Source organism: Mustela nivalis (genome assembly GCF_964662115.1).
Source record: "Mustela nivalis genome assembly, chromosome: 2".
Lineage (NCBI taxonomy): Eukaryota > Metazoa > Chordata > Mammalia > Carnivora > Mustelidae > Mustela > Mustela nivalis.
In genome coordinates, this window is record NC_139021.1 from 45574337 (window position 1) to 45718515 (window position 144179).

The 144179-nt window shown below is 34.5% G+C and overlaps 2 long non-coding RNA genes across 2 annotated transcripts; both read right to left on the reverse strand.

Moving 5' to 3' along the window:
• Positions 1-15552: 15552 nt before the first annotated feature.
• Positions 15553-28253, reverse strand: LOC309858930. The gene is made up of 3 exons (XR_014308445.1): positions 28182-28253; positions 26647-26714; positions 15553-15992 (listed from the first exon to the last, which is right to left on the reverse strand). It is a non-coding gene; the product is annotated as an uncharacterized lncRNA (long non-coding RNA).
• A 37622-nt stretch (positions 28254-65875) lies between these two features.
• LOC309860432 lies at positions 65876-108086 on the reverse strand. Its single transcript, XR_014309367.1, has 3 exons — positions 107902-108086; positions 82667-82714; positions 65876-65971 (listed from the first exon to the last, which is right to left on the reverse strand). It is a non-coding gene; the product is annotated as an uncharacterized lncRNA (long non-coding RNA).
• Positions 108087-144179: the final 36093 nt, after the last annotated feature.

The window sequence follows — 144179 nt, forward strand, 5'->3', positions numbered from 1 at the left end:
GACTCAAGTCTCATAAGCAACAGGTGATATGGACTCTCGGGCATGAGTATCATATGCTAGAACTAAAAACTTTGAGATGAAAGGTTTCATATCTCATTACTAATCCCTGGAGCCATTTCATCTTCAGCCAAATCATAAATAATATATATCTCCCCTGGAGAAATTGAAGACAAAAATACTGCCGTAAAATACAGCTGGTATCATAAATCTGTTACAAAATCATACTATAGTCGTTATTATAAAACCTGAGTAGGTGGGCCCTACTCACATCATAACTTCCTTGTCACTTAGTTTAGTACAATATTACAAAAGAATATATAGGATTATTTCTTAGCCTAAGTTCAGGTACCAATATCCTAGTTCAAATATTAAATTTTTTCAACTATCATAAGATAATCCTTTAATATATACTTGATGGATTATATACCAGAATGTTATATGATTATATTTAAATTATATTGGATACGGTTACATTCTAATTATAGATATTTATTTTAGGAGTATATTGGGTGTCATTATTAATGACACCTTAAGGCAATGAGTATTAGATTTTAAGTTTATTCAAAAATGAAAAGAATTAAGTTTGTAGTCGTAACTGAAGGGAATTTAAATTGTATCTGCATTCACTTCTCCCGTGTATTGCATGTTTCAGTTATGTGAGTAAATAGAAAGGGAAAAACAATTTGTTAATGATAGATGCAAGCATGTGTCTTGTATTATTCATCTCATTGGTGTCTATCTTAGAAATCAGAAAGGTAAACTTACTGTATGAAAGAGCTCTCAGATGAGCCCTGGAAGAGCTTGTAATAGAATGTCAAAGAGGTCTGAACATAGAGCGACCAGATAAAAAAGAGTTTTCAACTGAATAGCTTAAACAAAATTTTTATTACCAACGTTAGGACACCCTAAATGGGAAGGATATTGTTGTTATATTTCTGTATTACATGGAATATGTATAGGGAGAAGAAACTGTTTTCTATAAAGGATAATTGTAGTGATCTCACTTTATAACAGTTTATTAAACAAATTCGTATAGGGAAGAGTACTCATCCAAGATTCCAAAATCAGGTGAAATAGGATTCCAAAAACTTGGTATAACTCCAAATACCTCTGCAAACAGGTATCCAGTAGGGAAAAAAAAAAAATCCACTAATTTATTTTCTATTTCAATACTTCTGGCTGATCACCTAGATATTAAAGTTGATAAGGTACCATAACATGCATGAATAGATTTATTATCAGAAGTAGTATACTAACACAACTCAGAGCAATTCAAAATGTTACAGAAATCTAGCATTCTGTAAAGGCATTAAAAGAAAACTGATAGTGTCAAGGAAGCTTTACCAGGAAGGACAATGTCAGTTCATTGGGAAGAATGATCCTAAATTGCCTCTTAAGGAGGAACAAAGTACCCATTTCCTTGCAGTCTGGAAACACTGAGCGGAAATGTCTTTCAGAATGGTGGTTCCTGTAGATTCTGTGGAACAGTTGCCGATTGCCTGACCAGAAAAGAGCAAGAGATGACCTCTCACTCTCACTGTTTCCTCTTAGAATCATTACTTTTCTATTGATACTCATAATAGCAGATTTGCAAAGGGATTACTCATAATTTTTATCAGGGATGGTTACATATTTTAGCAATTTAGAAGTCATCTAGCTTAATTGAACATTTTTTGTGTTCATTTCATTTTATCCTATAATGATTTCTAACCAAGAACAACGGAAATGGTCCAAAAGCATTTCCGGGTAAGTTAGTTTGGCTAGCAATTTAGTTACGTGTGCTCCGCTCTTTACTAAATCCTCACTGCAAGGATGAAATGATGTCAACATAGGAGAAAAATACGTAAATGCTAGGAAAAATGGAAGGTTATCTACCACATCTCACAGAAATTTGGAGGAAACTCTCTTACAGTTGGGGCAGATGAGAAAAGAATGAAAAATACATCCTTTACTGGGCCAATTTATAATTTTTTTTCCTGATATTTTCCAGTTACTTGGGGAATTAACTGTAGACTTTGGCAGACTAGATAAAACTTCAATTTGGAGGCATGAAACCTGAAAAAACAATTCTTCTACATTTAAAAATTTGAGGAAATTGACCTTTAGAAATAATATATATTTTCAGAAAAATTATTTGAGATGATAAAATAATTTTGAACAAGCCCAATAATATGAGATATGTTCTAAATGTTCTCAAAGAACTATCTCCAAGAAAAGTACTAGGACAAAATTATTTTATTTTCAAGTTCATGTAAATATTTGAGGAGCATATATATTCCTTTTTGTGTAAATTATTATAGGACATAGAAGATGTGTAGAGCTTCTAAGCTTCTTTTATGAATCTGACATAATTATAACACAAACACTTGTAGATGGTACAAAAGACACATTTATACATCAATCTTACCAAGAGAGATATATGTGTACATTTCTGAAATTAAATGTTTAACACAGATCAAGCCATATAGCCATATATGCATATGTGTGTGTGTATATATAAATATTCATATTTTTTATATATATAAAGTGCCAATAGTACAGAGGACAATAATAAAAGGATGACTTATCCATAAGGCATCTAATATATTCCATAAAATTAGGATGTACAATGGAGAAAAGCACAAGATTTTCTTGATAAACTTTAACAAAAATGTAACCAAATTCAGTAGTACTTTTAAAATATTTTTTTAGTCTTAAATTTTACTTAATTGTGTGAAGTGGGGACAGTTTCATTAAATGCAAGACTAGGACAATGATGTCCTTTATCACTGCTATTATATAATAATTCAGGGGAAGGTTTAGCCATAGGATGAAATGACAGAGGATAAAATAAATTAGATATATGAACTATAATGAAAAATATAATTAGAACAATCTCTATATAATATGATTATCTACTGAGAATGCCAAGAAAGTAATAAAAACTGTAAAAAAAGAAATGGAATAGTGACATGGTCTATTACAAAATCTCTATAAAATCAAATAGCTTTTCTGTATGCCATCAATAACTCCTTTGAAAACATCATGAAAAATGGCTTTATCACAGTAGTAATATAAAACAAAATACTAAAGAATGAGACTAAAAATAAATGTGCTAGGCTTATTTATAAAGAAAACTACAAAATTTTAGTAACCACAAATTTTAAAAAATGTTTGATAAATAATTAGAACATACAAATTTTCTATATAACTTATAAATACTTAGCCTTTTTAAAGAAATCTGTAAAAGATTATCTTTTAAATTTATAAAATAGATTTTTTGTTGTAGAAGATGGCATGTATAAATAGATGGATATGCATTGCTTTAATTTTTTAAAAATGTACATCAGCAGTACCACAAACAAAATAAAAAACATCTACAATAGAAAATGGTAATATCCTTCTTATATGAAAAGCTATTAAAATCAATAGAAAATAGATAAAAATCCATCAGAAATACATATATATGTACAGTAAACATATTGAATAGATTTAGGGTTAGTAGTAATCTACGACATCCACATGAGACAGTGTAGGGGTTGCAGTTTTGCTCATCAATTGTTAAACTATGTTAATAGTATAGGTGAAGAAATGATCAAATAAAGATTGAGGTACTTTTTATTTTATTTTGTTGGTTTCAGTTTCTTTTTTTAAAAATTATTTTGGATAAGATTTTGCTTTAATTACTATTGCTCAATTAGCCAGCATACAGTCATTATTAGTTTTTGATGTTTTTAGAAATAGACATTATTAAGGTTTTTTTTTTAACCCACTACAAATTTCTTTTTTTTTAATTAATTTATTTATTTTCACAAAAACAGTATTCATTATTTTTTCACCACACCCAGTGCTCCATGCAATCCGTGCTCTCTCTAATACCCACCACCTGGTACCCCAACCTCCCACCCCCCCCCCTCGCCACTTCAAACCCCTCAGATTGTTTTTCAGAGTCCATAGTCTCTCATGATTCACCTCCCCTTCCAATTTACCCCAACTCCCTTCTCCTCTCTAACACCTCCATGCTATTTGTTATGCTCCACAAATAAGTGAAACCATATGATAATTGACTCTCTCTGCTTGACTTATTTCACTCAGCATAATCTCATTATTAAGGTTTTGATGAAGCACGGGTGTCTAATATGTCTGAAAATTTTGTTTTCAAATGTTTGCCTTGCCAATTACTAGTTGTGACTATGAGCAAACAGTACTTGCCATTCTCCTCACTTTCCTTGCCTCGGCAACTTAGATAATAATGCCTACCTCACAGGACCGGAAAGATTAAAAATCCTTAATATAATTGCCTGGTAACATGACTATGAAGTAAACAGAAAGTGCTCAATAAATTGTTATTACTGTTATTATCACTGTATGTTTATTTATAATCTAAGGACCTTTAAATTAGGTTTCAATTTATCTTCCTCCCTTTTTTTGGTAATGTTCTTTAAAATCTATGAATAAAGAGTTCTTTTAATTTTTTACCATTTTTTAATTGTTTTTATCTTTTTATATCCCATAGCATGTCTTGAGCTAAGCAGAACAGACTATTTAGTGTCTGCTTTAGGTGTGATCTAAGTTCTCCATTTGGAACTGTTTTCCTGAAGCTGTATATTCCATTAAGTTTTTCCAGTCTGATATATGAAGCTATCTCATACTGATAGATTATTAATGACACATGTTGACAGAGTATTAGTATAACTAAATCATATTTAACTTTTTAATGAATTAGTGTGTATTGTATTAGGTATAACCACACCTTGAGTAAACTTCATTAGCTACCATAGTGCCAGTGTGCAAAACTAAGGTTATGCACTCTAAAAGGTCATATGACTGTAACTTTTTTATTTTTATTTTAAATTTTGTGCCCTTTGCTGGGAATAAAAGCAAGTTCTTCATTTGTCAAAGCAGGCTCTTAGCTGATTTTAGATTTGACTAAGCTTTCTCCTCTTACTTTGAATTTGCTATATATGTATATACACACACATATATTAGAATCTGCAATACATATAAACAGAACTAACTCCTCCACAGGTTTTGACGCAGAGATCATTTTTCCTCTCTGCTTGCATTTCTCCTCTTTCAGGATGCTTCCAGTTCCTTTCCCTTCCTTCCCTGCTGCCTCGTGCCTTGTCCTTGTGCCTTAAATAGGCCTGCAATCAATAGACAAGCCCTGTTTGTATCTTCTTCAAACCCTCTGCCAGTGCTAACCTGTCCTGTATACATTCCCTTTCTTTAGGTTCCTGCTAAATTACTAAAGTTAATTTGAGTTAGGTTAAATCATTAGCTGGCCTTTCTAGACATTACTAGATTTGACTGTTATTCCATCCTGGTAACATTCTACTTCAAAGACGACCTTTAACAACTAAGTGTAGTGTTTCAGCAACAGCTTAAACAGTAAGGAAGATCATTTGGATCACAGGGTCTTGTGTTCCTTTTTAAATGACAAGGCATATGTGAATGTTTACACCATGTGTTAGTTTTCTACTGCTGCTATAACCACAAATTTAGCTGCTTACAACACAAATTTATTGTTCATAGTTCTGTATGTCAGAAGTCTTAGTAGATTCAGTTGGTTTCTTATCTCTGGTTCTCACCAAGCAGAAATCAAGGTGTCAGTCAGCTGAGCTCTTATGTGAAGGTTCTGGAGTGGGAGGAATCTCCTTCTAGGATTATTCAAGTTTTTGGCAGAATTTACTTCCATACTGATAAAGGACTGAAGTACCTGATTCCTTGCTGTCTGTCAGCCAGGAATCCTTCTTAGCTTTGGACCCCATCCGTACTCCCTGGTTCATGGCCTACTTCCATCTTCAAAGCCAGCAATGGTGGCTGGTCAAGTCCACTCTTGTATAACCTTATGTACAACAGTACGAATTCACTTAACTTTTTTCTTGGAGGATAAGAAGCAGCTGTATTTAGACAAGGGATAACCTTTGGTGGCAGGTGAGGGAAGAGGAAGTCTTATTTATGCATTTTCACTTACCAACGAATAGAAGATGGATGTCTTGTGTCATATGGGTTGTGGTTTCCGTGACCTTTGGACTACCCCATGGCAGGAGGGAACTTGTTTCATATACAGAAGCTCAGGCCTTAGGCAAGATGGGATTGGGAGGGAGACAAACCATAAGTGACTCTTAATCTCACAAAACAAACTGAGGGTTGCTGGGGGGAGGGGGGTTGGGAGAAGGGGGGTTGGGGTTATGGATACTGGGGAGGGTATGTGATATAGTGAGTGCTGTGAAGTGTGTAAACCTGGCGATTCACAGACCTATACCCCTGGGGATAAAAATATATGTTTATAAAAATTTAGAAAAAAAAAAAAGAAGAAGCTCAGGCCTTATATCAAAGATTTCTATCTCGAGTGTGGGACCTCTTTTCTTAGTATATTCTTCAGGGCCCTGTCTATTGACCCTCAAAGTCCTACATCTACAAAAACATGGCACTATATACAAAAGTTGTTCTTACAGGTAAGCAAAATCATCAAACATCTGTAGGGAACTGATGCTTATTCCCACTGATCCATCTCCCTCCTTTGTTTCCTCATTCATTCATTCCATAAGAATATGAGAAGGCTTTACTAAGTATCAGGAAGTACGTTGTTGCTAGGGCTACTTCTGTAAAAAAAAAGTTAGACAAATTCCCATCTTTGAGAAATATTCTAAGTTGATAATACAGACAGTCAGTAAACAAGCAAATAGATATAATATATATTGTGAAACTGTGACATATTATATAGAATAATGTGATGGGGAAAATGAGGGATAAAGATTGTCTTCTACTTTAAAGAAGATGTTAGAGAAAACTTCTGCAGGAAAAATGCACACATATAAAACCATGTTTCTAGATATCCAAAACATTTTAGAGCATTACACAGGTGGGACATGTCTTAGAACTCTTTTAACAACACTAATAATGGTAGTAGTGTATTTATTGCATGAATAATCCTTTAATTTTTAATAAAAAGATCACTTTTAAAAAGTTAATTAAAACGGAAAGCAATAGTTGACTTACTAGATTTGGTGACGTGGCCATAATTTCATATTGGTGGGAAAATATAGATCTTTATTGCTTGTTTCCACTTGGAGTCATGAGGGAAAGGAAGAGAAATTTTAGAGCTTCTGCCAGTCTCATAGAGCAAAAGGTTGAGACCCAGAGTAACTGGGTTTTTGTTTTATAAAAATATTGCTGGGCCTTTGGACATGCAAAGTTACAGAGAAGATCTAAACTCCTTTGCAGAGTAAAATAAGGGGTATGGAAATGTCCAACATTCTGGGGATCTGAGAAAATGGAAGGGAAAGAGGGTGATTATATCTTTCTTTTTTTATGAGAAGGAGGTAGAGTCACATGGAAATATAAAATTCCATCTCAGAGGTATTCGCTCAAAATAGAAACCGGGGAAAATGAAGGAAAAGGAATTGGGTTCAATGACTGATGATAGAGTATGGGAAAAAGTGACACAGGTGTAGATGATAGGAATTATAAATCAAGCGGATAGAGTATATGCTTGTTATGAAGGAGTTAAAAACCAAAAAAAAAGAAAAAAAATTCTTTTACCCTCTGAATTGCCAGACACCATGGGATTCTAGGCTTTCGGTGCCCATGGGGTGGTGTTTATGCACAGTTACTTTAAATTTTAGAGGATAAGTGTCATTAGATGACAGCAGGATTATATTCATCTAGTGGTTCTGAATCTTCCAAACAGTTTTGTGAAATAGGTTTGAAATTGCATCCTCTCTCTAAAAGAGGGGGAAGAAGTTAGACAAGTTGGAGTTTATTTTCGTATGAGGACAAGGTGTAAGTGATACAACTTGACTCTAGATTCAGTCTTGCTTTGTTTTGAACTTCTAGTTTTTCTTCTTCTTCATCCACCTCCTCTCTTTGGCCTCCTCCTCCTCTTTTATTGCCTCCACCTCCTTTGTGTTTTGACATTCTCAACATCCTTTGTTCATGTTCTTGTACATTTGGAAAATAGGAAGTACTTGTAATTGGCAACAATTCCATTTCCTGACTTCTGGGCACTAATAGCAACTTCTGGCTTTTCTAGATCACATCTAAGTTGGTGACACCTAATTTTTATTATTAAATCTCTTTCTGCTTTATATACTTTACATACTTATACTGGGTTCTATTTTCCTGAATAAAAATGACTGATAGAGTTATTTCTGATCTTTTTTCCAGTCTTTCTAAAGTACTTTTCTAAAATGCATTTTGTTAAAGAGCTGTTTACCTTAGTGTGAATGCTTAGGGAATGTCGTCATCCCTTCAACAAGTTTTAAAAGTCTTACAGCTCCAAAAAGTTTGTAAAAGACCTGAGTGCAAATAAAACCCATGTCTATTAAGCTCCTGGAGTGGAGTCTGGTTAATAGCCTGAACCCAATATTATTTAGGATTTGTGTTATCAATAGGGCAATATTGCCTCCAAGAAAGCAAAAATTGGTTCTTGATCAGGAGAAAGCACCTCTTTTTATATATAAAGCATTGATATACATATAGTGGTGCATAAACAGATATGCAGTTATTGGTGATATTAAAATTTTACGAAGTGAAGGCAATTAAGAAAAACAATATTGCAAAATCTCCTCAGGGGAATGATAATGGGGAAAAAAGAGAAACTTTCAAGAAAAGTAGAGGCTGATTTCATTCCAAGAACGCACCTAGAGTTTATTTTCATGCCATCTCAGAATTTAAGATGTACCATGTTATAAACTGTGGGTGCCCCTGCATCATTCAAGAAGATTCTGTTGTCTCTTTTAGATCACTGATTCCCATACATGGCATTTAAAACCATAATTTCAAGATAACAGGGTCCAGAAAACTGCTATCTTATGGAGGGCTCCAAGTGGTTCCATAATCAGCCAAGTTTTTTATAATTGCTACTCTACTGTAACTATAATATCCCATGACTTCTGGAAGGCTGGTTCTATATAGCTCTGTGATGCTGGAAAAAATTAAGATAGTGAACCTGATTGTTCTCTATGATGGCTACATCTATGTCCATTTCATGTTCCAGAAGCAGTGATTTCTTGGATGTATTTTCTTGTAATTTCTTCTGTTAATTTTACTTTTATGCTCTTAATATGTTTTACTTTGCTCTTACTATGTTTTATTTTTCATTATGAATAGCTGATAAAAACCATATATGATTTCTAGAATATTCAATTTTTATTGAATTTTCTCACCCTTTCTCATCCTGCCATAGGCCAGCATCATATTTAAAGGGATAATAAGTGCTTATGAGAAATTGGATGCAAATAATTAAGTCCTAAAAAGACCTCTTAGACAAGGGCATATGTCAGTCCTTAAGGAGAATTATACTTCTGCAGTAAAGCTTTTGTTAATGACTGTAAATATTATATATTTAAAAATGAATAATGTTTCTTATTAAGAAATTTCACTAAACAGGAATTGTTCTATTGATTTTTTACCCTCTATGGCAATACATCCTGAATATAGAAATACTTTCACTGTGAGGAGATGAATCATTTTTGGTTTATAAGACCTCTGTCAGAGGGAAAAACAGAAATCAATAGACTTAAAGTTACAACCTAAATTGTTTAAGTAACAAGAGATACAAAAAGTGAAGATTTAAATGGATAATTGAATTATGTGTTGTGTACTTTTTTTTTTCCCCCAAGTAAATTGATGAAGCTGTAGATCTTATTTTTGGGAACACACAGAAAACAAACCAAAATGATACTCTCACCATCAGAAGAGGAGGGATCTTAGAGCCCTCTCCAGGCACATTTTTGCTCAAATTTTTTTATCCAAATGTGAAAAACTCATTGTATTATTTTTATTTTTTAAACTACTTCATTTTTTTCTTGGAATTGCCACAAAATTTGGAAGGAATCTAATAGTTCATTTAGCTGAATTTTATTTTACTAATGAGGAAACTGAGGTTCCAAAATATTAAAAAGAAAAGTGGAATTGGACCGTTATAAGTCTTCTTTCTATCTCCATGTTACAACTCTGGTTTCTCTCCAGATCGCATAAATCTTTCGCCTTTTCTATCTCCATGTTACAATCTTGTGATGTTTGATATTGTTAAATGTGTCTCCATAACTACATTCAATGCTTTTTACCTCAGATCCTTCTACATCTCCCAGAATACTTAGAGCAGGAAATAACCAATGAGCATTTGATTAGTAATGACTGCTTGGAGTGCTGTGTCAAAGGAGTCAGTGAAACAAATCTTCACATGGCTGGCACTTTCTCTTTGTCAAGTGTCTCCTGAGATGTCACCACTGCAGAGAGGACTGTCTGACTACTGCCTTCCAGCACCCATTTCTTTGGTCACATTCTATCTCCTTTCTTTATGTGTTTTTCTATAACTTCTTGTTATCTGAAGTTATCTGTACTTCCTGTGTATCAGCTGTATAGGGGCCAAAGGCCAGCTGTCCAAAGATGGGCCACTCTGGCATGAATATTATTTTGAGCTAAAAGCAATACCTAACAGATTCAGGAAAGGCTCCTTACCTCCCCATCAACTGTCTGTGTATATCAGGCAGAGAGCTATTAACGGAGATTAGGCCTTACCTAAGAAATTTATCTGCATAACATGGTAAACTTTGTTTTCCAAACATTTCCTCTTACCTTCCAGCTAATAGGTCTTTCTGCTCTTTCTGTTCTCATATGAAAGTCCCTTTCCTTAGCTCTTACGAGCCTCATGTTACCTCACTGTCTGAAATTTCCACATCTGTGTGGATTCCCCTGGATATATACTATTAAATTTGATTTCCTCCTGTTACTCTATCTCATGTCAATTTGATTCTTAGTCCAGTTAGAAGGACCTTGAAGAGCAGAGGAAATTATTCCTACCTGACACCTTCTTCCTCTAATAGAAAACGAACTCCACGAGAACAGAGATTATATCTTTCTTATTGTTTTATTGTGTCTACCAGGGTTTATTAGAGTGCTGCCATATAGGAAACACTCCATAAATATTTGTGAAATAATTATTTTAAAATACATATACTACTTTGCATGTTTCCTTATGTTTCTAAAGTCGTATTCACAACTCTTATTAATTGAATATTTTTAAAACTTCCATTAGGAGTTCAATATTTAAAAATTCTTTATGTAAAAAATGTTTTAACACAAAAGATATTTTGTCACATCTTAATTCATTTATATGATATCTAGAGCAGGTTAGGTTTTCTAAAAGCAGGAGCTATCTGTATACATTTAGGGTATACTTGGATAGTATTTGTCTATTAATTATTAATGATTTATATACCATTTGGGGAACAGTGATCAGTACCTATGGGATAAAAATAGACAAGAAGGGTTTGTTGAGTAGATTTTTTTTTTTTTCTGAAGACCATATAATAGAGTCTGATGCTTTTGCTATGACAATAAAAAGTTCTATCACTCACACTGGTGTATCTACTGAATTACATAAGGAAGAAATGAAAGCCAGTTTTCATAAATCAAATATAAGCATTGTATATTCGGGAAGAAGTTGTTGTAGATAAAACAACAAAAACAAAACAAAAAAAAACAACAAAAATAGAAAAATTCAGTCTTATTTGTAGCTGAATTCCATTCCTTTGTACTTACAAAAAAGAACTTTTTTATAGATTAGAGTTCAATACCACTTCGTTCTATATTCATTATCTTAGCAACATTGATTGTACTAACAATTCCAGATAAAGTGATTTGACTCAATCTTCAGCTTATTTCTTCACATCTACCATTATTAGTTTTTTGGGATGCTACCCACAGCATCTATCTCCTGCCCATCCATTCCACTCCTTTTCTACTATTATCTCCTCACTATTATCTTTCTCTTGAATTAACTACAATAATCTAACCAGGTCTCCTGGTTCCCACCTTTCCCTCTCTGAAACTCACAGTTTACAAGGTAGTGAGTATAACATTTTAAAATGTAAATCAAATGAAAATTATACATAAAATTTGTTCTTTCTACTAGAATATACACTCTAGGAGAGCAAGGACTTTATCATGTGTCCACTGCTATTTGCTTGCTCCCAGTTATAAGAGATGATGGGTTCTCAAAAAACTCTGTTGAATAAATCACTAATGAATACATCTTCAAAAAGAATGTTGGTAGGCAGGGACAGAAAGTGTTGTCCCTAGAGAAGTGGATGAGCAGCCGGGATTTTCTCCCTTGTCAGCATACCTCTTATTCTCCCTTTCTGGCTTCTTTCTTCCTCTTGTCTCACTCTCTGCATCACTATCCCTTCTGCCTGCACCCTTTGTTTTCCTCTATCTCTTGGTTAGTGCTCTGTTGCTGCTTTAATTAAGTTTTTACTCCATATGCTGCTTGTCTCAGAGGAAAGAACTTGTCTGTAATGTTCATCAGTGGAATGGGCCCTGGGGAGATTAGCAATGTGTCCTCTTAACTGATGTTTAAAACATAGGATATTTGCCAGAAAACTGCACATATTCCATCCTACCAGGCATTGCCTGTTTTTACATGACATGGATTTGAATACCTATATCACCCAAGCCACCTTTGTGCCCAGTCTGTCACAGATCTTATAAAAGCAGGATACTAGACTTGGACCCTAGTTCTCCAGGGATTAGTGTTGTCTTAGTTATTGAACAAATATCCTACAGTTATAGTTTCATTCTTCATAATATATTTTGACAGCCTCATCAAATTTTTGACTCAAAGGCTGAAATCTCTTCCACACACATTGTCATTATATAAGGTAAAACACATAAACTGTTTAGCATCGTACATGGACCATAGCAAACACATAAAAATGTGGTATTTTAATAGTTATTAATTTAGTTCATTGCTAGTAAAATAATAAACAATTTTCTTTAGACACTTTCTTTCTACTCCCTATAGACACAGCGAACTCTGCTACTTATGGTCTATATTTCTCCATTTAATCCTCAAAGATAAGTGTTTCTTAAAAGCTTTTCTGAAATCCAGACATACTATTTATACTGTTGCTCCGACTGGTAAGCTAATGGAAAAAGATCCTCTTGCTTTCTTAAATATATTATCTCATGGGAATTAGCACCACTTCCTAGTATAGGAAATCATTTTAACTATGAAACACAGAGATTCAGGTGGCCTTTAGAGTTGTAGATCATCACAGGTGACTGGAAATTCAGGTTCTTTAGGGGAAAAAGACAACAACAACAAAAAACCTCAAAAGTCCTTGCTTTTCTGCCAAGTAAATTGAATTTCCTCTGATTATATAGAATTACATAATGATGGGTCCTGGGAAGTATTACTGAAGGTACCTTTGTTAAAAAAAAAAAAAAAAAAAAACCTTAAAATTTTTCCTGTTTTGTAATTCAGTTACAATGCAAATCATAAAATTGTTTTGATTGCTATGAACAGTTAGTTTATATTTCCTTTGGATGCTGAAGAAAAATTGAGGACAATGATGGTAACTAAAAATTGTCATCTATTAGAACATTTTATATATAGGGATTAATATACAGAATATGGATTGATAGTCTTCACTTTTACTATTTCTACTTCTATTTAAAATATGGGTAGGAGAACAGCAAAACTTAAAACACAGTCTGAGGGCACTGTTAATAAATTCCTTATCAAAGAGAAATTTCTAGCTAAAACAAATATTCAGGAAATAACTGAAATGAGTACTACTGAGAAAGGGTAAATATAATATCTGAGTAAATATTAGTAAAAATAAATAAGAATATAAATAATTGAAAATGTAAGAAGAGTTCTGGGAAAAGGGCATTTTAGTATAAAATAAATGTCTGAGTAGAGATTAAATAAGTATAATATTTTACTCATTTCTTGAAAGTCTGTCCACTAAATATTGTTTTTCCCCCCACACACTGAGCTCTGTCCTGAGCCTTTTTCTTATCCACCTCAGTTCTTCTAGGTGACTTCAAAGTTTCATTGGCTCTTACAAGCTATTGATATTTAAATTGCTCTATCCCACACAGCAGAAATTCTGAACAGTCTTCATGACTCTTTATCTAAATGTCTAGTGACCCTCTCCTTATATGTTCCCACAAGCACCACACACATATTCAAACTGAATTCACCAGTTTCTCCCTAAACTTTCTCCATTGTGTCCCAGATGTGACATGCTCTCTGCCTGGAATTCAGGTCTTCACATTTCTAGACTCTTTTCCAGAGATAAGTCATCTGTTCTTTTTTTCTAATTCCTGCTTATCCTCAGGTCCCAAATTAAGCAACATTTCTTCTGGGGAATCTTTCCCTAGCGAAGTCCGGGATCTCCTCCTCCGTCTGTGCTTCCAGTCACAGGGCACTTTATCCAAGTTCAGACGAACTGAAAACCTTCTATTGAAAGCCTTCTATTGAAATTGCCTTTATTATTGCCTGCATCGGGCACCTGTTGTGTTCCCTTATGTATCTGTTGTGTTCCCTTATGATATCCAGAATTGAGTACAGTGTCCGGAATAGAGCAGGTATCAATAATTAAATCCATTTATTAGACTCTTACTCAGTACTATGTGACAGACACCATATTAGATATAAAGGACTTTACAAAAATTAATAAACCTTATTCTTATTCTCATGGGTAATAGAAGAGAGTGCTGCTAGCCAAATAATTATACAAAAGGATGATGTAAGCACCATAAGATAAGCATACATTTAGTAATTATGAACTGGTTAGGGGGCAGAAAGCAAGGGGCTGCACATCCGGATTCATAGGGAACAAAATCATAGGTGGCTGGATGAAGAAGGAATGATGTTGGGTTTTTAAAAATTCTTTAAAAGAAGTATTTATGGAACTATTTTATTGAGTATCTGCTATTCACTGGTTGTTTTGCAACAGGAACTTTAAAATACATCTCATTGAACTCAATTGATTCTTATAGCAAATATTTGATATGGAAATTATTGAATCCTTATTCCAACTCATTATTTCTACTCATTAAAAAAAAAAAAAAAGGTTAAGGGATTTGGTGGTTAGATGCTGAGTTTAGAACCTAGATCAGCTCCAAATGAAAGGTTAATTAGTGAGCCTCTAAAGGGTAAAGTGTTAGAAATGGTATTGGAGTGAAGCAGATGGATAAATGGCCACTAGGTGGAAAAGATCTAAGAAGTAGAGTTTGGTCTTTTGGGCTGGAGTATCATGAAATGATTAAATGTGTCTGAATGCAAGTCCATGTGCTGTTTCAGATGTGGTATAATAGAAGCTCCAGTGGTGATGTAGACACATCTTGTTAGCAGATGAAATTGTCTCCTTTATTAGCAGAGGCACTGTTGAAAGCGTTTTACATGCTATACTACTAATAAGTAAAACAATGGCATGATTATGCCTGAGCCTAGGCTGAGAAGGCTTCATGTCTTTGCATGACCATCAACTCGGTTATATAATCCTTTGGATTCCTCTATGAGTCTGAATTAGTGTTTCTGATTTCTCATCTGAATCCAGAGACATTTAGAATCATTCAGTTATCGTGACAAAGTCTCAGAAGTTGGACAAGATAGAAATAAAAAGTAGTTTAATGAGTATTTAGAAAAAGTAAGGTTTCTAGGCATAATACTCCACCAAGACTTGGGATGAGCCATGAGTAAACACAGGGAATCACCACAGTCACATGTAGATTTTTTTAATAGTACTTAAAGTGTAATTTCCTGTTTACTTGTCCGTATCCCTCTATCAAACCATAACTTCCTTGAGAGTAGCCTCTGCATGTAACACACTCTCCATTTTAATCTAGCATCTGCACAGTTTGGCACATAAGAGGTTCTTGATGAATATTTAGTAACCAGTTTAGTTTATGTGAACAATAGTTTGACTTTCTAGAGGCATCTGGATAGACATGTTTGGGAGATTTCTTTTTCTGCTGCTCATATTTTTATCAATTACATGAATTTCATATAATTTGTTAAATAAATTTAAAGCTAAGAAAATGATAATGACTGAATTTGGTTTTGTACAAAAATGTTTTCGAGCATTTGCTCTTTGCCAGGAAGTTTTCTGTTTGGTTGTGATGTATCAGTGAAAAAACAGACCTAAACCCCTGGTCTTACATTGCCTGAAGTCGAAGATAATTTATTTTCCTCTTCTGAATTTTCATACCTGTAAATCCCAGGAGAAAAAAAAATTGTACAATAGTTAGATTTCATAATCATCAAATGAATTTGCATAAAGTATGTATTTATTTATATTTGTGCCCAAGCCCACCTTCAACCAAAATAATTTGATTCTCACTGAACCAACCAAAATACAGCATCAAGAGTATTTTAAATGGCATTAATGGACCCACTAACCACATTATGCCTTGCATTTTAATCATATTTTTATATAAAAAATTACTGAATAATATATAATGTAGAATTTCATCTGAAACCATTGTTTTGAGACCTCCTTGAACACATTCTCAAGCTATGGCATTTTTAAAAACTAGTTGAAAAACTTGCACGTTTGAGACAGAATTTTAATTTAAGTGCAAATGATTGATGAATTAAATGTCATAAAATACTTAAACATGTAACATTTTCTGTTCTTTGATGGTTTGGAACACCAAAACGTTTGGAAGAGAGACAGGTGTAGTTATTTTGACAATATGCCTCCACATATGGAAAGGGCATTTTATAGCATTGCAGTCTTTAAAAATGTTACTGTTTAATCACATCCATCTTGTACTTCAAGTAAAAAGGTAAGAAAACATGACTAATGCTTCCTTTGAGGACAAAACTGAAGATAATGAGTGGAAAAACTATCTGCCTACCACTCTACCCAGAGTATATGGTAACATGTGAATAGATTTCCCCACCAGGAATTCCTTTTTCTGTCACAGCTTATTTAAATACAATGGTGTTTAAAATGAAACAAAGAAACAAAGCTATTTCATCATTTTGAAAAATTTTATCTCATGAATCGGTAAGTATAGAGAATACTTTAGTAGAGCCATGTCAAATAAACTTTCTCCCTAGCATCTTATATCTTTAAAATTGATCACTACAAATACTCTGGAAGGTCTCTAATGTTTCATTCAATCCTTTGCAAAAATTGTGGCAAAGTAAGAGGTGAAGGATTTAGGTGATGTAAAATGGAGCCTGGCACCTATTGATGGGACCCCTCCAAAATCCAATAATTAATGTCAACATCATCAAGTAATCTTCCCTGGAAGACTGGTACAGCATTTTAACTTCTAAATACTAGTAAAACAAAGAATAGAGTATACTATATTCATGCCTATTCACATGAACATGCAAAAAATATAACAAATTTACATCCTAAGATATTTAATTCTTTCACAGATATCTACACACGTGACTTCTATTTTATTTTTCTTATTTTGTCTTCTCTTTCTCTGTTATCTGGCATAAATACAAAAGAGCAGAACAGCCTAAAGATCCAGAACAACACTGTCTGCTTTGGAGGCAAAGTGTAGATTACCTGGGTCAAATAATTTACTTCCTGAATTGACTCAATCTATCAAAAATAAATTGATACTGGAAGGGAAAATAGAAGAAAAGAAATTTAACAGCTTATAATGCATGTTTAGCTGTTCAAGGGCAAAATGACATATAAGACTTCCCAGGTTCTCAATTAAACCTTTTCTGAAGATTGATATCATTAAAAACAATAGGACTAATACCTTTAATAATTTTCATTTTGTATTTGAAATTCTGAATGCATAAAAGAAGTGTACTATATTTGGTCACATTTAAATTAAATGTGTGATTCTCTTTTTCATAAGACTGTGTACCATATGAAATATTTTTGTGTGATGAAAAATTACTATAGGCAACTATTTTATGTTAATTCACAAATAATTTGTAAAATGTGAAATATTTTAAAATCCGTATTTTGTAATTATAATTTTGATACTTTCAATTTGCCTACATAAGAAACTGACAAATTTAAGATTGTTGACTAACAAAAAGTACAGAATGCAGATATCTAGATATTTCAGAATAGCATTTTTTTAAGTTAGATGTTATTGTAAGAACACGGTTTTAAGGAGTTACATTGTCTAATGTTGTATGTAATATTAATCATACCCAAGTAAAATGCTTCATTTCTAAAGTCAAATGCATGCAATGGAAATACCAGGTTTTAGTCCACCATAAAGTATTGTATTCTTCCAGTGGTAACTTTCTTAGCTTCAACGGAAAATCGTAAATAATAAGTCACCAAAAGTTAAAGTAAAGGTGCGGATTATTTGGATATTTAGTGATTTTCAGAAGCCATATAAAATGTAAACACTGATTTTTAAAGCTCTGTATATTTCTTGGAGTTTGGCTTTTTAGAAATAGCAAGAATCTATTTTCCTGGATTGTCATACAGAACTACAGGTCTATAGGGAAAAGAGTTTAAGAGAGACTAGAAGTTTTCCTGCATAATAATGAATTTTAGGAATTGTCTTTCAGGAGCGATCACCTTGACTCTTTACTACCTCCTCCTGAATACATAAATTGCTTCATAATAATCCCTGTACTGAATATGTTATTTTTTGTGTAGATCAGTTGTGTTTTCTTTATCCATATACATACAACCCATTAGCTTGATATATATATATATGTATTATATATATTTATTTATATTTGTATATGTATATATATGCATATATTTGTATATTATACATATATTTATATTTATGTATATATTATATATGTGTGTTATATATATGTGAGATATATATATATAAACAAAGGCTAACCTAGCTAGGAAAGCTGTCCTGAATATGTGTAGGCATTTCAGATTATTCTCTGACTTTTATCCCAGGGTTAAACACCACTGAGGAGGTTCAACTCTTGTTTTGAAAGGATTCAAAAATTTTACTAAAAATGGTGTCTCTGAACAGTTTCTCGTCTGTCATTGCTGACAGTCTACTTCTTGGTACCAAGTGCTGTTACGCCATGGTGGCAACTGGGATCTGACTGATAGACATGCAGACGAGAAGCTAAGGGAATAGGGCTAGGCTAAGAGGAGAAGAACACTATTGTCAGCTCTGCAAGATTATTATTTGGCCACATATCTATCTGGTATATTTTCCTGAAGTCTTTCAGTTTGAGTCTGTGGCAGGAGAGTTTTTCTCTGCGCTACCCTAAGATTCTGAAGATAATAATGGCAGCTTTTATCCATGGGCCTCGGAAAATTAAGCAAACTGAAGGATTGAGGAAACAAGAGAATCCAAATTTTTTTTTTAACGATTTTATTTATTTATTTGACAGACAGAGATCACAAGTAGGCAGAGAAGCAGGCAGAGAGAGGGGGAAGCAGGTTCCCTGCTGAGCAGAGAGCCTGATGCAGAGCTCCATCCCAGGACCCAGGATCATGACCTGAACTGAAGGCAGAGGCTTTAACCCACTGAGCCATCCAGGCACCAGAGAATCCAAATTTTAAAATGTTATATATTCTTTAAAGATTTTGTTTACTTGAGAGAGGGTGTGTGCTGCGAGGGTGGGGGGAGGTGCAGACTCCCCACTGAGCAGAGAGTGCCTGGCCAGCCATTGAAAGCCAGGATCCTGAGATGATGACCTGAGTCAAAGTCAGATAATTAACCAACAGAGCCATCCAGGCACCCCCAAAATGTTATATTCTTTACAATGTTTTTCTTAATGTTTTCTTAGCGAATCTGGCCTATAATATCATTAAGGAAAAATGAACAAAAGCCCCTGAACATAGTGTTTTAAAGAGAAAGCCAATAGTTATGATAGAATGCTAGTAGAATACATTTATAAAATACATTTAGGTATGTAAGACCTCCATAGAATTTCAAAAATTGCTAATAGATTAATGTATTTCTAAGTATTTCTTTGACATTTAACTTACATTGTGTTTTCATGATAGCATTATATAACTATTTTCCTGATCTTTCAAAAAAGACTGGCTAGATAACATATATCTAATTTATACTTTTTAATCATCTGTGTATGATGTGTACTTTCTACTTTGGCTGATAAACATGGGTTTTTAAAAGTCAAATAGTTTCTAGTACCCAATAACTTACCAACAAGTTGAGGATAATGGTTACTGAAATTAGTAAACATGATAGTATTGTAACTAATAGCACTATGTACTTATTCAACTACAGAATAGGGCAACAAAAATAAAGCATGTCATGATAATTTGGTAAGCTTCAATCTTATAGATTGTTGTAATAAGGAAATATATGGCAAATGTAGGGTTCAGTGTGTTCCTAAGCAAATAATTATAGCTTTATAATAACATAAGACACTCCAGTGCGTTACACTATAACGAACAACTTTATAATATAAAGCACATAGGCACTTTTATGTTTACGTATAATTAATATAAATTGTCTCAGACCTCTCAACAATAAGTAATTTTATGAAAATAAATTACTGTGAAATAAATGAATATGTGAATGAATGATGCATATCTACCAAACATTCCCAGGCCTAACTTCCGGTGACTGAGGGAATGGTACTTACATAAATACCATATCCAAAAACAAACTTAAATTTACACAATGACAGTATACTCAGAAATATAAAAGTGAGGGGTTGTGTCAAGATAGTGGATGAGGCACATGGTCCTAACTTTCACCCTGAAAATTTGACATTTCAGACAATAAATATTTTCTAAAGGAATAGTACCAGCCATAGAGATTGAAAAAAAATGTCATTGGTCTGTTAGCATGTTGTTTAGAAATAAGGTTTTAAATGCTAATAGTAACTACCGAAGAGTTGAAGATTGTTGCCTCTGAGAGAAAGGCAATATAGAATTGAGAACTTATATTTTCTTTTTCTTCTGATGTTTTTTATTGTAGCAAACTTATTTATTTTTCAACTGTGTGGCTCTATATTTAATAAAAATAAAACATCTTAAAATAATAATAATAATAATACTTCTAAAGATTGCCCCAAAGAAAAATGGGTAAAAGACCCAACAGGCACTTGAGAATAAAGGATACCTGAATGACTGATAAATATAACAAAAAGATGCTCAAAAGCATTAGTAATCATCTAGGAAATACAATTTGAGCCCTTAATACTCTGTAGAATGGCTAACAAAAAGAATGACAAAACATAACCAAATGTTGAGAACACTGAATTTATACACACAGTGATGACTATAAATTGGTACCACCATTTTGGAAAACTATTGGCAGTGTCTCTTAAAACTGAACATATGCATGACCCATCCATACCTGTCCTGTGCATATGCCTACCAGAAATATAATTCATTCATGTTGGAAAAAAGTCAAGCTCTGGGATGTTTATGGCAGCACTATTAATCATAGCTCATAATTGTATATTATTAAATGGTAACTAAAAGTACAATGACTGAATGCATTCTGATATATTTATGCAACAAATGTTGTGCAACAAGAAAAATGAGTTATAATTACATGCTACCATAACATGGTTGAATTTAACAAACTTAAAGAGGAAGGATCCAATCACAAAAGATATATACTATATGATTCCAGTTATGTAAACACCACAATTAATATATGGTGTCGTAATTCAAGATTGTAATTGGTTTCCATTTAGGAGGCTGTGACTTGATTGGAAGTCTGAGTGGGGCTTTGGGGATGTGCTGGAAGAATCCAGTCTCTTTGATTTGGATACTGGTTGTGTGGGTGTGTTCAGTTTGTGGAAATCCATCATATTATGATCAGAGCTCATTTTTTTATATAAATGTTAGATTTAAAGATAGAGTTCAAAATAAGTAAGCAATGAAAGAGGAACATTTCCTAGAGCTGGAGAAATGTATAAATCTTCAGACTGAAAAATCCAACTCATTGACAAGTAGGCTGAATGCTCATTTGAGTTAAGATCTGAATGACAAGAAGTTGGTTTAATAAATTCTGGAGAAAGAGCTTTTCAGCCAGAAATAGCAAGTTCAAGGTCACCATGTATGTTTTGAGCAACAGAAATTAGGACATGATGGAATGTGAGGGAGAGTGCTCAGAGGGCAATCAGATTGTGAAAGATGTATTGCTTGTTTTAGACCACGTTATGGAGTTTGGGTTATATTTAACAAGAGGGTTTTATGCAAAGTAGTAACATAAACTTATTTACATTTCTAAAAGCCCACTTTGGCTATTCAGCAGAGAATGCATGGGGGATTGAAGCTGGGGATCATTTAGGAAGCTATTATGGTAGCCTCTGTGGAAAAAAATGATAATGGCTTGAACATGGGTTTTAGCAATGGAAATGAGCAGAAATGGATTGAATCTGGAGATATGTTGGTGGTAAAAATGCTAAGATTTGCTTATGATACTTCAGGTAAGATGAATAGTTCACTCAAGAATTATTTGCAGTGTTTATTTTGAGTAGTGTGTGGATCATGGTACTGTTTACTGAGTTGGATTGTACAGACATATCAACAATTTAGAGTGTCGAAGAGCAAGACTTCATTTTGTTTGTGTTAAATTCGAGACCTCCGAATGCCTTTTAGATGCCTACTTAAATGCTCTGTAGAACAATCAGTTCCTTACAGCTGTGAAAAAAATCAACCATGCTTATACAAAAACTTGGTCCTGTGAAATAACGTAACTTTTTTAAAGAGGGACAATTGACTTCCGCAAAATATTTGCTTCCTTCAGAGGAGTCACTATAGCATGTAATCAGAGGTTTTTCTTTTTTTTTTTTTTACTCATCTGTGTTCTTTTTTTTTTTTTAAAGGTTTTTATTTATTTATTTAATGAGAGAGAGAGAGAGAGTACAAATAGGCAGAGCAGCAGGCAGAGGGAGAGAGAGAGGCTCTCTGCTGAACAAGGAGCAGGATGCAGGACTCGATTCCAGGACCTTGGGATTTAACCTGAGCTGAAGACAACCACTTAACTGACTGAGCCACCCAGGTGCGCCTTAATATTAACTAATTGAGCATGGTGTTGGCATCCACAGTAGCTTCAGTGTATCACTAAGTAGGTGTAAATATAATTTGTTTGCTTCAAATATCTCTTTCCTTAGGAGAAGGTTGATTGAATCCTCCTATAGATATTTCTTTTATTAGCTTTCCAATTAATCCTCTGATCTACATAAACATAACTGAAACCAAAGTAAACAAACTGTGGGCCTGGGAAAGCATACCTGGTGACTCACCCCACAAACCATTGCTGTGGCTGCAGAATTCTCTACAACAATCTAGGAATCTCTTTCAAATTTCTAGACAAATGAATAATCCTTTAAGTAAAATAATCTCTAAAGACATTAGTTCTCATTGGAAGGCAACAACATTTCTGTCATTGAAAGGGGTGTATATATATCCTTTCTACCTAACACACCAGGGTCCCAGTGAGATAAGTCAAATTTCATGTCTCTTTAATGAAAGCAAGTGCTTTCTCAACAAGGTGGAACTTTCATTTACTAGGATTAGGTCTTCTGGTATATTCAGGTGTTAGTGAGCTTGATTAGAATAAAAGGCTCAAAAATCACCACAAATGGGACTTTTTACCATAAAGGGGATCTAGCCTGTTTCCTTAAAAAGTTTACTTATGGATATGGATTGTTCATATAGGTTCCGGTATAAACTGCATCTTCTTCATATTGTGACACTGATTGCCCTCCTTGTTTTCTTTCCTTAGGGACCCCAAATCATACAAAGAATATTCTCTCTCTCTCTTTGTACCTCTCTAATTCTGGCATGCTTTAACCGACCTAAGTAGTTCCTAAGTAAGGAACTTCATTCTTCATGATTTAGTACATTAAATCTATGGAAACTAATGATCTGCCATTGATTTTTCTTTCTTCTAAAATCTGGAATTTCTCATTATTTCAAGCCCTAATAAATTAGAATTTTTTAAAATTTTACCTTCCCTAGCTATGTTTTTGTATTTGATCTTCTGTATCTGTTCCTTAATCTTCAATCATTATTTTGACCTAATATTAAATTACTGGCTTCACATGAGTACATCCAGGGAAGTAGCCTAGCAAATACTTTATGTGGTAAAAATCTCTGTAAAATACTGTACATTTGTCTTTGCAACATTAAATGCAACATTTGCAATTAGATTATTCAAATAGTAGTTCAATCAGTGTAGCAAAAATCAGCCAAAACTAACTGGCTATTGGTTATTTTATTCTATGCATTCGATTTTTCAACAATCCTTTTCAGAGTTATTATTATTTAAATGTGGAAAGGATAAGACATGATTTTATTTTGCACATTGTTAGTCATGGTTTAATGTATAATTTTATTTTCAAAGAAAACATACATGGCAGAGGTAGTAAAGTAAGATAAGAATTAAGGCATAGCCTGACTCCTATATTTATTTAAGTCTAAAACATTCCATAAGGCATGGTAGAAGAAGATAGATAAATATGCAACAATTTATGAAGAAGCTTGTATGTTATAATAAAGAGTTTACACACACATACACACACACACACACATACATATACACACACACACAGTTTTTTGTTTGTTTTTATGAAAATTTCCCTTTCTAGTCCATTTTGTTAGTCTTCTGTTTCTATAGTTTAACCAAACCAGCAGAGCTAAGTAGGAAGTGGTAAAGGATGCCAAATAGACTTTGAAATCTCCAAGTAACATTTTGAGGAATAGAATTGCCTCTTCTCTTGCTGCTGTGCCTGGAGATTCTATTACAATATGACCTGAATTTGAACTTCTAATGTCTATTTTAAACATAAAACATACTAGAATCACTTGGGTGTGTTCTTCAAACAAGGCAATAAAATAATTCTAATATGTAATTGTTTTGAGTAAGAAAACTTTTTTCTTTTTCAGTAAACCAAATCTTTGGGAAGCTTAAATAATTGGACCACAAGACTCTAATGAAGTCACCTCTATCCATCTGCTGACCAGTAAAGTAAATAGGAGGAAATGAACTAACCTTCTCTAAGCCAGTTTTTGAAAATTCTAAACTCGTCATGTGTTGGAAAATGCCACATTCTGCTTAAGGTTATCAGGGTGCATCAGTTTGCAGACATGGTTTTATTAAAAATTAGGAGGCCCTATGATGTATTCTGTTATCATGTCTAAACATCCTGGCTGCTACTCTATATCAGATTCCCATGAAAGTACAGAAAACTAAATGATAGATAACTATGGGGCTTATTTTATTTTGAACAGAAAAATTCAATTTCTGAGAAGTACATTTGAGGAAGTTGTTCTTGACAAATATACAAATTAAAGATAGAAAATAAGCAATATATGTGGTAATTTAATTTATTACTTTGCAAGGTACCTCTGATACATCTCAAGGAAAGGAAATTATCTTAATGTGTATAATATGATGTCAGGCTGGTTCTTATCTGATTTTGGTAAAGCCTAGAGAGAGCAAGGAGAAGCGTAGACTAGAATTATATGGATTAGGGTCAGAATTACGGAAGGTATTAAGGGGTAAGTTGCATATCTAATTAGTTTTATCTTTCTTAATTATTTGTGAATATTAATGAAAATATATTATGCAACTCTCTAATATTAAAATCTTAGGACTTTATATTTTCTATGTACTGAAGAGTTAGTGGGTTCTGTGCATTATTATCTCAATATCTATTAACCTCTGGCTCACTATATACATTTTTGGCTATATTTCCAATTCAAATTACTTAAATTGTATTGTTTCTGAGGAGAAATCGTGATTTCAGTTTCTCTGGATATATTTTCCCTTTTAAGTAGCTTTAATAAATCTATGTTTAAGTTCAAGAACTTTGTTTTAAATCATCAAGATATATACTGGCATCAATTTCTACACTTCATGGGCACAGAAGATTTTCTTTCTTTCTTTCTTTCTTTCTTTCTTTCTTTCTTTCTTTCTTTCTTTTTTTGGTCAATCCATATTTTATTTTTTATTTTTTCAGTGTTCCAAGATTCATTATTTATGCACCACACCCAGTGCTCCATGCAATACCTGCCCTCCTTAATACCCACCACCAGTCTCAACTGCCCCCCTATCCCCTCCCCCTTCAAAACCCTCAGTTTGTTTCTTAGAGTCCACAGTCTTTCATGGTTATTGGTTTAAGAGACTTCCCTGATTTCTGGGCATGGAAATATTATCTTAAAATATTTAAGGTATGTAAAATTTTGTGTCTTATTGAAATAATCCTGTCTCATTACAGCAAATAGGTATTGTTTTTATCTGTTGGGCTCATGGTTTTTCTGGGTGCATTCAGTTGGCTAATGGACCAAATTCAAGGCCAGGTCTACATACATAAAATGGAAAGAGAAAGAAGGATCCATATTGCAACTGCAAAACCATATCCACATGGGTATGTTCTGTTTAGAACAAAAGTTTCTTGGAGAATTTATGTAGTTCAGCTTTGAATTTTTAATTCTTAAGATAATATATGACACATGGAAAGCAGGTAGTAAATATTTCAGGAATTAATTACAACATGATTATTTGAATTAATTAATTTATTGATTTATAAACTTATCAGTGCCACAGAACACAAAGAAGTCAAATATCTTCTTTATCCATGCTTTTCTATCGGCATTTTCTCCCCTAGTCTTGTATTTCCCTTGGTTCTCCTATAACTTTGTGGATTTATTTAGTTATTACTCTTCACTTTTTACAAATGGTACAACTGAGGCTAAGGGGAAGGAAATGGTATACCCATGGAGAGCTAAGGAAACAATGAAACAGATTAAAATGCAATATTCTGTCTTTCGAATATAATCTTTTCACTACATCCTACTACATTGAAACTTTATACCTGTAAAATGAATATATATAACATATGAACATATATAAGTAATACACACTCATTTTATAGGTAATTATATATGCATAATTACATAATTATGTATATATAATTACACATACATATGGGTATATACATACCTTTGCTCTCTCACACGTAAGAGCCAAATGTGTCAATAAATATTAATATGCTTTGACTGTTAGAAACCCTATTAAAAAAAAAGGAGAATGATGTTATAATTATTTCCCACCTCTGTATTCTGATATGTGAGGACACCCTCCGGTTGTATTTATTTCTCTACCTTAGTCTATTATAATTTTTGCATCATTTAAGAAAACACTAGATGCTGTATGATCTTTAGCTTCAATGCAAAAAACTCTCTGAACATAAAAGCCAGCTCTAGTCATCTCCTCATCTTATTTCAAAATTATGGTACTAATTTCTTTTATCATGTTCCACTTGTTTCTTTTTAACACATGTGTAGGGTCTTAGAAGACAGAGAAAACACTTCTTACAGATCCATGTTCCTCATCCAGTCTAGTCTGGCCTTGAAAATAACAAATGTTCATAAGTAGGTGCTCCTCAAGACAGTTTTAAAAGACTCAGTAACACAGCTTTTCATATTTTCTATTAAGAAGAAACATAGTGTTTACTCGGTTGTATAGTTTCTTTTTTTTTTCTTTATTTTGAAGCAAAGAGCAAAGCAGCTGCAACAGCCACAGAGCTCGGTGCTTGTTAAAATAGATTGTAAATCTGAGCTAGTATTGAGCATTTTTGTGACCAGTAAAAACCTCCATTCTTCAAAAAGTCCTCAGGTAAACATAATAGGCACATCACAGAAATATACTATTGCTTTGGACTGTTTCACATCATCTTCACCAACTTTTTCTGAGCAAATAATTGTGTACACTGTTGTATTACCTGGTATCACAGAGAACTAAACATACCCAGGTCCAGCTTTGCAGGAGTTGGAACAACTCTGAAACCTACTCACCAAAGAAGATTGATTCTGGTAACTTGTTAAAATCTTACAGATACGAGTTCTAAAATCTTATGATGTTAGTGCTGGAATATTCTCTTTTCGATTCTAATGTCTTGGCTAGAGCCGCAAGATAAATTTCTCCTGTTTAAATTATGAAATCTCCTTATTTTGCATAAAAATTTTCCCAGACACATCTCCCAGCATCCTCTGTTTTACTGTTAACTCAAGAAGGACTAAAATCCTAGAAGATGCTTTTGTACGACTAAAGACAATACAGTGCTGCTTCGGGCAAGAAGTGGCAAGGGTGCTATGTTTTGTTTAATACTCCTTTAGCCAATAAAAAAGTCTACTGGGCCAAAGGGATGAATTCTTCCCTGAGGAGAAAGAATATACCACAGATATTCTATAGTCCTGTTTTGGTGCTGAGGAAAATGCCTCCATAAAACTAACTCTGCAGGCCTCTCAAATTAGAGATGCCATCAGCCATTACATTAATACCAGCACACTTTAACTTAATGAAATGCATTTCCTGCTGTTATCACAAAATGCACTTGAGAGAAGCAATATAATATTAATACAAATGGTGCCACAGGCAGAAATGCCTTGTTCATTGATTTCAAAAGTAACCATCTTCTTTACATCCATAAACATGTATCAGTACCAAATTCAATTTAGTTTCTCACTAGCATTCACACACGTATTCTCCTTTCCTCTACTTTCATTTCCTGTCTCACAGAGTGATTTGGCAGATAATCTGTGTTCCACAGGAAACATGGATTGCATCTGTGAAGTCTTGGGATCAACATTTTGTTGATGGATCGCTGAGAGGAACCAGGTGATGTCACAACAGGACTGGGATTATGACTCAAAACTGATTAAGTAGTGTGTGGCCTTGAATTCTGTTCATGTATATTCACATACATTAAGGGTTATTATGTATCCTTACCATTCTTTTTTTAATAACACAAAGCCCTTATGTCAAGGAATCTTGCAATTTGCAGATTACTAGAGCACCAACCCAAAGTGCCATTACAACGTGATAGGAGCTGTCATGTGCTTCTAGAGCAGATGCTTCATGAATGTTAGGTTTCATGCATCTCCTGAAATCCATGTATGACTGAACCATGGAGGCTACACAGAAGAGAGAGCTTGAGCAGATTATGGGGAGCAAAATCTGGGGAAACTTTAGAGTTTCCAGTTAAGATGGTTGACAGGGAATCTGCCATAATTTAAAAGAATATTGAGGGCTTACCTTGAAACAGCATAAGAAATGCCTCTTCAGATTCCCACATTAGTAGAAAGTGAGTATGAACCTTCCAGGAAGCTAAACTGTCTCCTTCACCCCTGCAACACTTTAATAATGTCTTGTAAGACCTTGAGTTTCTCAAAATATATCTTGAAGAGGTATTTGGAAAGCTAGAATGGATCTGAAATATCTTCCTGGAAAGACCATTCATCTTTTAGGTACTGTTTAGGTACTTGAACATTGATAACATGGATTATATTCTAACAAGGGAAGCGTAAGGAATTCAGAATTTCTGTGAAGATCAGGTTCCAGATGAAGGCATGTGTTGAGGTCTCAAATAAAAATTTGACTTCACGGCATAACTCAAAACATTGGGTTGGTTGTCTTTTCAGGGATTTGGTAATCCACTCCACCAAATTTCCCATATATAAAGGGTGAGTTACCAGTCAGTTGGTCTAGATATGAAGGTCTTGAAGGGATTCTTATAAAGTAATCTTATGTTGGGCTCAGCCCCAGTATGAATTGTCCAAATCAAGTTGCTTTGTAAGGCAGATCTTATTGGTAAAAATGTGGTGATAATCGGCATTCATTAAAGTGGTAAGTATCCCTGTTTCTATCATCCACAGTCTACTTACCAGAAATAAACTTATTTTCAATGTTCTTTAAATACCTTTTGGGTGACCCTTGAAAATAATAATGCACAATATTCTATCAGAATTTAATCACATTCTTGATGCCTCATATCCACATCTCTCTAGCAGTTGATAAAGACCTAATGGATTCAATGACAGTCCTAATTCTGTTAATAAGTGTATTTTTTGACAGGTTACTGTCAAGACAGGGCTATTCAGTGACAGCCTTCAAATGTGTACTGCCAATACAGACTTTTCTTGGTGATTAAAGTTCTTCTGTAGCAGATTAATGGATGACTTTAATCCTTTTTAAGCTGGCTCTAAACTTATAATACTTTGCTGACTCTAGAAACAATCTATAATATAGTCTTCCATCTTTTTTTGTGTGTGTGTCCAGGGTCCATTCATCAGCATGATGACTTTTTTTAAGGATGATTTTTGGGGCTTGCAGCCAATTACAATGGAAGTATTCAGGAGAGTAGGGAGACATTTCACTATCAAATAAATGCCTTGTTTATCTTAATAAATGACATACATGTCCCTCGACGCTGTTTTTTTTTTTTTTCTCACTGTGTTTTGCACGTATTATATTAGACTAAATTAGTGGTCATTTCTGGCTTCTCAGAGTGTAGCTAGTCTCAACCAATTCTCAGGAGTAACTGGCAATTGTTGGTGGCATCTTCCATCCCACTGAATTCAGAATCAAAGCAGTGCTTTGGCAAATTCAAAGATTGCCATTTTCACCTCAGCTGTAACTCTTCTCCCTAGCAAAACTTACCTGACCCCATGTTTCTTATATTTCCTTATAATTCTTCTCTTTGCTTTTCAGAGAAAAGCATTCTGACAATCAAAGATGAGTAAAATGATAAATAGCTTCAGACATTGACCTTCCAGTGCTGATTTCATGTTAATAGCAATGCCTTTGAATAAATGCCTCAAAATAAATTAATGAATTATTAAAGATAGCACTTCATAAAATATGTCTGTACAATTGGGGAGTACTTTTGAAAAAGAAGTCCCTCTCTATTTCTTTCAAATAGGTTCAGGTAATTGCTGTCTACTCCAGGTGCTTATAAGGACATATAAATATATTTAAGAATAACACTAAAGTTACTTCTGTTTCTGGTACTGATGTTTTCATATGTTAATGAAAGTAAATTAACAGTAACTTTTGATACATTGGGAGAATTATTCCATTTTAAGGTTGTATTTATTTTTAAAGATTTTATTTATCTTTAAAAAGATAAAGAAAAGAGAGAGCTTTCACAAGCTAGCCCAAGTAGAGGCAGAGCAGCAGGGAGAGGGAGAAGCAGACTCCCCCCCTGAGCAAAGAGTCCAATGTGGGGCTGGATCCTAGGATCCTGGGATCATGACCTGTGGTGAAAGCAGATGCTTAACTGACTGAGCTACTCAGGTGCCCCAAGGATTTTAAATATGGTTCTTCACTCATATTGAAAAATAACTCTCAAAATTATTTGGACAGACCAGATTAAATACTATGCAATCAAGTATGTATTTAAGAAACATGTGAAAGGATATGCCCTAGTTTTAGAATTATAATGTGTATGTTTATGTGTGTGTATTTATATGTGTACCTATATTTACACACTTATATACACACATAGAAATATATATATATATATATATATATATATATAAACACAGATGCATGCACCTATACACATTCATAGAATAAAAATGCTGTCATGTATAAGCATTGAATTGTGGAAAATTATAACCATTTGTCAAGAAAATGTACATAATATTTCTGAACTAATTATACAGATTTTGCTTAAATAACAGCAATAAAGTATAAGGTTATAAAATTATTTTTTGTATCTTCTCACATATATATGAAACTTCATCATTCTTACAAAAACTGTCAAGGAGAAACTCCAGCTTACTCTGAAAAGCCCTAACATTATTAATAATATGGATAGATAATTTCAAAATTCATTAGAATATTTCTGTATAACAGCAACCTGTTATGCATATGGACAGATTCACAGTAGTTTCTTTGGAACTTCACATAGCCTGATATCTGTCCTGTTCAAAGAGATGGCCATTTTAAAGGATAATGCACTTACATTTCTTGAGAAGTTAAGCTACCCTAAAGAACAATGTAGGATTGTGACAAGAACCACAGAAAACAATAAATAAAATACCTCAACAACTTAGACCCTGAAAACTTTCTACATGTTTTATGACCTTTTAATATGTCTTACTCGAATGATCCTTTTAAACAAAAGCTAATAGATTTGTGGATAACATTTTTCTCCCATATTTGTTTGGTCCTGTAGTTCTTGGTGCCCTGTAGAGGCACATACCTTTCCTGCTTTGGTACTGTAGTACTTCGAGTACACTGATTTCTGTCTGAGATCTCCAGGGAGCATCTTCTCACTGTCCTGTGAAATGCACATTGTAACAAAGAGTTTGGCAGTCTCCAACAAGCTGAGAGAAATGTAAAATTTGGAGATTTCCTAGGAGAAAAGAAACAGTTTTGCATTGAAAAATTAAGCAGAAAATAGGTCCCGATGGTAGAAGTTTGAATAGTTAGATCATTTGTCTAAATTTTGGAATGGCATTGCCTCACTTATTAACACTAATTAAACCTTAAGAGATATGGTTGCAGCATTCTAAAATTAGATCCATCAGATGGTATACACTAGCATAATTTCAATTGGGAGGTCCACTACTGAAGAGATTTAATAACTTGAGTAATGTGTTGATGTTTTATTTTTGTAAACCAGCTAAGGTCTGCTTAACTAATGTGCACTAAACACCTACTATACATAAAACAATCCAAAAGATAAATATTAAAATTTAAAAAATTTTTTAAATATTAATTTAATATTAAATTAAAACAAAATATGGGAATTTTGATTCCAAGCAAGATAAGCACTACTTATCTGATTCTTCTGCTGATCACTATTATAAAACCTGAACAGATGCATAACACAACTAATAAAAGGTTCCAAAAATGAAATAGTAGCAGGTGGATTTAGAAGAAGATAGAATACAAAGTATCACTGAAATGAAGGGAATTTACCATTTATATTATTCTATCTGATCTTCCTCAAACTGGTTTCTGAGGAGCTTGAAACCTGGAAGTGGGTATCAACACAGAAAGAGCTTCAGAAGAAATCCTCCAGTTCTGATTTGAGAGAGTGGGAAAAAGGACTTTAGACAGTAAACAAGGGCTGTGTAACCTGACGTGAGTTCACTCCTTGGTGAGTCACAGAAACTATACCAAGTGTTGTTTCACAAAGGAAATTTAATTTCAGCAAATGAGATCAAGGGGAATAATTTCCAAAGACATGACACCTTGAGCAAGTGAAAATGGGTTCCTTTTATTTAAGGTTAGGATGAATATTTAGATAAGGAAGCCTTGTCATTTTATGTAGAGGAGAGCGTAAGATCATGTATATGCTTTAAAGAAATATTCTTTATGTACATTGTAAATAAAACTAATGCTCTTCTTTGGGCAGAGATTGTAGTGTTATAATGAGGTTAAATCATGGTAGGTCATTCTACAGGTCACTCTGTGGTCCATCTTTGCAGGTGTGAGACTAGGGTTTTCACTCAAACTGTTCTGGATGGTGTGTCCGGACAGTGGAAGGGCTTGTTGGGGGCAATCGCCATCACTGAGGTGTGGTTTCAGGTTTCATTTCTCTGGGTTAGCTGGAAAGATTTTAAGGAAAATTTTAAGATAAAGATTAGTGAGTTTAAGCAGGTGGGCAGTAAAGGTCCAGCCTTGGGGCCTTAACAGCTGCAGCTGTCATCACCTAGAGAAGGGGAAAATTCTTAAAATTTTCTGAGAAGTTGTAGTCCCAAGAAGTTGAGGGAACCTCCACTGTTTTTTTTCTGTCTCTGTCCTCTTGCCATTTGGCTTCCAATGTGGTCACAGTAGTACTGAGTTCCTCAGAGAAGTTAAAGTTCTAGCTTTCTTACTACAGAAATTAATATGAGGGCCCTAAGAAAATCTGAACCCAAAGAGGTCATAGAAAGAGAGGAGGTTAGAAAACGGACCCATATTACTTATAAATTCCTCTGTGTTCACCTTTGATTTTAATATGATTATAAATATGAATAAGGGTCTGGGTGTGATGTTAAAGAGCATACTTTCAGAGATGAACAGAGGGACAGGCTATCATTTAAGTCCCAGAATTGCCACTGGATGATTTACAAAAGAAAAAAAGATGTAAATAGCACAGAAAAAGCATTGATAAGTGTGTTGGCATCAGAATCATAGATTCAGAAGGTAGTTAGGTTTGTGGCCAGAAGGTGTATCTCGCAATTACATGTAAAAATAAAAACATCGATAGAATTTTAACAAGATCAAGGGGCTTATAATATGATACACAAAACATTCAGGATAAAATTGAAATTTACTAGGCATATGAGGAATTTGGAGAATCTTGCCTTGTGTAGGAATGCAAAACCTATTTACTGCTAGGATTTTCCATATGTGTAGGTATATTATATAAGAGAACCATAACAAAATAAGGCAGGTAAAAGACCTACATGGTGTCAAGTTTCTCTTCCATCTTAAATAGTAAAAGACTATTTTGAAGTGGATTGTAAAAAGCTGAATATGTACATTGTAAAACCTAGAGCAATCTAGTACAATTCTTCCCACTGCCCCCCCCAAAACTATAAAAACTACGCAAAGAGCTATTGTCAAGCTAAAAATATATACACATATACACACATACACAAAAGGTACAAAAGGGGAAAGAAAAATGAAAAACAGAGGTTATAAAAAAATACAAGTTTGACCTACATCCAACTATATGAATAATGTTAAATATAAATGGTTTGAACAAACCAATAAAATCAGAGATTGTCAAAATGGGTTAAAAGAAAAATCCTGGTCAAATGAGGTTCTGTATATACAAAAACTTATTCTGATGTAATTTTTACTTCCAAGAAGATGGAAATTATATATAACCTAAGGGTTTTAAAATACAGAAAGAAAAACCAGCAGAGTTGAAAAAAAGGACTAAACAACTCATAATTATAGTTGGACACTTCAACTCTTCCTTATTAGTAATAGATACAGAAATTCAGAAAGTATATACAACTGAATTACAACAGCCCACTGGATATAATTGACATGTAAATAACAGCACCCAAAACAGAAGAATATAAAAGTTTTTCAGATATATATTTACTCAAGTAGACTCTACATTTTGTTCATATGGAATAAAGTGGAATTAAGCTAGAAATTAAAAACAGAAAGATAATAGGAAAATTACCATTCATTTGGGAAGTAAACATCACACTCTTAAATAATCTATAGCACAAAGAGGAAACTTCAAGGGAAATTAGAAGATACTTTTAAGCAAATGAAAATATAGTAAATGTATGTGGGATGCAACTAATGAAATGATTACAATGAAATTATATTACATGCTCATTTTACAAAAGGAAAAATTTCAAATCAATAGCCTCAGCTTCTGTCTTAATCTATAAATCAGGCAGATAGGAAGAATAATGAAGAAAACAAATAAATGAAATTATAAACAGAAAAAGCATAGAGAAAATCAATATAATCAAAAGCTAATTCTCTGAAAAGATCAATAAAATTGATAAACATTTGGTGAGCCTGACAAGGAAGGAATGATAGAGGGCACAAATTACCAAAGTGAGAATTAAGAATAGATATTGCTATAGACCCCACGAGCATTGAAAGGACTATACATATATTCAACAACTTTGAAAAATAGAACAATTCCTTGAAAACCTTAAACTACCAAAAGTCATCTAGGATGAAATAATTAACTAGAAGAGTCTTATAATAATAATAACATAAATTGAATTTATTCTAAAAGCTGATTGTGCAAAAGAAATCTCCAGGTCTGTGGATGCCTGCGTGCCTCAGTCAGTTCAGCATCTTCCTTTGTCTAGGGTCATGATCCCAGAGTTCTGGGATTGAGTCCTGTGTCGGGCTCCCTGCTCAGTGGTGAGCCTACTTCTTCCTCTGCCTGGCATTCCCCTGCTTGTTCTTTCTCTTTTTCTCTCTCTCTCACCTCTCTCTCTCTCTTTGCAAATAAATAAAACCTTAAAAAAAAAAAAAAAGGAAAGAAAAAAAATCTTTACTGGCAAGTTCTATGAAATATTAAAAAAAAAGAAGAAAGAAAGAATATTAATTACTCATAATTTCTTCCAGACAATAGAAACTTATTTTATGAAACCAGTATGATCTGGATAGTAAAACCAGTGAAAGATTTTCTAAGAAAAGAAAAAGATGAATATAACTCATAAACCTAAATGTAAAAATCCTAAAAAAATGTGTTAGCATATTAAATCCAACACTATGTGAGAAGAATCATATACCATAACCCAATGACATATACATGGAAGTCTTATTCAATATTCAAAATGGATTACTATAACATACTAACATCTACCCTATTAAAAGTCTATAGAAGAAAATACATATTAATGAAAAATATTTCAAAAATTGGAAAAAATTACCTATGTAGTCATAAAATTTTAAAAAATTTGTCAGAAAACATGTAATTGAAAGGAATTTCCTCATGCTGATAAAGTTGAAAAATGTACCAACCTCATTCTTTATATTGAAAGACCTTCCCCCTAAGATTGGGAACAAGGCAAGAATTTTAACTTTTATCACTCCTATTCAATATTGTCCTAGAAGGCCTTGCCAGTATATTACAGTAAGAAAAAATACATAGAGATGTAAAAGGAAGAAATTAAAGTGAACCTTTCTTCATATACATGATTTTCCTTGTAGATAACATCAAGGGATCTACTAAAAATGTATCATAATTAATAAATTTGTTTGCAAAGCCACAAGATAGAAAGTCAAACAGAGACAAAGAATTATTATATTTTAACACACTAAGAATAATTAGAAACAACTTTTTAAATAACTCTATTAATAACAATTTCCCTAAACAAATAAGATACTTAAATGCAAATTTACTAAAACATGTATAAGATCTATATGCTAAACATTAGAAAAGCTGATGAAATACATCAAAGAATTCATGCTGTGTTCAAGAATGGGGAGACTCAATATAGTAAAATTTAAAATTTTCACCATGTTGATCTATATATTTACATTTATTACATTTTATATACATATATATTTTGCACATGAACAATTCCACCTGCTATATTCTTTTTTTAAAATTTCAAATCAAGGGACGCCTGGGTGGTTCAGTTGGTTAAGCGGCTGCCTTCGACTCAGGTCATGATCCCAGGGTCCTGGGATCGAGTCCCACATTGGGCTCCTTGCTCAACAGGAAGCCTGCTTCTGCCTCTGCCTCTGCCTACCACTCTGCTTGCCTGTGCTCACTCTCTCTGACAATAAATAAATAAATAAATAAATAATTAATTAATTTCAAATAAATTAAGATAGAGTATATTACTAGTTTCCACAATTGCACTACTAGGTATTTATCCAAAGGATGCAAACATGGTGATTTGAAGGGGCACATTCACCCCAATGTTTGTAGCATAAATGTCCACAATAGTCAAAATATGGAAAGAACCCAAATATCCATGGACAGATGATTTCATATTTAACAGAATTCCACACAAAATCCTAGTAGGAAATCTGTAGTTACAAACAAGATAGTTTTAATGTTTATATGGAAAGACAAATGAACTAGAATAGCCAAAACAATTTTGAAAAAGAGTGAAGATAAAGGGATTACACTACCTGATTTTAAGACTTAGTGTGAAGCAGCAATGATCAAGACGGTGCAGAATTGGTGAAGGGACAGACACGTAGATCAATGGAGCAGAATAAAGACTTCAGAAACAGACACAATTGATTTTTGGTGAATGTTCAAAGGCAAGTCAATGGGTTGGGAGAAAATATTTGCAAGTCACATATCTGATAATGGACCTTTATCTAGGAAACAAAGAGAACTTTGAAAACGTTAACACTTGAAAAACAACAACAAAAAAAAAACAAGTTTAAAAAGGGCAAGTGACTTAGCACAAACTTTACCGAAGGGGATATATGGTTGACAAACAAACACATTAAAAGATGGTTGTTATTATTAATCACAGAAAAGCAAATGAAAACTATGATGAGGTACTATTCCAAATGATTCAGGGGATGCCAAATGCCGGCAAGTGACTGTAATTCTTCATGGATTGATGGAGGGAGTACAGACTGTATACTCTAAAAGAAAAAGTTTGACAGTTTCTACAAAGCTAAATTGTCTTCAACTAGTGAATGGATAAACACATTGTGGTATATCTGTACAACTTAATATTATTCAGCAATAAAAAGGAATGGATAGCTTGGATGAATGAATTTCAAGAATATTGTTTTAATTGAAAGAAGTCAATTCCAAAAAATGTACATGGTTCCAGTTATATGAGAGTCTGAAAAAGTCAAAAACCCTTGTGTTGAGTAGTTTAGATTTTGCTGAGGTAAGGATCTGACTACAAGGGACAGTAATAGGGAGGTTTCTGTGGCAATAGAATTGTGTTTTTTTTTTTAAATCCAGATTGTAGTAGTATTTATACAAACATATGCAGAATTTAATATACATAGAACTCTACAACAAAAGCAAAAAATTAATTTTCTAATATATTCATTTTAAAAAACAAAAAAAAATTTAAATGTAGAGAAAAAGTGTAGTGGTTTTACTATGATGCTATTATTTCTTTAAGCATGATAGAGTTATCAGAGACTCTTGGATCTGTTTGAGGAGACAGAATGGTGGTGAAAGACCACTGAACTGTGTCCCTCAGTAGATCTGGATTGTAGTCTAGTAAGCCTAGTTCAGTTACTAAAAGTAAGATGAAGGCACGAATACTTCTCAACCTAATTATGTAAATATGTAGTATTTATACAAAATATATATATGAATATGAATTATGTATAGTATGTATTTATGCGTTATGTTCATTATTTCATATAACATATAGTGCATATGTATTATATATATATGCTGTACATACTATAAAATTTCAGGGCACCTGGGTGGCTCAGCCAGTTAAGCATCTGCCTTTGCCTCGGGTCACAATCCCAGGGTCCTGGGAGTCCCACATCAGGCTCTCTGTTCAGTGGGGAGCCTGCTTCTCCCTCTCCATCTGCCTACTACTCCCTCTGTTTGTCATCTCTCTCTCTCTGTCAAATAAATAAATAAATATATCTAAATTAAAATGTCCTATAATATATAAATATATGTTTATTATATGTATCCATTATATCATTTTGTGTGTGTGTGTGTGTGTGTGTGTGTGTGTATGACATGGTATCCTTGATGATATCTAAGGTCCTTCAACATTTTAATTAAAATGAAGCTCACACAATATGTATTTTCTCATATATAAATTTATAAATGCCAAAATATATTAATAATGAAAGCAGAATATGTTAGCATGAAGAGAAAATTTAACAAAAACTTTATGGTTAGTCTAAGAATCTATTAGTGTGATGATATATAACATCTGATTGATGTTATGATTATCTATAACATCCCAGAGACATCTGAGAAACCAAACTTTGTTCTGTTTCTGCAGTTGTAAATTCAGGAAATAGCTGGTTCAGGCTCCTTTAGCCAGAGATGCTGAAATACACTTAGTGTGAGAAATGTCCAAGAGTGTACAGTACTTTACTTGGCTTTTTATTCATAATGTGCATTGCTAAGTCTGAGAATGATGACACCTCTGTCTCATTTGAGATTATCCCTAGTCTATACGCAGAACTGCTTTAGCTTGGAGAGTGGTAATAAAGTTTCCTGAGGTCTGATCTGAACGTCATTCACTTAGACTAATAATGCACATTTTTGTGGGGAGGAAGAAGCGTACACCTCCACATTATTGGAGAGTGTTGTTCATCTGTTTGCTGAACATCCTGACTGCCTTGACTTCCTTTGGAACTTTCTGAGCAAGGAAGCCATCTGTATTTTCTGTATGTCTTTTCTTTCTGTCATTTTGAATCACTCTTTGCATGTTATGAGAGTGGTCATGAAGTCACTCATCTTTTTTCATCACCTCAGATTCCTCAGGAAAAAAATACTTCAATTTACCATAGAGTAAATCATTCTACCAGTCAAGTTCAATTGGTAGTAAAACAAATAGGAAATAGAGAAGATGGAGAAAAAGAGAAAACATAGACAGTCTTGACCCCCCCCCCCCAAAAAAGTGCTGATATTGTCTTCTACTTACCTATTCCAGGGCATCGCAAGATTTGAAAAGAGGGAATTAGACAAATGAAAACAATATTACTGGGGAGCTAGAAATGTTGCCATATTTTCTTTTCATGTCTTTCTTCTGCTATAATTTTGGACTAATACTGCATTTCCCTGAGAAAGCATCTTTGTCTTTAGAGAACTGAGGATGGAAATACCCAAGAACAGGTGTCAGTAGCGTATGTAATACCGCCAGCTCTGACTTTAAGCAAAACAAGTAAAAACATTCTACAGATCTCCTTGGGGTTGTTCAACCAAATTCATCAGTATAAATGAAAAGGCAGGGATTTATTTCAAAAGTTTGTATGAGAGTTGTTTTTCTTTTGGGGGCACCTTGGTGGCTCCATTGATTAAGCAACGAACTCTTAAGTTTGGCTCAGGTTATGACCTCAGCTTGTCCCACCCACCCAGGGCTCTTTTTTGCTCTCCCTCTGACCTCTCCAATCCTGCTCATGCTCCTATGTGCATTCTCTCACTCTCTCTCTCTCAAAAAGAAAAAAAAAAAGTTTTTCTTCTGGAATATGCCTTGCATTGAATTTCTTGCAGATCTGTGATAGATGGATTTGGAGGGGAGTGTCATACCTCAGTTAAATTAAGGATAGGCTCTGTTTTTCTCATACAGTTAGAGGAGATATATATATCTCATGGACATTGTTGATTTCATTTCCTGAGGTCATTGGTTTTATCAAGAAGTATAAAAGGGTTAAATTTGGTGTTATTCCCATGCAACCTTGGCATCAAAGATCATGACCTTCTCCTTGATAGCTCAGCTAGAGAACTTAATTATGTGAGGCATATTTCTAATAAAGGATACCTCAATTGTTATTATGTATGATCATTATAAATATTCACCAGTAATGGTTTGTCCCTCGTTTTTAAGAAAACTAATTGTCATTTGGGTCTCTTGGGTGTCAGGGTAGATTAGTTAAGATGTTAACAGAAGTAATGTGATTTTAAAAATCACTAATATACAGGCAAATGTCTCACATAGAAATAACAATGTAACATTTATAATTTTTAAGCTTAAAGACTGCAATAGATTTACACTATTTTCATCTACCTACGCCTATATTTTGAGTGACAAGTTTGATAACAAATGTTTAATACTAGAAAGTGACATGAACATTTTACTTAAAAATACCAAGATCAGATCTGAAATTATAGACTTTTTAGTATAAGGTAATATCACAGATTATAAATTTAGTAAGCTGAATATCAGACCCCTATTTTATGATGGATTAAGACCTAGATGTGGTTTATATGTGATAAGAATGAGGGGTAAGATTTTCTCCTATTGATCATGCTGATTCATCCACCTAGATCATATCATCCATATTAACATGTCAGAAAATGAGGAACCAGATTCCCATTTATCTATTTCTCTGGATATGTTTGCCTTTAATTTTTTTCCCCCCCAAGAGTTAATAATCAGGTACATAGCAGCATCACTAAAATCTATAGCCTTAGACATGCAACTGTACCACAGTAACTTACAGGAATTCCTAATAAGATTCAAAACAAGGGTGAGCTCATATGATACTGAATTTAGTAGTCAAATTTCAACATATGTCTGGAAAACATACTTCAGACTTTAAAAACATGATTGAGTAATTCTGAAACTTCCACCCAGAAGTTCAGCCCACCAGAGCACTGCTTTCTACAGCACACAGATTTGTGAACAGTCAAAATTTGCTTTGCACTTCATTTGTGAAGTTCAAATTGCTTATTCAGCCCTCCATAAAAAATGATGCTTTATGCTGCTGGAGAGGTATGAAATTATGTCTGTTTAAATCTTTACAGTGCTGCAATTAGGTAGAGTGAACCACATTGTGCCAAAGTATAATACAATGGGCAGAAGAAAAGTAATAGAAATGGAATGAAGGGGTAAGATTGGTCAGTGAGTAGGTAGTCCCCCATTTTAGAAATTTAATTTGAAAATCTTTCAGAAAGCTGGTGGAAGTTACAGTAGCCAAAATGAATATAGATTATCAAAAATGTAAGTTACCATATTTTGAAGTCATACAAAAGAGAGTATCTGTTCAGCTTAACATTCATTCATTCATTCATTCAAGTTGAAGAGAATAGATGATTCTCCTAATGGCAGAGGTATCCACACTGCTCATGGAACAGGCTATCAGGAACCTCTCCCAGATCAAAATATGCACCTAACCTATATTTCTTCCTTCTCTACTTTAAGCTAACTTTTGCCATTACTGTCACATTTTGAATAAATACAATAAAGACCTAGAAAGTCAACATTCCTTCTGTGTATTACAGGTCAGTGGTTAAGTCAGAATCAGAATTCGGGTAATTCAGATGATTATTTTATAGTCTGCTCTTTTTAAAATCACTTGTTTGGAGTTTGAACTTCAGTAACTAAATCATAGAAATAACAAATTTCATTAAACATTGCTATTTACATATGTACAAAATTTGTACATATGTTTAAGTAGTCACATATAAATAGATTTAGAGAGTGAACTTAACTAAAATATTCGTGGCATTCATTATGTTGTTAAAAAGTGTTACTTAAAACTGGAAGTCCTGGGGGTGCCTGGGTGGCTTAGTTGTTAAGTGTCTGCCTTCGGCTCAAGTCATGATCCCAGGGTCCTGGGACTGAGCCCTAACTCTGGCTCCCTGCTCAGTGGGAAGTCTGCTTCTCCCTCTCTCACTCCATCTGCTTGTGTTCCCTCTCTCACTGTGTTGCTGCATCTCTCTCTGTCAAATAAATAAATAAATTTTTTTTAATAAATAAATACAACTAGAAATCCTTTAAGAAAGTAAAATAAACATTGATTTGGAAATAATAATTGAAACTGTTTATCATTACTATATTCAGACTTGATGGTTTCATCAGGCAGTTTGCTAATGGGCTTAATATCCTGTGTTAATTTTAAAAAGTTTTAATGGTCAATGAGTAAGAGCCAAATAGCTTCCAAATCTTTCTTTCTTTCTTTCTTTCTTTCTTTCTTTCTTTCTTTCTTTTCTTTCTTTTCTTTCTTTTCTTTCTTTTCTTTCTTTTCTTTCTTTCTTTCTTTCTTTCATATATTAACAATGAAACAGTAAAATTCTGGTAGAGCTAGATTTCCAAAACCACTTATTTTCAGAATGATTCTTCTGTGTTTGGGTGATTCAGAAAAAGAATTGTGTTGATTCTACCAATCACCATACAGCAGAAATGTTAAAGTTCTCCATTCTGTTGGCCTATCATTTTCATTTCTTCAGAATGGAAGTACTATTCAATAAATAATGCTGTCACATGTTCATACACAGCACTCTTTACCTGGCTGTTTCCAATGTTTTAGAGAAAATTAAGATTTTTTTTCTTTGTTACAGTTTTGGTTTCTTTACATAAGTCTAGCCAAAAAACACTGTATACTTGTTTATTAGAACAACTTACTGTGTAAAATTGTCCTTCTTACTGTGAAAGACACAGAAATATGCTTCCCGATCTCAAGATACATGCAATGTAGAAAGAATAAATATAAATTCAACTTCATACAAAAAGTAGGTGTAAGAACTGTAAACATTTTATATGGGATCTCAAAAGAAGAAAGACAGTATTTATTAGCAGGAAAGAGAAAATATTTGGCCATTTGCATTGAAACCCAGAAGTAAAAAATGGTCACAATTATAACAATGATTACAGATATGTTCCACTTGAAAATTATATAAAAATTTACAATACACTCATATTTTGCTATCTCATTTTTCTTTAAAATAGTGCTGTGAAATAGTCAGAATAGGTACTATCATCACCAGTGTGTAGATGAAGGAAATTGAGTGAGAGAGGTTAATGATCATTTTTAAATTAGTAACAAATATGAACTCCAACCCAGAAGTTCTAAATAAACACAGTTTGGGGTTTTTTTTTGTTGTTGTTCTTTCCCTTAATAATTAAAAAAAAATTCTTAAAAACAAAAATCTTTCTTACCTCCCTAAGGTACTCACAAGAAAGACAACTTTATCATCATATTCCTATGTATCTAACTCTTTCAAACACAGTTAAAAGTACCTTTTTTTTTTTTCCTCTTAGAAAAAGAAGTTACCCTGAATCATTTATGACCATAGTAGTCAGGATTTGGGTTTTATAGCTTTCTGGACAGATGGAAGCTTCAGCACAGCCAAACACCATTTGTATGTAGAACTTGAGTTGACTGTCAAAAGGAAACATGTACCCTACTAAATTATTAACCAACACCACATTCCTTGTAATATTTAAGGAATTCTAAATGTTAATTTTCACTGCTGTTATCAATATAAAGTTCATTCAGCAAATGCTATGAACGTCCACTATGTTCTAGAAATGTGTAAAGGACCTGCTACTAGGAAGATCAACTACTAGAAAGATGTAAGAGAATCTTGATATTATGTTTAATCTTATTTCACAAACCCTGAAGAATTTAAACATTATTCATAAAGTTACATACCTGCTTAACAGTTGGCTGAAATTTATTTTAATTTTCTTTTTATTTGCAAAGTTAGGATACTTGGCTATATAATTTTTTATATTTGTTTCATTTTGATGGAGTCTCTAATATTTTCTTTCTTTTTTTTTTTAAGGTCTTATTTATTTATTTGACAGAGAGAGAGCACAAGTAGGCAGAGAGGCAGGCAGAGATAAAGGGGGAAACAGGCTCCCTGCTGAGTAGAGAGCTCGATGTGGGGCTTCATCCACGGACCCTGGGATCACCACCCAAGCCGAAGGCAGAGGTTTAACCCACTGAGCCACCCAGGTGCTCCAGAGTCTCAAATTCAATTTTCAAAGTAACTTCCTAGTGGATTCATGTTCTAGTGCAACATGTAAATATATATATATATATATTTTTTTTTAAAGATTTTATTTATTTATTTGAAAGACGGAGATCACAAGTAGGCAGAGAGGCAGGCAGAGAGAGAGAGAGAGAGGGAAGCAGGCTTCCTGCGGAGCAGGGAGCCCGATGCGGGGCTCGATCCCAGGACCCTGAGATCATGACCCGAGCCAAAGGCAGCAGCCCAAACCACTGAGCCACCCAGGCGCCCCAACATGTAAATATATTATCTTAGCTTTTGTGGTAGCCTCATATTCAAAAATAAATATTCACTGACCACAAAGTACTCTGAATACTCTCCAGGCATTTAGTATTTTGTAATAAATGGAATGAAAAGACCACCTTGTTTTGTATTACCTTACTAGATACTATTGTTTCTCTATCTCCCAGGGTAGGATTGTGATTGTTGCATGCGAGTTAAAACAATTTATGAAATAAACTTTTCAAAAAATAATGATAACACTTACTGAGCATTCAGTATAGTACCAATAAGTGCATGGCATAGGTTTCATTGACCCCACATGAGAAATATACAGTGTAAAGCTTAGACATGTGAATAGCCAGGGAAAACCTTATAGTCAGAGGCATAAGCATATTCAGACTCAGAACATATATTCTTAACCAGTATGGCAGTGAATAGGAAATACAGCGTGACAAGGATTGCGAAAGCCCAGGCCTCATCCTTCTAGAGTAAGAAGCATGACGATATGTTTAAGGAATGTTCTAGAGGGGCTGAGCTCTTTCTCCATTCTTGTTTTCAATTCCCCAAGAAATGGATTAGAAGCAGCCTCCATAAAACTTTGTAATACAGCTTGCTCTGATACTGGTAAAGAAAAAAATAAAGTAAAATGGACTCAATTTAAGAGAAATTTTGGAATTAATTTAATTGTCTATCTAGTTTCGTTATATTTTCCTATGGGGAGAAACTAAGTTGCACAGTAAACATTGACATCATAGAACACATTTTATTTTTTGTAAGCAAAGATCAGAATTACTAATTAGACAAAATCTTAGAAGATATTATTTTTGCCACTGTTACTGAAATACCACATTACATATGAGATTAAATACCAAAACCTGTCATTTCTGTGCTCTAAGAACTTAGACTTTAGGATAAAGCATTAACAAGAAATAATCAATGAATAGAAAATAGATGATGATTGATAGATAAAATGATTTGGTAACATATCCTTAAGGTAAATGACTGGTAGTGAATCTTTCTACAAAGGGTTTTTCATGTGATGGCAACCTTGCCTAGAGATAAGAACCCTAACTACATAGTCTTCATCAAGTTTCCTAAAGTTTGTTAATTCCTAAAAAAACCTGCAAATTCCTGTTTCAGAACACCCAAATTCAAGTCCTTGACCTGTCAAATTTTAGCAGTCTATTGGGTTGTGTACTTGACCTTTCTCTTTTTCATCTATCTATAAAATGAGGATAATGACTCTCCTTTCAAAATGTCTTAAGACTAGAATTAAACTAGATAAGTGTTTTGTTTTTTATTAATTGGAATATCACTAAAATATTTGAATGGTGTTCTCTTTGACATTTTAAAATATGCATTTTTTTTTTCTATCCTACTTACATCATTTAGTGTAGTGTCCTCAAGGTATCCATGTATCCATATATGTCATGTGATCTCACTCATATGTAGAATCTTAAAAAACTAGACCAAACACACATTACAAATTTTTAATATGCAGAATTTCCATACATTTTAATATTGATGGAAAATGTCCTTTACATATTTTATAATGTCAAAGAGAATACCATTCAAGTATTTTAGTGATATTCAGTTTTATAAAAAACAAAACACTTTTCTGGTTTAATTCTAGTTTTAACACTTTTTGAGACTTTTTTTGGTAATTTTTATTTTTTTTCAGTGCTCCAAGATTCATTGTTTAAGTACGACACCCAGTGCTTTTTTTATAGTTTTTATTAAAATATATAAGATATATTTTATAGTATTTTGATTAGAAAATGTGTTGTCAGTCAATATTCTGAATTTTTTAAAATCTAAATATAGAGCAGATTTATAACATACTGAGACTTAATTTCTAATTTTAAATATGTCACAAAGTATTGACTTGAGCATTATTTATGTTTTTTCAAAATCATATGTAATCTAATTTTTCTTCAAAAGTTATATCAGCCTTAAATGGCTAGGAATGTATTCATTTTTATTTTATTCACCCAAGTAAAATTCTTGTGATTAGATTGAGAATGGAAGTTTACTAAAAGTAGGACTTAAGGTATTAAGAATTTTTTCCCAATTTATAATTGTGGTAAAATACACATAACAAAATTCACTATATTAACCATTTAAAAATGTACAGTTTACTGACATTGAGTACATTCATATTGTTATACAACTATCACAACTGTCCACCTCCTGAACGTTTTTATCTTATAATACTGAAACTCTGTATCCATTAAACAATAACTTACCCATTCCTCTGGTCCCCCAGCCCCTGGCAACCATATATCTTATTTTCTGTCTCTATGATTTTGACTACTCTACTTTGACTATTCATATAAATGAAATTATACACTATTTGTTTCTCTGTGACTAGCTTATTTCATTTAACATAGTGTCCTCAAGGTTTATCTATTTTGTAGCTTATATCAAATATTCTCTTTTTTTAAGGAGAAGTAATATTCTGCTACATGCATACACCACGTACTGTTTATCAATTCCATGTTTTAGCTAATGTTAGTAATCCTATGAACACAGGTGTACAAATATCTCTCAAGAACCTGCTTTCGGGGCACCAGGGTAGCTCAGTGGGCTAAGCCTCTGCCTTCAGCTCAGGTCATGATCTCAGAATCCTGGGATCATGTCCCACATTGGACTCTCTGCTTAGCAGGGAGCCTCTCCCCGCCCCCAGCCCAGACCTGCCTCTCTGCCTACTTGTGATCTCTCTCTCTCTATCAAATAAATAAATAAATAAATAAATAAATAAGAGCCTGCTTTCAATTATATTGAGTATACAATATACAGAAGTGGAATTCTGGATCATATAGTAATTGCATTTTAATTTTAGGGGAAAACCACTATGCTGTTTTCCACAATGGCTGTACCATATCATATTCCCACAACACGGCACAAGTGTGCCTATTGCTCCATATCCTCACCAACATTTAATATTTACTTAGTTTTTTGTTTTTAGTTTTAGTAGTAGCTACAGTAATGGGTGTGAGGCGAACTCTGTTGTGGTTTTGATGCACATTACCCTACTGATTGCTCTGGTTAGTAAAACATTTTAATAATATTTGTTCTTCCAATCCATGAACATGGAATGTATTTCCATTTCTCTGTGTCATCTTTAGTTTCTTTCATCAGTGTTTTATATGCTTCAGAACACAGGTCTTTGAGCTCTTTGGTTAGGTTTATTCCTAAGTATTTTATTATTCCTGATGCAATTGTAAATAGAATTGTTTTCTTAATTTCTCTTTCTGCTGCTTCATTATTAATGTATAAAAATGTAACAGATTTTCTATACTTTGATCTCTTATACTGCAACTTTACTGAATTCATTTAATAGCTCTAGTCCTTTTGGTGATGTCTTTAGGGTTTTATGTATATATAGTATCATGTCATCTGCAAATAGTAAAAGTTTTACTTCTTCCTTGCCAATTTGGATGCCTTTTATTCTTTTTCTTGTCTGATAGCCATGGCTAGGACTTCCAATACTATTTTGAATAAAAGTGGTGAAAGTATACATCCTTGTCTTGTTCCTGACCTTAGACAAAACCTCAGATTATCTTCATTGAGAATGATGTTAGTTGTGGGTTTTCCATTTAAGACCTCTATTATGTTGAGGTATGTTCCCTCTAAACCTCCTTTGTTGTGGGTTTTTATCATGAATGTATGTTGTACTTTATCAAATGCTTTTCATCTACTGAAATGGTCATATAGTTTTTATACTTTCTCTTACTGATGCGATGTTTCACATTGATTGACTTGTAAATGTTGAATCATTTTGCATTCAGGAAGAAATCTGACTTGGTCATGAGAAATGATTTTTTTAATGTATTGTTGGATTCAGTTTGCTAGTATTTTGTTGAGGATTTTTGCATCTACATTCATCAGAGATATTGGCCTGTAGTTTTCTTTTTTAGTGGTGTCTTTATCTGGTTTTGGTATGATGGTAATGCTGGCCTCATAGAATGAATTTGGAAGTTTTTCTTTTCTAGTTTTGGAAAACATTCAGAAGAATGGGCATTAACTCTTCTTTAAATGTTTGGTAGAATTCACCTGTGAAGCTGTTTGGTCCTGAACTTCTGTTTTCTGGAAGATTTTTGATTACTGATTCAATTTCATTGCTGGTAGTTAGTCTGCTCAAAATTTCTGCTTCTTCATGCTCCAGTTTTGGTAGGTCATATGTTTCTAGGAATTTATCCATTCTTCTAGGTTGTCCAATTCATAGGCATATAATTATATTGCCTTATAACCGTTTGTATTTCTGAGGTGTTGGTTGTTATTTCTCTTCTTTCATTTCTGATTTTTGAGTCCTCTTTCTTTTTTAAACCTTTTTTTGGCGAGTTTGGTGAAAGGGTTACCAATTTTGTTGATCTTTTCAAAGAACCAATTCCTGATTTCATTGATCTATTCCATTGGTTTTACTTGTTTAGTTTTTAGTTTCTGTATCACTTATTTCTGTCTCACTCTTTTTTATTTCCTTCCTTCTACTGATTTTAAGCTTTATTTGTTCTTTTTCTAACTTCTTTAGGTATAAGGTTAGGTTTTTTATTTGAGATTTTTCTTGGTTCTTGATATGGGCCTGTAATGAAATACCAATTGTTGTGTTTTCCTTTTCACTTGTCTCCATGTGTTTTTTTTATTTCTTTAATTTCTTGGTTTACCTGTTCATTGTTTAGTAGCATGTTATTTAACTTCCATGTATTTGTGCTATTTCCAGGCTTTTTCCTTATGGTTGATTTCTAGTTTCCATGGTGTTATGGTCAGAAAACATGTATAGTATGGCTTTGATCTTTTTTAAGTTGTTGAGACTTATTTAATGGCCTAATCTATGATCTATTCTGTACAGTGTTTCCTGTGCCCTTGAAAATAGTGTGTTCTGCTGTTTTAGGTAGGATATTCTGAATATATTTTTAAGATCCATCTGGGCCAATGTATCATTCAAAGTCAATGTTTCCCTGTTGATTTTCTGTTTAGTTGGTCTGTCCACTGATGTATGTGGGCTATTAACTCCCCCTTTTACAGTATTACTATCTATTAGTTCCTTTATGTTTGTTATTAACCTTTTATATATTTGGCTGCTGGGTACATAAATATTTACAATTTGTTATGTCTCCTTAATTCTTATATATCTTCCTTTTTTGTCTCTTGTTACAGCTTTTGTTTTAAAGTCTATTTTTTCCTATTTAACTATTGCTACCCCAGCTTTCTTTTCAGAACCATTTGCAAGATACATCTTTCTCCATCCCTTCATTTTTAATCTGCATGTATCTTGAGGTCTGAAATTAGTCTTTTATAGCCAGCATATAGATGTCCTCCTTTTTTATCCATTCCATTACCCTATGTCTTTTTATTGAGGAGTTTAGTTTGTTTTTGAAGTAATTATTGATAGGTATGTATTTATTGCATAAAACAAGTGTTACTTGTTTTGTGGCTGTTTTTGTAGTTCTTCTCTGTTCCTGTCTTCCATTGCAGTTAGTTGACATTCTGTGGTGATATACTTTGATTCTGTTCTCTTTATTTTTTTGCATATCTAGTATTGGTTTTTGACTTATGGTTACCATTAAGTTTCTTTTTTTTTAAGATTTTCTTTATTTATTTGATACAGAGAGAGAGATCACAAGTAGGCAGAGAGGTAGGCAGAGAGAGAGAGACCCCGCTGAGCAGAGAGCCTGATGTGGGATTCGATCCCAGAATCCTGGGATCATGACCCGAGCTGAAGGCAGAGGATTTAACCCACTAAGCAATCCAGGTGACCCTACCATTAAGTTTCCATGTAACATCTTCTGCATACAGCAGTCTATATTGAGTTGATGGTTGCTTAATTTTGAACCTATTTTTTACTCCTTTCCCCTACCCATGTTTTATGAATATGGTGTCATACTTTACATCCTTTTATTTTGTGAGTAATTTCACTGATTTTTTATAGATATTCTTACTTTTTTTGACCTTCCTACCTTTCTTATTCTTACTGATTAAGAATAAGTTTTCCCTTTCCACTCAGAGCCACCTTTAAAATTTTTGTAAGATTGTTTTGTTGGTCATAAATTGCTTTAACTTTAGTTTGTCTGGAAAACTCTTTATCTCCTATACTGAATGATAGTCTTGCTGGATAGAGTATTCTTGGGTGCAGATTTTTTTTTTCTTTCAGTACTTTGACTATATCATACCATTCACCTCTGATCTATAATGCTTGTGCTGAAAAATTCACTGATAGCCTTATGGGGTTTCTTTTGTATGTAACTGTTCTCTTTCCCCTTTTTGCTTTTAAAATTCTCTCTTTATCACTATTTTTTGTCATTTTAATTACTATGTCTCTTGGTGTGGAATTGCTTGAGTTTTTTGGGGGGGACTTCTGTGAATCCTGGATCTGGATTCCCAAGATTCAGATGTTTACAGCTATTATTTCTTGAAATCTTCTGTCCAGTTTTCTCTATTTTCTTCTGAGATCCCTATAATGTGAATGTTACTAAGTTTGATGGAGTTGCTGAGTTCCCTAAGTATATTCTCATTTTGCATACTTTTTTTCTCTCACTGGTTGGCTTGATTACTTTCCATTACTCTGTCCTCCAGGTTGCTAATTTGTTCTGCTCCCTCTAATTTGCTATTTATTCCATGTAGTGTATTTTTAATCTCATTTATTGATTCTTTATCTCTGATTGATTCTTTTTTATCTTTGTCAACGGTCTCATGATGTCGTCCACTATTTTCTCAAGTCCAGCGAGTATCTTTATGATCATTACTTTAAATTCCCTTTTAGGCATGTTACTTACCTCTGTTTTGCTCAACTCTCTTGCTGTGGTTTCACCCTGTTCTTTCATTTGGTACATTTTCCTCTGTCTCCTCATTTTCTCTAATTCTTTGTGCCTTTTTCTCTATGTTAGGAAAGTCATCTATGTCTCCTGCTTATGAAGGAGAGGTCTATAGTACCCTTTCTGCTGTTAACCAGAAATTCAGGGGTATCTCCTGTATGTGTTGTGTACAACCTGCTGTTATGGCTCAGCTGCTTTTTCCTTTAGCACAATCATCTGCAATGGCTCTCTACCTGTCATGGGCAGTGTGTGGTCCCTGTGGTGTTAGTTGACCAGGCAGTGGCCACCTTAGGCTTGAGTTGAGTCAGACCAGGCATTTGCCAGAGATGCCAGTAGCATCAAACTGCAAGGCGCTTTTCCCGTGTTGTCTCCTGAGAAGTTTTTGTTGTTGGGTGGGGCCTGTCATCAGAAAGCTGCTTCCCCCAGCCTACTTCTGGGTCCACAGTTTCACTGGTGTATGTGGTTATAGTTTCTTCTTCCCAGGAAGAGAGTCACTTTGGAATGTTGCTGGCCCCTATCAAGGCTGCTTGCTTACTGCCTTGTGGCCTCAGTTTGAATGTGCACCAGCGAAGAACATATTATAGGGGGCACATCCACAATGTGCTAGGGGAACAGGACATGGAATAAGTACTCTGCAGGAGAGGATAAGCCACTGCTGGGACAGGTACTGGCCAGGGAAGCCTACAAAGCATGTGGGGGTAGTGTGCACAGTTTTAACAAAGTATGCAGAGGTCCTCCATGAAAGGGGACCCACTGCAAATGGGACAAATCATGCACACAGGAGATGTGGTGCTGGCAAAAGTTGCACGAGTTTTTTGAGGGAGGAGACCCATAGCACAGGGGCTGAGGCAAGGTGGGCTCAAGGGGACAGATCCCTGAAACCCAGGGGATTGGAGGAAAGGGCACAGTGCAAGCAAGTTAAGTAGTGAATGTGTGTACAGGGCTGGTTCCCTCAGGTGGCCATATGTTCATAATCGGGGTAAGGAAGAGAAATAGTGCTTGCTAGCTCCTTTGTTCCTAGGAGTCTTCTAGCAATTTCTGTTCCTTCAGTCCTGTGAGTTTGTTTAGCTTCCTACCACATCTCACCCTTCCTACACTCTTCAGTGTGGCCTCTTCTCTACACTTGGTTGTGGAGTTTGTTCTGCCTTTCTTCATGTCATTTTCTGGGTTATTTACGCTGAGTAAATGTTATCTAATTGTATCCATAGGACTGAGTGAGGTTAGGGTACTCCTAGTCTGCTATTTTCCTCACTTTGACTTTTGACATTTGGTTTATAATGTATCTTGGTATGAGTCTTTTTGAGCTTATCCTAGTTGGAGTTCATACTCCTACCTGGAGCTTCTTGGATGTCCATATTCATGTCTTTAATTAATTTTGGGAATTTCTTGGTCATTATTTCCCCAATTATTTTCTCAACCCTTTCTAATTTATTTTCTCCTTCTGTGACTACCATAATGCCTCTGTTAGTCCTCTTATTGGTGTCTTACAGGTCTCTGCAGCTTTGTTCACTCTTACTCAATCTTTTTTCTTTCCATTCCTCACATGTGAGTTTCCACTGTCCTATCTTCAAGTTGGGTCCTTCTTTCTTCTGCCTGCTTAAATCTGCCTTTGAATACCTTTAGTTATTATGCTTTTCATCTCTACAATTTCTCTGTTTTGTTTTTAAGTTTCTTCTCTTTACTGCCTTTTCCATTTTACTCATACATAATTTTCTTAACTTTCACATGTTTTCCTTTAGTTCATTGAGTATCTTTAAGATAGTTGTTTTAAAGTTTTCATCTGGATCAGTCATCAGGTTTTTTTCAGGGACATTTCATTGGTCTATTTTTCATTTGAATGAGATACACTTCTCTATATCTTTGTATGCCTTGTGTTTTTTTGTTGAAAACTGGAATTTAACATCTAACAGTCTGATAATTCTGGAAATCTGATTCTTTTCCTTCCGAGCGGTTTGATGGGTTTTTGTTTGCTTAGTTTTTATGTGTTTGCTTTTGTTTATGATTGCTTGTTATTTTTGTTTGCTAATATGTTGTAGTCTGTCTCTGTGCAGAGGATCAACCTAAAGTATAGACTTTATGCTCTTATAAAGTATTTTTTGAGCCTACACCTTCTTCTGGACATACACAGTGATTTTCTAATGTCCTTTGTATGTGCAATTGCTTTTGAATGCTCCAGTTTTCTGTGTATTGCTCCCAAAAGGAAAATGAGGGAACAATAAAGTAATAGCTCTCAAAATACCTTGAAAGTCACTTTAGCTGGAACGCAACAATAGAATGAGGAGAAACAGTAGTGGCTACTTCTTTGTTTGAACCTCTGTATTCAGAAGGAGTAATCAGTGCACAGATTCCCCCATATTTGGAAATCATGGTTATGTTTACTCACCTTGGCTCCCTCAAGCTGTTGTGTAAGCTGCTCTAGGAATATGTGCATACCTGCATGCCACAGAGCTGTGGAGTGGGAGATACGTAGTGCTTACTCTTATAAAAGCTGAAATTGACTAAAATTAACCTTGTATAAAATCCAGCTCAAGGGTTCCCAAATAGTTATATTAGACAGATTCTGCAAGTACAATTGTTGTCTAGGTGTGCAGACAAGTTCCTGGTGCTTCCTACTCTACCACCTTCTCTGAATCTACCTCCAGTATAGGTAAATTTTAAGAAGGTGCTATTTAATAGTGATAAAATAATACTCTTACTAAGAATGCCATTTTATAGTACAACATTTTAGTTCCCTTCTAGCTGTAATGTTTGTATTTACTCCTTGGTAATTTTAGGTTTGTGTTTTTGTTTTTGCTTTTTTTTCTCTAGTGTATGTGGTATTTTGGTTGATTGGTTGAGTTTTTTGTTTGTGTGTTTTTCTTTAAAAAAAAAAAGATTTTATTTATTTATTTGAGAAAGAGAGAGCACAATTCAGGGTGAAGGGGAGAGGCAGACTCCCCACTGGGTGGGGAGCCTGATGCAGTGTTCTATCCCAGGACCTTGGGATCATTATCTGAGCAAAAGGCAAATGCTCAACTGACTGAGGCACCCAGTGCCCCTGCTTGTTTGCTTTTCTATGTATTGTAAGTGATTTCCATATTCTGGACATATGTTAAGTATCTGTTTCACAAATAGTTTCTCTTACTCTGTATCTTTTACTCTTCTTAATGATATTGTTTGAAGAACACAACTTTTTCATTTTGGTAATGTCCAAATGTCATTTTTTTTAAATTTATAGTTTGTTCTTTTTGTACCTGATATAAGAAAATTTTGGCTAACCCAAGGTCATTAAGAATTTGTCTTTTATTCATCTAGAGCTTTTATATGCCAATATTTTGGCCTCTAAACCACTTCTATTTAACTTTTGTATCTGATATGGCATAAGAATAGAAAATTTCCTTTTTGTGTATCCAATTATTCCAGAAACTTTTTAGAAAAGGTTATATTTTCCCCACTGAAATATTTTTGTAACTTTCTTTGAGAATCAATTGACTATATATGTGTGGGTCTGTTTCTCAAGTATTCTTTTCTACAGATCTATATTTTTACCTTTACATTAATATCATAATATCTTTACTGTTTACAGTCTACTTCACTGTTGCTTTAATATATTTTAAAACCAGATTTAAGTTCTTCAAAATTTTTGTTGTTCAAAGATGTTGACAATTCTGAGTCCTTCTCATTTCCAGAATGAAGAAGGAATTAAACACTGGTTGTAGTTTGTGAGTCATTAGTAACTATCTAAGTAGCTAATATCTATTCAAAGCAATTTATTGATTATATAACTGTCTAACCACTGAAGACATAACCTAAACTACTTCTGTAATTTATTTTTCAGCCAGAAAAAAAAAGTATGCTTTCTATCATATTATTTAAATGCTATTTGATAAAATAACTTTTATCATTGCCCTAATTTCCTCTGTGGAAAAAGCTGCCTGTGTTTGGAAAAGAAATAATATATAGTTGACCCTTGTCATTTATGAGAATGTAAAGTATAGCTTTGCTATGTATATACTATGATACAAATAATGCTATTAAAAATTACCACAACAACATGAAGAATTTTATTGTAATTTCTAGGAGTGGTTAACAGAAAAAATGTATTTTAAAATTATGTTATTTCCCTTAATTGATATTTTCTCAATATGTGTGTAAAAAATTCCATTACTTATCTGCTCTAAGAAGGGCCTAGGGAAACTTGCCCAGCAATCATAAATGTTGTATTCATTCTGCCAGCTATCTTACTTTGCATGATGTTTTGCCACAGGTTCATGAGCAAAAGAGTAGAAGGTATGAAGCTTAAACTTCTCAACCATAAAACCTGCTGTTCATGGAAAGTCAAATATAGAAAATATACAATTTCACATTTAAAGGAGTATCATTTTTTAATGCAAATAAAGGTAACACATATTATACTGGTAATTAGATTTTTTAGGAGCAATATTTCCTAATAGATGTCTGAAGAAAAACCACACATGATATGAAAGAGAAAACCATCACCTGTAAAATTCTTTTTGTGGCTTTTGTCTTTTATGTTCATTTTATAATACCTGTGTCAAAGTAATTTACCTATTATTGTGGGTACTGAAAGGGAGTATTTTTTTATCTGAAGATCTAGTCAGAGATGATCTATTTCAAAGATGGTCTTCCTGCCTTATACAATGTGAGGCTGGAGTTAAGGTCCATCTGTTTTCTATTACGCCATGTTTTAGACATGCAGAGTTTGGCAAAAAATTAGTTATCTATAGTTACCTTAGATCTATAAGAAATCAAAAGAACACCTCTCCAGAGTGTTTGGATAATTTTATCTACCATTGTTAGAGGCCTAAATTTATTGCATAATTGAAAGTGAGCAGTATAGACAACAAAATTTTCCTGTAAAACATAAGGTTTAACAACTTCAAGTAAATATCAGTGGCATATCAAATAAGCTTTTTAGTTTTTCCATATTAAATTTTCTCTTTCTTTCTTATTATAATTTTAGGTAAATATTAGCCCTTTAGAAATTCTGATGTTCTCGGTATAAAATTTGGGATAATCTGAGGATAGAGCATTTAGATGATAATTAGAGTCATTAAACATCTTAACATTTCAGAATTCATGATTCAAATGTGATTATATTCCACATTCTATGTAACATACATTCTATGTAGTGTATTCCATACCTTCTATGTATGTCCTTCTCCAAGTAATTGAAGAAACTTCCTTCATACCAATACTTTTTCCTTTATTATAAAAAAGTTTCAAATTCAGAAACTATTTCCTAATTTGAGCTCCATCCAACCTTTTTGTGGATCAGATACACAGCAATAATGATTATAGGAAATGTTGACCTGATTTTTATTTGACTTATATAATGACTCTATAGGAAAATAGTAGTCTCTGACAACAATTAAAACTATGGTAATCATTTAGGTTTATAACATGAAAATGAACTAGATTCAAGTGTATCATTTGAACCAATGTTACTTGCCTACCTCAACAGTAAAAGCAATCCAAATGCATTGTCTCTTTATCTTGCAATTCTATTTCCACTTGTATATAAAGGCCAGGTAAACATTATTACAAATGGGAGTGCAGCCAACATTGTCTACAGATGATTTAGCTTAAATTTCTTTTGCAAATTTTAAGAAAATTTTATATTAATACTAACAGTGAGTGCCAAGAAAGCTTTTGATTAAATTGATTTTAGATGATTTGTTTGAAGCTCCGTGACTTTAAAAATATTTGCTAAATAGATGGAAAATGTATAGTCATGAGGAAAATGCCCATATTGTACATGTTTTAGATTCTTTGCCATTTTTTTTTTTGCTTTTTAATGAATAACAAAAACAAATGAAAAGATATTTATTGTTTTATTCAGAATCATGGGTAATTTTCTTGAAAATTAAAATACAGTATACTTTACATTTTCTACTTTTAAAGCCAAATTTATTGAGCTAAATTTACAAATAAAACATTGACTTATGTACAAAGTTTCATGAGTTTTAACAAATATATTCAACTATGTAGCTTTCATATTCAAGATATAAATTTTTTTCATCATCCAAATATATTACTAATACCTTTTATAGTCAATTCCATCCATCTTCCAGGTAACTGCAGATAGACTTTTCAACTACATATAGTATATTTTTATTTTCTGAATTTTTTGTTCAGCATATTATATTTGAGATTCACTCATATTGTTGCATGTATATACCTAATTTTTAGTTTCATTAGTAATAATGTTTTTTCAATGTAAGCTTTTTAGTTTCTTTACAATAAACTCAGTTTAGAAAAGATGACATAATTTAATAGAAAAGTGAACTAAACCTCTTTATTTTGGTCAGATGAAAACTAAAAAATTATAATACTAGACAATTGTAAAAGGCAGAAATAAATTAACACAAACCTGCTCAGTGGATTTTTGAAAGTACTAGTAGGGAAAACCTTTAAATGTGAGTGTATTCTCCAAGGATAGTAAAGAAAAAAAGCTTTATTTACATTATAGAAAATCTGTGAGTCTTCTTAGGAATGCAACATTGAAGTTAGCGATACCTGAGTTCCAATGTTAGGTCTATCACTCATAAGTCAAATGTTTATTCACAAGACACTCAACCATTCCAAGCTTCCAATTCCTGCAAAATGGAAAAAAAAAAAAAAGATACTTCATTTAAGTTTGCAATAGAGAGTAAATGAGAAAACATACCTTAAGCACCTATATACAGTATATAGTAAGCACTCAATAAGTACAATGTTTTCTTAACCCATAAACTTCTCCACAGCTCTGTATTATTTTACTTTAATTACAACTAAGAATATGTAATTCACCTAGTTTTATAAATTAAAATTTTGATGAACATAGTTATTGCTTCTTTCTATAACAAATATAAACCCATAATGCATATATATTTTTAATTGGAATCACACCTATAACTACTCTTTTTGCAACTTTACCTCCAACAGTAGTCACATTCATTCATTTATTCATTCTTTTATTTGTCCATAGCATTTATTGAGAACCTATGTGCAGGTACTCTTCTGAATTTTATTCTTTCATTTTATTCAGATCTCCACTAGTTTTTATTTAGTAAGAAATACTAAATAAGTATTTCTTACTAAAATTGTGTGGACCCAATCTGACATAGTACTACCTACCATTCTCTTTCCCATTTGCCTGGTTTATTTCCTTTGCTACCCTTACTCATATATATAAATATAAATATATATATATATTTATACACACACACACACACACACACAAACACACAGTTGGTCTTTTCTAATAGAATGCATGCTTCATGAGTATAGGAATTTCGTTTTGTTCACCACTATATTCTTATCACCAAGACAAGTTTCAGGTGCAGAGTAGAAGCTCAGCGAGCGTTTATTGGTCACATGAATGAGAATGCAGCTCTGACAAAAGTAAGCAACTCAACCACAAAAGAAGTCCACTAGTCTTTTCCCTTTAATCTCAGGATAGACCATAGTAGTGTTCTTTGTGACTCCTTGGCAAGTTATTCACAAAATTTGAATAGCTGTTGCTTCTTTTTCTTCCTTTGCTATTTTAAGCCTTTCATCTAAGCATTCACAGTTACTCATTTCTCTCTTCCTTTTTTCCTTCAGAGTATGTCCAAGGGCTTGTCCAGATGGATCCACCATTTGAGAGGCCACTAATCATAGCCTTTGTTTATATTTTCCTGTCATTCCTATTGTGTATTTTCCATTTAGAAAATGAATTACCCTAAGCAACCTTAACCCAGGGGAAAGACAACTAAATGTAGCCAAAATTTCTCATTTTACATAAAAACAATTGGAATTGGTGAACCTGAAACAGAAGGTCTTAGACAAAATCACTTTTAATTTCTTCAAAATAGCCTTAAATGATAACATTTTAGTAAAAATAATTAGTTTTAGATGTCAAATAAAAGCTTTTGTAGTAGTATCATATATTTTTAAATAGAATTTCAAATAAAGTCATTCCTTTAAGATAAAAGAAAGGAGACCATAACCAGTGTCAATCATTGTGTTTGAAAATATCACACTCAACAGTTTTTTTTTTTAAGTATCAATTCACAAAATTTATGTATACATATAACTTTTCCATTTTATTTGGCACAATGGCAGTGAATTTTATTCTGATTTTGTCTATATTGAACCTGGAACAATATTCAGTTATGATAAATTCTACTTCACTCCAAAAAAGGGAGGAGGATGGTTTGTTTATTGTACAACACTTTTAATAGACTTAGAAAACATGTTTCTTTTCTTCCTTTTATAGAAGAAAATGACAGTCGTGTTTTCTGAATTCAAATTTTATATGTTCTTTTTCATTTCTCTTGTACTTGAAATGCTCTGACTTCTAGACCCAGGAGATAAAAGATTTTTATGTCTGTATTCTCAGGATTTGAAAAGAAGAGAGAAGGAAAAAAACTAAGATACTTTTTCTTATACTACATTTAAACAGTTTACTCTGGATTTTAGCATTTTTCAGTACTCTTAGATGAAGGAAAACAAATAATTCCATTTTTCCTTTATAAATTAGTTTTAATTTTTAGATTCTCAGTGCCTGACTTGTCTTCATGGCAAGTTTTACTAATGGCTAACAATAATTTAGGTTTGTTTTCTCTAAGCTCGGATACTCACATCCCTTTGTTTTCAAATTGAATGAGATTCTTACTCTGTTCTCTGACAGTCCTGATCTAGATATAAATGGAAGAAAACCAGGGTGCCTGTGGTAAGTACTGTCGTTGAAATTTGCAGAGGAGCTAACAGAACATCTGGTACAAAGGTGAGGAGAGTTGGGGGAGATATCACAGAGAAGTGATTGTGCATTTGGTATGTGAAGCCTCAATTTTGAATGTTTCCCAGTAAAAACAGGTGAACAAAAGTAGATGATGATATACCAGATCGAGAGAATATCTTGTATCAACACAAGGTTTGAGCTTATTCTGGGAACGATAAGAATTCCCGTATGGCTCTCAGACAGGATTTATAAAGGAGATTTAAGGATATACCTGGACAGATAAATTGAGGTTACATTTAGAAAGTCCTATTTATCAACAGCTAGAGAACTAACTTTTTCTTCTGTAGTCAGTAACTTTAGAAAGCATTAGAATCCAATTTGTGCTTTAGAATCCAGTAAGTGAAAAAATCACATAGCAGAGATGTGAATAGAATTGAACCGCATATATGCTTTTTCTATTGCTGTATAACAAATTACCCCGAATAGTACACTACCACAATTCACCCTGTCTCCTGATAATTCACATTCCTTCCACATTCAAAATCCACTTGTCCTTTCTTAAGACCCCCAAAAGTATCATTCCATTACAGCTTCAACTCTAAATCCAAAATCTTGTCTAAATCAAATCCAGGTGCCGAGAGGCCCCTTGGATGTAGTTCCTTTAGTATAGCTTTTTTAGTACAATTCTTCTTGGCCTGTGAAAATAAAAATATAAATCCTCTGACATCTTCTTACCCAATATATGATGGCAGAACAAGTACAGGATAATCATTTTAGACATTCCTGTTCAAAAAAGGAGGAAAATTGGAGACACAAAGGAGTAACTGATCCCTAACAGTTCTAAAATCTGACTGAAGTTTGTTGATTACCACTCATATTTTAGGGAAAAGTCTTCATAGCCTCTGTGCTTTTTCTTTCACTGTCTTATACTGGTCAGTTCAACCTGGTGATGGTCTGCATACATAACTCTTTTGCAAACTTTTCTATAGATCTCATTGGGGTTTAATCCACAAGACAAATGTCAGCCACAAGATACATCAAGTTAAGCCTGTGTCTCCCTTGGATTCTTTGGAAGATGGTTACAGAACCATGCCTAAAAACCATGTAGTTTGATGGAGAGGATCTCTGAAGCACATTATTTATCTGACTGAAGAGTACTCAGGCTGAATTTTGTCTTTCTGATATCTTAATAAAAGATTTTATAGTCATACCCTTGACTTAATCTTTAGACCATATTTTCCTGGCAATTCCCTGGATTGGATATTTACACAGAAGTCATTTCTTAATTTTTATACCGTTTGACATCTGTAAAGTCTTAACACTTCCCAAACCATCAAGTCTTGGCTTGCTTTTGTTTCACAGTCTTTCTTTTAGTTTATCTCTCTTCTTTATTAGCACCAAGAAAAAAACCACATGGCACTTTTAAAAATAGTTGAAAATTCTCTTAGCTGTATTATCCAGTGGATTAAGTGTATTTTCTACTTTCCACAGAATTTCAAATAAACTTTCTACCACTACATGAAAAGGTTCCCTCTTTCTTCAGTTTTCAATAACTTCTGCCTCACTTTCCTGTAAGCACTTATAAAAGGCCTCTTTAAAAGTTACCTACGGCCTTATATAAAAGACTCTAGAGCTTCACTAAGGAATTTTAGGATTTTACCACTTTATTGTCAGGGCTCACTATCTGATTCCAAAGGCATGCCCACATTTTAGTATTCATTTTAACAGCATCCCACTTCCAAGTATCAATATCTGTATGTATATGGGTTCTATAATTGTATAATAAATTACCCCAATGCTTTGAAGTTTACAATACAATTTTTTCACTAAGTTTCTGTGGATCAGAAATCTGGGAGTATTTTAGCTGGGTGGGTCTGGCTCAGGGTCTTTCATGAGGTTTGGGTTTAGGTCAGGATATCAGTCATCTGAAGAGAAAGGAGAATCTACTTTCAGTTCAAGAACATGGATATTAGGAAGAGACTTAATTCCTTGTCACATGAACCTTTTCATAGAGCAATGTATGCATGAAAGTGATCCAACATGGTAGCTTTCTTAACTCAAAAGGAGTGATCTGTGTGTGTGAGAGATAACACTAAAGTTTCAGTTGTATATAACCTAATCTCAGAGATGACAACATTTGTATATATAACATCAATTGTGTTCTATGCTGTTGGTTACACAGCCCTGATACATATGGGAGGTGACTCCATGAAAGTGTGAATATTAGGAGGCAAGGATCATTAAGAGCCATGTTGAAAACTGTCTAACACAATCAGGCACTTACACTTGAGCTAGAGAAAGCCAAAATCCATTTTAATAATCTAAGCTGAATATGAAGGGAGGAATAGGATTAGAGTGAAGAAACTGGTTTGAGAATTATTTCAGAATGAGAATAGCCTACGTTGTACTTACTAACAAAGTACTTATTAAGAGCAATACAGAGGAGCAAGAATCAGATGAAAATTTATAGAGGGGGTATGATTGATTGAATTCATGGTTCCAATATTTGTACCCCCTTATTTCCATAACATTCAATAGGTCCCTCCTGCACTAACTCTGGGCTTGTCCATATGACTTTGCCCAAAAGTATATTAGCGAATCTGATGAAACCATAGTCTTGAAAAAACCCATTTTCTGGCTTTTTGTTTGTTTGTTTGTTTGTTTTTCTTTCTTTCTTTCTTTCTTTTTTTTTTTTTTTTTTGGACCTACATATTTTTGTGAGGAACTAGTTCAATTATATAAACTGGAAGTCAATATACCAATAAATAGAAACATTTTAAAAGCATTCTTTTAGTAGAGTGCCAATATGATTCCCTCAAAATGAAAAACAAAAGAAATCATTTGGAGTTGAAATTATCTCTATTACAGTGCCTCTACAATGGTTACCTATATATATCCTTTACTGTCTTTCTCAGACCTGCTAAAAACACTGAGAAGTTTTACTGTCAGAAATGGATCACTTTTAATGTTCTAGAAAAGTTGTCCTATGTGTCTGGAGTAAAATAAGGAATAATGTTCTCCCATTCTTGGTGTTCCTTGATAAAGAATGTGTCTTTGAAATAAAATAATGCTCAAGTTTTAGGCTTTGTGAGAGTTCTTATAAATGAATAACATTTTCACCACTCTTTCAACTTGCAAGCCCTTTATCTTAAATTTAATTTCATTTTTTCCAACAACTGGGAAATCTGCCTCAACATCAGAATCATAAATTATTAACTTTACCTATTTCTCAGTGGGGCATGGGTTTATGAAAATAATCAAGATCTGTTGTAGAACATTACAGAAGTTTCAAAGTTTCACACATTTTTATGTATGATTTTAATCCTACTACACCTTAATAGAATGAGTGGTAGGTATACCATTCGTTATTATGTTTGAATTTTAAACCTTCTCTGTAGTGTACTTTGTTCTGTGGTACTGAAGCAGAGACTCAGCAAACTACATTTTTTCTTTGCCTCCTGGATCTTTGTTAAATTCTGTCAATAGAGGGCAACAGAAGAAATTGGGAGCAGGAGGAAAATGGGAGAACTGTACTTCTTAGGTTGCCTAACTGCTCTTAGTAAGACAGACCCTGCATTATTGTTGGTCTCAACAACACCAGTTTGCTCTGAAGCAGATGTAGTTAGTGTGAAATGCTTTTTGTTTTGTTTTTGTTTTACTTTTCTTGCTTGTTTTTAATACTTCTAGAAGCAACACTGTGGTGTCTATTCACAGGTACAAGTAGCAGAGAGGTGGTAACATCTCCAGAAGTTTGAGTCCTTTCTCCCTGAGGTCTCTCTTCAGAATTCCTGAAGTCCCAACAGAAACTAGCTGGCATCTCCTCCTTAGTAGGCTGAGTTGCAGCTCCTCCACACTACCCCCCACACTTGGAGGTTTTGATAACTCCAAACATTTCCCTTTGTTTTCCCAGCAAAAGAGCTAATGATTGCTATTCACAGTTTGTCCACCTCACTGTTCCTCTTTTCTTTGTAGTTTGTCAATACGTTTTTAATGACTTGTCTACATTAAATACTTTGTGCTTTGTTTGTGTGTGTGTGTGTGTGTGTGTGTTTGAGTGACGCAATATAAGTTTATTAAGCAAGGATACAAGAAAAGCTCTCAGGAGTGAGAGGTATCTTGACAGGGTTGCCCCATTAAATACTTTGTTAAAATTACTTGCATGGTTCCTGTTTTCTTAATTGAATCCTCACTGATATAGGAATTGATATTCTCCTTATTTTAATACCTGTATCCTGTCATAAATTTCATATCCTCAAAATGGAATCTGGCTCAAGGGAGAAATTTCTGTGTCTTCCTAATAGAGGCAGGAAATTCACTTTAGATGAGAACTTGTGCCATGCTCTGAATACTTATTGGCCTTGGTGGCACTGTCCCTTGCCCAACCTAAGGCAATTCATCTAGTGTGGAAGTATGTAGCTGCTCAAGTCTATGGCAATTTCCTCCTAGCTTCTGTTGATTCCTAGCTGTCCCTTGACTACTGTCACTAGACAGCCTCCTTTAGTATTCTAAATGAGCTTCAAAGCTCAGTGAATCCAAACCAAGCATGGTAACTTTGGATCATTTGCCTTATTCACATTCTTTCTCTCTTTTATTCTTGCTGTGTTTTGCCCTTAATCCCTTCTCCTTCATGCCCATCTTCTTTCTCTCCTTCTCCCTCATGGAAATGGAATGACATTATTTCTTTCTTCTTTGCCATAGCTTCCTTTTGTGTCATGCTCTTCATTCCCTAAATTGTATTTGGCTTAATTATTCTCTCTGGCCATAATTATGGAAGACTTCAGAGGAATATACATTTATGAATTTATGGAGAGAAATATGAAAATTCACTAGTATATTATTTCTCAAATATGATCTATTTAATGCACAACTCTGCGGTTCTTTGGCTATGAGAGGAAGTATAATTTCTTTTTTAAAAGGCCATGGGAGGGGCACCTGAGTGGCTCAGTGGGTTAAGCCTCTCCCTTCGGCTCAGGTCATGATCCCAGGGTCCTGGGATCGAGCCCCGCATCGGGCTCTCTGCTCAGCGGGGAGCCTGCTTCCCCCTCTCTCTCTGCCTGCCTCTCTGCCTACTTGTGATCTCTCTGTCAAATAAATAAATAAAATATTTAAAAAAAATAAAAATATAAAAGGCCATGGGAAAAATAGAATCTTTAGAGAAATTGACAGCAATTAAATCTAAAATTTCCAAAGAAACATTAATGCTGTAGGAGAATGTGTTTAAAATGAAATGAAATATGAAGTCAATGTCAACTGTTACAAGATAAGCCAAGAGTAGGAGGATAGGACCGGATAGCAAGTAGAAAGCAATATAGGGGTAAAGATGCTTTGCTTTTTGAGTGTTGTATGTAGAATTATTTACTTACTGTTTTTGAAGAAAAGAAAAAAGGACAAAAACTCTTTACACAGTAAATGAGGACCTTGCGTAATTGACGTTATATTCCTCCAATTTTATATTGTTACAAGGTCTTCTAATTATTGTTCAAGTTTCTACTCCATCAGTTCCTCAAAGAGCATGTACTGATTAGGTCTTACTGTAGCACATTCTTATATATTCTCATAGAACCATGTTCTTCTTCAGGATATGCACCTCAGTTTGCAACTACGCATTCATTCATTTGGTTATTTGATATCCATCTTTTTTTTTTTTTAATCAAACAGTGGCTTTCTGAAAGAATAAAATAATTTTGGTTTTACCTACCATTTTATGCTCTGTGCTTAGCCTCTAAAATGAAAAGAACAGGGGCGCCTGGGTGGCTCAGTGGATTCAAGCCTCTGCCTTCCACTCAGGTCATGATCCCAGCGCCCTGGGATCCAGTCCTCTGCTCAGCGGGGAGACTGCTTCCCCCTCTCTCACTGCCTCCCTCTCTGCTTACTTGTGATTTTTCTCTATCAAATAAATAAATAAAATCTTTATAAAATGATAAGGACACAAATACCTGTTTAAGTGATGACTTAATGCAATCACAAAATTCTGAGTCCTGAATAAAATTATAGTGTATTATTTTCACCATTAGTTCAAGCATAGACTGGTGGAAGAATATAATTCCATGATATGATTCTCATAACAATGGCTCTCTACAGTTTGGTCAGCATTGTGTTTTTTATTTTTTTTAATGTTAAAACTTTTTGATTAAGTTGTTTTAGTGACTCTACAAAGGCTAGCTCTCAGTTGACCAGTGCCTTTATGAAAGTAATCAGTATTTCCTGAGCTATTGCCCTTGACAAAGCTTGCTCCCTGGGCCTGATCTAGCCAAAGACTGTGACTTCAATGCCTGAATAACAACTAGTGTAAAACAGTTCTTGACTATGTTTAATATTAATAAATAATTAAAATACCAATATGCATTACACTACTATAAGAACACTGTAAATAAATATAAAGACAGTAAGAACACTGAAAGTGTCTCTATATTTTATAATCCATCATGAACACAGATAGTTATCTAACTAACATATGAATCAATTTGTATAACTTTTATAATTAAAAATGTTTGACAATTCACTACTTTACCCAAAGCTTAAATTATCCAAAGGTTAAAATTATCATTATCATGGTGCATTGGTTACTTCCATATGTCAATTTGACTCGGCATGGGCACCCAGATATTATTTCAAGAATTATTCTGGGTGTGTCATTGAAAGTGTTTCTAGGAGAGATTAAAATATGAATTGGTAGACTTAGCTAAAGCTGAGCACCCTTCCTAACATGACTGGATCTCATCCAGTCACTGGAAGTCCTGAATAAAATAAAATAAAAAGCAGAGTAAGAGGGAACCCCTCTTGCCTGACTGCTTTCAAGCTATGACATACCCTTTTCATGTCCTTCTTTTGTCTCAAATAGATACATCCAGCTCTTCTGAGTTCTCATGTCAGACACCTAGCATTTGGACTAGAACTATATCATCTACTCTCCCAGGTCTCTAACTTAAAACTTCAGGTTTTCGTCTCTATAATCACCTGAGACAATCCTTTATAATAAATACATGATCAAGAACAAGACAGAAATTACCAGTATCATGGGTCTCATTCAATATGGTACTGGAATCCCTAGCAAGTGCAATCAGACAAGAAAAAAAAAATAGACATCTAAATAGAAAGAGAAGAAGTAAAACTGTCTGTTAGTGACATGATCTTACATATAGAATATCCTGAAGATTCTACCAAGAAAGTGTTAAAAATAATAAATTTAATAAAGTTATAAGATAGAAACTCAATACAGAAAATTAGTTGCATTTCTATATACTACCAATGAACTATTTGAAAAATAAAGCTATCTTATTTACAATAGCATCAAAAACAATAAAATGCTGATGAATAATTTAACCAAGAACATGAAATATCTGTACACTGAAAACTGTAAGATACTGATAAGAGAAATTGAAGATGGCATAAATAAATGGAAAGAGGGCGCCTGGGTGGCTCAGTGGGTTAAGCCGCTGCCTTTGGCTCAGGTCATGAACTCAGGGTCCTGGGATCGAGTCCCACATCGGGCTCTCTGCTCAGCAGGGAGCCTGCTTCCTCCTCTCTCTCTGCCTTCCTCTCTGCCTACTTGTGATCTCTCTCTGTCGAATAAATAAATAAAATCTTTAAAAAAAAATAATAAATGTAAAGATATCTTGTATTCAGGGCTGAAATAATATTGTTAAAATGTTCATAATACCAAAGCCATCTATAGAATCAATGCGATCTCTATCAAAATTACAATGACACTTTTTATAGAAATAGAAAAAAAAAACCTAAAATTCATGTGAAACCACAAAAGACTTCAAATATCTAAAGCAATCCTGAGAAAGAAGACCAAAGCTGGATCTATCACATATCCTGATTACGAACTATATCACAAAGCTATAGTAATCAAAGCAGTATGGTACTGTCATAAAAACAGACAAGTAGAACAATGGAACAAAATTGAGAGAATCTAAATAAATTCAGGCATATATATGGTGGACTAATATATAATAGGGAGCCAAGAGTACTTAGTAGAGAAAATATGATAGTCTCTTCAATAAAAGCTGTTGGGAAAACCAAATGGCTACATGTGAAAGAATGAATGAAACTGGATCCCTTTTATATCAGTCACAAAAATTAACTCAAAATGGGCTAAAAACTTATGTAAGACCTGAAATTATAAAACTAAAAAATCCAGAAAAACAGAAAAAAAAACACTCCTTTACATTTTTTTCCTAATGAATTTATGAATGTGACCCGTTAAAGTACAACCAATAAAAGCAGAAATAAACAAGTGAGACTACATCAAACTAAAAAGCTCTGTATAGTAAAAGAAATGATAAAAAAAAAAAAAAAAGAAAAAGGACTGAAGAATGGGAGAAAATATTTGTAAGCCACATACCTGATAAGGGGTTAATATCTAAAATATATAAGGAACTCACACAACTCACTAACAAAAACAATCCAATTGAAAAATAGAAAAAAAGACCTAAATTGACATTTTTCCTAAGAAGATATGTTCTCATTTGAGTTACGTGTTCACTTTCTGACAGTGTCTGCACAGAAGATTTCAACTTGATGAAGTCTAAATGGTTATACCTTTAGTTGGTTGTGTTTTAATTGATACATGTAGGAAACTACTGTCTTATCCAAGGTCATGAAGATTTATACCTGTGCTTTTTTCTAAAATTTTTGACCTTTATATCTTATTATCTTTCATCAGTTTGAATTAATTTTGGGATATAATATGATGTAGAGGTCTCAATCCATTCGTTTGTAGGAGGCTATCCAATTGTCTCAACACTGGTTTTTTTTTTTAAGACTATATTTTTGTCAATGAATTGTATTGGCATCCTTGTAGAAAATAAACTGATCATAAATGGAAGGGTTTATTTCTAGATTTCTAATTCTGTCACATTAATTTATGTCTGTATCACATTGTCACCATCTTTGTCACTATAGCTTTGTAATAAGTTTTGAAATCAGAGAGTGTGAGTTTTCCAACATGTTTTTTTTTTTCTTCTTCTCTAAATTAATTTGACTATTCTGGATTTATTTTTTCCACATAAATTTTTAGATAAACATCAATTTCTGAGGATTTTGGCAGGGATTGTACTGAATTTGTATATCAATTTGAGAAGTATTAGAACTTTGCTCTTAAATCTTCACTCAGTGAACATAGTCATCTTTCCATTTGTTTGAATCTTTTCTTTTAATCTTTTACCAATGTATTTTAGCCTTTGTGTTTTGCAGTCTTTTGTTAATATGAATTCATAAGTATTTAATTCTTTTTGGTGCTATTATAAATTAAATTATAAATTATAAAAAATTATAAATTATAAATTAAATTATAAATTTCTTTATATCTTTTCTGTTCAATTCAAGTGTATGAAAATAAAATTATTTTTATATCAGTATTGTCCCTGCATAGTTGCTGAATTCACTTATTAAAATAATTTTTAGGGAGTTCTTAAGAATTTTCTATTAACAAGATAATGTCAAATTTAAAGATAGGTAGATTCTAATTTTTTTCTTTTTAATTTCTAATGGGTACACCTTTCATTCCATTTGCCTAAGGGTCTTGGTTAAAACCTCTGGTAAAATGTAAATAGAAATATCAAATTTAGATATCTTAGTGTTATTCCTGATCTTAGAAAACGTCCAGTGTTTCATCATTATGAATGATGTTACCTGTGAATTTTTTTATGGTACTTTTATCAGGTTTAAGAATTTTGTTTCTATTCCTACTTTGTTTAATGTTTTTGTCATGAAAGGGTGCACTTTTTTTCAATGTTTTTTTATGTGCCTATTGAGATTATCATGTGGTTTTGTCTTTTATTCTATTAATACGGTGTGCTACATTAAGTGATTTTCCAATTTTGAATCAATCTTACAAATCTCTAACAAACCTCAGTTGGTCATGATGTATAATCCATTTTTATGCTGTTAAATCAAGTTTGCTAGTACTTTATTGATTACTTTGTATCTATATTTTTAAGGAATATTGATCCATAGTTTTCTTGTAATTTGTGGTATCTTAGTCTAGCTTTGGTATCAGGGTAACATTAGTTTATATGATGAATTGGAAAGTATCCCATTTAAAATTTTTAAAGAAGTGTTTTGTGAAGCACTATTAATTCTTCTTCAAATGTTTGGTTAAGTTTTCGAGTGAGATCAAACTTGCCTAAGCTTTTATTTGTGGGAATTGTTTACTATTTCAATCTCTTCACTTGTTATGAGGCTTTACAATTTTCTTTTTACTAATTCTGTTTCAGGTGTTTGTGTCTCCTCAGAAATTTCTTAATTTCATATAGGTTTTTTAAATTATTAGTCCACAGTTGCTTGTTGTATTGCCTTTTCAGTCAGTTTAGATAAAGGTTTGAAACTGTTAACTGATCTTTTCATAAAACAAGCTTCTGGCTTCAGTGGATTTCTTTATTTTTCTATTATCTTTTTCATTTGTTTCTACTTTAATTTTAAACATTCTGCACTGTTCTCATTAATTATATTGAGGTGCATATTTTCAGAGGTCCTTACTCTGCCATTCAAAATGGCACCATCTCGTAGAGTCATACTTTTTTTTTTTAAGTTTTTATTTAAAGTCCAGTTAATTAACATCCAGGGTAATATTAGTTTCAAGTATATAATTTAGTGATTACCATTTCCATACAACACCTGGTGCTCATCACTAGTGCCCTCCTTAATCTTCATCACCCATTTAACCCATCCTTCCACCACCCCCCTTCTGGTAACCATAATTTCGTTCTCTGTAGTTAAGAGTCTGTTTCTTGGTTTTACCACTCTCTCTTTTTCCTCTTTGCTCATTTGTTTTTTTCTTAAATTTCAGATATGAGTGAAATCATATATTTGTCTTTCTCTGATTGGATTCATTTCACTTACCATAATACTCCTGAGCTCCCTCCATGTTGTTGCAAATGGCAAGATAACATTTGTTTTTATGGCTGAGTAATGTAATGTGTGTATAAACACACACACACACACACACACTATATGTATATGTATATATGAACCACATCTTTATCCATTCATAAGTCAGTGGGCACTTGGGCTGTTTCAGTAATTTGGCTAAATAATGTTCCTCATAAACATTGGGGTGCATATATCCCTTTGAATTAATAATTTTACATTCTTTGAAAAATACCTTAGTAGTGCAATTGCTCGATCAGAGGGTAGTTCCATTTTTAACTTTTTGAGGGAGCTCCATACTGTTTTTCAGAGGGGTTACACCAGTTTGCATTCCCACCAATAGTAAAAAAATTTCCCTTTTCTCCACATCTTTCCCACCACCTTCTGTTTCTTGTGCTGTTGATTTTAGCCTTTCTCACAGGTGTGAAGTGATAGCTCACTGTACTTTTGATTTTCATTTCCCTGATGATGAGTGATGTTGAGCATCTTTGCATGTGTCTGTTTGCATGTGTATGTCTTCTTTGGGAAATTGTATGTTCATATCTTCTGCCCATTTTTAATTGAGTTATTTTGGCATGTTGAGTTGTATCAGTTCTTTATATATTTTGGATATTAGCCATTTATTGGCTATATCATTTGCAAATATCTTCTGTAGGTTTTCTTTTAGTTTTGTTGATTGTTTCCTTTGTTGTCTAAGTTTTTTATCTTGATGAAATTCCAATAGTTTATTTTTGCTTTTGTTTCCCTTGCTTCAGGAGTCATAGCTAGAAATAAGTTGCTACAGTCTATGTCAAAAAAATTATTGCCTATGTTCTCTTCCAGGATTTTTATGGTTTCCTTCTCACATTTAGGTCTTGCATTCATTTTGAGTTTATTTTTGTGAATGGCATAAGAAAGTGTCATTCTTTTTCAGTCTTTTTCATGTTTCTTTCCAGTTTTCCCAACACCATTTGTTAAAGAGACTTTTTCCCATTGAATATTCTTACCTGCTTTGTTGAAGCTTGACCATATTGTTGTGAGGTCATTTCTGGGTTTTCTATTCTGTTGTGTTGATTTATGTGTCTACTTTTGTGCCAGTATCATACTTTTTGATGACTGTAGCTTTGTAAAATAACTCGAAGTCTGAATTGTGATGCCTCCAGCTTTGCTTTTCTTTTTCAAATTGCTTTAGCTATTCATGGTCTTCTGGGGTGCCACATAAACTTTAGGGTTGTTTGCTCAAGTTCTGTAAAAATGCTATTGGTATTTTGATAGTGATTGCATTAAATGCATAGATTGCTTTGGGTAATATAGACATTTTAACAATATTTTTTCTTTCAATCCATGAGCACAGAATGTCTTTCCATTTCTTTATGTCATCTTTAATTTCTTTCATCAGTGTTTTATACTTTTCATAAAGTATAGTCTTTCACCTCTCTGGCTAGGTTTATTTCTAGGTATCTTATTGTTCTTGGTGTAATTATAAATGGGATTGATTCCTTAATTTCTCCTGCTGCTGCTTCATTATTAGTATATATAAATACAGCAGATTTCTGTATGTTAACTTTGCACCCTGTGACTTAACTGAATTCATTTATCAGTTCTAGCAGTTTTGGGGTGGAGTCTTTCAGGTTTCCTGTATATAGTATGATGCCATCTGCAAATAGTTAAAGTTTTATTTTTTCCTTATTAATCTGGATGCCTTTTATTTCTTTTTGATTTGATTGCTGAGGCTAGGTTTTCTATTACTATGTTAAATAAAGTGATTAAAGTGATGAGAGTGGATATCCCTGTCTTGTTCCTGACAATAGAGGAAAAGCTCTCCATTTTCCTCCATTAATTATGGTACCAACTATGTGTTTTCCATGTATGTCTTTATTATGTGGAGGAATGTTCCCTCTAAAACTACTTTCTTGAGGGTTTTTTTTTTTTTTTTAATTTGACAGAGATCACAAGTAGGCAGAGAGGCAGCAGAGAGAGAGGAGGAAGCAGGCTCCCTGCTGAGCAGAGCCCAATGTGGGACTCCATCCGAGTACCCTGGGATCACGACCTGAGCCAAAGGCAGAGGTTTTAACCCACTGAGCCACCCAGGCGCCCCTCTTGAGGGTTTTTATCATGAATGTATGTTGTTCTTTGTCAAATGCTTTTTGTACATTTATTGAAATGATCATATTGCTTTTATCCTTTTATTAATGTAGCATATAATGACACATTTGTGCATACTGAACTATCCTTACAATCCAGGAATAAATCCCACTTGATTGTGGTGAATGATTTTTCTTTTATAATGCATTGTTGGATTCAGTTTGGTAGTATTGTACTGAGAATTTCTGCATCCATGTTCATCAGGGATATTTTGCCTACGGTTCTCTTTTTTAGTGGTGTCTTTATCTGGTTTTGGTATCAGGGTAATTCTGGCCTCATAGAATGAATCTGGAAGTTTTCCTTCCTCTTCTATTTTTTGGAATGGTTTGAGAATATGTATTAAATCCTCTTTAGATGTTTGGTAGAATTTGCCTGTGAAGCCATCTGGTCCTGGGCTTTTGTTAGTCGGGAGGTTTTGTTTTTTATTGTTTTGTTTTGTTTTGTCTTTTGTTTTTTTGTTTTTTTATTACTGATTCAATTTCTTTGTATGTTACCAGTCTGTTCAAGTTTTCTATTTCTTACTGTTTCAGTTTTGGTATTTTTTAGGTTTCTAGGAATTTATCTATCTCTTCTAGGTTATCTACTTTGTTGACAGATAATTTTTTGTATTATTCTCTTATAGTTTTTTGTATTTCTGTGATGTTGGATATTATTTCTTCTCTCTAATTTGTGATTTTATTTATTTGGGTCCTTTCTGTTTTTGATATGTCTGGCTAGAGGCTTATCGATTTTACTATTTTTTTTTATCCAAGGAACCAACTCCTGGTTTCATCGATCTTTCTATTGTTTTTGTTTTGTTTTGTTTTAGTTTCTATATCATTTATTTCTGTTCATAGAAGCATACTTCTTCGATAAACTCATATTCACTCATCCTAGTAATCAGCTATCAACTATATAGGTATAAGAGTAATGCATCTCTGGACATCTGCCCTTATCAGAGTTTCAGTTTATTATAATAGGAAAATAGGTATCACCTTTTTTTTCTAACTTTTCTATATGTACCTCCTCCTCAAAAGATACACTTATTAAAAATATTACCCTCCCAGTTCAAAGAGAATTAATTTTTAGTCAACAGCGATGTATTACCTGCTTCCAACTCTAAACTAACTAGAAAAATGTTCCATATTGTCTACTCTAATGTAGGGGAAAAAAGCAGTATCTTTGGAGTCAGAAGAACTACTTGCTGTAACACTTATTAACATTTCCACTTACTGCAAAATTGTTGAATATATATTTGAATTACTAAATGGATTATTAAATGAGTGAATGGCTATATAAAAATGGTTAGTGAAGAATGTATAATTTTAAGGATTTTAACATGAAGTATCTCACATGTGTAGCATATTTATGTGATATAAATATAAGCAACTAAGATTTGCTGTACTTTTAAGTAAAAGAGATTTCAAGTGCATTATCTCATATATTCTGAGTAATATACTGTAAGGTCATTGTTATTATTAAACTATCTAGAGAAGGCTTTTATAACATACAAATTAAAGCTTAGGGTCCAGGTTCTGAATACAGTCCCAGATTTCTTTGCAATACTCTGATTTAGCTTGTTTATTGACTACTTGATAAATTATTTGCTTGGTGAAAACATTTTCAACTCGTACTTGAATTTGGATAGTATAACATAGTTCAATTTAACTTACTTTGAGATTTTGATAAGGTTTGTGAAGGATAAATGTGACTGAAACACTTAGAATGAGGATATATTCCTTTTTAGGTTTCAGGAGAATAAATGTGAATCAGTTCATGGACAGTGTTTCTTTGCTCTGTTCACAACATTTAGATTCAAAAAATAATTCATTTGTATTGTCTTTTTGCTCCAATATACATCAATAAATTTCTTCATTGTGTAGCTTTCTGCTTGCAGGATTATAATGAAGTACACATTATTGAAGACCAACATAGGGAATCAATTAACTTAGATTCAAACCCAGCACTAGGAATTGGCAGTCCTAGTGGAAAGAACCACTGTGCTTAAATGCATCTCTAAAGCCACTTTCTGGTTCAAAATTATAGTGTTTTCCTCTGCAGTGGATCTTCTTGATACAAGGGCTAGTGTGTTCTGCATATGATTTGGGTTGTTCTCAAAAACGTGTTTTCTGTCTTAATGAGTTCTCAAGAGACAGTAAAAAAAAAGTAAGGTTTCTCATTTACAGGGCTCACAGTGATTTAAAGCATTCATTATAAGGCTACCTCATATGAATTCATCTTTCATATAAACCTGCTTTGGTCTGAAATTGCACGCAGTATTCAAAACCTATGCTAAGAGTGTTATAAAGAAAAATAAATAAATTGAGAATGTGCACATCAATTGAAGTACAATATAGAATTCCTAGTTTAATAGTGGTCATTTACAATGTACTAATATTAGGAGATAACTTTTTGAAAGATTGTGACATTGAGTTTCTTATTTGCATAAAATTGAATATAACATGAATTGGTTAGTTCAAGTAAAATGTTTCATTTGTTGATACAAAATTGCTGGTATAAAGGACCAAATCTCACAAAACATAGCTCAAATAATAAATTTAAATATATATAGAATGATGTCAAAATGAGAATGAAATGTATTACATAATTTTACCTAGAAACTGATTATAAGACAAATAGGATAAGCATATGAAATAGTAAATCATATACTTAAGGGAAAAATTATCTAAAGTTGTTTTTTAGGGCTATGAAGGTTATATACACACAAAATTTTAGTTTTGTTAATATAACTTTTCTGATTTTTTTTTTTTTTTTGGTCCTTTCAGATCAATCCCTGATGTCTTCTTTTAGATGTACATAAGGGACTTCTAGTTTAAACTTGGCATATGCAGAAAAGAGGATTTATTTAAAAAGTTTTATCCAAGGAATTTTTTATGTGGTCCTATTAAATAACATCTAAGGTCCTCCTTTTCAAAAAAGGAAACTTTATGTGTGTGTGTAATTCTGATTTATTTGATTCAAATAGATTAGAAATAATGATACACTATGTTATTTTTGTTACTTTTGCCACTGTGATGGATTAAATAATAATGAGTTCAATACATTTGTGAACATCTTAATGTTTTTAGCCCCTGAAATTTTTTAAAATCTTAACATAGTTTTAATCCTAAAATTTTTCCGCTTACTAGTACCTTGCTATTTTTTTTTTTTTTGAGTATAGTTTACACACAAGAGGATACATTAGTATCAGTTGTACAATAGAGTGATTCAACAAGTTTATGTTATGCTCAGGACAAGTGTAGCTACTGTCATTATAAAAACCCTATGATAGTACCAGAAACAGTATTTCTTATCCTGTACCTTTTATTCCCAGCATTTATTTATTGTATAACTAGAAGCTGTGTCTCCAACTTTTCTTCATCTTTGCACAACCCAACCCACCTCCCCTCCAACAACCATTAATTTGTCCTCAGTATTTATAGATTTGATTCTGTTTTTTGTTTATTGTTTGTTGTTGTTATGCTTTTTTTTTTTTTTCCATTTTTGTTCCTGTGTATAAGTGAAATCATATGGTATTTGCTTTCTCAGTCTGGCTTATTTCACTTAGTAAAATACCCTCTAGATCCATCCATGCTGTTGAAAATGGCAAGATATCATCCTTTTTGTGGCTAACATTCCTCTGTGTGTGTGTATTTGTAATACACATGGGGCTGAATATATATTTGGATTAGTGTTATCACTTTCCTTGGGTAAATATCCAGTGATAAAGTTACTGAATTGTATGGTATTTCTATTTTTAATTTTTTGAGGAACATCTATACTACTTTCCACAGTGGCTGCACCAATTAATATTCCTATCAATAATGCGTGGGGATTCCTTTTCTTCATATCCTTACCAACACTTAATTTTTGTCTTTCTGATACTAGCCATTCTGGCAGGTATAAAGTGATATCTCTTTGTGGTTTTGACTTGTAGTTCCCTAAAGATTAGTGGCATTAAACATCTTTCCATGTGTCTGTTGACTGTCACTATGTCTTCTTGGGAAAAATGTCTCTTTAATTCCTTTGTCCATTTTTAGTAAGACTATGTTTTGGGGTATTATGGTATATAAGTTCTTTATGTATTTTTGGTATTAACCCTTTATCAGATATAAGGTTTGCAAATATCTTCTCCCATTAAGTAGGTTATCTTTTAATTTTCTTAATGGTTTTTCTCACTGTGCAAAAGCTTTTTAATTTGCTATAGTCTCAATAGTTTATTTTTGCTTTTTTTCCTTGCCTTAGGAAACATCTAAAAAAATTTTGCTAAGTGTAAGTTCAAAGAAATTACCTGTGTTTTCTTCTAGGATTCTTATGGTTTCGGGTCTTCATTTGGGAGTTTAACCCATTTTGAGTTTATTTTTGTATATGGAGTAAGAAAATGGTTCTGTGTCATTCTTTAGCAGGTAGCTGTCCAATTTTGCTAATATCATTTGTTGAAGAGAGTATCTTTTTCCCATCATATATTCTTGCTGCTTTTGTCATAGAACGAGCATACAAATGTGGGCTTATTTCTGGATTCTCTGGTCTCTTTCATTGATCTATATTTTTCTGTTTTTCTGGTAGTACCATACTGTTTTAATTACTACAGATTTGTAGTGTATTGGGATTGGGACACTTACAGCTTTGTTTTTCTTTTTCAGGATTGCTTTGGATATTTAGAGTCTTTTTTAGTGCCATATAAATGTTAGGATTATTTTTTATAGTTCTGTGAAAATTTCTATTAGTATTCTGATAGGGATTACACTGAATCTATAGATTGCTTTGGGTAACATGTACATTTTAACAATACTAATTTTCCTAATCTATGATCATGGAATATTCCTCCATTTGTTTGTGTCATCTTCATTTTCTTTGTCTATGTTTCATAGTTTTCAGAGTGCAAATCTTTCACCTCTCTGATTAAGTTTATTCCTGGGTATTTATTTTTTTTTAGTACAATTGTAAATAGGAGTTTCTTAATTTTTCATTCTGTTGCTTCATTTTTGTATGTAGAAATATTATCAATTTCTAGGTGTTCATTTTGTATTCTGCAACTTTAGTGAATTTATCTCATTCTTAGTGGAGTCTTTGAAGTTTTCTAGGTGGAGTATCATGTCATTTGCAAATAGTGACAGTTTAACTTCTTCCTTACCAATATGGACGCTTCATTTATTTTTCTTGCCTGATTGCTGTGGCTAGAACTTCCAGTATTATGTTGAATAAAAGTGGCAAGAGTGAACATCTTTGTCTTATTTCTGATATTAAAGGAACCTGATATTTTTTAAATGTATTTTTATTTATTCACTTACTCATTCTTCTGTTTATTCATATATTATTATTATTTAGTAATTATATATTATTATGAACACGCAATAATTATTACTGTCAGACTTCTTAATTTCTCCCAACTGAATGAATACAGAAAGTCACATCATGGTCTTAATTTGTCCTTCCCTGAGTTAATGAAGGTAAGCAGCTCTTCTCTATGTTTATTGGATATCAATAGTTTTTTCCTTTCCTCATTTTTTGTATCTCCTGCTATTTATCCTCCTTTCCAGCTCAGAGAAAAACAAAGTATCTATTCTCTATTCTAGAGATCCTGACAGTCTGTATTAGGATTCTATTGCAGTGTAACAAATTGCTCCAAATTCAGCAGCATAAAAAACTAAACATTTACTATTTCATACAGTTTCTGAGAGTTAGGAATTGAGGAGGTTTTGAATTCAACTGTGCATCTCAGCTGTGGTTATCACAAGAATTAAATAGGTATTAAAAAAAAAAAGCCACTTCGTGATAACTTTTGTTTTTGAAAGGTCCCATTTTCTTTATAAATATTGGCTTAATTTTCCTGCCAGATGGGCTTTTCCACAGGGCTACTCACAACATGAAAACTGGCTATGTCTGACCAATGACAAGGATGGAGACAGAGAGAAAGAGAAAATACTCAAAATACAAGCAACTGTTTCTTGGAACAGAAACAGTGAGAAACATCACTTCTGCCATATCCCATTCATTCATAGTTAGTCAGTAAATCCAGTCAATGCTTAAGGGAGGAGAATTTAGCTTTCTTGACCCTTTACATGCACATTTTTACCTCTGCTACTTTGCTTGTATCAACTTTTGCTCTACTTTGTAGAGAAAGTTGAAATGGACATGGGAGCAATTGGGAGTCATGGTCTCAAAATTCACTGAGTTTGCTCTTTAATATGATTCATTTTTCAATTTTAATGGCACATCAAAACTATACTACAGACCACTTGATAAGAGTTTGTTGAAGGCAGGATTGTTCAAAGGAATGAAATTGGTGTCAAAAACATTTGAAATGTATTATCTACTATCTAGAAATAAAACATATAGCTCTTTTAGTTGCAAAACCCAAAAATATAGCTTTCTGGGATAAACCAGGATGCTGTCCAAAAATCTTAGAGAGATCCATGATCAGATCTCTCAACACATTCTCATAAGCATGAATGCCTTATAATTGAATGTGAGAAAAAAATGAATATATTATCACTAAAAGAAACATTATGACTTCCAGTAAAACTGATAGTAATATTTAGATTTACCTTGGAAGAAAGTTTTGTGATTATAAAATATAAATTATTTTTTACCATGAAATCTACCAGATTCTCAAAAAAAATGTTAAAATGCCACTTTATTTCCTAAAAAGAACTTTTGCTCATGAGACTTAGCCTAAGTTCCTTGATTTCTTTATCCAAAAGAAAATGTCAAGCTAAATTATTACTCCAAAATATATGCCCCAAAGTAGGTCGCTAATCAGATGTCTAGTTCATAAGTCTCTCTTGTGTACTTAATCTCACAGTAAAACAATTAAAAATTAGAAATGCTAGCATTACTAGAAAGCATTTTTTCTAAGTAAATATTTATCAATGCTTCAACTCATTGTTCAGTATTTTAAATGAAGTAATCAATGTGGGGCTGAACATTATTTTGAGATTTTTGAAAGATCCTAAGTAATTATCAAATAATATTTTGGATTTAATTTTACTTATCTCTTAGAGAAGGCTCAATATATTATCCATTACCTTTGAGATAAGAAGCGTATTTATGGGCTATGCATCATTTTAACAAGTAAAAAATTAGAATGTACTTGTATTTTGGGTGTTACTCCCAATATATAATTAAAGTGGTAATGGGATTTATTAAAGATTAACAGATTTCAATGGGATTTATTTCTGCATGTGATGCTAAATAAAGTTAATCTCAGGAGATATTCAAGTACATTGTATGATATGTTGGATTGAACTAGAATGCCACAGATATGAATAATGTTAAAATTCCAAGGGAAAAAACATGTCCCTGTGTTCCAATGCTGTGAAGACTTGTTTAGGGAAGGCAATTTAACTCCCTCCCAAGAAGCCTTAAAAAAATGGAGTTACCCTGGTAAATTTCCCAATGTTTGACATTTGGCTTTAGTCTTACTGCCTTAAACCCTTAATTTGCACACATATTTAGAGTGAACATAACTCAAACATCCATCAACTGGTGAACAGATAAAATTAGTATATCCATATAATACAATATTATTTGGCAATAAAAAGAAATGAAACACTAATACATACCACAATATGGCTGAATCTCTAAAAAAGTATGTCGTGTGAAAGAAAGCAGACACAAAAGGCCACGTATTGATTGGTTAAATTTCACTTAAGCCATATATTTTTGTTGTTTCATTTTTGTCTTATTGATTAAATAACAATACCAACTAAGAGTTTGATTATCATGTCAAAAATTAACACATAGTGTGAATTCAGATACAGAAGTTCAGCAAATAATCAATAAAAGCATTTGTGAGAATCATTTGTCTCCACAAAATGTATAATAAAGAGTAATATAATTTTTATTATCTCTAAATTGTGTGCTATACATTCTCTATATAGGTAGAGTTCATAATAAATGTATGTATAAATATATGTTTACATGTGGTTTTATTTGATATCCATTTGTAAAACATTAAACTGCTCATAACTGGTTGAAGAAATCAGTAGTTGCTTGGACCAAACTATAGGTGGAGTGTTTTTTGACTACACTATAATATCATGATTGATTGTATTTGGAGATAATCTTTTTTAATCTTATCATAAAACTCCAAAATTACTAAATTTCTGTGTACATAAAGTAAAAAAAATAAAAATTTGAAAGCATAGTCAAGGGTTACATTTTAAATAGGGATAGATTCAGAGGGGTTCAATTTTTTCTGGCAAACCTGAATACATTCAAAACAGGCCACCATTGGTTATTTAAGAAACTCCAGACAACTTAGAAACTCTATTTGACCATTGGCCTTGATCTGTACAGTTCCATAAAAACACAAAGCTATTACTCTTTTTCTCATCATTTTGTTTACCATTTAAGTATTCTTTAATGATTAGCATCTAGTTTCCTGGGGTTTGATTGGTAGAAGAGATTTTCTTGGGGGGGGGGGCGGCAATCAGAAGAAAAAATGTATTCTAGCTTCAGGCATGGTGTACTTTCTTCTCCCCCTGATTTCAAATTACGAAGGGAGTTGAGGGAGATTGGAAGGGGAGGTCAACCATGAGAGACTGTGGACTCTGAAAAACAATCTGAGGGTTTTGAAGGGGTGGGGAGGTGGTGGGAGGTTGGGGGAACCAGGTGGTGGGTATTAGAGAGGGCATGGATTGCATGGAGCACTAGGTGTGGTGTAAAAACAATGAATACTGTTATGCTGAAAAGAAATAAAAAAAATGATTCTTATTAATGTGCTACTTTGAAGTAATTTACTGAAAATAATGCTAAATAATATATTGTATTTTTTAAATAAGTTATTTATATTCATGATTTCCAACAGGGAAGTAATGCCTTTGTGTTTTTCAAATATTCAAAGAATATAAAATTGCATGTCTAGGCCTGGGTAGTAGGTAATCTGATAAAAAATGCCTAGCCCTTAAATTTCTTTGTCAAAGTCTTCTACTCAAGAAATTAGTTCTCAAAGAGTGGGAAAACAAAATAAAAGAATAATCTAACGAATGTAAGATAAAGAACTGAATTTGTAATCTTAAAAACAAAACATTCTAAACTACTCCTCCCTAACTCTGGATTTTAATCCCTTCAATGTTTTATTTGCATAACAGTACCACAATTTCTAAACATAGTTGATTGGTACTAAGATGATTTAAAGGAAGTTTGTGTTTAATGTGGCTGATTGTGTTAAATTCTTTCTTTTGTTTATCCAGTAAGACATGCGGATTAAAAGAGTGGAAAATAGATCAGTTCTTATTTCCATATCCTTCATTTCTAATTCGAGTCAGAAAAATAATTTAAGCCTCACTTGACACTTCTCCTATTATTTAAACATGACTAAACACTCGAATGTGGGAATTACAATAAGTTAGGGACTTTACTGGACTTAATTCAAGGGTCTGACATTGTCAGACACATGGTTTGTATTAGTATAACACATCACAGTCTGGCCTTGGGATCCTTACTTGTTGCCTCATCCCAGCAGACAGAAAATGGGGAGAGGGGAGAGAAGGAAATTTATAGTAGTAAATCTCACACGTGTGAAATTATCAGCTAATTTCATAGAAACTTAAGAAAATGAATAACAAGGAAATGAGAACACAAGACAAAAAACATTACCTTTTATCCGTCCTCTTCTCTTCATATCACATCTTTGCTCCTATAACTCTAGGGAAACAATTATGGGAAAAATATTACCATTACTCCCTTTGTGTCCAAAGGCAGTGGGCCACTCTAAGTCCAGTTACTCAAGGCAGCTTACCGCCCTATTGACATGAATTTCTTATTTGAAAGGCATTCTTTGCTGGATTACTGCCTATCTAGGAGATATAGGAAGAGATCCAGGAAATTGCTTTCTGTTGTTGTTCTTCAGTCCTTTGCCAGCCCCTTTTTCTCTATGTTATATAATAATGGAGTTATGACGGTTGTTTCTGTACACTCTGTCCCTTCTTCAACATATTTTCCTAAGTGGTCTCATTCATCCCCTTTATTTCAATGTCTACCCATATATTCATGACTTCTTCAACTGTATATGTTTAGCCACTTTCTTCAAAATTTTAGAGCTGTAGAGAAACATCTAAACTAAGGCATACTGAAAATTTCCAGATACTCAAAAGGCATGTGAATGTTAGTATTTCCAAAAGACAACCCATTGTCTTTCCCTTTCCCCTATCAAAAATAAACAGATAAATCTTCCTAATCCTATCCTTGTTTCTCAGTAAATACCTTCATGAGTTACCTCTCTTCTGAGTCACCAGAAGCAGCAAAGTGATCTGAAAATTTTCTTATATTGTTTTCTCTTTTTCTCTCACTTTTTAAAAAGATTTTATTTCTTTATTTTTTATTATGTTATTTTAGCCACCATAAAGTACATCAGTAGTTTTTGATGCAGTGTTCCGAGATTCATTGTTTATGTACAACACCCAGGACTCCATACAATAAAATTCCCTCCTTAACACCAACCACCAGGCTCAACCATCCCCGCACCACCTCCCCTCTAAAACCCTCAGTTTGTTTCTCAGAATCCACCGTGTCTTGTGATTCATCTCCCCCTCTAATTCCCCCCAATTTACTTTTCCTTTCCTTCTCCTAATGTTCTCCATGTTATTCCTTATGCTCCACAAGTAAGTAAAACCATATGAAAATTGACTTTCTCTGCTTGACTTATTTCACTCAACATAATCTCCTCCAGTCCCATCCATGTTGATGCAAAAGTTGGGTATTCATCCTTTGTTATGGCTGAGTAATATTCCGTTGTATATATGGACCACATCTTTATTCATTCATCTGTTGAAAGGCATCTTGTCTCTTTCCACAGTTTGGCTATGGTGGACATTCTTTTTCTTCCACTTTTAGTTGGTGATAAAATCTTATTCTTTTTCATTAACATATAGCCTATCAGTTTTTAATTAATTTATTTTTTTATTGTGTTATGTTAGTCACTGCAGAGAAAGTCAATTATCCTACCGGTTAATTGTCACCTCTCATTTTGGGGGTTTCTTTTTATTTTCCCAAGATTTTATTTATTTTTTCAACAGAGAGAGAGACATCAAGAGAGGGAACACAAGCAAGGGGAGTGGAAGAGAGAGAAGCAGGCTTCCTGCTGAGCAGGGAGTCCAATGCTGGGCTAGATTCCAGGACTCTGGGATCATGACCTGAGAAGGCAGATGCTTAGGGCTGAGCCACCAAAGCACCCCACGGGTTTCTTTCTTACTTGATTTTTACATAATTTGCTACTCCTTTTCTAATACATGTATCCATGTTGCTGAATGAGGATGCTTTGCAACCCCATTACAGTTAACATAACCACAAATACACAGTTCCCTCCCTCATGACAACTTATTCTTTTTTACCATTATCTTAGAAACTATCTAAATCTCTGATAACTCTGAGACAAATGGCAATCCTGGAATTACCTAGTGCAACACTTGCAAATAAGAGCAACCCTGGCTCTTTTTAATATGCATATGTTCATGTTGATGTCTTATTTGAATCCTTTTACTCTTCCTTATTGACTACCACATTAAACTTACTCTCCATATCTGAATATCTTCTAAGGTGTGATTTCTGTAAATACCTTTTCCACTGCAAGTTTTCTCAGGCTCTTCCATCTCCAAAATTTTTCATTTCAAACTTACAGAAGTCCATACAGCCCCACGTATGTTTGCTTCCTATGCTTCCAAATCCAAAATTCTCCTTACCTCACTTTTTCAGTGAATCTTTATTTGACCTCCATTTTTTCACTGTCCCTGATGGAATTAACCACACTCTTTTCCACACACTTATGAACAGCCTCTCTTTTGCTACTATAATAATGTGCTTAATGTTATCTGAATGTTTTTCTTTTTGTAGATTTTAAGACTCCTATGAACAGGGATTCTTGTCTTACTTGTTTCCAATCCCCAGGGCACTGCACATTGCCAAGCAGAAATTGCACATATAATTGTTAGATGAATGAATAAATAAACATAACTATACTAATAAATAATGTTAAAGAGAAAAGGTGGAAGCTCTTTCCAGTGTCTGCCACCATGCTAAGTGCTTTAAGTATACTAAATGATTATTAAACTGAAGTTATATATAGTTATAGATGTCCTTATCTTTTTCTAGGAAAATAACTGGCTCAGATGATTAAGTTATCCATGGTTCCTCAGTGCATACTTTCAAGATATGCACAATTCTGTAGCTCTGTGTTAAGAGTCAGAGTAGTTTGTATTTTACAAACTAAAGTTGTATTTTTCAAAATAAAATATTTTACCATGTCTTTGTAAATAAAAAGCGTACTTTCCAAAACCCCTCAGATCTTCTAAGTACACCAAGAGAACACTTGCCAGTAGTATTGTTTTGTATAGCACAGTCACAACAATGGAGTAATATAAGAACATTTTAATTAATTAGGTTAAAACTATATTACTTAGTTTGTATTAAATAAAATATTAGTAGTGTATAAAATTGACTTTTTTGGGGGGGGGGGGTAGGATGGGGCCAGAGGGAGAGAGAGACTTCTAAGCAGGCTCCATGCTGGGCTCAATCTCACAACCCTGAGATCATGACATGAGCCAAAATCAAAAGTTGGTTGCTTAACCGACTGAGCCAGCTCCTCAAAACTATAGAATATACTCTGTAAAATTCAAGACTGAGTTTTAATATCAAATCACAAAGCCTTTCTTTTAATTCTCCTGGGAAAATCAACTGTTCAGTTTCCCATATCATTATTATATACACAGATTTCTGTTGTTACACTTTTCAGTCTTTCACAATTGTCTTTCTATTCATTTATTATTTCAACAGATGTTGATTAGGCATCTAATGCATTCACAGCACTACACTAAGTCCTGAGGTTATAATTTGTTTCTGTCTGTCTGGTTGGATTCCATGGGGGCAGGGTTCAAACAAACGTTTCATGTATACATCATGTCTATTACTTAAAGGAAGAAGATGTGAAGAAATGCATATTGAATAAATGAATACCTTAAATATTAGTTTTCAGAAGATTTATTTTCAGTATGGACTAGAGTAGTTATTAAAGTGTAGTTTTCATGGATACTGCATGTAAACTTGAGCCACTAACTATTTTATAAAGCACTTAAAATAATAACTAGTAAAATAGTAACCTAGAAATACTGGTAGGCTCATGTAGAAAACAAGAAAAAAAATCAGTCCAGTAGACAGGATGCTCTAATATAGTTGTTGGGTGATAGGAGTCTGATAATCGTGAGCGTTGGGCAGAATGAATGAATTAACATGATTTTTTAAAAAGAAGAAAACCAAGCCTTGGTGACAAATAATGTGTTGAAGGGAAAAAAAATGTCAAGGGTATCTTCAAAATTTCTAGTATATCCATATAACCACAGAAAAAGAAAAGTTGAAAAATGAAGTATCTTGAAGAAAAATGATGAGTATATTTAAAGAATTTAAAGAATTTCATTTAAAATTGCTCCGTGAATATTCAAGAAGGATAATAAAGAGACAGGCCAAATTGGAAATGTGTGTTTACTGAACACCATGATAGTCGTTTTACTTAATGTTGTAAAAAGGGGTAGTAGGAGAAGTTCCACTGTCATACCTCTTCATCCTCAAAAATGTGTGCACATTATATTAAAAATTTATATCTCTATTTCCATATGGTTGGTATGACTAATGGTAGCAGATATGAAGAATCCTAGGAGAAAAGGAGTCTGCATTTTCCTCATGCCTACTGCAAAACCCACACATGAAAGGAAACATTATTACTTCTCTAATTCTACCAGACCACGGTCAGTATGAGGCCCTGTGACTCTTCCCAAATTCATCAAAGTGCAAACCTAAGCTTAAATTTATCATTTCCAAGTTTAATTTAAAAGCTTTCCCTTTTTAACTCTGACACACTATACTGTGGCTTAAATATTTAAGCACAGACTCTAGGATTGAGAGGCAAAAAAAAAAACACACACACATCAAAAGTGTCTAGTGTTTAATTCAATGAGGTAAGCTTTCTCAAACTCCGAAGCTTATGTGAAGCTGTTTGGTATTTCTTCAACAGTCTTTTATCTGTAAATCAGGATAAAAGATTTTAAAAAGAAAATACTTAGTAATTCTTGAAATCAGAAATAACTCCTCTTAGAAAGTTCTTTGGTTTCTGACTTGAAACAGATAAATGGCAATTGCTTATTTACTTATACATGAATGTAACATGTTCACATTCCAAAAGGTTTAGACAGTTTTTCTTATGCCTTATATAGATTTATGCCTTATAAAGATTTAGAGGACTTATTATTCAGGCCAACTAAGTTTTCTGCTAGAAAAATAAGGCAGTGTGTGTGTATGTGTGTATGTGTGTGACTTTGAAAACTAGAATATACTCTGTAGATAGTGATTCTTTTTTTTTTTTTTAATAAACATCTATTTTTACCCCCCAGGGGTACAGGTCTGTGAATCACCAGGTTACACATTTCACAGCACTCACCAAAGCACATACCCTCCCCAATGTCCATAATCCCACCCCCTTCTCCCAAACCCCCTCCCCCCAGCAACCCTCAGTTTGTTTTGTGAGATTAAGAGTCACTTATGGTTTGTCTCCCTCCCAATCCCATCTTGTTTCATTTATTCTTCTCCTACCCACTTAAGCCCCCATGTTGCATCACCACTTCCTCATATCAGGGAGATCATATGATAGTTGTCTTTCTCTGCTTGACTTGTTTCGCTAAGCATGACATGAAAAAGTGCTCCATATCACTCGGCATCAGGGAAATACAAATCAAAACCACAATGAGATATCACCTCACACCAGTCAGAATGGCTAAAATCAACAAGTCAGGAAATGACAGATGCTGGCGAGGATGCGGAGAAAGGGGAACCCTCCTACACTGTTGGTGGGAATGCAAGCTGGTGCAGCCACTCTGGAAAACAACCTGGAGGTTCCTCAAAATGTTGAAAATAGAACTGCCCTATGACCCAGCAATTGCACTACTGGGTATTTACCCTAAAGATACAATGTAGTGATCCAAAGGGGCACGTGCACCCGAATGTTTATAGCAGCAAGTGTCCACAATAGCCAAACTATGGAAAGAACCTAGATGTCCATCAACAGATGAATGGATCAAGAAGATGTGGTATATATACACAATGGAATACTATGCAGCCATCAAAAGAAATGAAATCTTGTAGATAGTGATTCTTAATAGATGGATAGTCAAATACCCACTAACCTGCACATGAACAACAGAGGTTGCTCTTAGGTTCTCACTAAAAGAAAGATCTTCTTTGGGAGAGGAAAATAATCTCAGTATGTAAAATTTTCTAAGGTCTTATTTTTTTTTTCTTTTTCATGTTAGTTGCCAAAGCCAAGCCTTCCACTACCTCACTAATTGATCCCAACAATTTGTCTCTGAAATAGAATTTAAAAACATGGGAGTATTGGAAGAATCTCACTGAAGTGATTCAAGAGGATTCTAAAACTCAGAGACTGTCAAAAACCTTCAGACAGTAATAAGTTTATAAGGTTACGTAGCTGGACTTATCATGGGAATCATTTTGTAATGTATGATGCATAAAAATATCAAATTACTCTGCTGTACAATAGGTTATTATATGTCTATACATTTCAGTAAAAAAATTCAGATAATAATCCTAGTTAATAATAATAAAGTCATAATAAAGTTAATAATAATAAAGTCCCTGGGTAGCTCAGTGATTTAAGCCTCTGCCTTCAGCTCAAGTCATGATCCCAGGGTCCTGGGATCAAGCCTGCATCAGGCTCTCTGCTCAGCGGGGAGTCTGCTCCCCCCACCCCGCCTACCTCTCTGCCTACTTGTTATTTCTCTCTCTGTTAAATGAATAAAATCTTTAAAAAATAATAATAAATTCAGGCATAATAATAATAATAATAAAATCATCACCATGATGATATGATCATTATGACGATGCTTACATTGCCTGTTATAATGCTGGATTAATTACATAAAACTACCACTGTGGCTTTTAGTAAGTTTGCTAACGTCTCTAATACTTACATAACTGGTCTTTAAAATATGATTATCCACACACTGTGGATGTAATATTTTTTGTGGATGTAATATTTAAATAAGATAATACATACAAATGATTTACTATGATGCCTAGTGCATACTAACTACATAAGACATTCCTCATACTTTTTTAAACTTCAGTCCTCTTTCCTGTCCTGTTATCTTCTTCAAGACCTGAGATAATTAAGTCTTACAATAATACCTTTTTCTATAACATTCTATCCAGGCTATCTATATTCTAATTTTTTTCTTTATGAAGGTATATACCTGTGATCTTATCTTTTTTTTGGAATAAATACTCTTTTACTATTTCTAGCAAATTAGATTTTTTTCACCTTTCCTTCAATAAATATTGCCTCTTCTTAGTGTCTTAGGCTGAACCTCCAATATAAAGTAATCCCTTCATAATCAAGGTAATTATTGCCTATTATCTGTCACCATATCTTCTGTAGTTTTAGTACTTATGACAGTTCACTTGTTTACATTTCAGGAGCAGTTAAGCTCTTCCTAGAACATAAATAATCAATATTTCAGTAATCTAAAAAATTTGTTTCATACTTGCTTTTCCTACTATTTGACAAGTTCTTGAGTGTGAGGAACATTTGTTCATTTTTTTCACCACTATATTCTGAGAGCCTAGGACAAAGCCTATACTTTATAAAGCTCGATGCATATTTGTTAAATAATTTAGTCATTTAAATGATATTCATCATTTAACAATGTGTGTTCATAAAATCATGTGGTTTCCCCAAGCATTAATGTAACTGTAATTGTCATTCCTTAAAAAAAAAAAATGTAAAGACTATATCAGTTATAACATTTGAGGGCTATGCAACAGTATGAGAGACTGTCATGTATAAATTAGATATAGTAATTAAGTATGCTTTTTATATTGTGTTACTTTTCACTGTGTTACTTTTCACTGGCCTATAACAAATGAATTTTTAGGACTAGCTTTTAGAATTTACACATCCATATGGGAATATTCAAGTACCGTAAGATTATATGTCAGTGTGATACTGATGATGTGATTATCACACAGCTATTAATGGTTTCCAACCAATTAATTATTCAAAAACCTATATATCAGCAAGTTTTTTAACAGCAAATTTAGGGTTAAAAACCATTGTATTTCTTAGCAATATGGATAAGATAAAAATAAGTTAATGTATTAATTACTTCTAAATAACGCTTCAGCATTAATATATTGGACATATAGCTGGTATCCCAGTAGTCTACCATATTCCTGATGTAATTATTTCACATTTTGGACTGAGCCAGGACACTCTGTTATAAACTACTACTTGAACACATTGTATGAAATGGAGAACATAGTGTTTTTGTTTGCTTATTTTTGGTTTTGTTTTTGCTTAGCTAGGACTTAGTTGATAAATACTTCTCATTACAATGTGGCATTTAATTCTGACTTCTAACCCTCCGTTGTTCACTTACTAGAAGAAAAGGAACAAATATATTTAGTTTCAAAACAGAGTTTGATAATGAGAGACATTCTTCTAAAACTTAGGTAATAAGGTTAATGCATTATTTCTTAAGAAACAGAGGTAGGAATTTCCTTTTATCTTCCTTTTTCTGGATAAGAAGGACTTCTGGATATGAAGGAGGGATAATTCATATTCCTAATTTTAGATTTTGAGATGCAAAGATTGTACAGAGAATTAAAAGCTAACATTTTATATAACTATAATATATTTGTCAAAATTAACAAATTAATGTTGGTTCAATACTATTACCTAAATGCTGGACTTCATCTGAATTTCACTAGTGTTTCCACTGGTGTCCTTTTTTTTTTTTTTTTTTGGTTCTAGGGCCTAATCCAGGATAACACATGCATTTAGTCAATATGTCTCCTTAGTGTCGTCTGAAGTTAGGGTTTGGGGATGGATGTTATTCAACTGTACAGTCTTGTGTCAGCCCAAAGAAAGTATGACAAGATCAAGTCTTTGTAACTTGACTATGAATTAGCCTTAAATTTTTTTTTAAACCTACCAAGTCAGGAAATTAAGAGAGTTTGTTGAGGGTAAGAGAGTAGGTGTCCAGCTTCTCACCCAGCAGGGAACTAATAAACCAGTGTTTGTAATATCAAATTTATACATGTAATATTATCATTAGTAGAGGAGAAAAGGTATTTTATTGAATAAACCCTTCAAACAAATGTGTCTTTATGTGTTCTGCATCTTCTTTTTACTGCCTTGGAAGAAGTTCCTGATTAATGTGGGCCTGAAATGAAAAGGAATTTTCCCTGATATTAGCAAAGTCTTTATCATAAAACAACCTGGCTATCATCTGATGCTCTAACTTCAGTGGGCTCCTCATGCCACCAGATAGCTTCCATGGTTCTGCTGTCCTCTCTGCATTCTGCTAACTACAACAGCAATTTAAAACCTCTTGGCTTTTCTCAAACCTAGATAGAACTTTATCTCCTGCTGTCTTGCTAGGAAGAGATCTGATCCCTTCTTTCCCATAGAAATGAGAAAGACTAGAAAAAGGAGCTCAACTTTCTTGAGTATTCTACTTCTATCTGCACTTTGCACCTCTCCTCCCCCTGGTTTCCTATAGTGACAACAGAAAGTATTCCTTTTTGTTTACAAAGAAAGATCCTTTCTTTAGGGACACCACACGTTGTTGACACAAGAGATTAGTATATCTAGAATAATACCTACTATATAGGTTTCTGTGCGTAAGCAGTTTGTTTCTTTTTTTATCATCTAAAAACCAAACCCAAAGCCTCCTCTCTCAGAAAAAACCTCCCCCAGATCCATAATGTCTTTCCATTACTTCCTTTCTAAATATCTTGGATCAATATTTGACAGCCATTGTCATTACCTCTTCACCTATTTTTACTGAAGTTACTAAAGATATCCATGTTGTTTATTGTGATGCACCCGTTTCAAAGGCAGTAGAGTATCATGACTCTGCACAAACTCAGAAATCAGATGGCTTCCATTTGAATCATGATTCCATGTCTTAACCTATGATCTGGGCAAATTTGAACAATTTTATTAACCTTTCTTTGATTCAGATTGCTCACTCATAAAATGAAGAGAATTATTTCCTTTTTTTTTTTTAAGACTTTCTTTATTTATTTGACAGAGAGATAGAGAGCACAAGTAAACAGAGCAGCAGGCAGAGGGAGAGAGAGAGAGAAGCAACTCTCTGCTGAGCAGGCAGCCTGATGCAGGGCTTGATTCCAGGACCCTGGAATCATTACTTAAGCTGAAGGCAGCCGATTAACCAACTGAGCCACCCAGGTGCCCGCAAAATTATAATTTCTTCATTAGCATGGAGTTTCCCCTATAGCATGGAGTTCCTACAAGGCTAACATGATAAGTATATATAAAGGCTTTCATCTAGTGCTTACATACTGTGGGCACTTGTTTAATGTCGATATGTTTCCTGATGTCTTCATAGCATTTACCACGGTTAAGCATTCTTTTTACATATGGCCTCTTTCCTTGCTAATACTAATAATCTTTTGATTAGTATAAAGTCTTTTGATATTTGTATCCCTATTTCACTAGTTTCTATCTGCCTCCTTTGAAGGCTCCTCCCACCATGATCTCAAATGTGAATTGCTTTTAGACATCTGTATTTAGCCTCCTCTATTTGTACTATATGTAATTTATATGAGAAATCTGTAAGCTCAATGATTTATACTTTGAGAGGTCCCAAATCTACATTTTCAAATCATATTATTATCCCGACCTTAATACTCTTTGCATCTGAAGCCGAGGATAAGGAGGATAAGGGCACGGATTCTACAACCAGAATCCTGAGTTTACAGTAGTTTTACCACTTACTAGGTGTGTGGGTTTGAGCAAGTTATTTAAACTTTCCATGTCTACTCCCTGCATTTATAAAATGGAGATGATAATAGTAATACCCAGAATTACATTGTTAAGTGAGTGTTATGCATGTCACAATGCTTAGAATAGTGCTGTATTAGCTTTACCCTTTTAGGCTCCTTCAGATGTCTCCAAACCAACCCAAACTTCTCCCTTATCAATCAATAGCGCACTGTGATCAGTTGGCCAAAATCAGTTGGTCTTTCCTCTTTCCTCGTCTTTATATCCCACCAATCGCAAAATAAATAATAAATAAAAAACAACAATGATAATAAAAGGTGCTGATAATATTACCTTTAGACAAAGAAAACAAGGGGACTCTGCCCTGAGCCCTGTGCTTTAGAGAGCTTGTTCTGGCCTTCCTCTAGCTTTTTCACACTGGTAAAGAATCCTTAGGAACAGGAGATTGTGCTATCCAAGAGCCCAAGACTAACCCTTCTTCACTCTCAGAACTTTGGGTAACTAGCACCCAAGAATTCTCTGTCCAAATGGCATCCAAGCTGCCCAGTATAGGTTACTGATAGGGTAGGGGGGCACCCTGGGGAAGGTGCAGGGGAGAAAGAATAGGTTGGAACATCATAAAATATTGAATAGGGGACAATGAAACCCAGTATTTCATTCCAACTATTAATAATTTATGTTTTCTGTCTTTTTTTTTAAATTTTATGTATTTATTTGACAAAGAGAGAGAGAGACCGTGAGAGCAGGAACACAAGCAGGGGGAGTAGGATAGGGAAAGCAGGCCTTCCACCAAGCAGGTAGTCTGACTCGGGGCTGAATCCCCGGACCCTGGGACCATGACCTGAGCAGAAAACAGATGCTTAACTAAGCCACCAAGATGCCCCAAGAAGAGAGTGTTTCTTATAAAAGTTTCAATAAGATCCTGTTGTTTGATGATATTAATGAGTTTGTCCTTATCCTTGGTGATCTTCTTTGTGCATGTTTTATCTATTTTTGAGAACAGAATAGTACATACAGTCTCCAACAATAAATGTTGATTTCTATATTTCTCCTTTTTTAGTATTATCAGTTTTTTGCTTCACATTATTTTTCATTTCTGTTGTTTGGATATACATTTAGAATTGCAGTGTGTGTTTGATGGATTAACTTTTTTTTTAATCATTATGTAATGTTCCTTTCTTTTATTTCTTTGTTCTGGAGTCCATTTTGTTTCACTTCTGATTTTTTAAAATTAATGTTGCATGATATGCCTTTTCCCATCTTACTTTTAACATACCTAAGTCATTGAATTTGAAATGGGTTTCTTGTAAATAAGATAGAGTTGATTCACAATTTTTTATTCATTCTGCCAATCTCTACCTTTTAATAGGTACAGTAAGACCACTGAAATTTAGTATAATTATTGGTAGGTCAGGGCTTAAATCTTCTATTTTATCTTTTGTTTTGTTATTTCTATTCTTGATTTTTCTGATAATTTTTTCTGTTTTTCTTTGGATTACTCAAACATATTTTAGAATTTTATTTTAATTTATCTATAGTTTTTTTTAATCTATAGTTTTTAAATGCATCTCTTTGTACAGATTTTTACATGTCTTAGGTGTCACTTTATATAAACATAACTTACCTTAATACATTATATTAGTATTTTACTACTTTAAATGAAGTATAGGAAACTTAATTCCCTTTATCTCCCTTTAACCTCTCATGTATAATCCATCTGTCTTAAGTAAATACTCAATATATATTGAGAACCACATTAGACAATGTTGTAATTTTTGCCTCACCTGTCAAACAAAATTTATAAAACTCAAGAGGAAAATAATTTTATTGTACTAATTCATATTTTCACTCCATTTTTTTCTTCCTTCCTGATGCTCTAAGATTTCCTTATCCCCTTCTCTTTAGAGGACTTCCTTTAGCTATTATTTCACTGTACTTATGCTGACAACACAGTTTTTTTCATTAAAGAATGTCTTGATTCCTGCTTAATTTCTGAAGGATGTTTTTGCTCAAATTTGGATTTACATTACTTTCCTTTCCTGTATATAATAAATCATTTCTCTCTGATTGCTTTTAAGACTTTTTTGGTTTTCAGTTTTCACAAGTTTGAATATGATGTGTCTTGCCTTTGATTTCTTTGGATTTATCCTATTTGGGATTTAGTAAGCTTCTTAAATGTCTGGCTTTATGTCTTGTGCTAAAATTTGGAAGGTATTTTAGCCATTATATCTTTGAGTATTTTTTTAGTCTTGTCCTGTTACTTGTCTCCTTTTGGGATGCTGTTAAAATGAATGTTAGATCTTCTGTGATGGTGTTATAGGCTTCTGAGGTTCTGTTCCTTTTTATATTTTGTTTATTTTTATTTTTTCTGGATTGAATAACTTCTAAGTTCACTTATAATTGCTTTTCTCCTTTCTATTCAAACCCATTCACTGAGTATTTTATTTTATTTATTGTTTTTATTCAGTTCTAAAATTCCCATTTCTGGGTTGCTGGCTTCTCCAGAAACCAATCTAGAATATATAAAGAAAGGAAAATCAAAAAAAAAAGGAAAGAAACAGAGAATGAAACAACACAGGGAATTCACCACTGCATCTTTTTTTAGGTTCTGAAATCTCTAGCTCATCTACAATCTTTTTTATGATCTTCAGGTCTTCTAGTATTTTTAGTAAGTTTAATAAGTTTAGTAGGATGAATAAGGACAAGTAAGTTTACTCCATTTTTCCAGAAGTAGATATCTGATCCAGAATTGTTTGTTTAGCATTATTTGTCTATGTTTTAAATACAATAAAATATTATTAAGTGTACAATTTGGTAAGTTTGGGAAAATATATACACCCACACATTTAGATATTTGTTAAAGTAGCACTCAACTTTTCATTACCATAATCTATATTAGTGTCTTAAGAATGACATCACAAAGTGCCACAAACTTGGTAACTTTAAACAACAAAAATGTATTCTCCTACAGTTCTAGAGGCCACAAAACCAAACAAAAACATTAGCAGGTTCACATTCATTCTTATAAGGATGCCCTGCCTCTCTGCCTACTTGTGATCTCTGTCAAATTTAGGGCCCAAAGTCCAGGATGATTTCATCTCAAATCTTTTAAGTAATTACATCTGCAAAGATGCTATTTCAAACAAGATCATATTTTGAAATTCTGGGTAGTTATCCATTTTGAGGGACACTATGTAGCCCACTATAGCGCCATAAAAAGTGTCCATAAATTTAAAAGAACTGAAGTGATACACAGTAAATATTTAGACCACAGCTAACACAAAATATAAATGACATTTGTAAAAATCTTCAAATGTCTGGATATTAACACACTTACAAATAACTTCTATTTCAGACCAAAAAAGTACAAATTAGAAAATACTTTTAACTGAAAGAAAACAAAAACCCAAAACATGAAGCTTCTGAAACACAACGAAAGCAGTTCTTAGAAGGTTATAGCCTTAAACAAAAACATTAGAAATAGGTGAAGGTTGTAAAGTTGACATAACTGTCTTACTTAAGAAGCTTAAGAAAAGGTGTGCCTGGGTGGCTAAGTTGTTAAGCGGCTGCCTTCAGCTCAGGTCATGATCCCATGAAGGACTCCCTACTCCACAGGAAGCCTGCTTCTCCCTCTCCCACTCCCCTGCTTGTGTTCTCTCTCTCTCTCTGTCAAATAAATAAAATCTTAAAAAAAAAAATTTAAAAAATTTTTTTAAAAGCTAGAAAAAGAAGAGTAAAGTTCCATCTAAATTGAGTAGAATCTAGAGGAACAAGTAAAAAAAAAAATCAATGAAATAGAAGTGGAAAAGTAATGAAAAGTAAATTTTAAAAAGCCTTATTTTGGGAGAAGAGAAATTTAAAAAACAGATTTATCTAGTTCTCGGAAAAATAAGAGAAGACATTAATTACTAGTACTATGAATATTCTAACATCAATGAGGACATCATGAGTACTATTGCAATTATTAAAAAGAAAGGAAATGTTTTAAGTAACTTCATTACAATGTTATAAACAGAAATAAACATATCAGAGGAAAGAGATAACTTAAATAGCTGTATGTCTCTGAAAGAAATTGGATTTGCAGATATAAACCTTCCCACATAAAAACTATGGGCCCAGATTACTTTACTAGTAAATTGTACTCAGCACTGCAGAAAGATATAGTATCACTTCTACCCAAACACTTCATAAGTCATCTGTAAGACAAGAATTTCCCATATACCAAATCAGAAAATGACACTCCAAAGCAATAACCCTTAAGAATAGATGCAAAAATCCTTAACAAAATATTAGTAAACTGAAATACATCATGTGATAGAATTATCACATCATGACTAAGTGTGGTGTATCTCAGGAATGCAAGATTGGTTTTACATTTTTTTAAAAGATTATTTGTTTGACAGACAGAGATCACAAGTAGGCAGTGGTGGGTGGTGGGGCAAGCAGGCTCCCTGCTGAGCAGAGAGCCCAATGCAGGGCTTGATCCCAGACCCTGAGAAGACCATGACCTGAGCTGAGAGCAGAGGCTTAACCCACTGAGCCACCCAGGTGCCCCTGGTTTTACATTTTTAAATCAATCTATGTCTTTCACTAAATTAACAAAGTAAAATAAGGGGGAAGAAAACAATGTGATGATCTCAATAGATGCAAAAAGACATTCAATACACCTTCTTAAAACCCTCAGTAAATTAGGAATATGAAGGAATTTTCTCAAGGGTGTCCACAAAATACTAAACAACAACAAAATATGGGGAAACTATAGTTAATATACTTTTTCACTAGAATTGTACATGAAGCAAATATGTTTGCTTTTACCATTCTTTAGTATTTTATTGTAAGTCTCAGACAAGTGACATAAGGTAAGCTAAAAAATAAACAAATAAAAGTCATATATATTGGAAAGAAGCAAAACTTTATCAACATTTTTCCCTATAGAAAGCCTTAAAGAATGTACCAAAAAAATTCTCTAGGGAATATTAAATGAGTTTAGCATGGTCACAGAATGCAAGATCCCTATAGAAAAATCAAATGCATTTCTATTTTTAGTAATGAAGAAGAAATTAAAAAATAAAAATATTCATAATGGCCTATAAAATATGAAATATTTCAGATTGAATTCTAGAAAATATTTTATTGGGGCTCCTGGGTGGCTCAGTGGGTTAAAGCCTCTGCCTTTGGCTCAAGTCATGATCCCAGGGTCCTGGGATCAAGCCCTGCATTGGGCTCTCTGCTCAGCAGGAAACCTGCTTTCCCCTCTCTCTGCCTGCCTCTCTGCCTACTTGTGATCTTTGTCAAATAAATAAATAAAATCTTTTTAAAAAAGAAAATAACTTATTTCTTCTTGTTTCAGTTATTATTTATATATTAATCTTTATTCACACATGTATTTATATAAGATGGATTTCTAAAAGTGGAATATCCAAAGCAGAAGTTGAGTACATTTTTAATTTTTGGTAGATTTGGCCAAAATGACATCATAAATAAAATTTGTTAATGTAGAATTCTACCAGCATATGAGAATGACCTGTTCTCCATATTTTTGCCAGCACTTGTTATTAAAGTGTTATATGTTTAATGGTATTTACATATCTGAGATGTTTTATGCATTGAATCATATCCCTCCAAAATTTTCATGTTAAAGTCCTAACCCCCAGTACCTCAGAATATGAATATTTGGAAATAGGGTTGTTACAGATGTGATTAGTCAAGAAAAAGTTACATCGAAATAGGATGGGCTTCTAATCCAATATGACTGCTGTCATTATAAAAAGAAATTTGGGGGGACACCTGGGTGGCTCAGTGGGTTAAAGCCTCTGCCTTCGGCTCAGGTCATGATCTCAGGGTACTGGGATTGAGCCCTGCATCGGGCTCTCTGCTCTGCAGGGAGCCTGCTTCCTCCTTTCTCTCTGCCTGCCTCTTTGCCTACTTGTGATCTCTGCCTGTCAAGTAAATAAATAAAATCTTAAAAAAAAAAAAAAAAAAGTTTGGGTGAGGACATATACACATAACGACACCATCATGTGAAGAAAACGGCAGAGTTGAGGGTGATGCAACGGAAGCCAAGGAACACCAAGGATTTGCAGCAGATTACCAGACTTTACACAAGGGGCAAGGAACAAATTCTCTCACAGTTTTGGAAGGATCCAACGTTGCTGACAGTTTGATATTTTGACTTCCATCCTACGGAAATGTGAGACAAAAGATTCCTATTGTTCAAACCACTCAGGTCATGGTATTTTTCTGCAGCCCCAGCGAAGTAATAAAATGAGTGAACAAACAAAACTCCTTTAATCTATGTCTTTCTATAAGTGATTAGTTGAGCTTCTTTTGAAATGCTATTGCCATGAGACTTCCTTCTATGAATTGCTTATTCATATCATTTCTACTGATGCTGTATCAAAACACTTTGATGAATCCTATTCTTAGTTTTAATAGTTGTTCAGAGTCTTTCCGATTTTGAGGCAGGGTGGTTGGGCTTTTGAGGATAAAAATTATTCCATTTGTGTTTTTGCCTCCTCTGAAATATTGATACCCTGTACTTTCATTCAGATAGCACTTGTCAAAATTGTAGTTATTTGTGTCTCAATTCTCCCTGTGCATCAGCTTCCTGGCGATAGAAACTGGTCTTTCTTGTTTAGCACAAATTCACAGTGCATAACATATTTCCTGACACACAGCAGGTGTTCAAAGATATTTGTTGAATGTAATAATATACAAAGAAAGAAACTATTTAATCTATCAGGAGCAGTAACAAATTACAGGACAAAGAGTTTTGTGATTGGAGTTGAGGATTTACTTATTCTATAGTTTGTAGGATAAAAATGAAGTCTAAAATATATCTAATGCCTAACAGAGTGTAAATCTCAACCCCACTGGTATTCTTTTTTTAAAAATTTTTTAATTTAAATTCAATGAGCCAATATGTAGTACATCATTAGTTTCAGATGTAGTGTTCAAGAATTTATCAGTTGTGTATAACACCTAACGCTCATCATATCACATTCTTAATTTCTGAGTAAATGAAAAAGCAAGAAATGAATCTTCACCCTTACTTTATATAATTTCAAACCTCTACAAAAAATATAAATTTTTAAGAAAAACATGAAACCCAAATATATCAACCTTTTTCTTTTAACTAAATGTAATAGATTGATCTTCAGCATGTACTGCTGTTATCACATTCTACGGGATCATGAACTAATTGTTTCTCAACCTTAAAGAAGAATATTCAAAGCAGTGACCTTAGTGTGTATTTCCCTTGCGGTAAATAAAATGCCATTTGGGGTTAGTTTTGCTCGTTGTTCAGTGTTGAGTTCATTGCTGTGGCTATCACAGTATTCAATATCACAAGCTAATGGAAAGAGACCATTGGAAGTAATATGAAGATAGGATGAAATCACCTAAGAGTGTGACAAAGCATACCATATGTTACAATTTCCGTTTTGAAATTGTACCAGGAATTGAAAATACCATGAATATGAAGCCAGAATGAGATTGCCAGGCCTTTCCTTTTGCCAATTCTTGGAATATAAATTAAGGGTGGGGTGCAGATGAGAAGGAATACTTGTCTATCAAAATAATTATTTCAGAATGATGGCAAAGTCATCGTTAAGGAAATAGCAATACTGATGACCCTACCATCTAAAGGCTTTCTTCTGAAACTAAGGAAATAATGCTTTTAAGATGTACAGCAGGATATCATATCCATTTCATTTCAGAATCATGTAGCAAAAGATTCTTTTTTTGGGTGCAGAGTATTTTTCAGGACTCTCCAAGTACAGAAATATTTTTGCAAAAGGAAATGACATTCTGTTTGTCTAATGTCTGTTTTTCACATTCATATTTTGTTATAAAAAGAATACTTCGGGAATGATTTGGTGACAAATAACAGGCATATTGTTGGAGAAAAGATACCCAGGTCCAAGTTTCTGTGGATAATTGAAGGGCTGATTATTCTAGAGGATAGGTAATGTTTATTACCTACAGATGGCTGGTTGCAGCTCATTTTACAATGTGTTCATCCTTAATTGTGGTAGAGTTTGTCCTGCTGTTTATCTGTCAACTAACTTAAAATAAAGCCACAAAGGTTTTTCTTTTGTTTCAGCCAAGTATCAAAATACAACTCTAAAATACTTTGAGAGCAATATGATTTGAATCTAACCTGATATATCCCGATTGTGGGAGAATAAAAAAAGAAATCTATAAAATAATTATATTCATTCACTCAAAGTAAACTGGTGTCTATAAAATAGCACAATATATTTAGGGAAGAAACAGATGTAAGCAGTATTTATAGTGGTAATAATATGCTATTTGGCCAGATGTAAAAGCAGATTCCACTCTTAGAATCTGATTGTTTTTAATATTATAAGGAACAACTTTTGGTGTAATTTTAAGTATTCAAAGTAACTGCAATTGTCTTTTGGTTCACTGTTTTACCCCTGTTTCTTCATTTACCTCAGAGAGGTAAATGGAACACTTAACAGTTGCCTGGCTTTGGGCCACATGCAATGATAAAAGCTATAAGTTATAGGCAATGTGGAACTTAAAGCACGAGTTCTAAGAAATGGAAAGAAAAAAAGAAGTGGAACTGTTAATTTCCTTGATTCCAAGGCTCACTAACATTAAAAAGAGCTTGCAAGAGGTATATTGGAATCATGAATGAAATAAATGATCATTAAAAGTTGTAATATAGGAGTTTACATGGAAATAAAAGATAAAGGAGAGGAAAAGTAAAGGTTTTTTTAAAAAATTTCTTTCTTTTTATTAATTATTTTTATTAATATATAATGTATTATTTGTCTCAGGGGTACAGGTCTGTGAATCATCAGGCTTACACACTTCACAGCACTCACCATAGCACATACCCTCCCCAATGTCTATAACCCAACTACCCTCAACCCTCTCCCTCCAACAATCCTCTGTTTTGTGAGGTTAAGAGTTATGGTTTGTCTTCCTCCCCATCCCATCTTGTTTCTGATATCATAATGAGTAAAACCTAGGCTATTTTCAAGTTCCAAGTGACCGTATCTAAAACTACTTTGCAAAATCTTCAAAAAGAATTAGAGAAAAAAAGTCAAACTTTATTTGCTGAAATGATGCACACTGACTTTCCACCAAGCTGATGGTTATGAATAATTATGTTATTTTATTGAATGATTTCTCTTTAAAGCTCTGTAGAACAATAAGAGTTTTAGTGGCATTCAAATTCCAAAATCAGGACTATATTTGTTTCATTTACTTTCTGCATTTGTTTTCGTTTAACCAACAATTCAGAAGGGTTAAAGCACATCGTATCCAATATCATTAAGTATATAATATCACAGAATTTTATTTTATTAAAAGGAAACCTTTGAGTGAGAATTAAATTTAGGAAAATATAAAGACAGTTTGGCATAAATAAACTTACAATGCTTTATAATACAGTCACACATAGTCTTGGGAACTCTGCTTGCTTTCTTCAGTGGGCTATAATGTCATAGTCGTATAGGGGGTCTCCATAGTTTTAGTTTAGTAAAGTTTAGTAAGGTCTTCAATAGAAACTTGACTATGATGTTTTATAAGGCCTTATCGAAGTTTTGGGAGAAGCTCCTCAAAGAATTCTCCATTGAAAAATGAAGAGCTACCTTGATAAGTATTAACATAATGAATACATTCTGATACAAGAAGAAACCAAATGGAAGACACTAGCTAAGGCTTCTGAAATCTTTCTGAGGCATATCAGTCAGAATAGCTCTGCTGAACATCAGTCATCACTAATAGCTCTGAGCAGGTAACAGGCAGTGTCTACAGATATAGCTTTATAGCTCTGTCTTTTTTATGGTTTTCAGATTTCTCTCAAGGTTAAAGGAATTCCTATTACTTATCAGATATTCTAGAGGAGGAAAACTTGCCTGAATGTGTATAGAAAGATGATATCAATGAATATTTTTCTTTACCAAGCCTATAGTATCCATTTTTTATACATTGGATAGAATGCATTTTCATGATAGATGAGCATATGTTAATGTTTTCTTTTTTCTTTTTTAAATGAAACTTAATTCTAAGTTCTCATCATTGTTATTGAGGTATGCTGAAGATTACTATTATTTTTATTTATGGTCTGTTTTGTTTTAGAGAATGCATCAGATTGGAGGTAAAGACCAATCACAGGTTTCATTTTGAGGAAAATCTCCTTTTCTTCAATAACTATCTCCTTATCTTTTATTTTATTAATACATGGTGAAGAACTTTATTTTAATTTGTAGTGACAAGACTAGAATCTTAATAGAACTCTGAACAATATACTCTAAGTTCTATTTTATTTTTAATCACAAAATTCCAAAAATACGTGGAACTTTCCTTTGATGCAAATTGAAAATCTCCATCTGGCATATGGCCTTTCAAAAATATCATTTTAATCAATTAATGGGACTGTGTAGAAGACTTTTACCCAGTGTAATTATTGTGTTGTGCTAAGAAGACAATTATTGCTTTCAATAAAATTGAGAGTCATACAAAATTACAGCAAAAAAACCTTAAAAAATGCTTTATAATTAAATCTGTGACTGGTTAAGTAAATTGAAAATTGATTTTAATGTTCTCTTCAATATATTGTGTGTACTATTAATTATGAGATTAGAGAATTTTGAAGATTGGACATATTCTTGTTGACACTTGAAAGCTTATAAATATTAAAATCCAGACAACTTTAGTACTAATCAGATGTAGCAAGTAGAAAAAAAAGAGAGAGAGAAAACAAAAAATATTTTCCTCATTAAACAAAGAGCTTTCAGGGCACCTGGGTGGCTCAGTGGATTAAGCCTCTGCCTTCAGCTCAGATCATGATCTCAGGGTCGTGGAGCAGGGAGCCTGCTTCCTCCTCTCTCTCTTTCTGCTTGCCTCTCTGTCCTCTTGTGATCTCTCTCTGTCAAATAAATAAAATCTTTAAAACAAAAAACAAAACAAAACAAAGAGCTTTTTTTCTGAATGTACCTCCTGATTATATGCTTAGAAAACTTAGTATAAAGTCCCTGAAGTTATGTTTGTGACTTCTTCATATTTATATGATATTTTTTTCATTCCTTGACAGAATGGATATTATTTATGAGGGACTTACTATGTGCTGCATTCTTATGAACTAAATATTATCTTCATTTTATGGTAAAAAACATGAGTTAAATCTGGAGCAATGTTAAGCAGACAAATACAGCAGTAATTGGAGTGTTCAAACTAGAGAAAAGAAAGGGACAGAAAAAATATAATGAAATCATGACAAAATATTTTCATATTTGATAAAAATTATAAGCAGACAGATGCAACAATCTTAATGAATTCCATGCAAAAGAAAATGCAGGAATTATACCAGGGTTCATAACTCTTGAATTAACTGAAAAACTGTGATAAAAAAGGAAATATTAAAAAAAAAATAAGCCAGAAATGTAAAAATGCATTACATACAAAGAAATAAATATAAGAATTGCAAGAGATATTTTAAAGACACAGTCCATACAAGTAAACAGTGAAGAAACATCTTTAAAGTACTGGGAAGAAAACCTTCATTCTAGAATTCTTTTTTTTTTTTTTAACTTAATTTTTTATTTTTTATAAACATATATTTTTATCCCCAGGGGTACAGGACTGTGAATCACCAGGTTTACACACTTCACAGCACTTAAGCAACAAAATTATATTTTAAGATTGTAGGTTGAGGGGTGCCTGGGTGGCTCAGTGGGTTAAGCCTCTGTCTTTGGCTCAGGTCATGATCTCAGTGTCCTGCCATGGAGCCCCATCTCTCGCTGCCTGCTTGTGATCTCTCTCTCTCTCTCTGTGAAATAAATAAATAAAATTGTAGGTTGAATAAATTTCTGAACATAATAAAACTGAAAAAAAATTATGACCCACAGACCTTCACTTCTAGAACTGTCAAAGTCCTTCAGGCAGAGGAAAATGAGATCACTTAAAATTGGTGTTAGAGGGGCGCCTGGGTGGCTCAGTGGGTTAAAGCCTCTGCCTTCAGCTCAGGTCATGATCCCAGGGTCCTGGGATCAAGCTCCACATCGGGCTCTCTGCTCAGCGGGGAGCCTGCTTCCTCCTCTCTCTCTCTGCTTGCCTCTCTGCCTACTTGTGATCTCTGTCAAATAAATAAATAAACTCTTTAAAAAAAATTGGTGTTAGAATTTGTCAAGTGCTTTTTCTGTGGTTATTGATATAATCATATGGTGGTTTTCATATGTTGAACCAGCCTTGTATTTCTGCTGTAAATCACACTTGGTTGTGGTATAAGATCATTTTTAGGTTGCCTGATTTGTTTGCTAGCCACAATATTTGTGACTATATTCATGAGATACTGGTCTGTAGTTTTATTTTCTTGTGTTGATTTTTTCTGTTTTAATTTTAAGGATTTTATTTATTTGAGAGGGAGAGAGAGCATGAGCAGTGAGAGGGGCAGAAGGAGGGGGACATGCAGACTGAGTACCGTTGGGGGGAGAGCCCACATGACCTGGGGCTTGATTCCAAGACCCTGAGAACAAGACCTGAGCCAAAGTCAGATGCTTAACCAACTGAACCACCCAGATGCCCTGATTTGGCCTGGTTTTGATATCAGGGTTATTCTGGGCTCACAAAATGTATGAGGAAGTGTCTCCTCTATTTTCTGAAAAATTTGTAAGGGGCTGGTGTTGATTCTTTAAACATTTTATAGATTCACCAATTAAGCCATATGGGCTTGAGTTTTTTTGTGGGAAGTTACTGTATGACTAATTCTCACTCTGCTTGTTACAGGTCTGCTTAGATGTGTAGGTTTTCTTGAGTCCATTGGGTAGTTTGTATCTTTCTAGGTATTTTGTCCATTTCATCCAGGTTATCTAATGTGTTGACATAAAATTGTTCCTAGTTTTCCCTTATAATCATTTTTTATCTCCATAAGTGGTTAATAATGTCCCTTTTTTCCTCATATGAGAATTTGAGACTTCATTTTTATATTCTTTATCTATTTTTTTTCAAAGAACCAAGTTTTGGTTTTATTCATTTTCTCTATTGATCTTTTAATCTATATTTCACTTATTTCTGCTCTAATCTTTATTATTTCCTTCTGTTTTATGTTCTTCTTTTTCTGGTTTCTTAAAGTTTAGCTTAGTGATTTGACATCTGTCATCATTTTTAATATAGGTATTGACATTTATAAATTCACCTCTAAGCACTACTTTTACTATATATTTTTTAATTATGCTACAATACGTTTTTTTTTTTTTTTCTTAATCTTACTATAGTCTCTAATATATATCCTGATTTCTTCTTTGACTCTTTGGCTATTTAGGAATGTAACCTATTTGTGAATTTCCCATTGTTCTTTTGTTACTGAATTCCCTAATTCCACTGTAGTCAGAGAACATCCTTTGCATGATTTCATTTTACTCCCCAGGTTTTCCATTAAGGATTTTTGTTCGTTTTTGTTTTGGCCAATTTCTTGTTTGCTGCAGTTCTTATCGCTGCTATCAGGTAGCTGTGGTATTAAGCAATTGTCACTGTTTTTTGACACCCTTTTTTCATTAGGGAAGAAAAGGCTATTTTCACTGAGCAAGCTCTGGGTCAGAACAAATAAAGATGATCTTTGTAGAGCTGTCTAGGGAACTGTCAAGTAGTTCAAATAAAGACTGTTCTGTGGAAATGTTTGTTTGGGGAGAGGTCCCAACCTGCTTTATCTTCTACAGAGTTTCCTAGACTGGTGGTTTTCATCATGAATGCAAGGGTATTTATTAGCAAATCTACTGAGAAGCTGGAAAGAGGTTGAAGGGAATAAAGGGGAAGCTGAAATGCCATAGATCTCTCTGATAATACCTCTCTAATAATACTTCCATCTTTTTTTCCTGATAAGCAGTCTTCAATTTGTTCTAAGCCTCTAGCTAACTTCCAGAATTTTGATATTAGATTTTGACAATTTTTTGCTCAGTGTTCTTGTTGCTTTTACACAAGAGTAAATTTTCAGGGGTCCATAACATCACCATTTCTGGTACTTGTTATTGTAAGATTCTTATATATAAAGTAGTATAATAACACTTGAAAGTAAACTGTCATAAGATAAAAATGCACATTGTAAACAGTAAAATAACTGCTAAAATAAGTAAGCATCAAGCTATAATAAGCCAAAAAAGGAGAAAAACTTAAGCATAAACTATTCTTCATTTATTGTAAAAGAGGAGAAAAATGATAAAAGAGAACAAAGAACAGATGGTACAAACAGAAAGCAAACAATAAGACAATTGACCTAAAGCTAATCACAAAAGTAATCACATTAAAGGCACATAATATAAACATCCCAATTAAAAGGCAGAGATTGTTTTTTAAAAAAAGGCAGAGGCTATAGGATTATAGCAGTTGATATGGTAAACAAAGGCAAAAGAAAAAAATTGAACTTCCTCACTACTTACAGCCATTAAGAAGTCCAAAACAGGCAGAGTGACATTCCTCTAGGAACTCAGCTACCTGGATGTTAATACTTTGCTAAGGGCAAAAGGCAATCTTAGCGTAACATATACCCAACCTCCAGGCTCCCGTTAGTCTACTTTAACATATTTAATTTCCTTTAGAAACTTCCTTTATCTCTTCCACCCCCCAAGATATATGTTAGCAATCATCCTCCAAGCATATGGCCCACTGATGAACATCTGAAGGGTCTCATGACTGAACAGTAGTAAATGACCTTTTCATTACAACAGCTAACCCCCCCTCAGGATCCTGGAAACCTCGTTTCCAAAATACCGTGGAGGCTTGTGCTGTCCTTAACCTCCTGTCAACTTGTCACAACCTCAGCAAAAGTTCTTCTGCCTGAAATGCCAATAGAGTATTACCCCCACCTTAAAAGACCACCAGAGACGTGAGTCAAAGCCAATCAGCAAGGGTCGTTTATTGCAGGTTTGAACCTGGATTTGCCAGTCACCGCCCTGGGACTCTAACCCAGGAATACAGAAAGGACAAGACACACAGCCAGGACATAAGAACAAAGTATACGAAAAACAGAGACAAAAGACAAAGCCGGCTTTCTTACCGATCGGTTGCAGCGACCCGTTGACCAGTTGTCTGGTGGGCTTGAAGGGGAGATCTCGGTGGAACCTCCAAATGAAATGCCAATAGAGTATTATCCCCACCTTAAAAGACCACCAGAGACGTGAGTCAAAGCCAATCAGCAAGGGTCGTTTATTGTAGGTTCAAACCTGGACCTCTGCGCCACTTGTTGCCGATAATGCCCGAGAAGTCCAGAGCTGGGTTGGTGCAGGGTTTTTATAGACAGGTACAAACAAGTTTCGGGTGGGGCTGAGCTGATTGATAGTTTGAACAGGCATACTTGGCGTCAGTGAATTGGGTCAGGGGACCAGCGTGCGAAAGCAGACAAAGCAATCTTACAGAAGCAGAACTGGCCGGTTAGCCCATGCATGCGAAAAAAGCACTATCAGGATATTGAAGGCCTGGTTACTATCAAGTAAAGACAATTGGGAGTCTCCTGGTGGAATGTTACATTCCTGCTACCAAGCATCCTTGTTAATGAGATTTAGGTTTAGAAGAAATTTAACTTTATTTACTTTTCCTTCTACCTCCGCCTCCTTCGGTTTTTCATGGAGGGGAGGGTGACATTAGGGCTATTGATAAGGTAACTTCCTTGTTGTAAATCTCAAGCACATTTGCAAACCAAGGGAGACTCCTACCTTGCAGGACTGTGATCTCTGCAAGTTAACTATTTATCGTTTTATGTCAGTCAGGGGTGCCTGAGGAATGCTACACATATGGAGGGGAGCGGGTGAAGGGGGGGTGCAAGGCACCAGCTTTTGCTTTGTCCTCAGCCAGCCTCCTGCTCCTTCACTGCCCACTGGTCCTGTGTGCTTTTAAAAAAGCACCATTTGCACCCAAGACATTGCAAGAATTATTTTTTGACTGTTTGCTCTGAACCCTAACATTTCCTACATCAGTAATTACATTATAAATGGAAATACACAGAAAGATTAAAAAGAAAAATGATAGATTAACACATGCCATGCAAAAATAGTGATATTAGTCATTATTAATATCAGATATCAGATATCAGAAAAAGTAGAACTCAAAGCCACTAAATTCATTTCATTAAAAAAAATTCTGAATATTTGTTTACTTAATAATAGAACTTCAAATCTGTGAAGCTGATACAATATATATCAACAAGAAATAAACTAAATTAAGGGTATTGAATACCATTTAATCAATATATTAGATAATACAATGTCCAGTATATTCAGGATGCTTTGACATCCACACTGAAAAAATTAAAATCCTGATCCTTGCTATACACAGAAAATTTCCATTTATATATTATTATACATTATATAAAAAATATATCTTTATACAATATATATCTTATACATTACATAAACCTATTTAAAAAATTCAAAATTTTAAAACACCTTCAAGAACTTACAAGAGAATATGTACATAATGTTGGTCTAAGAAACTTAGACTAGAACTTAGAACTCTAAAACTTCCAATCAAAGAGTTCAAGACTAACATTGAATCTTGGAACACCAAAAACTAATAACATACTGTATGGTGACTAACATAACAAAATAAAAAATATTAAAAAATTAAATTAAATAAACAAAAAACCACAAAGAGTTCAAGACTAATCTATTACATTCAAAATGAAAAACTTGTTTGTATATAAAGAAAGCAACTTTTTTTTTTACAGAAGTTAATTAACAAGCCTGGTATTTAGAAAGGATATTTGTGATGCATATAATGATAAATCAAATCCTGAATATATACAACAGAATTCCTATAGATGTTTTTCTAGAACAAGAAAGCTGAATGCTGACCAACATTTGAAAAAAATGCTTATCTTCACTATGTATCTGGAGAATGCGAATTAGCACAATTTATCATTGATATGCACATTGACAATGTCACTGAAGAATAGCATAAACTGAGAACATCCAGTATTGCTGTAAGGAGTAGTATAGTCTGGAGATGGGTATTTATTTCAGTGCTGATGTAGTTACACTAGTGTGGGGCGCGTCGCCAGGCGGGCCGGAGACCCCCACTAGGGGCTGAGCGGGATGGCGAGTGTCGCGAGTCCAGGCGCATTAATGAACCACACCAGACTCGGGGGATCTGTCAAAGCAGGATCTCGCTTTATTGAGCAGGGCAGCGACTTATATCGGGTGAGGGAAGGGAAGTGAGGTCTGCAAAGTGGGGGCCAATGGGGATGTGCCCTGTCGGCGGGAGTTGGGAGAGACACACCCTGCAGGGGGTGGAGGCTCGTGGGAAACAGAACTGATGGGAAACCGAAACCGCCACTTTGGCGCCTTTGTGGTCAGCCATGTGGGTTCCCGATTCGAAAGAGAAGGCCACCCGGCGCCATCTTAGCCTCTTGGGGCCCAACATCTCCCCCTTTTGGTTTTGTATGCATGACTTCTGTCTTAGGCCGCCGGCGGCGGGCCTTCAGGCTTACCCGTCATTGGGGAATCACACTGCTTTGGTGTACCCCCTGTCTTAGGTTGCTCTGCGTCCCCCGCCGGTCTTACCCGTCATTGAATATCATGCCTGTATGGGGGTTTGGTCCCTGACCTGGCGTGGGTTGTTCCTGCAAGGAATCCCATCCGCCATAGGTCGTGAGACTATTGATGGGGCCCCTCGTAGGACTCGTCATCACGGGTGGCCAGTCTCTGGTATTGAACATGGACGTTCATGAGTTGAATGGCCTCCACTCTTTTTTGGACGAATTGGGCAATCTTATTGATAATACAGGGGCCAAAGGTCAGCAGGAGAAGTAGGGTTAGGATGGGCCCCAGGAGGGGGAGGAGAAAGGGAAGTAAGCCATTAAAGCTTGTCCAGAAAGGGGAGGTCATCAGGGTGTGGCAGCGCTTCTCTAGGTCCTCCTGTAGCTTCTTGATTTTGTCTCGTACAATACCCGACTGGTTGGCAAAGAAACAACATTCCTCCTGTAAAAACAAACATATGCCTCCCTTTTCGGCTGTTAATAGATCTGAGCCTCGCCAGTTTTGGAGGACTACCGCAGCCAGAGAGTCCATCTATGTTTGGAGGTCAAAGATGGTCTCCGAGACTGCACCCAAGTCATTAATCATCTGTCAGGATAATGTGTTATAGTAGTGGAGAGAGTTACCTATCCCGGCAGAGCCGGTTGCAACTCCCGCAGTGATCCCTAATCCCAGCATGATGGGGATGGCCTGGATGGTTCTTTTGGATCGCCCTCCGAGACGATCGAAGGCAGGAATCGGAAGGCTCTGATTGTTGGGAATAATGTTGAGATCTGGCAGAAGCCAAGCTAAGGCACAAAGGCCAGTCCAATTAGTGGGGAGGAAGCTGAATGCCTGGTCCCCACAGACGAATACAGTGGCATTGGGGGGGCAGAGTTGAGTATTGTTTACTGTGGTGTTTTGGTCACAGTAGCTGGGGTCAATAGCCCCGAGGTCAATATTAGAGCCATTGTCTGCCAACGGGGGCGCCCAAAGACAGGTGACATTAGAAGAGAGGGGGGATATGTACACATAGTCTCTGGGAGGCCAAAGAGGGCAGTTCGTGGTGGGAAGGAGCAGGGAGACATTGGCGAGGAAAGCCTGGGCCAGTAGGGGCCCATTCTTTAAGCATAGGCCAGCGCGAGTGACTTGTCCATGAGCCAGCAGAAGAAGAAGCGGTGCCACCCAAGACATCCTGATTGGTGGGCCTATGAATCAATAAGGGGAGGCTCCTCAGAGGGCGGTAGGCCCTCTGGGTCAGAGTTAGCAATCTCCTTCGCCTCTGGGAGGTACTTAAGGTCCCTGGCAGGCACCCATATGGGCTTCTTTTCAGAGGGTGGGAACACACATCCAAATCCTGTGCCTGCTGTGAGGAGGGGGTCTCCATTGGCCCGTCAGGGGGTCTTTCCATAGAATCAAGTCTAATGTGGGCATCAATCAGATTGGGCAGGAGATTGACCACATAAAAGCTGTCTGAAAACAGGTTGAGGGGACCTTCAACTCTGGAGAGAGCTAGGACCACGGCATATAGCTCTTTGAATTGTGCTGATCCCTGTACCTCATGGGTGAGGGATTCTTGAGGTGTAAGGCTTCCCTTGTCGCTAGAATGAGGCGGGAAAATTACTGCTGAGGCTCCTATCTTGCCTCCATCTGTGAAGGCCGTGTGATAGGAAGGGTCTGCCCGGGGGACAAACAATGTGGGGAACTTCCATGGTAATTTACCGAAGGAGTTCATCCACTTATAGGGCCCATAATGACAGTCTATGTCACCAGTGAACCCTTCTAAAGCTATGGCTACCCTTGCATTATTGCGCTGGAGCCAGGCAAAGTCCTGAATTCTATAGGGAGTAATAATAGCACTTGGGTCCTGTCCAAAAAGACGAAGTGAGTTGGTCCTCCCCTTTGTGATGCAGTCAGCAAGTTGGTCCGTTGTTGCATATACCCGTGGGGTGCCCCCCACCGAGAGGTGGATCCATTGGATGGGTTCCCCCTGTTGGGCAAGCAACGCAGTCATCAGGGATTCCCCCGGGAAGATGTACAAAACCAGAGGCACAGAGGGGGTGAACCGCTTTAAGGTGGACTTGTCAATGGCCTGTTGAACCTCAGTAAGCGCTTGGAGGTGATCAGCGTTCAGAATGATGGCGGACGAGAGGGAGGAGCCCTTGAGCAGGTCAAATAGGGGGGTGAGTCTCTCGGTAGAGATTGAGATCCATGGCCTCATCCAGTTTATTTCGCCCAGGAGTTTTTGTAATTGAGGCAGGGTATATGAGGACTGAATCTGTAATTGAGATCTAATGGGGGATACTGTGTCCAGGGAGAGCAGGGACCCAAGGATTTTAAAAGGGGGGACCCTTTGAATCTTTTCAGGGGCAACCTTAAAACCATGGCGGGCCAAGATGGAGAGACATTTAGAAGTGAGGAGATCAAGTTGAGATGGGTCAGGGGCCCCCAGGATAATATTATCCATGTAGATATAGAAAAGGATGTCTGGGTCCCTAAGAAATGATGCAAAGACTCGAGCCAATATATTTTGGCAGATTGAGGGGCTATTAGCCATTCCTTGGGGGAGAACGGTCCATTCAAATCTCTGGTCGGGCCCGGAGAAGTTAGGAGCAGGCAGGGAAAAGGCGAATTTTTCTGTGTCGTCGGGATGAAGGGGAATGGAGAAGAAACAATCCTTAATATCAAAGGTGGTAATTAAATGGTTAGATGGAATAGCAGGGATCCATGGGAGCCCCCTTTGAGGGGTCCCGAAGGGGATCATCCTGTTGTTCACTAGTCGTAAGTCCTGTAACAACCTCCATGAGTTGTTAGACTTTTTGATGACAAAAATGGGGGAATTCCAGGGGCTAAGAGATGGGCGGATATGCCCAAGGTCAAGCTGTTGTTGTACCAGAAGGTGGAGTTGCTGCAATTTGTGAGAAGGGAGAGGCCACTGCTCTACCCAAATGGGAGGACCCTCTTTCCAATTAATTTTGGGGACCTGAGGCAGGGCAGTGGCCTTTAGGATTGGGGGGACTGGTGTCTTTGCCTTATACTCTCCAGGTAGGGGTCATCTCGGTAGTTGGAGTGGGCACTCCTTCCCTCCCGGAATTGTTGCTGGTATTCCTCCTCATCCAGTATATCATCAAAAAAGGCCTTATGATCAGTAGTAATGAAGACCTCTGTGGCTCCTAGAATGTCTTGACCAAGGAGGTTGGCGGTGAGCCCAGAGGCTACCAAGGGACGAATTTGTCCTCTGTTGCCGTCTGGATCGACCCAGCACATTAAGTTGGCAGTCTCATGGGAGCCAGCTTGGCCTCCAACCCCCACTAAGGGGGGGGGCAGGAACAAGTTTCCATGAAGGGGGGACCTCCTCCTGTCGGAGGACGGTACGTTCAGCTCAGGTGTCAATGAGGCACTTAAAAGATTTGTCTCCGATTGTGAGGCGCATCTTGGGGCGGAGGCCCGGGACCAGCGGGACCGTCCAATGCGCTCAAACAGGTGCCTTCCCCTTATTTAACGGGGCTGGGGATTGCCCCGACTGGAGTTTAAAGGCTTGCCCTGGATATCGAATCTGGATTTGCAGTCCTTTCCCAGTGGAACCCCTTTTTACATTTAGGGCATGGGGTCCATGGCAGGACAGAAGATTGAGGCTGGATGGGCTTACGGCCCTGTGGGCAGTTTCTCTTGAAATGCCCCTCTTGTCCACAACCAAAGCATAAATGAGGTGAGTCCGTGGGGCGGGACTGCAGGGATGTTTGCTGAATGGCGCAAACGAGGGTCTCATGGCTCTCCTGCTGGTGCTCCTTGAGGGCAGCGGCCATAGCTCTCGCTTGATGCGATGTAGAGCCAATGTCTTTGGTTGCAATAACCCAGCGGTCCATGGACCTTTCTTTTAAGCCCGCACAGGCCATTCTATGGTCACGGGTCATACCTTCCCACACTGCCATTTTTAGAAAATGGTCCCTAAGGTCCCCCGGGGGGAGTTTCTTTTTGATGGATTTTTCCACCCGGTTGATAAACGAGGGAAGGTCCTCATTAGCCTTTTGATGTAGCCCCGCAATGGGCGACTCAGAAGGCCCTTCTTCGAGTTTATTCCAGGCTGCGAGCCCCGCGGCTGGCACCTGATCTTGGTACGGGGGAGGAATAGCAGCCTGCTGAATACCGGAGGCATATTGGCCATCCATTCCAGTAAGCATTCCCATGGTGATCGGGATGGCAGGATTGGCACGGGCATTCCTTTCTGCAGTTTGTTGACATTCCTCCTTGTATAGGGCAGTCCACTTTATATACAGGGCGCCCGGAAGTACGGCCCTGGCCAGCTAGTGCCAGTCTGCTGCCGTACAGGGAGAATATGCAAGTCCGCGGAGGATGGTTTCGGTCCAGGGGGCATTAGGCCCATCCTCCAGAACTGCCTTCTTAAGTTCCTTGAGGTCCCCAGGTTCCCATGGGTACCAGGGGGCAGGTCGATTGCCCCCGGGGTTCACATTAACAGGGTAAAGAGAGCAACCCGGGGGTTCGGGGGTGTGGTGTTCCGAAGGAGGAGGGCAGTATGGAGGTGGAGGGATAGGCGCTGACGGTTGGATAAAGGGGTTAGTAGAAGGGGGGTGCGCAGGGGGGCCCTCAGCCAGAGATCCGGGTTGGAGGTCCGGGGGCCAAGGAACCGCATCAAAGGGGTCTAGCGAGCGGTAGAACCTCTTTGGTTCAACAGGGGGGTCGTTTTTAGAAGAGGACTGCCCCATAACTTATGGGGGTACACTCACCCGTTGACTGATTGGCCCGTCAGCGGAAGAGACTCCTCACATGGGGCACCAGTTGTGGGGCGCGTCGCCGGGCCAGCCGGAGACCCCCACTAGGGGCTGAGCGGGATGGCGAGTGTCGCGAGTCCAGGCACATTAATGAACCACACCAGACTCGGGGGATCTGTCAAAGCAGGATCTCGCTTTATTGAGCAGGGCAGCAACTTATATCGGGTGAGGGAAGGGAAGTGAGGTCAGCAAAGTGGGGGCCAATGGGGATGTGCCGTGTGGGCGGGAGTTGGGAGAGACACGCCCTGCAGGGGGTGGAGGCTCACGGGAAACAGAACTGATGGGAAACCGAAACCGCCACTTTGGTGCCTTTGCTGTCGGCCATGTGGGTTCCCGATCCGGAAGAGAAGGCCACCCGGCGCCATCTTAGCCTCTTGGGGCCCAACACACCAGTACTACTTCTAGATGATTTTTTGTTTCTGTTTCATCAGTCTACAAAGTGTGCCTTTGTCCTCATGCTTGTTAAAACAAAATCTCAAGAGGATTGTTCTGAAGCTATGCCTGTGCACTTAGCCAGGGAAGGAAAAGGGATCCACCAACTGAACTGACCTGTTTTTATTAGGAAGTTAGAAAGTGTACAGTGTTACTATAAGGTACTCAGTTTCAGATAATATGCAAGCTAATTCTATTTTTGTACTTAATATATTCAACCTAATCTAGAATTTATATCATTCTTATATAGATCTTATGTCTTCATATTTACATCTAATGCTAACTATTTTGTTACTATAGATATTTATTAAAGTATCTTAAATAATATTTGATACAGGTATTCAGAAAAAGTAATTATTCTCTTTTCAAAAGATTTACTTCTCTGGTCTCACTCTATTTTTTCCCTCATATTTTGAAATATTTCTATCATTTTTACTTTCAAGGCTCTTTTATATTATTTTATTATCTGTGATTCATGAGGTATGTCTAATGATTTAATTTCATTTAGTTTCAATATTTTTCTCTCTCGCCCTTTTTTTGACAGTCTTCATTTTTTCTCTGGTAGACAGAATTATTAGATGGCCTTAATGATCCTCTCCTGGTTTTCACATCCATGCGCAATCCCATCGCCTTGAATGTAGGCAGGATCTAGTGACTTGCTTCTAACCAATGGAATACAGAACACAAGATAGAATATCACTTGCATAATTAGATAACAAAGATGGTGACTTCTGTCATGCTAGCACACTCCCTTTCTTGCTAGCTTTGGTGAAGCCAACTGCTATGTTGGAAGAACCCATGTGGTAAAGAAATGAGGAGAACCTCCAGCCACCAACCAGTGCTTAACTGAGGCTCTTGGTTCAACAGCCAGAAATATTGCCCTAAGTCATATGAGTTAATTTTAAAGCAAGTCCTTTCCTAGCTGAGCTTTAAAGTAAGAACACAGCATATGAGAGTCATATGCTAGTCATATAAGAGTCTTCTGGATCAGAAGACCCAGTTAAACCGTGCCCAAATTTCTGACGCACAGTAATTGCAAGATAAAAATCTGTGTTGTTTAAAACTGCTAAATGTGGGGGTGCTTTATTATGTAACAGTAGATAATGGATACATTTTTATCTTAGAGAGAGTTTTTGCTGATTATAGAAGTCTGAGTTGGCAGTTACCACCACACTCACCCCATAACTCTAAAGATGTTTTTCCATTGTTTTGATTCTGTAGTTCCCCTAATATCTATGCTATTTTTTTCTATTTACTTTGAAGGTTTTTTATTTATTTGGAGCAAAGGGATTATGAAATTCTTAGAAATGGTTTTCTTTTGTTTATCCTGCTCAAAGTCACTGATGTAACTGAATTTACAGATTGATGGCTTCATTCACATTTTTAAAGTTTTTTTTTCTTTACTGAAGTATAATTGACATAGTGTTACATATCAGATATACAATATAATGACTCAACATTCCTGTACATTACTCAGTGCTCATCACCATAAATGTACTCTTAATCCCCTATTTATCTGTTTCACCCATTCCCCCACCCACCGCTCCTCTGGCAATCACAGCTGTTCTCTGTATGTAAGACTGGGTTTTTATTGTCTCATTTTGCCCCCTTTATTTGTTCCTTTGCTTTGTTTTTTACATTCTAAATATGAGTGAAATCATATGGTATTCAAGTCTCTCTCTCATTTCACTTGTAATTATGCCTTCTAGGTCTATCCAAGTTGTTGCAAATGGCAAGATCTCTTTTTTATGGCTGAATAATGTTTGTGTGTGTGTGTGTGTGTGTGTGTGTGTGTGTGTAATGGCACGTCTTCTTTATCCATTCATCTATTAATGGACACTTGCATTGCTTCCATATCTTGACTATTGTATACAGTGCTTCAGTAGCCATCCGGGTGCATATATCTTTTTGATTTAGTTTTTTTCATTTTCTTTGGGTGAATACCTGAGGAGACATATCTAGAAAAATATTTCTGTGGCCAAAGTCAAAGAAATTACTACCTGTGTTTTCTTCTAGTTTTGTGATTTCAGATCTCATATTTAGGTCTTTAATCCATTTTGAGTTTATTTTTCTGTATTGTGTAAGAAAGTGGTTCACTTTCATTCTTTTGCATGTAGTTGTCCTATTTCCCCAGGACCATTTGTTGAAGAGACTTGTTTCTCCCCATTGTATATTCTAGCTTCCTTTGTCATAAATTAATTGACCAAAGAAGCACAGGTTTAATTCTGGCCTCTTTATTCTGTTTCATTGATTAATGTTTCTATTTTTGCTGATAGTACCAAACTGTTCTGATTACTACAGCTTTGCAAGAAATCTTGAGATCTGGGATTGTGATACCTTTGTGATACCTTTGTTCTTCTTTACCAAGATTGCTTTGGCTCGTTGGGATCTTTTGTGGTTCCATAAAATTTTAATAGTATTTGTTGTAGCTTTGTAAAGAATGTTATCAGTATTCTGATAGGGAAAGCATTAAATGTGTAGATTTTTCTGGATACTATGGACAGTTTAATAATATTGGTTCTTTCAATCCATGAGAATGGAGTATCTTCCCATTTGTTTATGTCATCTTCAATTTCTTTCATCAATATTTTATAGTTTTGAGAACATAGTTCTTTCACCTCCTTAAATTTATTGGTAGTATTTTATTCTGTTTCATGTAATTATGTTGAGTATGTTCCCTTTAAACCTACTTTATCAAGAGTTTTTATCATGGACAGATATCATACTTTGTCAAAGTACTTTGTCAAAAAATGTTTTTTCTGCCTCTATTTTTATCCTTTCTCTTACTCATGAGATATATCACATTGGTTGATTTGCAAATATTGAACCACCCTTGCATCCTTGGAAAAAATTCCACTTGATTATGGTGAATGACTTTTTAAATGTATAGTTGGATTTAGTTTGCCAATTTTTGGTTGAGGACTTTTGCATCTATGCTCATCAGACATATTGACTGTAGTTTTCTTTCTTTCTTTCTTTCTTTCTTTCTTCCTTTCTTTTCTTCTTCTTCTTCTTTTTTCTTTCTTTCTTTCTTTCTTTTTTTTTTTTTTTTTTTGTTAGTATCTTTGCCCAGTTTTGATATCAGGGTCATATTTTCCTCATAGAACAAATTTGGAAATTTGCCTTCTTTTTCTATTTTTTGGGGAATAGCTTGAGAAGAATAGGTATTAACTTTTCTTCAAATGTTCGGTAGAATTGACCTGTGATACCATGTTCTAGACTTCTGTTTGTTGGGCTTTTTGATTATGGATTCAATTTCATTAGTGGCAATCAATCCAATCAAATTTTTTTATCTCTTCCTGATTCATTTTGGGAGGTTATATGTTTCTAGAAATGTATCCATTTCTTCTAGGTTGTCCAATCTGTTGGAATATAGTTTTTCATAATTTCTTATGATCTTTGTATTTCTGTGGTGTCATTATTTCTCTTCCTTCCTTTGTGATTTTGAGTCCTTCCTCTTTTTTCCTTGTTAAATTTGGTTAAAATTGATCAATTTGTTGATTTTTTTTCAAAGAACGAGTCTCAGGTTTCATTGATCTTTTCTGTGTTTTGTGTGTGTGTGTGTGTGTGTGTTTTGCTTGTTTGTTTTTGTCTCTGTTTCATTTATGTCTGCTCTAATCTTTATTATTTTCTTGCTTCTCCTGAATTTGGGCTTTGATCAAATTTTTTTTTTTTTTAGCTCTTTTAGCTGTAATGTTAGGTTGCTTATTTGAGATCTTCCTTGTTTCTTGAGGTAGGCTAGTTTTGCTATCAACTTCCCTTTATGAACATTTTTTGTTGATTTGGGACCACTATATTTTCGTTTTCATTTGGCTCCATATATTTTTTCTTTTTGGATTTACTCTTTGATTTCTTGGTTAACCCATGCATTATTTAGTATCATATTATTTACTTCATGTATTTGTGATCTTTCCATATTTTTTCTTGCAGGTTTTGTTTCCTCTGGTTTCACACTGTTGTAGTCAGGAAAAATGCATGGTGTGAATTTTAATCTTTTGAATATATTGGGTCTTATTTGTGGCCTACTATGTGATCTATCCTGAAGAATATTCATTGTAAACTTGAAAAAAATGTGTATCTTGGGGTTTTTTTTTTGGATGGAATGTTATATATTTATATACTGTTAGTTCTATTTGGTCAAATGTGACTTCAAAAGCCACTGTTTTTATCTTGATTTTCAGTCTTGATCATCTATCCATTGATGGAAGTGGGGTGTTCGAGTCCCCTACTATTGTATTATTGTCAGTTTCTTCCTTTATGTATGTTAATTGTTGCTTTATGTTTTAAGTATTAACTATATATTTATATTTTTTTCATTATTTTTTTCTCCCATTCTCTCTCTTCTGTGAGAAATTATGGTATTACATTTTTTAAAGTGGGTCCCATATATTTCTGTATTTCATTTTGTGAGAGTTTTATTCTATCTGTGTTTCAGTTTGAATATTTTCTATTGAGTTCTTAAACTTATACCCATACAATGAATTCTTAATTTTGTTTTATTGTATTTTTAAATTGTAGACCCTGTACTGTTTTTTCTAAAGATTGTATTTATCTGTTGAAATAGTCTTTTTTCTTTTTTTAAGAAAGAGCACATATGCATATGTAGGCAGAGGGAGAGGAAGAAGGAGAATCTTAAGCAGATTCTATGCCCAGCATGGAGCCCAGTGTGGGGCTAGATCTCACAACCCTAGAATTGTGACCTGAGCCAAATCAATAGTTAGATGCTAAAGCCAAGTGAGCTACCCAGATTCCCAGAAACATTCTAATTTTTATACATTTTTCTATTATTTCTTTTTTTTTTTTAAAGTATATTGATCAGTATTTTGAATTTCTAGTTGCCTAGTTCTAATGTCTAACTCATCTCTGGGCCTAGTTCTACTTTTTCTTTGTCTTTCTTAGTTATCAGTCACTTTATCTTGCTCTTTTGGATATCTAGTATATATTTTTTTTTTGATGGAAATTATTCAAAATTTAAGTTACCTACATCACGTAACTTTTCTCTAAAGGTTGCTCCATTTTTTAAAAAATATTTTTATTAACATATAATGTATTATTTGCCCCAGGAGTACAGGTCTGAATCATCAGGTTTACACATGTCACAGCACTCACCATAGCCCATACCCTCCCCAATGTTCATAACCCGACAACCCTATCCTTACTCCCACACCCCCCAGCAACCCTCAGTTTGTTTTGTGAGATTAAGAGTCTCTTATGGTTTGTCTCCTTCCTGATCCCATCTTGTTTCATTATCTCCCTCCTCACCCCCCACAACCCCTCACCCTGCCTCTGAAATTCCTCTTATCAGAGCGATCATATGATAATTGTCTTTCTCTGATTGACTTATTTTGCTCAACATAATACCCTTTAGTTCCAAGGGGTGCTTCAGTTTGATCTGACAAATTGCCCTCAGATTATTTTAATCTGCTGGGGTCTATTTTTAGGCTGGAGTCTATTTTTAGATTTTTTTTTTTCAATGTATCTTAGTCCTAAGAAATTGTATGATCCTTACAGCTGTATGTGCCTGTTTTGGAGTCTCGACTGAATGAATGGGTGGTCATAATGATATTGTACTCAAGCTGGACCATGATTTTAGTGTCTTTCCAGTTCTATGCTCTCTGTATTATTCTTTTTTAAGTCTCTCAGAATCTTTAGCATTCAGCTAAGATTCTGAAGAGGTCTTACACAGATATTGTTTTGAGTGTTTATGTGTGTGTGATTTACTTCCATCAAACCATATCCCCAAATCTAAATTGTTATAGAAAATCCCAAACTCTAATATCTGTTTCATCTACCCTCTAAGCCTACTCCTTTTTCCTTGGACTCTATTTTTCTGCACCATGGCTTCAAAATGCTCTCAAAAGGAAATTTCTGTTAATCTTTGGCTCATAGTGTGTGCTTGATTTCTTTCAAGAAGAGTAGTATTCATATTTTGTCCAGAATTTATAGTTCCATAAAAGATTGCAGCTTTGGGTATCCTAGACTATAGCATCTTAAGCAGGAATTATGTTTCTTTTAAAAACTGCAGCAGAAGCCAAGGCAAAATATTACCTTCAGGTGGCAAATAAGGATAATGGCACAACCAAGGAGGCTGAAATTAATTTGAATATTTTCTGAGACAGTTTTAGAAATTTCTAGGTACATTCAGAAAACTTTGGGAGAGAATTGAGATGCTATGTTATGAAGATGAAGTCAATGATCCAATGCAATCTGAGATATGCTATTAAGGTGAGTTTCCTTATAACTGTGTCCTACTATTGGCTAGGAAAAGTCAGATTACTATACTATCTATTATATTGTGTATAGTTACCAAAATGACCAAATCTCTAGTATACACTTGTGCACATTCTGTATTTTGACATCCCATTTCATAGTGAATGGATTGGCTTCAGGAGCAACACAGAAAAAAACAAGTCTGTAAGAACCACAAGTGTCCTCTCTCTCTCCAGGATAGACATGCTGTGGCTGCCAAATCCTGGAGCCTAGTGTGTGAGAATTTTTATTACTTAGATTTGAAAAATAATAATAAACTTATGTGAAATACATAAAAACTCTGATATATGAAGCCAGAGATGTTTAATTTTGGGAATAGAGCTAAAAACAATAAAAATAAAAATTGAAATTTAAAACACAGACCCCAGCATGATAGAAACAAGAGAAACCACAGGTATCAAGTAGTAGGAAGGAGGAATGAATGATTTTCTTTTGGTTAGCTCCCAGCGCTGAGCCTGACAATGCTTTGCATGTGGTGGGAATAGCCAGATAATTGTCAATTAGTGATTTTCAGTGGAAAGTAGAGCAGACCTGGATTCTTCAGGAATTACATTCATCTCCAAAAGTGATTGCATTGTCACTTGGAAACATTTACTGCATAAGAACCAAGAGAATATGTGGAACTTGATAGACCACCATTTGCTATGAAACTCTTCTCTCAAGAAACATTCACTTAGAAGCAAAGGAGAGCTAATTTTCTACATGCCCTACTTTTGGAAGGCTGACCATGAAAAAAAAAGCAAACAAATAAGTGAACAAGAAAACTAAATAGCCAATAATACATGTTAGATATTATTTTTTAATTCCAAATATATCAATAAGCTGATGAGGCCTCTGGAAAATACCAGTTATGTCATCATTGCTAAAGGGGCTCTCGGAAGTACTATATTTCATGCTTTAACCAAATTTCTCAGTATTTGTCAGATATTACTACCTAAGCAATTCAAAGTTATTTCATTAGGACCTAAGAGGCTAGTTGCAGATTATAAATAGATATCATCAAATTAATAACACAAACACAGAAAGATAAATAAGAACTACATTTAGTGTGTGCTTTTTGTTTACAGAAAAAAATAATTCTAAGGCATTTATCTACTTACTGTGCTACATATGACACATCAGACATTGAAAAAGAATATTTGGAACAAAGCTTACAAGGTGCTGATGCCTTTTATTTTTAAAACAGAAACATTGGGACCAGTGTAAATCCTAGTTAAAAAAAAAAAAAAGACTGTCAATTCATCTTTAAGTAAATTAAACATTTATAGAATAAGCTTCCACAAATACCAGACACTAAAAGTGCTAGTACTCTGTATCTATCTTTGAAAAGATAAAAAGCCGAGTCAACCCTGTGGGCATTTAAAATTATGGCTCCAGAGAGTCTGAGTATTTTGAACAGAGAGCAGAAAGCAGAGAATCCAAACATTCATTTATAATATAAGACTCTCTGCTACACTATGGTGTCTGTTTATTTGTATTAACTGTTCTATGGACCTTGATGACGAGTTAAAAATGTATTTATCAGAGAAGAAAAATAAGATTTCAGGTTCCTACAATAAAAGATATCATAAATATATTAAATCTTTTACTTAAATCATTGCACTTCCCTAAAATTAAACTTTTGTGTGTGTGTGTAGTTATTTTTTCAATAATGTTTAAATCTTTCCTAGAGGGAAAGGGTTACATAAATCTCCAATTTTGAATTTCACTCACAAAGTATTTTTTACCTCTACAATGTTTTATGTAGCAGTTTAAAGTTTCTCCTTCCAATATTTTTTTTAACATTGTTAAGGTGACATGGGTATGTCATTGTCACAGTCCAAAAATTCGTACTCTTTGGGATACTTGAGCATTCCATAAGGGGGGAAAAAAAACTTGTTTCTGTTATAGACCCTGGATATGAAGTATTAAATGCCAGTTTCTTGAACTGTTCTATAAGAAGTATAGCTTAAGAGAGAAAATTTAGAAATTTTTGAAAACTTTTAAATCCAATTCTTCTTCTTCTTCTTCGTCTTCTTTTTTTTTTTTTTTTTTCAGAAGTATTTGACACAGTGGATCACACATTGGCTTTTTGAGACTATTACTTCTCCTGGCTTTTATAAAACCTGATTCTTACATGTTAGTGTTTCAAGTTTTGGTCCCAAGTTATGTATTTTTCATTCACTATATTCTTACCTCGGGCTCTTTCTTTGGCTTTGTATCTCAGCTATACACTAAAACTTGGAGGACTTAGTAAAGGATTTCCTGAAGAGAAAATATTTGCTTAAGTCTTAAAGCTTAAGTAGTACTTAGATATTGTAAGGAAGGAAAGTGGAATCTGAGAAAAGGAGTAAAATATCAAAGAGTGACAATGAAGTGTTGAAGCTCTGAAACTTGTAGAAAGACGTTTCTTTCAAATATGAGCTGTACCCTGAATTTTTCAAATGTAAGTATCAAGTTCAGACCTCTTCTTTCAGCTCGAGTCATCTATCCCACCTCCAAGTTGACTCTTACCCTTGGATCTCCATAAGAATCTAAGATATATCAGATCCCCAAAAAACCCACACACATACACGAAAACTGAATGTACTTTAGGTTTTCCTCATGTCAGTGACTCTCCATCCACTTCCAGGACCTGGAAGTCATCCTAGAATATCGTAGAACCTCGAAGTCTTTATTAACAATTCTTTGTCCTATAAATTCTGATTCAGGAAGTGCTGGCATGTCTACCTGCAGACTGACCTAGGATTGCTCCTAAAACAGACAAAACATTTTCTCACCTGAAATACAATCTCCAGTGGTTGTACCCATTTCCATATAGATTCTATCTAAATCATTCTTCACCTTATATTCTTCACCAATTCTTTACCAATATATGCAATATTAATATAATAACATAGTGGAGAAAAATCATATAATCATCTAGATATATGCTGGAAAATCATTTAATAAAATTCAACCTGTATTCATCATAAAACTACTAAGAAAACAGATTAAAGATCTATGGTTAAAATCATACTTAAACACAAATTACTTTCCTCCTAAAACTAGGGAAAAAGGCAAGGAAGTTTGTGCTCACAATTTCCAGTCTGTAGTTAATTGGGGAGTCTATACCAGTGCAATAAAGCAGAAAAGATAGAAGGTCATAGAGATTAAAAAGAAAAAAATAATAAAAACTTTATTTGCAAGTGATATCATCTTTGGATAAAATTCCAAAAAATCATTTAGATGATACAAAATTGTTAATTTAACAAGATTGTAAAGTACAATGTCAATACATATAAGTTAATTATATTTCTATATTGGCAGGCCAGAAGAGAAAATGAATTTTTAAAATGTCATTTAAAATAACGTTAACAACATGAAACACATAGGGGTCGACTTAGCAAAATATGTGCAAGCCCTGTGTAATGAAACATATAAAATGCTGCTTTTAGAAACTGAAGAGGATAAATGATAAGATATGCTAAGTTATAAATTTTAAAACACATTTTTAATATTAAAATTTTTATTACAATTTCTATAATCTGTCACCTCCAGATCCCACATTACTGAGTATTGCTCAAGATTATATTATCAAATTTAATGTATGATGCTTTAATACATATTTAGTACATGTAATCCATATAGCTTATCCATCTATGCAAGTAATATATTTGGATAAGCTGGCCCTTTTCATTTGCCTGGTAACTCTTCTTTTTTTTTTATTTTAAAGATTTTATTTATTTATTTGACAGACAGAGATCACAAATAGGCAGAGAGGCAGGCAGAGAGGGAGGAGGAACCAGGTTCCCTGCTGAGCAGAGAGCCCGACGTGGGGCTTGATCCGAGGACCCTGGGACCCAAGCTGAAGGCAGAGGCTTTAACCCACTGAGCCACCCAGGTGCCCAGGCGCCCCTACCTGGTAACTCTTGATAGGCGATGTCTAACTTGTGAAATCATAAATGTCAGCATCACAATAGCAAATTAAGGATTTTCAGACTTAGCTGTACAACAGTGTACACTACAAAATATATTTTTAATGTACTTATTATCCTCAAATTGGTTCAAAGAGTTGAGACAATGTTCAAAATTCCCATAGGTTTTTGTGGGGATTTTAAATTGATTAATTAATCTTTATTGAAGCATAACTAAAATATAACATTATATTAGTTTCAGTTGCATAGCATAATGATTCAAAATGGTGTAAGTTTCAAACTGCTCACGACAATAAGTCTAGTTAATGTCCATTAACGTGTAGTTATACATTTTTTTCCTCTTGTGATGAGAACTTTTAAAATTTACTCTCTTAACAACTTTCAAATGTGCAATACAGTATTATTAACTGTAGATATCATGCTGTATATTACATCCCTATGTCTTATTTATTCTATAACTAGGAGTTTGGATCCCATTTACCCATTTTGCCCACTCACCACATTATGTCTCTGGCAAACACTGCTCTGTTCTTTGTTCTCTGTGAATTTTAAGATTCTGCATGTAAGTGGAATCAGGTGATATTTGTCTTTCTCTAGCTGACTTATTTCACTTGACATAGTGCCCTTGAGGTCCATCCATGTTATCACAAATGGCAAGATTTCATTCTTTTTTGTAACTGCATAAAATATATGAGGTGTGTGTGTGTGTGTGTGTGTGTGTGTTTGTGTGTGTGTACCACATTTTCTTTACCCATTCAACCATTGTTTGACACTTAGGTTATTTTCATATCTTGATTTTTGTAAATAATACTTCAGTGAACATAGTGGTGCAGATATATTTTTCAGTGCTTTTGTTTTCTTCAGATAAATACCCAGAAGTGAAATTGCTAGATTATATGGTAGCTTTTTCAATTTTTTGAGGGAGCTCCATACTGCTTGCAACATTTTGTATTCCCTTTTCTCCACATCCTCACCAACACTTGCTAGTTCTTGTTTTTTTGATAACAGCCATTCTAACAGGGGTGAGGTGATATATCATTATGGTTTTGCTTATATTTCCTGATGCTTAGTGATGTTAGGCATAATTTCATATACCTATCAGCTATCTGTATATCTTCTTTGGGAAAATGTCTATTTAGATCCTTTGCCCATGTTTAAATCAGTTTGGGGTTTTTTGGTTATTGAATTGCATGAGTTCCTTATATATTTTTGTTCATATATATGATTTGCAAATAGTTTTTTCCATTCAGTAGGTTGCGTTTTCATTTTGTTGATGGTTTCCTTTGCTGTGTGGACACTTTTTAGTTTGATGCAGTTCTACTTGTTCATTTTTCCTTTTGTTGAATGAGTGTGTGTGTGTGTGTGTGTGCGTGTGCATGTGTGTGTGTGTGTGTGTAAGATCCAAGGAAATAATTGTCAAACTAATGTCAAGGGGCTTATCATCTATGTGTTCTTCTTGGGGGTTTAATGGTTTTAGGGCTTATGTTCAAATCTTCAAGCCATTTCAAGTTAATTTTTGATATGATGTAAAACAATGGTCTGGTTTTATTCTTTTGCATGTGACTGTCTTCCAAGGTGTTTTGTTTTCACTTTGCTTTTTGTAGAGGTTGTCATATTGATTGCAGAGTTTAGCAAAACAAAAAATCTGAAATAGCCAAAACAATTTTGAAAATGAAAACAATGCTTGAAGACTTTATTTGATGACTTTAATAAGGCTATAATAATGAACAGAATGTGATAGGTATAAGGATAGACAGGAATTAACCAAACATAAGTGCTAAAAATGTATTATTCTTGAAGGAACATTGGGGTGGAAAATGATCTGAAGTTCCTGTGATGTTATTTGTTTTGTTATTATTGTTCATTAGGTAAGAGTGCCAAAAGCATGGACCATATAAAAACATGATTTTGACTTTATCAAAATTTAAGTTTTCCTCTTTGAAAGAGATGCAAAAGAAAATGAAAATGCCCGGTACAAATTGGTGGAAAATGTACATACATGTGAGAAAGAACTAGTATCCAGTATAGGTAATAAATTCTTACAACTCAGTAATAAAAAGATAATCAGCCCACTAAACATGGGCAGAAGATTGATACAGACATTTCATACAGAAGTTTTAAATATGACCACTAAGCACGTGAAAAGATGCTCAATAACAAGAAAATGGTGCATACAGTAAGTTCAGTAAATCACAATGCATACTACCATACAACCATAAGAATGTCTGAAATTAAAAAGACTGGGAATAGTGTTTTCAAAGATACAGAGCAACAGAAACTCTCGTGCATTGCAGGTGGCGATGTAAAATGTTATTTTCACAAAAACTGGAAGTTTCTTACAAAGTTAAATATACCCCTACCATATGACACAAAAATTTTACTTCTAATACTTACCAAAGGGAAATGAAAACATACTTTCACGAAAAGACTTGTGTGAGAACGTCCATAATAGCTTTAGTTAGAGTAGTCAAAAACTAGGAAAAAAATCCATACATCCATCAGTGTGTGAATGGATATGGAACTATGGTACATTAAAACAATGATGAGTTGTTTAGCATTCAAAAGGAAGAAACTACTAGTACATAAAATATAGATAAGAGACTCAAAACATATAGTGAAAAAGACTCAAAACACACAGAGTGAAAAAAGATTAAAAAGTACATACTGTATGATTGCATTTGAATGGAGTTATAGAACAGGCAAAACTAAACTATATTTCTTAAAGCAGATCAGTGGTTCCTGAGGCTGAAAAGAAGCAAAAGGACCTTTTTTGGGTGATGGAAACTTTCTATACTTTTATTGTGGTGGTGGTGGTGGTGATGGTGGTATTTACACAGAAGTATAATATTGTCAAAATTTCATCCTGCTGCAAACTTTTAACAGGGGTCTTTTATTGTATGTAAGAAAACAGTGTTACATTTTGAGTTATAGGTGATAAAAGGAAGAGAATTAAGTTTCCTGATGTATAATTTTTAAAAAAAAAAAAATAGCTACCATTTATTAAGTACTTAGCACATGCCAGGCCTTTGTCTAAGCATTTGAAATGCACTATCCCACCTAATCTTCACAACATCCCCAACAGGGAGACACTATGACTATTGTAGAGGTGAGGGAAATCAGTGTTAGGGAGCAAACATAGCCAAACTTTTTTCTCAGGTTTAAGCACTCAAGGATTATATAGTATTTTCTTAAAGTTTCTAGAAAGCTCAAGAATTTCCTCTCTCTACTTTTTAAATTGCTTTTTCTTGGCATTGAGATTTAGTCTAGTTCCCATGGAGTGAAACCCTGAAAATCAATACATCTGTTTAACAGTTTGCAATCTCTGGAATTCTCATTGAGTCTATCTTCTTATATTAAAACAAAACAAAACAAAACAAAACAAAAAATACCCAGGTCAAAATGATGACTTTAACTATGATTAAGTGTAAAATAAAAACAGCAAATGAAAAAGTAGTCTAAATTTTGAATATAAGCTATATATAAATGTCTATGCTATATATATGCAGTTTCTTTCACAATTCTAGGTAATTTTCCCATATTTAATTCTCTTTCCTAGGAATAAACTGAAAAAAATACTTTTATTGTATTGATAATATCCTAAAACAATATTTAAAATAGACATTCTGAGGATGGGAAAGTTAAGATTGGCGTTAAAAATTGTATTTTGCTAAAAGGATACCATTCTAATGACAGCACTATTAGATTTTACAGACAATGGTTATCAAAAAGGAGCTTTTCTGAGGAATATTTGATCTTTATTGGATCTATTTCATTTCTATATAAAAAATAATCAAAATGTCACTTTTCAGTACTGTTCTCAGTACTGAACCTACTGAAGGAACATACTGAAGTTTCCTTTCTCCCAGAAGTCTGATGTACCCTTTCACGATTAATTATTATAATAAGCAGACATCAAGCCTGTAAATGAAAATGAAATTTATTTGCTCTAGGTAAGAGTTATAAGAGCTCTAGCTCTCTATTGTATTTATTTTATTTTATTTTATTCTACAAATATTATGTATTCGTAGAGCTCTAGCTCTGGAGCTCTACGAATACATAATATTTGTAAAATAATAGTGTGTCCCTTTTCAGTAACTTACCTCACAAAGAATTTCTCTGTGCAAAATGCAGAATGTCTCACTACAGGTAATGAATTTTTTGTGTCTTTATGAGTTTTGGGTTTTTTTCCTGCAAAATTAAGCAAACTGTGCTCCTAGATACCTTACTTAGAGAAAAATACATATATATACACACACACATACACACATGCATATGCACATAGATATGTGCATACATATACACACATATGTCCATATTTGCATTTTGTATTTCTAGTAGTATTCTAAACAACAAAATTACAATATAAGCAGTGATGTAGGTTATCCCTTAAAGTTCATTATCATTGGGATGCCTGGGTAGCTCAGTTGGTTAACCCGCTGCCTTCAGCTCAGGTCATGATCCCAGGGTCCTGGGATCGAGTCCCACATCAGGCTCCTTGCTCAGCGGGGAGCCTGCTTCTCTCTCTGCCTCTGCCTGCCGCTCTGCCTGCTTGTGTTCTCTCTCTCTCTGACAAATAAATAAATAAATAAAATCTTAAAAAAAAAAGTTCACTATCATTATACCTAACAAGTGATATCACAAAGAATGCTGTATTTCTAAGAAATAAGAAAGCATTCCATATGGAGAGTTTTATAAAAATCCATGGTAAAATCTTATTTTTCATAGTGTACCAAGAGTTTTCTACAAAGAACAGTTTTGAAAAATTTTTTCCTTGTACTGCTTGACCATGTAACTGGTCTTCTGTAATAGCTATGGCTATATGTTCAGGCACATGAGCAAACACACACAGAACAAAACTAAACAAATAAAATCTACCTAAGATGATGATATTTTCGTCCTGGAAGAGCAGAGAGAAGAGAATATTTGCTGTCCTTTTGTATTACAGACATCAAAGAGCAATTTCCTTTGCCTTTCTTTTCTCTTAAACGAGGCTGACAACCCCAAATCAATATTCATCTGAACTCCCCAAACCTCCAGTAGTCACAGGAAAACTGAATTCTACAAGTTTGAGACTCAAAGGGAGGAACAGAAGCATCACATGATGCAAACTACCTCTGTGTGTGTGAAATTCAATAAATTCAACAAAACACATTGAATGGATAGTACGTGCTAGACATCAACGTAGGGTGTGGGGAAAAAGCAAGGACAACACTAGTCATGCTTTCATGGAGCTTACAGTCTCCTGCGCAGAGTCCTGGGTTGTCCTATTGATTCATGAACTCACTTAGAAACATCTGTGATCCGTGTGAACTTGTGTGAGTAGAGTGATGACTATTAGGTGAGGTCTTCAAGAATGAATGGCCTGTCTCCGTGTCCAGCACGGTGATATGAGCGACGTGCAGTGATGGCGGATGGAGGAGTGTGGCGTGAGAGAACCTAGAGAGAACACAACCTCCCAATTCTCTTTAGAGGCCAGAATTCACAAAAGTTCCACCAGATTTGTAAATGGGATTGACAGACGCTAGCAAGTAACTGAACTAGAAAACAATTTATGAGAATGTGCCTCTATGAATCCTTTGACCCAACATGGAAATGGTGGAGAGTAAAAAGTTCTCTGCCAAGTCTTACTAGTCTGTTTAACAAATTTCAAGATAAGCTGATGCTTCCATTATGAGGCTAACAGTTTAATTTACAGGCACAGAAATGGAAATCATGTTTCTTTGTTGTGTTCAAGGCAGACTTGACAACTAAGTGGCTGTGGTTCTGACAAGTCACTTAAACTCTGTGCTTATGATACCCTAGATATTGAAAAGAGTAATATTTATCTTAACCTGTTTTACAAAGTGTACATGGAGATAGATGGGGAAGGAGCAACACAGGTTCCTCAGAAGAAAAATGGCACATAAGAACAAAGCGCTCTAATGCCATCATTTGGCATTACAGAGGGAGAGTAAAAATAAATGCCAGCACTTTTCAAAGGACCCTTCTGTTCATTAAGCTCTCAGTGACAATGGAGGAGGCTGTTTCAGGGCTACAACCAGGAGAGGTGGGAGTAAATTCCCTCCAGGCCCAGATTGGATTTTAACTTTCATTTGGAGAAATAAAAGGACTCTGAACTCCTTTAGATGGTCAGGAAAAAGCAACTGACATTCTTTCTCCTGAAATGTACTTACTGAACATTTTAACCATAGGGAAGCTCGTTAGTCCAACTCATTACTGCTGAACTCTGCATCAAACTGGTAATAAATGTACAATTGAGAGTAACTCCAGTGTTCCTGTATACATTCTTGTAAAAGAATAATGCTTCTAAGTTACTGACTATGCTTTGTTAACTATTATAGGGTTAGCAGTGATTTGAATATGCCAGGAATGTGCAACACACCTAAATGGTTCATATTTAGATGGTCAAATGTGAAATAGTAAGTTACAAGGACATACTTTAAGATCATATCAGATGCCCTTGGAAGAAAGCAAGAAGGAAGCATTAAGCAACTTCCACTGATAGCCTTGACAGGGGTTCCTATTGTATGCCACAAATGTAGCGTTGGCATTTCATAAAAATTGGTGAAATTCCAAAATTAATAATATATAATAAGCTAAGTAAGCAAATTAAAGTTGCGTATTAGCAAGTGACCTGCTATTGAGTTTTTGAAAATCAAACCGTGGTGGATTTTATAATTAAAGGGCACTAACCCAAGCCACCTAAATGTATAACAGGTATTGTTGCTGATGTTAATTTTGTGAATCTCACAAACGAGTGAGAATGAGAGGAGTTGGGGTGGGGAGGAAGATAGAGAATGAGAGAGAGAATGAGCATTCGGGAATTAACATAGATGAAATTAAGTGGCTTAAACATTCCATCTTCACTCTTTTCTACTTGTCACACAATCCGACACACATATATTGAATTTTTAGTCAGCCCAAGTTCTCTCAACCGCTTTATCAAGCTGCCCTCCCTAAAGCTCTGGAATAATACATTTATATGTTAGAAAGGATATAAATCCACATGTCACCCTTCCCAGGGGATAAGTGCTTCATCACAGAAGACTTTGAGCCCCATGAGAGAAATTCTTGGCACCAGTTGAGGGAGACTAAGGGAAAGATATCAGAGCAGATATCAAATGTCATGTAATTCATTGCATTTAAATAGAGAGTTGCACCTTCTGTGTGTGACTGGTATATGGACTGCAAGTCAACTTTATGATCCATACACATCTATAAATCTCATTTAACAATGAATATAACAGCACCTAGGGTGGTTTTGAGAGCATAAGGAGGTATAAGACATAATCCTTTCCTTTAAATGTGACTGGGACAATCAAACAATCATGCATAAAATATTTTAAAACTCTAAGAAATATATAACAATTATTGATTTATTACTGAATTTCTCTTTTGAGCTCACATGAGATTTTCTGTGATAGACTATTCTGTTTTTAATGTTTGTGCTTGTAAGACCTTTATAAACAATTTTTCTACTCTTAAAAATAGAAAACTTCTTGGTGATTATGGTACTAAGAAAAAAAATATGATTTTACTTAGTAGTGTTTGATAGTCTCTAGTAATATGAAGATAACATGATGTAAATACAACATGATATAGCTAAATAAAAACACAAATCTTTTTCTCTAGTAAAAAATTACAGATTAAACACTGCATTATGAAACCACAAGCAGAAACAACCGCGTCACTTTTTATTTCATAGCCTTGAAGGAAGTTTGGTAAGTAAACAAATGTGCTAAGAACATAAAGAACTGGATCCTAATTTAACCTTTGTGGTTTACTAATATGAGTTCCTTGAGCTTGAGTTTCCCCATCTATAAAATTGGAGAGCATCATTGTAGTTAGGAGCAATTAAGATAATCTATGCTTAACTGCTTCACTTGTTTGATTTTATTCTAAGCATATGCTTAGTTCTTAGGAATGTATTTGTAACACAAAAAGTGGTTTTTGAGAAGAATTTTGTTTTGGCTATGAGATTATTTTAATGTTAACTTTTGATATATGACAGATGAAATCAAACCTCCTAAATATTTGTATTTGAATGGAAAAGTAAAGAAACATAAAGCTTTGAGCATTGAAAACCACCTTCAAAAGCCAGTGTTTAGTGGATATTGCCACCTTATTCTTCTCCTAAAGCTCTCACTTTGTCATCCAGATTAGAAGGAATGAAGCATGAATGCATCCTATGATGTCTGTATATTTTCTGTGGCCAATAATTATACAGTTTTGCTGCTGCTGGTGGTGTTGGCAGAGTGTTTATGTATGCAAGTATACAAAAAGGAAAAATCTGTAAGGGATGGGACTCCTGAACGTAGAGTCCTCAGTTTCCTTTTCTGAATCCTGTGATGTTAGAGACTTGTGTGAGTGGGTCAAGGCTGGAGAGTCTTTTTGCAGATAACCACACATTCCATATCCTCAGCTTTCCCCCAATGTACAACATGTAGCTTCCTTCCCAAACATCTTCAGAAAACATTTTTGATATATGTAGCTCTTAGATAGTAACAATTTATTACTCCCTTCCCACTCCTTACCCATCTATTTTCTTTTATATTCAAAGTGTGTGGAAGAGTGAACACAATTTGAATTTTTTCTTATGCTCCAAGAAACTGACATCAATCAAAACACAGTGCAATTCTAATTAGACCCCAGTATGCTGGAGTTTATTAACCCTCAAAATCTCAATGTCACATTTTATTGAACATTTAAAATTGTATCAGACTATTTGAGGACTCCAAAGCCTACATCCTCATTTCTTTTACCTAAAACATGGTGGCAGGTTTACCCATAAAGGTCTGCAGCCTCCAGGGAAATACTTTGGGAGAGATGGGGGAATTAGGAGAAACAATCTTTTGTTAGGTTGGAATTGGGTGACCAGAAGTCCCTGGAAATTCTCATGGATCCAAGTCATGGAGATGCTCAAAGCATCTGGTCTGTCCCACATGGAAGTGAGTTGGAAGTGATCCCAGGACAAGGGCACAAACAAGGATAGGGTTCACTTGGGCTGTGGCCTGAATGAGACCACAATAATCCATAGGTCCAAGACACTAAAGAAGGGCTTAAAATTTTTTCAAGGAAGGTTTTCAAAGACATGGAGCAGGGTAGGTGTTCTATTTGTCATTATATAAGGGGGATATTGTCTGATGGAAAGGCTACTCAAAATTCAGATGAGTCTATAACTGGAGGAAGAAAAACAGAATCTCCCATGCAAACCTACATAGGGTAGAAAGAAGTCTCTTTGTCTGTCTGCTTAGACAGACACACATGAGTAATAATATTCATATCAACATTGAGGCTTGGGAAGTGCAAGGTATGATTCCAGGCTGCATTTGGGGCTAGGGCATGGAGGGATCTTAATAACTTTGCATATAAAAAATATTTTTTCTCTTGCCTTAAAAGTGCCTTACCATAATAAGAGAAAGTCAAGCACAATGAGAAAATAACCAAAGTATTTTAAAAACAAGTTGTAAGTAATTCTATGCTAATGCAAAGAACTAAAAATTTAACCCCCTTCCCTTTTCCTAAACATTAGGAAAATATACAATATAAACTAAAATGTGTGGGTATCTGTACTATATTCATCATATGTGAGTATATGAAAAATCTCTCTCACAAAGTAGTTTAGTTTAGTTTAGTTTTTTTAGCCACAAAAAACAATACAGAGAATAATAATTAAATAGAGACAGGAAATCCAAGAAAAAGGAGTCCCTGAAAACTCTGCTCAGAATTCTTTTTTTTTTTTTTAAGTAAGAGAAAGGGAGGTTCCAGTCATACTTAGATCTCAAGGAATAGAATAAACTTTGCTAATGGTCAGACTTTAAGTATCTGCCAGGAACTCTTTGGGTTCTAACTTAGCATTCAAGTTTGACTTGTCATACAGATTAGATTTGCTAGGTAAAATATAGGAACCATACCTAAATTTGAATTTCAGATTTAAAAAATGATTTTTAAAAATATAACTATATCTGGGGCACCTGGGTGGCTCAGTGGGTTAAACCTCTGCCTTTGGCTCAGTTCATGATCTCAGGGCCCTGGGATTGGGCTTCACATTGGGCTCTCTGCTCAAAATCTCAAGCAGGAGGATAGCCTCTCTGTCTACTTGTCATCTCTCTCTCTCAGTCAAATAAATTAATAAAATATTTTTTAAAATATATATAACTATATCCTGGACATGGGGGAGGCTATGTGCTATGGAGTGCTATGAAATGTGTAAGCCTAATGATTTGCAGATCTGTACCCCTGGGGCAAATAATATATTATATGTTAATTTAAAAAATAAGTATATCCAAAAAATACATGAAACATACACTAAAAAAACTTATTCATTACCTAATGAAATTCAAATTTACCTGGGTGTCCTGTATTTTATCTGCCAAATCTGACAACCATAATACGGGTATAAATTTTCTTCTTAGATACCTAAATTTAATTTTTGCCTGCTCAAATTGTCTTGTTAGTCTCATTCATTCCCCATCTCCTCTGCCAGAGTCACTTTCATCTTATTCATCACCTCAGTGCTAATACAAGTGTATTATATTATTGAATGCCATTTAATGTGATAATTGAGTAGTACCCTTATGGCTGTGGTTGACTGGATATATGTGGTTCCTCTTCCTCAGAGAATAACTTCATGCCATAAAATATTCTGAGATGCAGGGATGAAACTAGACATTCCAATTATAATTATGGTGGATACAATTTTAATCCATCTTTTCATTTAATAAATTCACCATAGACCAAACACTATCCTGGGTAACGGAGATAGAAAATAGAATAAGACAAGATTTTTGTCCTTAAAGTTCTCACATTGCATTTGGGGAAAAGATGAATAAACAAAGAATTGCAAGATTAGAGGTTTGTACCAGCGGCAACCAAGTGTAGAATTTCTGTGAAAGATCAAGGAAGGTGTCTGTTCTGAGATTGGGACAGAAGAAAGTGATTAGGAGAAGTTCACCTATACATTTATGTACAAAAAAGGGTTTTCTAAGGAAAGGAGTAGGATGAGCAAAGACGAGGGGCTGTGACTTTAGAATGTTCTAAGGCATGAAAGTAGCTCAGTGTTTCTAAATAAGATAAATAAGATGATAAATCCTGAAAGAATTTTATACAATTTTATAAAGGTTTTGGCCTGTATTTTGTAGTTTGCAGGAGTTAATGTCTCTTAAGCAGGTGGTTACATTATTAGATACTCTATGTAATTCAGAGAGAGAACTCTAGTAGTAAAATCAGAAGGCAGGGGTTAGAAGGCAAACAAACTGAAGGGAGGGAGATGTAGGAATGTGCTATTCATAACGGGAGGCCAGGGAAAACTAGTACATAAACTAATTCGGGGAGCATAAGCAGATTTCAGGAATGTGATGGATTGAAGAGATATTTACTGCATTAACAAAATTTACTCGTCAGTTCATGGAGTAATAGGGAAAAACTAAGGGGACGATAAGAGCCTTAGATAATTCCACTATTTGGGGGGGGGGTGTCAATAAATTAATTAACTAAGTCAGTCAAGGGCCAGGACTGTGATGAGACAAATGAGACTGTTGCCTGAGACTCAAAATTTAACCGATTTTGTCTCTGATGCTTGACTTCTATTATGAATAATCAGCATAATATTTCTATTTACTCAAACACTTCTTGCCCAAGTTTATTGACACTCTTTATTTTTTATTTTCCAGAATGGTAAAAATTAAAACATTTGACAGTACCAAGTGTTGGATGTGTACATTATGACTATGTACTGTTTGTTAAGAGTATGACTTAGTAAATAATTTTTTTGAAGTATTTTGGCAATATATAGTAAAGTTTCATATGCACAGACTCTGTGATCCAACAATTTTATCCTAAGGTACATACTCTGAAGAAATCAAATCACTTGTATATCAGGAGAAATGTAGAAAAAAGCTCAAAATAACCACAATCAGATATCATTTTTTAAAAACCTAGAAAAATATTATCAAATGATAAATTATAATACATTCTTTGAAGTAAATATAGAGCAGTGAGAATGAATAAAAGATAGTTGCACAAATTATCAGAGATGAATTCTAAAATAGTTTTTTAAAAAGATGGTAATAAATACATACATATTATATTGCTCCATTTACATAGAGTACAAAAAAAAAGATAAAAATATAATAGTTATCTTGAGAAAGAAAGTGGGATGCAATTAGAGTGAAATCCAGAAACCATCCAATGTACAGGGAATGTATTATTTAAACTCAATAATCCATTTATTAATGTTCATTTTACTTTTGAACTGTTATATATATTGTTTTTATAGTTCTACTTTGGGTATCTGTAATAATTGATGCCTCAGGGTGGTGCCTGGGTGGCTCAGTGATTTAAAGCCTCTGCCTTTGGCTCAGGTCATGATCCCCGGGTCCTAGGATCGAGGCCCATATCCGGCTCTCTGCTTAGCAGGGAGCCTGCTTCCTCCTCTCTCTCTCTTTGGTTACTTGTGATCTCTGTCTGTCAAATAAATAAAATAAAATCTTAAAAATAAAAGTTAAAAAAAATTGATGCCTCATTTTCCATGTTTTTAATGTCTTGAATAGACACAAAAAATTGGTACCCATCATGATATTCTTTTGAATATTATCATGCCTGGTAATTATTATCAGATATTCCAAATCCATTTGTTTCTGGCTTTCATTATGAATGACCAGACAGCTCTGCTGGTGATCATTTATAAAAATACAGTTAACAATGGAAAACACAGATTTGAACCCTGCAGGTCTACTTATACATAGATTTTTTAAAAAGAAATACGGTAGAATACAGTAGATGTATTTTCTTTTTTTTTTTTTTTAAGATTTTATTTATTTATTTGACAGAGATCACAAGCAGGCAGAGAGGCAGGCAGAGAGTAGGGGGAAGCAGGCTCCCCGCTAAGCAGAGAGCCCGATGCGAGGCTCTATCCCAGGATCCTGGGATCATGACCTGAGCAGAAGGCAGAGGCTTAACTGACTGAGCCACCCAAGTGCCCCACTTACAACTTTCTTAGTAACATTTTCTTTTCTCTACGTTACTGTAAGAATACAGCTTATACTACATATACAGAGTACGTGTTAATTGAATGGTTATATCATCAGTAGGGCTCCTGGCCAACAGTAGGCTGTTAGTTAAGTTTTGAGGGAATTAGAAGTTATACACAGATTTTTGACGTTCAGTGACTGGCACCCTTAATCCCGACATTGTTCAAGGGTTAATTGTATTGTGAATTATCTCCCAGCTGTATCACTTTCGGAACTTAGATGTCTGTTTAGTACCTAGTGTTACCATTGGATGGCTCTTTTGTTATTGCCCCAGTGTGCACGAGTTATTACCTGGGCAAATGGTGATTTGAATTTTTGAGATCATAGAGTTATCCTTTTTCCCTACAAGCTGCCATATCTCCCTGGTAACATATTTGTTGATATCTAACTGCAATCAATGGTATTTTGTTCAGCTTTTATATTTTCTTCATCAAAATGTCTTTCTGCATGCTTGTCAATGATAGTCATGAAATTTCTTTCATTTTGGCTCATCTTGTTAAAACTATTGAGGTTGTCTGAACCTATAGAATATTTCCAATCCTTAAAAGATATTTGCTTCAGAAATGTCATGCAGTTTCTTACCATCAACCTAATAAATTTCAATCAAGCTGCCAATATTCTTTCTCCAACTGGAGCCAGTTTAATGTCAACTCAGTGCATTTCCTCATTGAACTTGACTATAGTTCAATACACATAATTTTTTAGACCAGTGAAAAATGTTACCTCTTCCAGATAATAATGGAAATATTCTTTTACCTAATAATCATTTTTGAAGGCAATCTAGACATGGCCTCAGAAAAGAAAACCAGTAGTAAGGGATTTTGATAAAGTAGGTTGAGAGACTTCCCACCATATAAGGAAGCTATGGTTGCCTCAGAGTGAGATCGGTGGGGTCTTTCTGATTCATTTTTGCACTGCTCAGCAAAACATACTCTAATCTTGGCACTTCTCAAGAAATGTCTCTGTAGAGGTAGTAGTTTTGGCCAGTAGATTCTGCTGAGCCCTTGAAGCCTCGAGTTTCAATCTATAGTATACTCCCCACTCACTCCTGTTCTCCTGTTTTTCAACATGTAATTTCTATACTTCATTGTTGATAAGTAGAAAACTGTATGTGATATTCATTAGTGTTTTTTGGATTTGTTGCAAATATGGATTAAAATAAGTGCCAGTTAAACCTAAGAACACACACACACACACACATACTATCACCACCACAAACACTATTGCTAACAACAACCAAAAGTGCTCAAATTGGTGTAAAAGGGAAAGAAAAAAAAAATCTAGAAAGGGCATTTCCAAAACTGTATAAATGTGATTAGATATTTGAGAATTAAATTTCTCTTTCTTAACGTAGCCACCACTAGTAACACTAATTCTTATAATTACTTGAAACTTTAGAGAATAAGGAAATAAAAAATAAGATTGTCATATGTGTTTTATAATCAATTTATAAATAAAGAATGTAATGCAGCCACATGCATCAAGTTTTGTATTATTTTGTTTTAAATTTAACATACACAGAATAAACGCTATTTGTTAAGGTTAACAAAGTGCACACAAAAGCTTTCTCAATCCGGGGTTTAACAGTGTAAACTCAGAGGTATTACCTAGTGGATTTACCTTACATCCTTGAGTTGAATGTGTTTGCAACTGGCTTTGATCAAAACTCAACTTGAGGCAAATCCTCTCCTGCCTAATGAGTTTCAGGTCGATCTGAAGCAGGGTGTTGTGAAATCTACAAAGTTGTGACTAAATCTTGGCTCACAAAGATAAAAGGCCCTTATTATTACCATTTTTCATTTTAATGCATAAGCTGCCCAAATCTAGTTGTATACTCATATTGTTAAATATTACTCTAACATAAAGGTCTAGAGAATTTCTCAATGTTAAATTATCCAAGAGGGAAAAATTACTACAAAGAACACTGGTTTGGAGTTTAAACAGACTTGGCTTCAAATTCTGTCTACAATTTGGTATTCCTGTGATCTGAGTAAAGTACTTGAATTTTCTGTTTCCTAAGCCTTAAAACAAGGACAATATTATTTACACTAGTGCTTTGCCAGTTTTTCAATGTATAAGATACAAAAACTGGAGGCAATATGTAGGAGTTAATATTGGACTTGTTAACCAAATTATAACTTCATTAGAATTATATAATAAAATTATTAGGTAAAATATTAATGGTAGTTGATATAACACTTCCAAATTGTTTCATAAGCAAATTGAAGTTTAATTCATTAACATAAGGATTTTTGTTTTTATGAAGTCTCAATGTTGATTAAATTTTCATGATCGACATAAAAATTTTTATAAATAGTTGAGAAAATGTAAAACTTCTTAGAACCATTACAAAATGTACAATTAACTTATATTTAAAGAATTGAATAACTCTAATTTTAGTGACGATTAGGATGTTAAATTTATTATAATGTAAATATATTTTTATTATAATAACTTTTTTAAAAAAGATTTTATTTATTTATTTGATAGAGACAGATCACAAGCAGGCAGAGAGGCAGGCAGAGAGAGAGAGAGAGGGAAGCAGGTTCCCTGCTGAGCAGAGATCCCGATGCGGGACTCGATCCCAGGACCCTGAGATCATGACCTGAGCCGAAGGCAGCGGCTTAACCCACTGAGCCACCCAGGCACCCCTATAATAACTTATTATGTAAATAATTTCCAAGTAAGATAAGGCTTTTATTTGTAGAGTTTTGTGTCCTTTCTGAGTGATTAATTACTCCAGAGCAAGTTTAGGTGGCACTATTAGTTCCAGTTATCTATTGCTACATAACAAGCCACTTAAATTTTATGGCTCCAAGCAAAAATATCTGTTTAGTTGTCTCATGAATCTCCAACTTAACCAAGGCTCAGCAACAATGGCTCACTTTTTTTCCAAGTAGTGTCACCTGGGATAGCTTGACTGGGATTAGAGGATCCATTTTCAAGAAGGACCATTCATATGACTGACAAGTTGGTGTTGGCTGCTAGATAGGAGCTCATCAGCCAGGGACCTTGAGTTAGTTCCATGTGAACTTTCTTATAGGGCCACTTGGCTTCCATAACAGGCTGACTGCATTCCAGTGAACTACCATTCCAAGGGATAGGAAGTGGAAGATGTTAGTCCTTTATTTCATGGGCACAGGAACTGGGCATCACTTCTGTTTCATCCTGCTGATGAAGAGTCACAGAGCCATCCCAAAACAAAAAGAGCAAGTATAGACCTTCATATCTTGGAGGGAGGGGTATGAAAGAATTTACAGCTATCTTTAAGCCCTGCAGTATTTAAAGATAAAGATTTGAAGGTGCCACACATAGCTGTGCAGATCACAAGACACTTTTGCTGCTCATTCCTTCACCTGACCATGGCTTTTTTGGATTGTCTTCTGTGATTTTTTGAACCCTGAAATTTAAATCTTTCCTGCAGAGTCACCAGTTCCTTGTGGGTGATTGGCAGTAGTACATTTTACATCTAGCCATTGAAGTAGATTTCCACATAAGAGAGCATCTTCTCTACCATGTTCAGGACATTAAGAATAGCTAAGAAGTATTCTTTTTTTTCTCACTGCCTGTGAAGATTATGGATTGCCTGTGCTCTGCCTTCCATGGTGTATTTCCTATTGATAGAAGCCAAGTCCAGGTGTTTTGGCAAACCTACATCCCTTCAAGTTTGCTTAGTATAGGGTGGTTACAACATGTTACTGTATGCCTGTAACCAGCTGGGTGTAAAATGTCAGGTGCAAAATGTTGATTTACCTCCACAGGATTAGTCATGATTCATAAAAACTGTCCAGTAAATCATAAAAGGTATGTGAATATAGGAGTCGAATATGTGGACTCTGTATTCAGATATTCAGACTATCAGAATTCAAATTCAAGTTCTATCTTGTGCTGGTTCTGTGACCTTATTAGTAAAACAGAGATTAAAACAGATTTTACTTAGTGTTGCTATAAGGAATAGACAAGGCATACAAAGGATGTAGCACCATGCCCACCATATAGTACCGGTATAATAAATTTAAGCTTATTAGTTTAATTTTGATAGTAAAAATTATAAATCATAATACACATCTATCTATAAGTCATATCCAAATCCATGGTTTTCAGTAATGCTTACTTTTATATTTTTCTTAAAATAATTATTTAACCCAATTTTATCCCTTTGTTTTTTTTACCCATTTTGCTTTGCAGTTATGTTCCTTCTTTTCCTCTCATTTACATATGAGATGCTTGAAACATCTCCTGCTTCAATGTTACCTGAGGTGTTTGATAGTGTGCTATAAATCTCATATACTAAAATATCAATTTAAGTAATATCTAATTAATTTAATTAAGAAAAGAACGTGGATTAACTAGATATGTACATGGAGGCTTCAAATGCATCATTGTCTTGTTTATAGGCTTGATGCTGGTTTTCAATCTATAGAGCTCAAATTTTTGCAAAATCTAATTGTAAAAAAGTTAGGAAACTATAGTAAGAGAATGTTATAATTAAAGATTTTATTTAATTCATTTTTAATTGTGTACATAAGCTTGAATAAGGAAAAGGTTTTAATTCAAATAGCAGAGACAATTAATAAAGATATGGTCCTCCCCTGTCTTTCTCCCATATTCTTCTGTTAAGACTGGAAACCAGCAGAGGACTGGCATAAGAGCACAATGTAGAGTGACATCAGCCTATTGGTGTGTTGGGTGTCATTGAGGAACACAGGGAAAGGGAGAGGGAAGCAGAGAGAAAAGAAGCATACATAGGCTCAGGAAACTGGAGCAGAGTAATGTCTTCAGGAGGACACTAAGGATGACTCCAAACAAAGCAATAGTGCATCCAGTCCACTTGAGTCCAGGTAATGTTTAAAAACAAAGGGCATCAGTTTTGGTGGAAGTAGAACAGGTTGCATATCTGCAGAGGTCAAAATATCAATAGAGAGTAATAGAAATCTAGTCATTTGGGGAACTTAGCCAAGCAAGACAGTAAAGACAGAAGAAAGGTTTAGTCCCTGGAAATGGAGGTTAGCAGGAAAAGAGACTGATGTGAGCTTGGTCCAGATGGCTGACGTGCTTGGCAATATTTCATTCTTATAATATCAGTACCTTGGAGGGTGTTATAAAGTTAACTCCAGTGTACCAAGGGTCTATGTCAGAAGGGAGTCTTAGAGAGACTCTGAAATTTGACCAGAGCCTAGAGAATGACCTGTTTCAAGGTTTACTAATGGGATGCATTTCCTATTTGAAGAGAAGTAACAAATTGTGATTGGTGATTGTGCAAAGTCAGCTGCCTGCTGCTGTTATTTTTCACCCTGTTTAGTCTCTCAGCTAAAAATCTTACTCTCTTAAAATGTAACAGGGAAACAGAGGTTCTGACTCTTTCAGTAGAAAGAGGCCTGTACTAACTCTAATAAATCTTCACTGA